This window comes from Coturnix japonica, chromosome 2, assembly GCF_001577835.2.
Source record: "Coturnix japonica isolate 7356 chromosome 2, Coturnix japonica 2.1, whole genome shotgun sequence".
Taxonomy (NCBI): domain Eukaryota; kingdom Metazoa; phylum Chordata; class Aves; order Galliformes; family Phasianidae; genus Coturnix; species Coturnix japonica.
This window is the reverse complement of record NC_029517.1, coordinates 113,685,203-113,829,381: the sequence shown is the minus strand read 5'-3', so window position 1 is coordinate 113,829,381 and position 144,179 is coordinate 113,685,203. Positions and strand designations below refer to the sequence as shown.

The 144,179-nt window shown below is 39.6% G+C and overlaps 1 protein-coding gene and 1 long non-coding RNA gene across 3 annotated transcripts; one reads left to right on the top strand and one right to left on the bottom strand.

Annotated features, from left to right (window-relative positions):
• Positions 1–81,560: 81,560 nt before the first annotated feature.
• Positions 81,561–84,801, bottom strand: LOC107310380. The gene is made up of 2 exons (XR_004306270.1): positions 83,995–84,801; positions 81,561–83,240 (listed from the first exon to the last, which is right to left on the bottom strand). It is a non-coding gene; the product is annotated as an uncharacterized LOC107310380 (long non-coding RNA).
• A 58-nt stretch (positions 84,802–84,859) lies between these two features.
• On the top strand, positions 84,860–142,382 carry TRIQK (triple QxxK/R motif containing). 2 transcript variants are annotated; one of them, XM_015855953.2, is made up of 4 exons: positions 84,860–84,985; positions 98,994–99,074; positions 129,540–129,625; positions 139,395–142,382. In XM_015855953.2, exons 2-4 carry the CDS (start codon positions 99,014–99,016, stop codon positions 139,506–139,508), a joined length of 261 nt encoding a protein of 86 aa, XP_015711439.1. In that variant the 5' UTR covers positions 84,860–84,985; positions 98,994–99,013; the 3' UTR covers positions 139,509–142,382. The 2 variants fall into 2 exon arrangements, with proteins under 2 accessions (XP_015711439.1, XP_015711440.1); XM_015855954.1 differs by lacking the exon at positions 84,860–84,985 and adding an exon at positions 85,454–85,565.
• The last annotated feature ends 1,797 nt before the right edge of the window (positions 142,383–144,179 follow it).

Here is a 144,179-nt window from a genome sequence, read left to right as displayed (position 1 = left end):
ACACAGCAAAATCCTGTCTACACACTAGTGGTCTACCTCAACACCAGAACCGCTGGAAGTCAAGTCTGCTCTGGCATTGTATTCTTTGAGTCTAAGATGAAGAGATGAGGGGTCCATGGCCAGTTATGGGGTAGAGAGAGTGTCTGGAGTCAGCTAGTGGAGGGATCCATATGGTGTGTATACAAGTGTATATATTTTCCATGTAAGATTTGTTATCCTAATTGACTAGAAATGGGAACAGGGTGAGGCTATGGTGCTGCATGTGTCTGCAAGGGCTATGTTTTCTGTGTTGTTCTGTGTGGCCAGTCATGGGCATTTATACATATATATGTATTTTGTGAATGTGTGCATGCGAACCTATTGGGAATACATGTGCAGCCTCACCTCCAGCTGGTCCTGGGGATATGGATCTGCTCTGTTGGGCTGTTGGGTATGACAAGCCCTGACAGATGGGCTCTTCTTTGCCAGACGGTTTCAAACCCGTTTCCTAAACAACTAAGAAATGCTGGAATTAAGGGAAATGTGATTTACTTCCAGGATATAAGGAATTACGGCCTAACAGTTACGGATCCTCTTAATATCTCTTCCTCTGAAGCTGGCCCTTTGCATACCCTCACATGTTGTATAATCACTTCCGTCTTGGGAATGACAAGCAGCAATCAGCAGTTTGGTTTCAATAAAGCATACACTACACAAAACAGATAACACCAATGCATAGCTTCTTCCTTTGAGACAATCTTCATATTTCTCCTCCTCCTTCTGTGTATCCCTTTACATTTTATTTTATTTTATAGATCATCTTCCCTGGGATAGCTGGCAAATGTCTCAAATAAATTCCATATTCCTGGGCAGAGAGGTCTCTCTGGGCACTGACATTTTTGCTGTTTTCCAAAGAAAGCAAAATTACCAGCTTTAAGGAAAATATTGCACCTGTGTGCAAGTTGAGGGGTAGGACATGAATATCACATTACAACATGAATATCACATTAGGAAGTGTCTCAGTAGCTTCATAATTGCTGCAGATCATTGGCACCTCATGACAGGGATGCATTTCATCTTCCAGTTTTTCATCACAAGATGTATCTGCTGACTGCATCTTGGTTCCTGTGTTCCTTAAGAGCCCATGAGGGAATGACTGAGGTTGTAAGGGCTGTCTGGGGCCATTAGGCCCATCGCTGCTCCAGCAGAAACACCCAGAGCAGGGAGATCAGGCCCATGGTCAGGTGGTTTCTGAACATCTCCAACGAGGGGACTCCACAGCTCATGAGCAACCTGTTCACAAATCAATGCATATCCTTCCACACTGCAACTCAATGAGTTACAATCTGTGATTCATCACTATTTACCTCACAACTCAAGTCATAAATGATTTGATAATATAATTGTATCACAGTTGATGGGTTTAACTCAGTTATATTCAGGTTTTGCCATGGCTGGTCCATGGAGCACAGCTGGAGAATTGGACACTCCTCGTATAGTCCACTCTTCTTCCAGAAGAGTTTGAAAATTGAGCTAGTGGCACTGTTGACACTGTAGTAACTGTTTGCTAGGAGGAAAGTATAGGATTTTATTGTAAAGCAATTTTTAGAGAAAATTATCCAATTTAGAATTAGATGATACTTAGTTGATAAAAATCTCCTTACAGGCATTTTGCTGTATACTGTTGTTAATTTTTCCTTGATAAACAGCTTATTCCCAGCACTGCAAAACCCCGTGGCTTGCTGCTTACACAATACTGCTAAGAACTGAATTCTGAGGTCTTTTATTTTTTTTTTCCAGCACCTTCTTTATTATTTTTTTTTTTTCAATGTAAGCAGTGCAGCTGCTGATCAATTTTGTGACATGAAGGATGGTGATGTCATGACCTGGCAAGAACAAACAGTGACCACAGGAGATGCAAGAAGAGTGGATCAAAACAAGGAAATAACCTGCCAGTAATACAGCATTCGGTTAAAAAAAAAAACACATGGGGCCAAAGGTACAATTAAATAAATCAGACAGGAGGAGGAGGAGGCAATTGTTTGTAAAATTCTGCAGTTCAGAGCTGAAACCTCAGACACCCCAAATTTCTTTATCCCTTCTCTATTTCTCATTTAGAAACATTATTCTTGCTCTTTGATTCAGCTGTTTTTCTAATATAAGATAATTTGTCTTAGACTGGATAGCAGGGGACAGACTTCAGCAGGTGTGAATGGATCTCACTTTGCACTTGCAGAGAAGCTGCTCCAGCACTCTTTGTTCTTTGTGCAGCAAACAGAACTGCTGAAAGACGTCGACTGTCGACTGCATGGAGCTTATCGCAGTGCTCGGGGTTGGGCTCTTCATCTGCTTCTCTTGTAGCATATCGCTTTGTACTGTTTTCTTGCGGTTTTGTCAGAGAAGTAACTACATTTCGTGATTGTGTATTTATGACTTGTACTCTTCAGGTTGAAAAAAAAAAAAAAGAAAAAAAAAAAGAGGATAAAAAAAAAAGGCAAGCTGACACTTAAACAGTAAATGCCTGGAATTAATTAATTCCAGGGAAGAATAGTTTCTAAAAGCAGGAACACTAGATGGATGACAGATTGTCAGCTACTCCCACTTTCTTTCTGTTTTGATTTGGCATCAGCACAAATATCTTTTCCTTTGCCCCTTCCCTAGTTGCATTAATGCTATCATGCATAGCTTCAAGTTCACTATTGTTGGATGCAACAAAAACATATCTGCCTCTCTGCTGGGGGGATGTTATGATTTTGAAATACTGTATTGGGCTGGAGCACCTCTCCTGTGAGGAAAGAATGAGGCTGCTGGGGTTGTTTAGCCCAGAAGGCCAACTGTATCCTGAGTAGCCTCAAAAGAAGGTGGACAGCAGGGAGAGGGTGGGGTTTGTTTCCCTCTACTCTGCCTTTTGAGGCCTCATGGGGAGCACTGTGTCCAGTAGAAGAGGTGGAGCTGTTGGAGTGGGTCCTGGGGAGAGTTATGTAGATGATCAGAGGGCTGAAGCACCTCCCCTATGACAAAAGGTTGAGGGAACTGGGCTTGATCAGGTTAGAAATGAGCAAGCTGTGGGGAGATCTCATTGAGCCTTCCAGTATTAGAGGGGAGCTTATAAGCAGGAGGGGGATAGACTCTTTACATATGCAGACAGTGACAGAGCAAGTGGGAATGGCTTTATACTAAAAGAGGGAATATTTAGTTTAGAGGTTAGGATGAATTTTTTTGCTTAGAGGTCAGTGAGTTCATGGCACAGGGGCATGGGTTCAACCTTCATGTCAGGGGGTTAGAACTAGATGACCTTTAAGGTCCCTTTCAACCCAAATCATCCTATGGTTCTATGAGAGCTTTACTAGAGAAGTTTACTAAACTTAGTTTTATATTAGATTTTCATTTTCTTTTCCCCCTGTGCTATGAAAAAGCAGATCTCTGAGACATCAGAAAGCAGTGCTAGATTCTCTGGTGCACAAATGCCTTGCTGTATCTACACTGGCTTCAAAGCAGATACTTCTGATTTACTGATGTTGAGAGTAGAGTCCACAGTGCTGTACATATTTCTTATTAACTATCTCTGGTATAGTATCACAACAGCAGATTTTTGATGTCTGTGTCTTCTGAATAATTAATCTAGCAGTACGTATGCCCTGAGTCCAGCGAAACCACTCCACTGGTGTTTACCAGTATTTGTGGTTTAGCATTAGCTTCGTTTTTCACACTAATAAAATGGGGTATTTTTGTGTACCCAAGTCAGATGTTTCTGAGAGAATAGGGCCTTTGATAACACTGAGGGAAAAATTTAATTGTACCCCCACCCCCACATCATTTACATAACTCAGATTGATGAGATAGGAAGGAAAGTGTTTACAATGCAAGAAGATAGGAATTTGGGGATTTAAATAGGAAGCGAATCGAAATGAGCTGTCTGAGGTAATTATGAAACACATACTTCATATGTTTTCATTAGATATTGCTATTATACTACACAAGGCAAAGCAGTTTGATTAAACTACAGCTCACTATATAAATTTATGCATAAATTACCCAGAAATCAGTTAGTTCATTATCTTTCAGGAACTCAGCAGGGGTCTGAGCAAAAGTTTAGGTATACTGGGATAAATAATTTCAGCAAGAATAAAAAACGTGTTTAGTAGGAAGAAAAACACCAGCAAGGTCTGTGAGATGAAGAACAGAGAGGGGTTAAATTCATTCATGTGCAGAAGGAGCTTGGCCAGATCGAGCAGGACCTAAGCTCCATATCATCACATTGAAGCCCAAAGCACAAATCACCCACAGCTCCCATGAGGTCATGCCAATTCTCTGCTGGCTGCACAGCGCACCTAGAAAGGAGATCTCCCTCCTTCAGGCACACCTGCAAGACAGACACCAGCCTTTCCCTTTCTGCATGGGACTGCTTCTTCTTGGAGCTGGTTTCACTGATGGATTACTCATGGAATAAAGCTTGGTGCTGACGTACATTCTGGTTTAACTGCTGGCTTCTAGTGTGTGTTTTATTTTCTGAGGAAAACATTTTCTTAGGTATGTTCATCTCTCATCTTCAAGAATACACTAATTTTTTTAAGAAACATTTCACATGGGTCCATTACATCATTGAACTCTTGAAGAATCATTGGATTACCCTCCACTGCTATCACAGCCAGTTTTGGACCACTGAATGTTGGACCACTGAATAAAAAAGGTGAAGCAGTCAGGAAGCCTGTGGCAAACAGAATCTGATCTCTGCAAACTCTTCTAACAGTAAAACTGATCTAGTTGTTCTAAATATTACAAAGTGTATTTTCCACATGTTGGTATTCTGTAGGTCTGACCCTGCCATTTAATGAAACATGTTCACAAGAACATTACACCAGCCATTCAGTGTGAGAAGCTATCACAAAGCATTCTGCATTAACATTCCTGTCATTGTAATAAGGCTGTGAATACACCCCAGCTCTGTCCATCAGCATTTAACAGAAACAGAATCACAGAATCACCTGGGTTGGAAGGGACCTCAAAGATCATTTAGTTCCAACCCCCCTGCCTGGCAGGGCCACCAAACATACACCTTTACTAGATCAGGTTGCCCAGGGCCCCCATCCAACCTGGCCTTGAACAAGGACGGGGCATCCACAACCTCCCTGGACAGCCAGTCCTCGGAACTCACCAGTCCTTAAGCACTTTCTTCCCTTCGTTAAATCCAATTGGACTAAATTTCTTCTGCATACGTAACTTTGTTGCTGTTATATTTTTGTTGTTAATGAGGCTACAGGTTTTGTACCTGTGTTCAGAACTTACGACATGATCTCACTGAAATGCCTTTCAAAGATGTCTCTCAGGGCTACTTACACTTTTCTACATTTTTGTTAATAACTGCTAAAAACACTGTCAAAGTGCTTCGAGTTTATGACTCTATCTTAGCCTCTTTTTTTAAACTTTTTTCTATGCCTGCTGAGGATTCTTCTTCCATTTTAGCTCTTCAAATCTTTAAATTTCTTTGCAATCAATTACAAGACACTGATCTGTCTATCTAACTCCTCGTCTGTAGTGTATCAGCACCAGCTTCAACTGTAATCCACTCTGTGTTGTTATTGACTGCCTCTCCAAGCCTGGTATCATCAACAAATACCACTGCCTGACTAAACCATCCTTTAATAAATAAACACAACAAACCTTGGCCCTAATAACAAAGCTTGTGGCTCTCTGATAATACCCATTCCCATTAATTCACTCTAAAATCCAATATTCTTTCTATATTCCCTGCTAGAATAATCACATCAAACAGTTTTTTTTTTTCAGGGAACTGTATTACAAACACTGCTCCTTTTCCTGTCAGCAGATGCCAGGTGGTAAGCTTGTTGACTCTTTCAGAATTTGACTGGCATTTCATAGATTTATACATTTTTACACCAGAAGGGACATCTTATTTGATGCTCGACATGACCCAAACTACACAATTTAATCCAGCATTTCTTATGTCAATGAAGACTACCCCTTCCTAAGTCTTTTAGAAAGGCTTCCAGTCTTTTATTCAAGCCGTAAAGAGTTGGCTGCAGCCATTTGTCATATATTTCTGGTTGCTAATTACTACTGCTGTGAAAAATGCCCACTTTGGAATTTGCTATTTGAATGCAGTTTGAATTTGACTGATGTCAGCTTCTAGACACTGCAGCCTGCTCTGTTTCCATATGCTTTATCTATACTTTGTGCTCTCGGAATTTCTTCCCTGTAGAGTATGGAAAGTTCGTTCATGTTTTCAAGTAGGTTGTTCCCTCCTTCCAGTGTAATTCCCTCATCCCAATTAAGTTCCCTCGCTTTTCACAGCATTCTTGTTCCTGAGATCTAAGCCCTCTCCTGACTCCCACTGTCCTTTATAAGTGCAGGTGGAGTAAGCATGCAGTTCATTGCAGTAATGCTCTTGCCTCTGCTGACCACATAGGTAAATTAATATCCATACCATTACTTTCTACTTCCCTGTTCATCCATGAAAGGTTCATGTTAGGTCTTTTGGCCACAGCACCCTGCTGGGAGATTCACAGTCTATTGCTTTTAGTGAGTCTATGATGCTTGCTGTAACTGAAACAAGAACTGTCACTATAGCTTTCTCATGCATTTTTTCCCCAATATTTTCTTCGACAGCACTTTCATCCGAAGTTATCTTCACCCAACTACCTTTCCTAGTGTTGTTTTGAATAAAAGGGATGTCAGATAAAATCCCTTTTTAAAGGTAAAGGTATTAAATTTGATGCCTTCTATTTCATTGATATTTTCTCCTGTTGTGAAGAAATTTTTTATGTGGTACATGTGCTAATATATCTGAGTTTATCTTTCTTCCTTTTTTTTCTGAATAGGGCATGAGTCTTTGTTGCTGACCAACAATTTAAACATTCTGATCTCCTCTTTTCTTTGACTTCCTCTTAGATGTTGCTTTAATTTAATGTTGTGTATTTTCTCCCTCTCATGGAAAATAAATATCTGATTATTTCTACATCACATTTTTGAACATAGGAAGAAAGAATGCATTTTACTTCTTACAGTGTCAGCCTTTTCTGCCAGTATATTACCCCTCCCATCCCTCCACCTCTTGTTTCTTCTCTTTTTCATTTATTTTCAAAACACATCTTCCCATTTATCTTTTCATTCTTCACCTTCCCTTTTCGTATCATTTTTCATGATCATTTCTATAATCTTCCCAGTCCTCCTCTGTATTGATGTTTTATACCTGGTGCTAGCCTTCATCCCATTCCTGATTATTTTTTGTACTTTTGTTCATTGCACAGTTTATCAATTGTTTCAAGCTTACTGCTTGCCTCTTCCAACTATGCTTAATGTCACAGATGTATCAATGCATCTGCCTATACAGATCTCTGAGCATTTGCCGTTTTTCTCTCCAAGTCCATTTCCTTGCCATTAATCACTTCCCAAATTGCAACAGCCTGACTCCTCTGCATAAGCTGTCTGTGGCTAACTTACGCCTTGCCCTCTTCTTTATTTAAGTCCCAGAGTAAAAGAGCTGTTTTGTTTATGGGAACAAACTTCACCTGATACTGTGAATGAGCAAAGGGCAGAGTACAGTGTTTGAAAACCAGTATACTGGGATGAGCTGAAACTAGGAAGGGAAGCACAAGTTCATTTTATCTTCTCTCTCCCTCAGAGAAACCTCTGTTTGCACATGAGAAGGATGCTGGTGGATGTAGTTCTGGTGCTGGAGACTCCTGAAGAAGAGAGGAACATCCTTGTGTCACTAGGGATGTATTGGAGACATCTCGGAGAGAGCTGCATCTAAATCTACCCCATCTTTGGCTGTGTCTTCATCCTCCTTTTAAGTGTGAAGTAACACTTTCATTACGGCAGTACTTTCTCTAAACATACAACATGTGGTGCTATATTTTTATTCTTTCTGTACATTCTGTTACCAGGACCTTACTGATGTGCAAATGGTTAGGATTATGGGGCAACGGGAAGAGATATGAAATGAAAAGTTTACTTTCCCAGAAATGCCTTCCTTGCTTGGAATTAGCAGTGAAAAAAAAAACTGATGAGGATTTCTCTTCCAGGAAAGAAACCCACTGGAAATAATGAAAAGCTTCCATTCTGTCCAGAGAAGACAAGCTTTCCTGTGAAGTATCAAAATGCTTCAAGCTCTTCAAACAGCAACACAGCAGTGCCTGTATGATGCAGGGCTGTTGGGGCAGGAACAACACATCCGTACTGCTCATCAGGGCTTGTAATACCTTCAGACCAGTGCAGCTGGTTGTGCTTCAAGAACAGGCTTTGTCATGCAGTGCTATGCACTGAACTGCTTCCTGGTGGTATAACAGCACCAGGAGTTTGACCTGGAAGGTCTACCAGAAACCTATCAATGGATGGAAGTTTTTTACAGTGCTGGTGTCTGGGAGGCGGTGAACTACAACAGGCTCAGGATTGCAACACCAAGCTACTGAAATTACTGTTCTCTTGTTCTGTCCCTGCTTAGAATCAGAATGGTCCTAAGGTATATTCATGTATTATTTTTTTAGTATGAAAACACAACTGAAATGTTACATTTGGACTTCAGTGAAGCTGATCCCAGTCAGCCAATTCTCTGGGTGTTTGTCTTGCTCCAGCTTTATGTCCTCACACCAGTCTATCCCCATGTGCACAGCTGCTGCCGCAATGTACACACTGCGCACAGCTCTCGCCCTGATACTGACTCCAGGATTTGGACATGTAACAAATAGGAGGCTCTTTCCACACATGAGAAGTGTTGTTTTGGTTTTTATTTTTTCCCTGTGCTGCTTGTTAATAGCAATTTACAAGTCTTTTGTACCTCCTGATTATAATCTAACTCATACTATTCATATTTTGTGGATTAATTAATTTTTCTGTATTACTTTTCCTGTAAACTTTGTCGGCATGTATATTCATGAAAAGAACAGAGGGGAAAATATCCCAGAAATTACCAAAAGAAAAACCCCTGCTAAAAGCAATAAGTTTGCTGACAGATGGTAGAATCAGTTGAAAATCGAGTACCATATTTACTAAGTCTAACCCATTTAGTAAGCCAGAAAAGTGTTATCTAATTCTATCCCCTGTGTGTTTGTGTTTTGGAATAAACAGATGCCTAATGAGGAATGTGTCTAGTATGGTTTTTGAAGAACCTGGATGGATCCTGGTTCTGATTCAATGCTTGATTTTGACAAAGATGATAAAATGCACAGCAGAACCTATTGTTTTGTCTCACAAAACCATAACTGTTCCAGTGCTAGTTGATAGACAGAAAGTGGCTTCAAGGAGAAAAAAAAAAAGGTGCCAGAATAGGGCACAAACTGGGGGAGGGGGGAGAAAAGAAAAGGGAAAAAAAACCACAGAAGTGTTGAATGACTTAACCTGCATTTTACATTTCTTGTTCTATTTATACAACACCCAAATATGCAGTGAAAGAAAGGGCAAACATGCTTGAATCACTCGCAGGCTTGACAGCTACCACAATCAATTTGTGTATGTTTTGCGCTGGGTTTTATAAAATAATAGGGACTGGCTTAGAAAGACATATGCTTGCCTACTTTGTGGCAGATCTGGGTGAGAAGCAAAAATTGAATAAACAGAGAAGGGTAATGTGAGCACTGAGTGCTTTGGGGAAGATGAGCTTCTTGTGGGCCATGTTTGGCCAGTGAGGCTATTGCCTCTGCAGTGCCAGTACAGAGAAAAGTGAACTTCGCCAGAGGATGCTGTATGGCTTCTAAGACACCTGTACAGGAGCCATTGAGAAGTTTACCAAAGAAAATCTGTCCTGACAGGGAGTGGAAGGGTAGTGCTAAGCTCTGCTCTGTGTGACAGCGACAGGGCCCAAGGGAACGGCATGGAGCTGCATCAGGGGAGGGGCAGCTGGGGGTGAGGGACAGGGTCTGCACCAGGTGGGCATGGAACAGGCTGCACAGGGCAGTGTGCACAGCCCCGAGTGTCGGAGTTCAGGGAGTGTTTGGACACAGCTCAGACAATGGAGTGGAATGTGGGGTGGTCCTGTGTGGATCCTGTGGGTCTCTTCCAACTTGGGGTATTCTGTGCATCTGCAATTCTATTATTGCAGTTTGGTCATAGCGATATCTAAAGCAGTGGTCAATGCTGTAATCTCTTAACTGCAAAATAATGCCAGCATCAAGGGAAAACAAACACTGGTGGTAGTAATGGTGTTTTATCAGATGGAGTTATTCACCATTCTTAAATATTAATAGCAAGAATAGCATTTCTCCTCTTATCTAGGCAGTATCTGAAGATGACTTTCCATACACATTTTAAGTGAAAAAGAGCTGATGGGAAACCTGAGGGAAAAGAAAAAATGCTGGCACTCAGCATTCCTTCTGTAGGCTTTTCCACAGCTCAGAGGCAGCGCAGACAAAACGCTTCTGGGAAAGATGTTACCCTGCCCTTGGTTTAAAAATGCAACAGGAGTATAAATTTGTTCTGTTTCCAGTTTTAGGTGAAAGAACAAGGGATGCTGTGAAAGCCTGTGCATCCTGATTTTGAAGTTTCACATTTTTCTTGCCTGTTCTTGGCTATACTTTGTCTCATTTCCAGGCATTAAAACAGACTCAGGGGCCTAGCTAGACATAATGGTATAAAGTTTCCGGTGCAGTAAGCTGTAACACTCTGTATGCTCTGGAAAGTTTGCATTCAGCCTTTTAATAAGTGAAGACGAAACATAATGCTCCTGATAATTTTCAGCATGGACAGATGGTATATGAACAGCCTGGTGGGAGGAGAACCAGCCCAGCTTAGGGTAACAATGTTCGACTAGCTATCAGGGAGGAAACAGACTTCCTCTGCCATTGCCCAGTGCCAAGGAGCTTGTTTTATCTCCTGCTCACCACACTGATCATGCTTTGCTTTCTTCTGTTTTATAGGCATTGGCTTTGTGCAGAAAGTGCAGCTCCTTTCTCCTGCCAAAACACAACGGTATTTTAGATTATAACTAGGCTAGGAGTCATCTGCAATTAATTCTGCTCAGAAACTCCTCTAGCTGGAAATGCAGATTGCACCAATTTGCGATGAGCTGTTGCAAGGTGAGGAAGCTGCTCACCCCTCCTTTTCCATACTGAATTTCTCAGCTGGGGCAGCCTCTGCCCTGGCTGTGAATCAGGCCACACGAGCAGGAGCACAGGTGAGTTCTGCAGTGCTTTGGGAAGATTTTCTGGGTCTGCAGTACCCAGATTAGATTTGCAGATGGTGCGTATGTGAATCTGTCAGTGCTCTTCTCTCTGCAAGGCAATTCAGTGGCTGCAGGAGCAGGAAGAGGTACACTGGTAAGAAGCACTGTGTTACAATTGCTTAACATGTCACTTTTGCTGGTCTACTGAAAATGCCACTTACTCTCTTTCACTTAGCCTCCCCTGTCCCTGAGCACTGTGGAATCATTGGAAGAAAGGGAATAGGAATTTATTCCTTTAAAATTACTCTTTCTGTACATTACACAAGACAGAACATTTGTGAAGCCCTGGAGTGCTGACCACAGCTGGCAGAGCCCTGCGCTGTGCCACTGATGGGCAGATGTTTCAGTGGAGCCAGCCAATGGGGTGGTTAACAGGTCAAGGAGATTGCTGGTGTTGGGAGGATGGATTGAAGATATGTGTTTACCCCCATTTATGGGTGCTGAGGGGTAACAGACTGAAGAGTCTGTCTTGAGCAATAAATTCATTTTAAAAAGGAAGTGAAGAAAAGACGTGTTGCTTTCTTTCTAGTCTATAGCTCTGTAGGGAGCAGGTGACGTGGATTAAATAAAGGAACAAAGAGAAAATATCACCACTCTCTCACTGCAACCCTCTTTAAAATGTTTGGCTTCTTTTTTGTGTGATTTAATTTAATTTTCTTGTCTTGTCTCTTCCTTTTTATTATTATTACTATTATTCTTGAATTCAGAACAACCAAAAATAGCAGTGAGCAATTCCTGTAAGTCTGTCTGCTTTTATTCTCAGCTCAGGGTGGACAGGAGTTTTTCGTTTCATATATTATTGACAGTGTGGTAGAATGGTGATTCCACAAAGTGAGCCGAAGCTTTAAAAAGTTAATGAGGAGGGATAACATGAGGTGGTTGTTGTTGTTGTTACTTTTTAATGTTATGTAGCATTTAGGCCTGGACATCTGGGCCTGCTGGATGCTGACTGTCACTGCTCTCATTTTTATAGCACCACACTGCTGACAAAAGATGTTATCCCTGCTGGGCTCTTACTGCACCCACTGCCTTCCCCTCACTGCACCTCAGTGGCAAATTAGGGAACACCTACTCTGGTATCCGCGCAACCTGGTGAACGCACACGTAATATCTGAAGACAACCATTAATCTCAGGAAGAATATAAGGAAACATAATATATTTTTGATTTTCTGAGGACTGAAGTATCTACCTTCCCTAAAGACATCCACTGAATAAGCTTAGTATGTCCTCTGGCTAACATCTGTAGCAAACTTACCTCAAAGACACAAGTACCGGGAGGTTTATTACAGTCGGTACCTTTGGATATATTATTTTACACGATGATACCATCTGTTTCGTACTGTAGCACAAATCTGAACACTCCAACAGCAGTTGCAGATGCCTCTGTTAGGACACTTGGAAGCAAACAGGGCCATCCAGGAAGGTGCTAGTGCTGGGCAATATCATGAGGCTAAGAATATACTGACATATTCTGGGCTGAATCTTCTTTTACACTGATGTTATTTTTACATAGCTCCAGAGACTTCAGCTGAACAAGTCCATATTTATACAAACATGAGGTCAGGACCTCATCCGAAGATTATTTTGAGGCTAAAACAGCCTTTTAATCTACAATGAAAATGATGGAGAAATTCCTTCTCTCAAAGAGCACCCAGTCCTTGTGAAATGTCTGGCTCTTCAGCTGTCTAAATGAGAAATACAGGGAGCTCAGCCCTTCATATGACAGACTGATGCTTTGGAATTTTAATTGCTAAATTTTCCAGTTAAGAAACCCAAACTTCTCCTGTGTGACTAAAAATTTAAACACTTCCTACTATTGGTTTTATATCTTTAGCTGGTAGAAACTGGCATGGCTTCATTAACTTTAAATGGACATGAAGATTTTTCTCTGTAGTCATTCAAAGCCTGATTGACTTAAATTGCTGCAAGAAAAGTTTTGGTCAACCACAAGGAAATAAGAACTTTAACAGTAAGATAATTCTAGGGCAGGATGCACGGAAGCAATGTGGAGGCTCCACCACTACAAGACCTCAAGAGGAGGTTAGAAGGCGTCTGATGAGAGGGACACAGACAGCACTGAGGGATGGTAATGGGAGGAGGAGGACATGCGGGGCTGCCCCATAGCACCAAACTCATAGCACAGACTCTGCTTGGTGTCTTGCTGGGGAGCAGTGCTGTGTCTGGGACTGGGAGCTGAGTCTGTCTATTCCTAATGGGAGTTTGACTGTTCGCTTGTATTCTGGAGGGAAGGGTTGAACACAATAGATTTTCCCTCTTACCTCTTCCAGGGCTTTTAGCAAGGCTGATCCCTGAAAGATCCTCTACCAGTAGCCTGGATACCTGGATAAAAGGAGATCACTTCTGGAGAGAAGGTATTCATGTGCCATGTAGCACTGGCGGAGTAGTATCCTCCCCTTCCCATTCTGTGCCTGTCTTGTCTGCTTGGAGGGCAAATCCTGTAGGCAAAGGCTGTCTTTTACCACAGGCATGCAGAACATCTTTAAGGAAGGAGTTCACTTTCAGTGGTTCCATTAAATACTGCTCTGACCACAAACAGCACTTCCTTTTTGCCTACATACATGTACCAATGTTCCTTTTGTTCAACAATTAGGCCAGAATTGTTGTCATCCTTATCCTTAATAGCTTTCCTTAAAACCCTGTGCCATTTATTGTTGCAGAGATGGAGATTTGAAGGACAGGACATAGCTGCTGGACACAAAAGCAGTGCAAAAAGTAAGTAGCTAAAACTTAGGGTTTGTGCTGTGTAGGAGGTTAGACCTTTAAAACTCTGGACATAAATGCATGTGGCCAGGGATCCAGTAGGATTTTGTGAGTACATCCAGACTTTCTAAGGTCATGTCTGCTGGCCATGCATCATTATCAGTGATATAGATAGATGCTGACATTGATTTTTTGAAATGGCTCGCTTCACCTGTGTTTGCAAAGCAGATATTTTTATGTACTTAAAAACATATGTCTTAATAGATCTTACCAATTATTGCTGCTTAGAAGAGTTACCTCACCAACCCTCCCAACTTAGTTCCCAAATTATTGGAGGGAATCAAAGGAATGATGTTCCCTGCTGTCTGACTTTGAATCACTGGCAAATGTTTTATGTAACTCATTTTCTTCCACACAATTAGATTCTAAGGACACAGGGACTAGGCGACTGGGCTCTTTTTGTTTCCCCCCCTTCCCCTCCCCTATCTTTTCTTCTTTTTTTTTAATTCAAAGGTCTCGGTAAGCAAAGCATAATGTATTCTGCCCAAACTGTGAGAACAGAGCAATACAGAATAATTTACTTCACTAATGCCAAATTAAAATTCATAACACAATTCTTTAATTACCATCTGAATCCAATTCTCAAAGAAGTTTGCCCTAATTGCATTGTTGATATGCATGGATGCAAATAAGATGTTGACTGTTTCCCTTATAGCAAATGACTCTGTTTCTAATATGCACGCATCTAACAACATGGGGCCAAATTCATCCCTGGTAAAAACCCATTAGAGTCAGCAAAGTTATACTGGGAACAAATCTGAACCACCCTTCTCTGGAAAGCTGGTCTAGTTATCAGCCACTAAAAATTGCCCCTCCAGTGCCTACAGACAAACACACTGTCCCTGAGCAAGCCAGTGAAAATCTCCTGGAAAACCCCCAGCAGGTTAGAAAGACAAAAGTGTGAAATGGGCATGTGTGGAACAACATTTGCCAGAAGGTAGCAGGGATGTATAAGCCCAGATGTTCTGCTTTGCTTTGTGACAGCACTGAATAGGGATCCTATTCTTAGCCCAAAAGCACAGGTGTTTCAAAGGAAGAGAGTGAGAACATCAGACTGGAGATTAAATAATATTCACCAAAGAAGGGAGAGAGTAGCGTGGGCATCATTTGGGCTTTTCTGTCATCGCTGCATGCTTCTCTCAGGTGAACTAATTAGGTGGAAACATTCTGAAATATTCTCCTAGTTCCAGAAATAAAATAGGCAAAAAAGTTGATAAATAGTAAATATCTGCCCACAAAGAATCTAGCGTAATTTTATGGAGAAAAAAAAAAAAAAAAAAGGGCCTCTTGTTATTTCTATCCCATTTTAATGTGTTTCTGCAATATGTATGTAAAATGAAATATTATCTCAAATAAAAGGCATCTATGTCTGCGTAAGTGCCTGATGCAATCTCAGAAGATGGAAGTCCCTTGCATTTAGGGTAGGAGGTAGAAGAATACCAGGGAATCATTTTGCTGAACGTGTTTTCATTTAATTTTTGCCAGCTACCTAGAAGAACTGAAGCCCTCCCATTCACTTTTCATTAGACGTTCTGGTCAAAGAGAAATACTATTCACAGTGTGTTTGTTCAGTTGTCTGACTAAGCTGTGTTGTTTGTTGTTTTTCTTTAATGAGATCAGCAAAAGGTGAAACAGTGGGCCTGCTGCCCTTCTTTCTTCTTTTTTGATGTTTAAAAAAAGACCTGAAATGCTAGCATTTTGTTTTGATTGCATCAGAAATTCAGTCTACTCTTCTATACTATCTGTGCATCTCAGAGACTGGAATAGAGTCAGTAGAACTCTCCTGAGTGCACCAACAATCTTCTGCAGTTGTGGCACCTTGCATGGCCTGAAGGAAGTGCTTCTCTGCATGGCAGCAGACAAACCACCAGCACTGTGACATGTGAGGCTCTGGCTCTAGTTGAGCTGCTTAGCCAAGGCAGGAGGGGGGTGAAGCTCTGGTGACTGGGAGGTTCTGCTGCTGGTGGCCTTCAGCAGAAAGATGAGAAGCTGTGGAGAACATGAGAGAAGAGCTTGGGTGAATGACAGCAAAGTGGAAAATGCCACTGATCAGCCAGTGGATGGTTAGGTAGTTGAGAGTTGGAGATCTTGTAGTATTGCCTGTCTGCCTCTGCTTATGATTTTGTCACAGCTAATGTGGGCTTGGGATATGGAACCAACAGTGAGGGAAACCAGCACCATGAGGGGATACAAGCTCCACAAACTCCAACTACACCTGTTATGTTATGAGCAAACTGAACTACTGTGTTAAAAACAATGAACAAAGACATTCCTCGGTTACTTGGAGGCCAACAGTAGGAAATCAGGTAAAGAAGAAATCAAATATTGATGGATGAGAAAAAAAATTGCATGTAATTGCCATTACTGAAGTCTCTGGAGTGAGCAGCTTGGAAGAGATGTTAAAATCTATTTACAAGTGACAAGGTAGTGGAAAGTCAGGTACCTTAAAGATGTTGGTTTTTTATAACAGAAAATGTCAGTGTTACCAGAAGTGCCTGGCTCCTCTGGGGAGGTCCTTGTCAGCTTCAGTCCATGCTCCTGGCTGAACTGTACAGGTTGGAGGCTGCACTCTTGGCTGGGTGGGCACTGATCCACAGGAGACTGAGTGGGTATTGATTGATTCTTCAACTAGCAAAGCTCAAAGAAGGTATTGTCTGGGATCCATCATCACACACCCCAGTTTCACAACTAAGACAATCAACATTGTAGTGTTCAATTCACAGAAAGAGAATAATTTAACATGTACACACGTACATGCTGGAGATCTCAGAAGGTCTCACAAATTACAGATGAGCATTTGTTAGCTCAAGAAAGTCACAGTGTTGTTTTTGTTGTTGTTATTATTTTGAATCTATGGGAGAAGTCCATTTTGAATTTAAGAATGAATAAAATAAGCTGCTGGACTACAACCAGGGGTCACCAATGTACCAGATTTCACTTCATCAGTAGGTTTAATATAGTAAAACAGACAACAAATTCAACCAGTAGTATATCTGACATTTCAAAAAGGCTGATTTACCAAAGTTAAAGATAATATTGTGTGAAACTGGCTCTGAAGTAAGATCTACATGAAAACTGAGAGTTTTTTTTTGTGATGAGCTTGTCAGAAGACCAGAAAGTTTGCCATTTCTCAGCCAAGAAACAAGACAACTTTGCATAAAGTCCATCTGGCTCTGATGAAGGGAAAGCAAGAACTAGAGACTCCCCGCCCTCTCCCCCCCCAAAAAAAAAAAAAAAAAAAATCAGTAAGTGGAGAAGTAGAAACTACTACAGAAGATTTGAAGTGTACAGATTTAATAAGGAAGCCAAAGATGGGGGAAAATTCATTTTTAGCAAAGCTAAGAACACTGAGAAATAATATTTAAGTGGCTAAAATCATTCTGATGCTATTGCCAACAACCCAGAGTACCAGAATGTAAACACAGATACCATATTTAAATCCATGGTATTATAGGATAGAAATTACTAGGCTCTACAAGTGTGTCTCTAAGGCTAGCAGCTCTCTGCTGAGAACAACCACTGTTACCTCATCTCTCATTTCTTCGAGGCACTGAGTTTTCTTGACAATAGACATACATTTTACAGATATTATCTTAATATTGGATAGTGTTTTAATTGAAACAGAGAACAAATACAAAGATGTTAGATCTTCAGAAATCACAGATGTAGAAGCTGTCCTGTTATGGATCATTATGAGTCATCTTGTGCTGTTTAGATCATAGAATGATTTGGGTTGGAAGAGACCATTAAGATCATAGAGTTCCAAACCCTGCTATAGTCAGAGTCACCTCCCTCTAGACCAGGGTGCTCACAACCCCATCCAGCTTGGCCTTGAATGCTTCCAGGGAGGGGGCATCCACAGCCTTGTTGGGCAACCTGTTCCTGTGCCCTGTAGGCTCCAGAAGAGCCTTGTAGGGGACGTGCTCCAGCCCTCTAATCATATTCATGGCCTTCCTCTGTATCCACTACAACCACTCAATGTCCTTATTGTGTTGGGGGCCCCAGAACTGTATGCAGTACTCCAGGTGGGGTCTCAGAAGAGCAGAGTAGAGGGGCAGAATCATCTCCCTCAACCTGCTGGTCATGCTTCTCTTGATGCAACTCAGGATACGGTTGGCATTCTGGGTTGCAAGCATGCACTAACAGTGTACATTGAGTCTTTTATCAACCAACATTCCCAAATCCTTTTCCTGAGGGCTGCACTCAAGTCATTCTTCACCCTGACTGCAGCTGTGTTGACTCAGATGGAGGACCTTGCACTTGGCTTTGTTGAACTTCATGAGGTTGGCATGGGGCCACCTCTCAAGCCTGTCCAGGTCCCTCTGGATAGCATCCCTTCCCTCTAGTGTGTCAACTGCACCACTCAGCTTGGTGTTGTCTGCAAACTTGCTGGCGGTGCATTCGATTCCACTGTTTGTGTCACCTGCAAAGATGTTAAATAACTCTGGTCCCAGCACTGATCCTTGAGGAATGCCACTCATCACTGGTCTCCACTTGGACATTGAGCCATTGACTGAGGCTCTTTGAATACGATCATCCAGCCAATTCCTTAAGATCAACAAGTAAATACAAAATAAATAGAAACATATATGATACTGTTGCTAATTGGAAGGTATATTTTTTGGAAGATCAGTGCTTGTTTTATACTTGTAAGGTGATTGCTGGTAACCTTTCTGGTTGATGGAAAAGTGGACAGAAAAATAAACAAGGAAGACTTACAGAGTGATACATAAAGCCTGGCAAACTAGTCAAGCCAAAGAAAATGCATTTCAATACAGACAAATGCAGAGAGATGAACAGAGAATAAGAATGGTGGCAGACTTTCACAGCAGTGGATCTGGCAAGCAGTGGCTCCAAAAGTAGTAGCGTTCCTAGAGATAAACAGTTCAAAGTGAGTTCCAAATCCCAAGCTGTTACAAAACACCTAATGTACTCACTGAATCAGAGTGGGAAGCAGCTTCAGTATTGACTTTATGATGGACATGTGTCTATGTTTCAAAAAAGATGTTGAAAGATTCAAAAGGGAATTAAATATAAATTTTAAATATAAATATACATATATGTATGTAGATATATATATATATATACACACATATTTCCCAAGCTAGAGAGAAAATGTTTTGCATTTGCAGCCTTTGAGAGATCTATTTTTTTCTGCTGAGAATAAGAGTGAACTGTTACATGAGTGCTGGAGATGCACCTTCAAACTGAGAAAATATTGGGTGCTAATGGACTCTTCAAGAAGCAATCTGGGATCTGAAAACTGAAAGAAGAAGAAGAAAAAAAAAAGTCAAGTAAAAATTAATCACTAGAATACATTTAAAACTTTCAGTTTTTCATGTCTGGACATATTTTTGGTCATTACCACGTTCAAGAAAATGTCCTTCAAGCAAAGCTTTTCCCTGCTGTGATGCCAGGTCAATGATTGAAAGCAGGGTAATGGGAGCTGAGATGCAGGAGGCAAGCAGAGTTGAGCCAGTGCTGTGATCAATGTCTATACCAAATGAGACAAGTTCCATTACTTCTTCTGGGGCAAGCTGGAGGCTCAGAGAGGAAGGACAGAAAAAGGGAACGAAGAAGCTGTTACCATCAGCATACCTAAATGCAGCACAAGCAGTTTGTTGTACATGATACAGGTGGTGTTGTGGGGTTCTCCATCTGTGTGCTGCTGGGTCTAGCCCTGCTAACCCACCTGAGGAAGAAATGGGGTGTTCTTAGAAAAACAGACAGGAAAATACTTCTGTTGTCCATACTGACACTGTGGATTAAAATGGGGAGGCATAACCTCTTTGCTCCTATGAAATGAGATTTCAAATGGCAAGCATGAGTTTTGTTCAGAAGAGAGTCTGGGCACATCTGAAATAGTGTACTGCTGTCCTCCCATAGGGCCTGCCCAGATATGGTGGGACAGGGATATAACATGATGGGTGCAATCAGCATTTGGCAAACACTGTGCCACATTTCCTTCAATTTATGCTTCATTTGACATGGCTCGCTTGTTTTGATTGTGACAAAAAAAAACAAAAAAACCTTGGCTTTTACCCTCCGTGCATCTCTGGAACGATCAGAAAACAGAATTTGGGACAGATTGAGATATCCTCTACTTGAGCCGGAGATGGAGCACTGGCATAAAACTGCCATGGGTTGGAAACTGTATAGTTTGCCACTCATTTTAAGCAGGTACTTTCAGTGTGAAATTTTGAGTTAGAAACAGTCATTTCCCTAAAATCATTAGAACAGTCCCATTTTATTTCCAGAATATCAAAACATATTTAATAAGGAAATTGAATGGTGTCGTGTAAATAGCTTTTATAGTTGGGAGAATAATAATGTCACAAGTTTTGTTTCAGCATAGTTTAAAACTGTGTCACAAGTATTCCCATCAATGCTTGTCACACAGGAACAGGAACAATTTATGAGGTCTGAGACAGAGAATATAAATTGGTGCATGTACCAGCAGTTTGTCTGTCTTTTAAACCACTCCTGGCTGTTAAATTATCTAAAAACCATTTCTGAAATCATGGACTGTGTGAGCCAAGAGCAGGGCACCTTGATGTTCATTTAAATTTTCACTGGCAATATTATATATAGTTTTCCAAGAAATATCATTTTTAATTCATCTTCTGTTCATTTAAGTGGATGGATGCTCACTAAGTTTCTAGCACAACACTGTCTCATAGAATCATAGAATCATAAAGTTTCCAGAATGAAAGAATTTAGAACTCAGATATTTTCTCTAATCGATGGCATGAATTATTTTTTTTCTATTCTCTTATTGATTCTCTGAAGTTCAGATAACTACTCGCATCTATTTTCACCCTTCAACCATATCTGCAGTTCAGCTTTTTGGTCTGCCAGCAGAGGGAAAAGGGGCAACTTCTGCCACTGTAGACATTATGTGACCCAGACAATAACTTATTACGGCCAACAAGTAAAATAGCTCAGAGAAAGGCACCCTGCATAGAGGAGCTGCCCTCAGCTGATAGTGTACACAAAACAACTGTTGCTATTTTGGTGAAGAGCAACAGGGAAAGAGGAGTCTTCTACTTTCCCCCCCTTTTTTAAGTGAAATAAGAAATCTCAGCCAGATGAGCCTCTTCAGATCCTCACTGCCAACACAGACAAACTCGCCTTTTGCATGGCTCTGTAGCAATGTGACTGTGATGGAACCTCATTGTTACAGCACACTTGCCCTAAACTGTGGTTATGTTTTGGCTTGGGGTTCGTACAGCTTCAGACTTAGCTGCAGACTATAATGTAGGGATGCTGTGGGTTTTTGTGTGTTTTTTTGTTTCTTTCCAAGCAAGAGATTTCGGTTTTTAATGGACACTGTTGTGCTCTTATAAAAAGGCAAGTGTGGAAGTGCTGTGATCTGGCTGCTGCTGCATGCCCCAGCCATGAATCGGGCATGGATATTTAGAATTACAAAGCAAGTGGGAGGTATACTGCTATGCAGTACATGGCACAGAAACTGGTGTAGGACATGGAAACCAAGGGGGAAAAGTGTTGTTTTAAACCTTCCTGAAGGGAACTCTTTGACCCTGCTAATTGAAAATGGTAAAGTGTGAGAGTAAGCAGACATTTGTTGTAAAGCATGCCTCTGTAAATAAACATGGGGGGGAAAAAAAAGGTGAAGTTTCAAAGCAATCATTTAAATCTGTATTTGCAATGAGTTCCATCTGCGGTGAAACCAACTAGTGCATCATAGCACTTGTGATTTGTCGCAGTACCCCAAGATGAGCAAAAGAGAAATGCTGCAGACCACTTCAGCCAGAGGGCTCCTTTTCAGAGGGTCATTGAGTCACTGAGAGATCCTGGCCACTTTTGGTGGTGCAGTGCTTGTCACCATGTACCAACAGCTTGAGCTGCTGCTGTGGATGTCCACCCCATGGCAGTGCAGGAAATTTACTACATGGTGCTGTGGGACAACAGTGCTACACAGGCAGTAATGAGCATCACCTGCTTTGGAAGTGCTTTCTGCTCGTGCTTCCTAGAGCCCAGGAAGCTGGACTGTGTGCTGAATCATTTTTCAGATCAATATACATGATACCCAGCCATTAATGACTTTCACTGGTTCAAGAGAGCAGTGCATTCGGAAGTTGCAGTAAGTGTGACATCTGTTCAGGTGATCCTAATGGACATTATCAGCTTTTTGGAGAGGTCATGTACATGTTTAGTGCATCAGAAAAGTGACAGAAAAATGTGCTGATTTATTTTAGGAGTACCTATGGTTGCAGAACAAAGCTTTGGGATGCAATCTGACATAGGGCAGCTTGCCATGAACATGCTAAAGATGGCTGCAGCCTTCATATGTAATTTTGAATTCCATATTTTAAGATTTGATATCCAATGCTGTGCAAGGTTGTAAAGTGTGTGCTAAGAAATAGCTAAGGCAAATATTGCAGCTGGGATCTTAAATGAAAATCATCCTGAGCTTGTTTCTGATCTGAGAAACCAGAAAGGCATCTTGCTTCATTTTCACTGGAGGACAGATAAGACAGCACCAAGTCAGGAAAATTCACTTCTCCCTGAATTACTGATGAATTAGCCTACCGGCACTGTATCTTAAAGCTAATGCTATTTAGTATTCACTTTGAACCCTTCTGCTATGACTCAGTCAGGGGAGGCTCACGGCCAAATGTGAGCTGACATCATCAGACGTGATATGGTACAGTTTCCATCTTTCAGACTGGCTCCACTGAGCAAAGGTTGTAATGAATTTCTTACTTGAAAATACAATTACTGTGATTGAAAAGATACTTGGTAGAAAATATGTATCTGGAGAAAACCAGAATGCCTTTTTTTGGTGCCTGCCTGCTTTTCCGTCACCCAGGAGGTTCTCATCAAGCTGAGTGACACCAGTGGTGATACCACCTAGCCAGACAATATCACTGTGATGATGGAGACACTGGGTAACCACAAAGAAAACTAAGTCCTGAGTAGATCTTCCATGATCAGGAGGTTTCATGGGTTTGACATGCTGCCTGGCCAGATGAAGAAAGCCCTTGTTTGCCAGTGGAGTGATGTAAGGTGCTTTCACAGCTTAGTTTTTCACCCTCCTCATGGAAAGTGGAGACCAATCCTCCTGTGGTTAATCACGACTTACCAAGCCTGCCTTTGTAGCTGATCCAGGCATGGGGCTGAGGTGCCCTCTCCCTCACCTTGCGAGCTACAGGGAGCAAGGAAATATTGTGGAAATATGGAAATATTCTCTGGAGCCTCCATAGTCACTCTGCTCCGCCCGGCTGCCTTGTGACACAGGTCGCTTTTAACAAGGTGAACACTGTTATGTTTCCAGCAACAGATGTGCTCAGGGAGCTAGAAAGCATCAGGGGTTCCTGAGCAACATAGCAGTAAAACTCAAACCTGAGATCAGCATGTCTGTAACACGGTCCTCTTTTGCCTTCAGGCATATTTTCTTTCTAAAAAGTTCTTTCCAACACTTTAACTGGGGTTTCTACCTCTTTGTTCCAGTGAGTTCGAATAGTAAGAGCGATTTGCAGTGCAGAAGTAAAGAGAAGCAGGGGGAGGACAGGATGTGCTGACCCTCTGCATCACCAAGAGATGCTCTGTCAAATTGTTTGACTTTTTCTTCTGTAACTGGACATAACCAGGGGTCAATCTCCCATTCCTATGACTCATTCCTTCCTTGCCAAGAGAAATGACCTACTTTTCAGAAAAACACAGAATTGTGAATGAGCCCTGGGACTGCAAGACCAGACTGAACCTCTCTTGCTGTGACCAGGCAGTCTTCTCTTAGCCACTTCATTTTTCCATGTTTTTCTCAAGAGCATCCAGTGGAGAAGGACTAATCTTAAGGAACTGGGGAGGTGAACCAGGGGTGGGAGGACTCCTCATGCTCTTGGAGGCTCATAGGTGCAAAGCCTAACTCAGCCCAAGGCTCTGCTAGGGTTCTCATGCAGTCTTCTGCTTTGGGCATTGCGTGAGCTTCCATAGCTGGGGTGTCCCAAAAGTGTGATTTGGGTGAGCTTTGCTGCTATGCAAGGCAAGGGCAGCTTCTGAGGCTGGCTGCTGGGTTAGGAGCATGCCTGGAGGCCTGATTCCCTGCAGGTCCCCTTGGAGTGAGAACCAAGATACTTAAACAAATTAAGCGCTCTTCTTACCAAAACAATCAAGCTCCCTCTCCCAAATTTTGTTTCGTAATGGCATATTCCTGAATTTAGGCCAGCATTTCTGATGAGGGTAAGGCAGGACAACCGCAGCTTTGCTTTTGGTACTGATTTCATATTAAGACTGTTCCGAAAAACAGCTGACAGTCACAGTCTCAACGTCTACAGATTGATAGATGGAAGTCCCTGCTGAAATGAGTACAAGTACATTGCTGGTCTCTTCCTTCATAGGAGGAAGCCCCTCACAGCACAATTGTTCTCACTGTGATTTTTTACTCATGACACCATTTTATTCCAGGCTGTGCACTGTTTATGTTTCATAGTACAGTACAGGGCATTTCATTTCCTTCTTTATATTCAGACCTGAACATTCACGTACATATTCTATGACATAGAAAGCCATATTTCCTTCTGGCAAAAAATGTATGCCTTTGGAAGCCTTGCTTGAAATTCTCACTGTAAGTTGAATGGCTCTTTATTATTAGCAGGGAGGCAAATCTTAACACTTCTTGAGTGTGGGAAAGGTAAAAGCCCTTTGCATTACAGTGCCACCCCTTTACTTCTTAATAGCTGTGTTGTGTCCTCTGCAAAGTGAATAATAATAATTTTTTTTTTTTTTTTTTTTTTTTTTTCCCCTTTACCAAGATAAGCGATGTACAGTGGCACAGACAATCTGCTCTCTTAAGAATCTGGCACCATTTGCAGTGGCTGAATCAAGAGACTCAGCAATAGATCAGTGCTAATTTCTCTTCACACGAATAATGGCACTGATGACTCTTGACCATGTGACAGGTTTGTGAGTGATGAGTCTTGAGACTCCAGTAGTGACACTTTTCTTTCTCCACGCTGGTAAATTATTCATTATCGGTGCAGCCCTGGGTAAACATAATAAGAGAGAATGGGAGAAAGGAGGGATTATGTTGCTAATGATAGAAACTGCTGACGAGTCCATTGGGCTTGGGGTTGGGGCTGGGACTGGGGCTGGAAAAAAAGCTTGCAGTGGATGTGCCACTTGGGGCATTGTGTTATACCCATCTCATAATATAACAGCCCAGGTTCATTTTCCCGGTAGTCCTCATAAGTGCCTGTAAGGATAACTGAGAAGCTGGCAATGTGGGAAGCAATATAGAAATCACTCTATATTGCTTGCAGTTGGCTCAATGTTGGTCACTCCATTTGTTTATTTTGTTGGGGCTTTTTTTCCCCACTAAATTTATGTGAAAATCCCACCATTCTTTCATTAAACTTTTTATTTGTACTGCTTCTGAATGCTGCTAAACATTTTCATCATTACAGCCTAAAATTGCCCTTTGACTCCTCTTTGCTCCCATGGGCACGCAAAACAGAGTGAGCAAGAGCAGTGGCAGACTAATAATGGATGGATAAAGCTTTATATCCAGGGAAAGAAAAGCTCACAAGGTAAATAGATTGGGATGACCTAAGGTCTAGAGGATTCCATACCAGGGTTCAGTGCTGCTACTCAAGCCTACAATACTTTGTTAATGTCAAACCTGAACATCCACTTTGTGAGTAACTGACTTGGATGTAATTTCAGAGGTTTGTGACGTGCTCCAGTGACCTGAGGTGCAGTGAAGTAGCTCTGTGGCAGGCAGTAGCAGTTACTGGAGAGCACTGACAGAAGCAACGAGAACTACTCAAGCCTGGATGTGGAACGAAGGGGTACCAAACCTCTCAGTGACTTAACTGTTCTCCAGAGAGGCTGTGTCCACACATTGTGTGTCAGACTTCAGGAGTAGACTGCAGGGGAGATCATCTCACCTTCCTCCTTGAAGCTGGGGAGAGCTGCCCCTTCTCAGCCTTCTCCTCTGTCTCTGAGCTGTGTCTCTGGGATCTGGGAGGAGGCCAGGAAGGACACCACATCAGAGGGAGACATGGCAGTGAAGGAGTGTGGACAGAAATCTCCAGGTGCTCCCAGCCTGGAGAAGATGCCTCTTGTCAGGAGATGCTCTGATCTTTTTTTAAGGAAATGAATTTTTTTTTCCACTTTCCCCATCCCCTTACACTGAGCTGTGGTGGTTTTTACTCTATCTCTGAGAAGTGTCCAGCTCCAGTGTGGCTCTCTGAATGTCAGGAGCTATTTTGGTCCTCTCTAGGAAGAATTCCTACATCTCCCATCTGTGTCTGCACCTGATGGCTGTCTGTCATGTTGAAGTCTAACCAAGAGAGCGCTCTGAGCCCAGAGAGCATCCTCGCCAACCCTCCACACTGCATATAAATGCACAGCTTCCCTCGCCTGCCTATGGGCCTGGGCACAAGAGCTCTTTTTGGATTAATTTATTCTGTTCCCACTCTGAATCCCATCCCCATGAGCTGATTTGATGCCAGATCCTCCACTGAAGGTGAAGTATCCCCCTCCTCCTTGGGGCTGCTGCATGGCAGGATCAGGGAGGAAAAGGCAGTCTCCATCAGCGTCTCCAGAGCCTAATTTTGGTCACAGACCCTGGGGGGTATTGCAGTGTCACTCACCATCCCATGGGTTCACCCTGGCTCTGCCCAGCAATGCAGTGATGTCCAAGGCTGGCACAGCTGCTGGCAGACCTGGCACGGCTGGAAACAGAAGCAAAGCTGGCAATGGGCTGATGAAGGGGAAAACCTGTATGAAAACAAATTAGAACAGGAAGCCAGACAGTAACAAACACCACCGCTGGCAGAATGCCTTCCCCCTTGTATTGCCATCCTTTGTCTCCCTTGTAGTCCTTATAGTCTTACTGTGTCTATGAGGGAAAGGAGGCAAGCAGATCTCAAAATTAACTCCTTGTTAACCAAAGAACGGAAAATGTCCCCCTATTTGAACATATTGTGGTGCAAAATAGATCTCCAGCATTTTCTCCTACTGGTACAGTTAGTTTGTCTGTCCTCTTTAATTTTTCTTTATTTTGCAATGGTGGAATACTAAATAAAATTCTTTGTTTAAAGGTAGTCACTTCAAAAAGTGAATATACCCCCATGTGAAATGATGTTTTTATACTGCAATAGATGGTAATGACTCAAACCTCATTCATTACTATATCTCTAGCAAAAGAGAGGTGGAAAAACATGGGAAGAATGTTTAGCTCTGTTTTCAAGGGAGTAGATGTGGGCTCAGGAACCCCCTTTTGCTGCTGTCCACCTTTAGTTGAAATTCCATGAGAGCAGCCCAGTATAAACCTTCCAAATAGCCCCCAACAGGATGGGGTGAGCTAAGAAGGAATCTTAACCTTAGTCCTACTTCCTTACTCTGATCCAGTTGGGTGAACTACCTGTGGTTACACCTGGGGAACAGAGAATGAACTGTACCCCATATTCCTATCAAATCTGTGAAGAATGTGAAGAGGTAGTCCTTTCCCTGAGTCTTCTCTTGGGGTTCCAGCTAGCAGGTTGCACAGCTCAAAGCAGTAGTTTTTAATATACTTGAAAGATAAGCACTTGAAAACAGAGGCAGATAAAACAAGTGCTTAGAGCTCCTTTGCTACTGTGTCATCATAACTATGCAAATTTCCTAAAGAATTGATTTCTAAGCAGAGTAAAGGACAGGTTATAAGCATGTTGTTCTGTTTAATCGTGCAGGTGTTTTCACATACAAATATTTGTCAGCCAAACCCCGGGAAATGTTTATTCCTTAAGTCTATAAAGCAGAAGAAGGAGGAAAAGAAAAAGATGACATGGTTCTCAGGCAGCGAGAGCCAGAAGGAACTCCATTTTTCATTTTTAGTACATCTGTAAAGTTGTTCCTTTCTATTTTTTATTTTATTTTATTTTTTTCCTTCAAAGTTCTTCAAGGTGATTCATAGTGTTGGTACTTAAGGAGATATATGAGCTCAAGGCTATCTGTTTAAAAAGCCTGAGAAACTAACTTGAAGGAGAGATCTCTGAACAATCTGTTTAAGCAGATATGGTGCTGCATCTGGGTGCGTTTTCTTATTTATTTATTTTACGGCCAAAGCGATGCGGTAATGCTGCAGGATTGGCTGAGTGCTGCTGAAAGTTTGAGCTGGCCAGGCAAAATGACAGGGGAAAGTGCATCCCTTATTCATCTCATGCAATGATGGCTGTTTTGTTTGGAGCCACTGAAATGATGCAAATAGAGCTATTTTTTTTTTAATGTTTCACAGCAGTCTCTTCCCACGCTCTGATGCTTGAAAGGGCACCCCACAGACAAAATTTGATTTATGCTATTTTTGATTTATATATGAGTTTCCGTTTATTTAGCTTATGAAGCGTTTTAAATATTTCTTTATGATTCCTTTATCCATGCAGTATCTTTCCGTTAATAGGACATAGAACAGACAAATGTTTGACTATTATGTGAGTAGCCATTCTGTTTAATTTCTGAAATGTTTAAAATGCTTCAAAGAGGTTTCCGCATGAAAAGCCTTTTGAGAAACATCAGCAAAACACTGTGTAGGTTTGGGCAGGAATACAATAGCTGTTTGTTTGTTTGCTGTGGATTTGTGTGTTTGTTAGGGGGGAAAAAAGTGCTGTGGATGAAAAAGAGTGTGGAAAAGGCAGGCCTGGGGTTCTTAGAATCTCAGAATCATTAGGGCTGGAAAAGACTGCTAAGATCTTCTAGTCATGCTATACACCCATCACTACCATGCCCACCGCACTGACTATATCCACGACGTTCACCACGTTCACCATGCCCACCATGCCCACTCGTCTTTATCCCCATCTGTCCTCAAGCCAGCATTTGCAGCCTAGACCTGAGATGCAACTGCTATATAAAATACTGCATTCTTGATTTCTCTCCTCCCAAGAGGAGTGGGCAATGGGGTGCTGCAGGGTGTGTGGGCATGCTTAATCTTCCCCACTGGTCCAGTGCTACTGGGAATGGAACTCAAAACATGCTCTAGTCTGGGCTCTGAAACCCAAGTATCCTATCTCCCTGTTGTTTCCCAAACAGTAGGCTTGAAAATCTATCTTGAGGGGATGAGGAATTCGCGTGATTAACAGCTGAGATTGTGTCAACAATAAGACTTCAGCAAAATTCTGCCTAGAACTTGGTAGCAATGCTGATGTCAGTGGTTACCTGGAAGAAAAAAAAATGGTCTTGAGTGGTTCCCTGGAGAAAAATTGGTAAAGAAAAAAGGAGAATTAATCCTAAGTCTGCTTCATCTTGTGTGCTTGCATCTCAGTGCTGTGGTCCAACCCATTGGACCATGGGAAGAAGTAGAGTTTCTGTGGTTCTTTGGCTTCTTTCCACTCCTTAGACTTAATGAAATGAAATGAAAAATGATTTAGGTACTTAGGGAAGAGTAGAAAGGAAGTAAATCCTACACTCAGGTCAATCTGAACTGGTCTGGGTATAGCTATATTTGAAAGGACGCAGTCAGTCAGATGCCTACCCTACTGTACAGCATTGGATCATCAAGGGGAAAGCAGTGAGGAAAAAAGCAAATTCACAAAGTGTTCAAGGTGCCAAGCAGACCAGCAGTGCCCTGGTCTGCAGCCTGCTCCCCAGGGGCAAGAGATCTGCAGAGGCACTTAAAGCAAAGGCACGAAGGGCTCCCAGGCAGACCCTGGTAATGAGAAAGTAGAGCATGCCCCCCAAATCTCAGCTCTAAAATGGCATTTCTGTGGAGTGTGAAGCAGAAGATATAGTTTATTTCTTCTCAACATTTTTCATGCCATCATCTGTAGCAGATTAATTAAGCTATGGCCGTGAGATTACAGGAAACCTGGGGTGGTCGATAAAGAAAGTGTTTCAGCTATTGCTCCTTATAGGCTCCTGTTATTTTTCTTTCTTGCCAGCTCGAGGTAATATCTTGATTGCTGACAGTTTGTTTCATGTCAGGGCCAGCTCAGTGCTGGCTTGACATGTGCACTAAGCACGCTGACAGCAGCTAGGAAGTTCATTGATGCTGGGACGGCAAGAAATGAATGGACTCCAGAAGCAGCAAAATGCACTCATAGTACATCAAGGCGGAGGCTTCACTTTCCCGTGAGATACTGGGCTATTACTTGTCTGTGAGACACACTTCAACACATTGTGTCAAATGGCAGAATCATGAGAAAACTTGCGAAGTATTCCCATTAAGGCTAATTGATTTTTAAATACTCTATTATCCAAAGTTGGCATCTAATTATTTCTTTCAGGATCCTGACACGTTCCTGGTCGTCACAAGAAGCAATGATTGTTCTGAACACAGAGCTGCAGTGGGCAGCAGAGCATCCATCTGAAAGGGAAAGACGAGACTTTTTATATCTTTGCTAGCTGACTTGTCTGAGGCTGCTGCAAGAGGAATTGTGGTGCAGTAAAGACGTGTGAGATGAACTGATGGGAAGCTTGGGGATGCAGGCAGGCTCCAGCTGGAGCAAGACTTCTACACAGAGATCAAACTGTTCTGGCAGATAATTTATTACCTTTCTCAAACAAATCAGGTTGGCCTAAGGGTCATTAATGTTTATAGTGAAGTCCTAATTTAGCAAAAAGAAACCTTATGCTCAGCAGAGATCACATTAAAAAAGAAAATAATCACATCACATACATTGTCTTGCTTGTGCTTGCCTCTGCCTCTGATTTTGTGATGCTGATATACTAACGGCAACAGAAATTGTGTAGAATGTTGGAGAAACACTGGGGCCAAGCAGGGCTGTCATGCACAGAGTGAGCACAGCCCATGTACAGCGAGCTGTGGGGCCCAGCTCTCTTCTGACGTGCATTTGGAGCATCATTTCTGTCTGTACAAGAGTGGTGTGAAATCAGGAGGATGCCTTTTACCTTTCTGTAAATGACTTCTCAAGGCGTCTGTGCTCCTCCGTGCGGAAGCAAGCACTCACATGCCACTGAGAGCTCCTCTTGGTACTAAGAAAATGGTCAGAGGAGGACAAAAGTAAGCAATCTGGGCCATGGTTTTGTCCCCATGTCCACACATGGGGGTGCTGCCCTATGCCAACCACCACACATACATCCTTTGTAAAGAAAGGAACACAAAATGGCAACTGTGAGGCAGGGGAAGGACTTGTCATCATTAAAACATGCAGAAAAATCAAAATACGCTTGCTACCGAGGCCATCGCTGTAAAATATTGTCATGCAGCTCAAGTTAATCACGGGGGAAAACACTCTGAAATTGCTCAGATTTAAACAATTTGCTTTTTGAGATACAAAAATTTCTCCTCAATATCCTGACCTGCCATACTGGTTGCTTCATACTTAATGCTCACTCATGCAGGCCAGCCAGAAATAAAGTATTTCCACAGATTAAAACTGCCTCAAACACATATGGGTTTGGTTTAAGAGAAATAGATGGAGTTTGAAACTATTACTATTTCAGGAAATGAAATACAGTTTTTCGTTTTTGTAAGGTCTTTAAATATTTTATGAAGTACCAATGTTTGCTTGTATTTTTTTTTAAACGCCCTCTTATGTATTTTATTATGTACTTTAGTTGGAAAGACACCAACAGGAGTGGGAGGAGGAATCTTACACCTACATACAGAACTGGGTTACCTACCTGTATTATTATAACAGGAAAATATGGACATAACAGGGTAAATACTGTTAATTTCTTATATTTATTTGTTAGACACATTTCTGTGATTAAAAAGTACACAAATATTTGGTAAAAGAACATTGCCCTAGGTAAGATGAAGTAACTGTGTATTCTAAGCGTGAAATAAATATTCTGTAATAGTGTTCTTTAATCTAATTGCCTAATTACTTTTGCTCTTTATCTGGAACGACTCAGAAGAAAGTGTTTGGGACAAGTGATTAGGCTGGGCTGGTAGGAGCCTCTTGAATCACTGAAGACAGGTAAATGGGTACAACCAGGCTAGTTTTGGCATCCACATGCAGAGTCATACACTGTAACTACAAAACAGCATGTTCTGAGTCTGTGTTTTCTCTGGGTAGTAGTAGCAGGAACACTGTGTTCATTTAAATTAAACCAGTTCCTTGGATAATAACAAAGTAATTAAAGAAGCCACTGAGGAAAAAGAGCCAATTTATTTGAATCATGTTCATAAAAACTACAACAAGTGCCTGAAGGTACAAAATAATGTAGTTAAGATGGCAGATTGATGATTTTTAAAAATGCATCTTGATATTAATTTAAATTATTGTCCCTAGTCCGAGAATAATAATGGATGTGAATATTTAATTTGGGGATGGGAATGATTCCTTCAGCTAAGTTAAATTCAAAGAAAATGGGCACGTGTGTTGTTATCCAAACCAATATATTAAAATCTGGTCATTTTAATGTATTCCTATTTCCATCACTCTCAGTGTAATTGCAAGAGGTGCAGACACTTTGCGAGATGACTTGAAATTTATATTATTAGATCCCATGATATGTCAAATAGAGCATTAAAAAACTGAAATCTGGGGGAGCATTCTATTGTATATAAGGTTCCCTGCACTGAATTTACAGTTCTCCTATCAATTATAACTAAGGCCTAAGGGAGGGAGAAGAGGCTGCCCTGGGAGGTGATGGAGGCACCATCCCTGGGGGCTTTCAAGAAGAGGGTAGAAGTGGTCCTGAGTGAAATCATTTAGTGTGTTGATGGGTTGACAGTTGAACTAGATGATCCTAATGGTCTTTCCCAACCTTAATTATTCCATTCTATGATTCCATATCTTCTACCCCTCCACGGTTTTACTGACATTGCTCTGGTTTAGTTTTGCTGTGCAGTCACAGAATTGCAGATGGTAAGATGTTGCTGTTGGCCAATTCTTAGCTGTTTGCCTGAACACTGTGCTGTCTACTGTAGCCTAACATCAAAACACAAACCAGCCTGACTTGGATTGCTGGTCACCAGGGCAAGGTCATCTTACAAATCTATTACTTTTACATACACTATCCAGTCTCTTAACATGAAGACAATATATTTTTTGTTCGGGGAAATCTTTCACTCTGTGAATGGTGGGCATTGTCTCATCAGAGCTTCACAGAATTTGGTAAGACATTTATTTGTTCTTCTGTGTCAATGGTGACACAATGCAATCAAGGTAAGAGAGGATGCTAAGGTACAAGAGAACCGCAGGGACAATTATTACAAGCAGTAACCTGCGAGCAATCTTGTAACGCTTTCCTGTATGCCTCTTTTGGGGCTCAGTCTGAATTACAACAGGTAACTAGTTTGCATGGGTCTTTCATACAAGTATTTTGCTGACAGGTGTTACAGAGGTCTCCTGTGTTCACATGCCCGTGTCACAGTTCTCTATGGAGATTTCCCTTTTTGTCCTGCAGCTTGGTGGTCCCAGCACCACTGTGGGGATTCCCAGGCTCTAGCAAATTAGACAGCTTCCTAATTTATTCTAACATTACACCCACAAAACAAGGAGCCAAAGACATTGGGACTCGTGTTATCATTGTATATTCTGCTTTATCAACCAGGCAGAAATCGCTAATGCTTAATTCAGGGAGGGAATCGCCATATTTGTGGTGCTATCCAACCCATTTTTTTCTCCTCAGCAGCCTATCCTGAATGCATCATTTCAGCTTGTCTGTGAGCTACTGCCAAACTTGGTATTCTCAAGCAACCTCATAGAGAACCCACTTACACGCTTATTCATGTTAATCCAGGGTCACAGGCGGTGCAGACACAGGCCAGGGCAGGGAGCTGAATCTGTCTTACTGGCACTGATGGATGACTGGCACAGAAGGGCTGTTACTGTCAATGGATACAAGGGAGAAATCCATTCTTATTCTCCTTAATATCTTTGCTGAGTGTGGCACTGTTGACCTTGTGTCAAGTCTGACAGGTGGCATGAATCCAAAGTAACTCTTCAACTAGACAAAGACCCATTATTTTTCTAGTTCCTTTCAACGTCTACATGCATCCAGCTACTAAGTGAACTGGATTTAAAAGCCAGTGATATACAGATGGCACAGAACTGTACTTCTCCTTCCCTTTGTACAAATTCTTTGTTATCACTGAGGTTTCTGAGTGCTTGGATATGGTCCAGTGCCTTGCTTTTCTAGAATATTGACAATCTCTGCAGTGAGAATAACTCATTGTCATACAGGAGGCAGAGCTTATCCATGCAGCAGAAAACAGGCACCAGCAATCTGTTAGCTGTGCAAAAATATTTTAGGGTTCTGTCTACTAAATCATAATGGAAGAAAAAAATAGTGTAAAATAGTACAAAGCATACTTTGTATATAACATATTACAAAGCAACATTCAGTGGTTGTTGAGGATAAAAGAAGATGTAGCTCTACTGATTTGATTACTTAGGGAAGAAATTCAATATTGCATTTGGTTTTCATTATGGACAGTAGGAAGAAACATCATGCACACTCAGACAGACATCTGAATCTAAACACTTTCACCTTATTGCAAATCATATTCTGATGAACTGCTTTATTGCACTCCACCACTGAGCTCAGTATACTGATTGATGACAGATAAAAGCTGGCCCCAAAAACTCATCTGACTGTCCATGAAAAAGTCAGTGAGCATTTATTCATGAAGTGTTATGTTGCATCATACAAGTTTTAATCCAAAATAGCAATCAAAGGGGAATACAGAACTGAAGAAGTGCTCTGGGTCACTGCTATGCCACCTTTCCCTTCCTGCTCTTTAAGCCTTTGGAGTCCCACACGGAGCAAAGCCAAGTGTCAGATCTGCTGCCTCACCTCGAGATGCCTCTGTTCCAGCCCAGGACTTGTTTAACAGTTGGTCCAAATTAAACAGGTGAAGTTCTTTGTCCCTAACCCTGGCACTCACTAAGTGTGAATCCATGTCTACAGAGCTAGGACAGAGCACAACGTGAACTTCTGCAAAGCTTAGGTCTTTGGCATTATTTATGCTGGGTTAATTTTGACCTATAAGGCCCACCCTGCTTTGAATGCTGTATTGCATTTCAACTTGGCAGATACAGAATCTAAAGAGACAAGACTTGATGTGTGCATCTGCTTGGGGGTGAATGCACGTGGGATGAGTTTGCAACTGTGCAACTGCCAGCTCACCATCTGGTGTGATCTGTAAGTGAGGGTGGTGTCAAAGTGCACCCTGCTCGCTGGGCCCTCAGAAGTCCACACCTGCGTCTCAGCGTCTCATCACAGGACAACTTTAGGAAAAGTAGTCCCTTTATCTGGAACCAGTTTCTCACCCTCTGTTTCACAGAGCCCAGGTCTGCTTTTTTTTTTTTTTTTTTTTTTTTTTCCTGTGGTGGTTACTGTGATGGGAGAAAGCTTTGATGAGGCTGGTTTGGAGACACTGCTAATGCAGGATTTACATCTGTCAAGCAAAGGGGATGCACTGTGGCTTGTCTTAAAGACAGCTGTAGAAAGTGCACTTCATACAGAGATTTTATACATCTCTGATACAGAGTGCAGCCTTCTCTGTGAACAGTTTGCCTACACATGGGTGAATAGTGTCCCTTTGTGAGGAATGTATGTAACCTTCTTTCTCTCACCTCTGCTAGCTAACAGTTCTGCTGTTTTTCGGGCTCTCTATATCCACCCAAGTGAGACAGGATTTCCTGCAAGGCTGACACCTTTGGAACTGCTTTTCTTTTTCTCTCTCTCTCTTTTTTTTTTTTTTTTTTTAATGTCACAGGGGCAATTTATTTACTTATTTTAAAACATTCCCTTTATGAAGCCTTTACACAGGGACTATCATTCTATTAAAGCGCCTGTTGCCTTTGGCCGGAGGTGGGTTTTACAAGTATGAAGAGCTCTATGAACGGATAGCTTCTTCTCCAGAACTGCATCTCACTGAGCATTCCAAGTTTTCTGAATGCTTTGCTGTTCCCTCACATTCTGGGAGGCTTTTCTTCATGGCCGGTATCCTTCACAGTCATTAAGAGGAAGATACGGGCAACTGTGCCAGCCAAGGGACCCCACAGACATCAACAGCCCCTTCTGGTCCTTCCCTGTGTCTTCTCCTCACCCCCAGACACAGCCCAGGACCCCATTTCAGCCCTTGCCCTCCTTCAGCTGTTTCTTACACAGACTTGCCTTCTGTTGTCTCTCTCCCTGCCAGTCACCATAACAGACTCCATGGAAATTAGTTCAGCGTTGACCTTCCTTACTCTGTAATATTTCCAGTTCTCCTCTGGAAAGAAACCAAAATCAACCAGGGCTTGTCCTCCTCTTCATTAAAAGATGTGTAGACTAATTGTGTTTTGTGATAGGTAAAGTCAAATAACACACAACAAAGACGTACATTTAATGTGCTGTTAGGAGGTTCAAAACAGAATGGAGAATTGTAAGGGCATAAATCAATGTTTCTTTGTACATGCTTCTGCCCTATACAACCTTTCTTTTCTTATGGCCTGAGATGATAGTGTGAATATGGAAAAAACAGCTAACACAGCTATCACAGTGACTTCGTTTTTCAATGATAACATCCCTTTCATTGTCCTGACATACTGCTTCTGGTACAGTATAAAATCTCAGATCTTGGTTTGAAGGTAGTCACTAGTTTTAGGGTTTTAGATGAGAATTCTGGAGAACACAGAACTGAATGTGTCATTTGCAGAGGTCATTTCACCTTCACTGTCACATGTGGGATGCTGAACAATGCCAATCACACATACAATTCTGTACTCCTGTGACACTCACTGAAATCTTGTTTCCAAAAGTATATGAATGCTGGTGCTTTTTGGTTCTGCCTTTGGCTTTTCAAGACTGAGGACACCAGATGAGCAGTAGAACCAAAAGGAGTACTTTCTTAACCTTTGATTTGCAGGCCCTAACAGTAAAATTTCCACTTGCCTACCTTCCAATCCTGGTATTAATTTAAGAATAATCATATTATATATCATATAATCATATACATATATCATATTGTTTCCTTGCAATAATTTATAATTTAGACCTAATAGAAACCTTTGTGTTTGTATTATTGCATATGTTTTTGTCATCTTCCTTACCACAGAGATCCAGACCATTCATATTACAAAAATGCCATTGAGAGACAAAATAATGAATATAACATATAATCTTAGCATGTACTAAATAAATAAATAATAGGCAATAGCAAGTAATGAAAATAACATTACAATAAATGATTAGGCCAGAGTTTATGTTGAGTAAACTCACTGTTCAGGTCCAAAAGATTTTAATTTCCCCTGGCTAGTTCAGCAATTTGCCAGTGACTGCCATAGAAATGTGGAATTGTACTGACCCGTCACTGGGTGCTGCACTGGTCATCACTTTCTGGGACAAAGTACTGGAGCAATGTAACGAAAAACCTCACAGACAGAGGAGTGCCGTGGGATTCAATGCTACCAAATTGTTTCACACTCCCAGCTATTACCACTTCAGTCAGAAAATACAAAATATAAAACACTTTCCCCTCTGCACAGTCTCTCAGAGGACTGATAATTGCATTTGGTAATGTTTGAAACACAGCAAAGTGAGAATGGATGCTTTTCTGTGCCCTACAGGAATGAAGCATTTGTGCCCCGGTCTGCTTGCCGGCATCACCAATATGCATGACTGAGAGACACACTGGTTATTTATAGATGCAAGAAGCTGGAATGTTCAGCTTGGAGGTAATTCACACACTTCAAAGCATGTTTCAGAACTAAATATTTAAATTCTGTTTTCCCCAGAGAAAAGAAACTCGATAAATTTTCCCTGTGGAAATTTTGATTCTGCAGAAACTGCTTTTCTGTCAGAAAACATTTTCTTGAAAAAAAAAAAAAAAACCTCTCGAACTGCTCTGGGTGCTCACATGGATGTAAGGAAAATGTATATCTGCTTTTGGAAATGTTTCATACAAATGGGCAAAAAAGCTGCTGATTCTTTCTCAAGAGCAGAACAATGAATTGTCAGTGGCATTTATTTGCTTACAAACTCTGAAGAACAAAAAACAGCCCTGTCTTCTCTCTCATTTTTTTTTTGTATATAATATTATTTTTTTTCCTCTTTAAATACGATGGTTTCTTTAGAAGGCAAACCATGCAATCACATGTTCAGCATTGTTCAGCGCAGTGACATGGAATGAGGAATTAGCATGGGGACAGTTGACGAATTCTTTTACTGAGTCTTTTGCAATAGGGAAAACATACCAGATTTCCCTTCACATAGGGTTAACTCTGTGTGAATGAATCCCCAGGATAAACTGTAAAAGCTGATTGCACTTTATTGCAACATGTTTTAACTTTTGTCATCTGTTGATTTTTCCACTGACCACGTGCAGTAACTTGGGCACGTTTTTTCAGCTGTTTCAACTCCCTCACCAGAATGCAAGTTTTTTAAAGTACTGAAAATAGCGGCTTTCTCTGTGACAGTAAAAAACACATCTATTAACCTACAGCAACTAAATCACTCTTTCAAAAATATGTGGCCAGAATTCAGTAACATGAAGAATTCCTGCCAAGGAAAATTCAGTGAAAATGTAATGAAAACATCTGATGTTAACAAATATGGACACTCTCAGAGACCTACTTAATCTGTTTGGAGAGACAGTATAAGAAACTGTCTGCCCAGACCTGACCACTGACTTTGAACCAGATGCCTTGACCTCTCTCCTCCTTTGTTTCCCCTCTTTTCCTCTCTTCCCCTTTCTACCTCTTGGCCTGTCTGGCTTGGTAAAGTTATGATAATTTTGTCTCACGTGTTTGTGTAGCATATTTTGCATGGTTAAGTTCTGCTTGTGGTCAGAACTACCTGGTGAAACATAATTATTTTCATACATGCTACACAGAAATATAAAAGGTTTACTTCTTCCTTTTAAGAAATGCAGCCTTTGTAATGCAGGTAAACCTTATGAGTGGCTCTTGCCATTATTAAGATATTGGTCATTTTTTTGAACGAGGAACCATGCAGAAAGACTAACAACCCTACGGGAATTGCTCTGAGGAGGTCTACAGCCATCAAGGTTTGTTGGAGTAACTTGTGCTACAGATTTGGCCCCAGTTTGAGTCTAGCTTTGCCTCCTGATTTACCAGCCACAGACGTAATTGGCCTAAGGCCAGGCTCTTGCATCCTGAAGTTGGATGTTTGCAACCCTCTGGGGAAAGAGAGTCAGAGGAGATGTGGTTCACCACTGTGCTCTGATTTGTTTTAATGGGATATCAAGTCATAGATGGTTGGCTGCTCATGAGTTTTTTTTGTAATGCCCTGTTGGCTACTTCAGTCTGTTCCTAGAGAGCAGCCTAGGAAAGAGGAATGGATATCTCCCACTTGTTAGAAGGCAAGACAAGGCAAAACACATTACCAGTAGGCTTCAGTCTTCAATGAGATGTGGCACTGTCCATTGCCACCTTGCAGGTGAGACCAGCATTGGCCATGGCAGACATTTCTGTCACTCCAACTGTATCTTCTGACAAAGAGTTAGTGCCATGGATGGAAGAACAGAGAATTTCATTGTACCTGGGTCTGTCTGAACACAGGGGCAATCACTGCCTTTTGCTTTTACTACAACTTGCCTGCATTTAAGAAAAACTGTTTGACTGAGAGCAGGGCTGATTTGTGCTAAGGTGTGATATATCACAGAGGGGACCAGTAGAGCATACTCAGACTGTTCATACATCAAAGCCCTGTGCTTGGTCTCAAGGGGTGGCCATTTTGGGTGGTTCCTGCCCTGGAGAGACCCAAGTATGATTTTTTTTACAGCAGCTGGAGTGTCAAACTTACAGGCTGGAGAATAGCAGCGTAGCAGATGCAGAAGGCATAAGCTTCTCCGGCTGTGGCCATAGAATTGCAGAGCATGACTCAAAACTTGCCAGTCTCACAGACTCAAATTAGACTGACTCCTTGATCCCTCTGCCGATCCCATTTCCTCACACTGCACATGGAAAAAATACCTTCATGTTCTGTGGCTTGTTCATGATCTCAGTCTTTCTCCCATCTGTGATGTGTTTCTTGAATTTCTTTCAACAGCACATTACACTATAATGGAATTTGTCAAGTTTTGTTATGTTTTGGGTTTTTTTTTAAGGTTTTTATTGGTTTTGTTTTGTTTTGTGAATTGGACATGCTGTGAGGTAGATTTGCACTTGCTTTTGAATTTTGGCTTTTTCAAACTGGAATAGAGTTATGTAGTTAGAAGACATGGCATCATTTTCTCTGTTCTGTAGTCCAGGCCACAGGCACAATGTAAAAGAAAAATTACTAATTAGTAGTAATTAGTAGAGGCGAGTCAACTGCAGTGTTTCCGTGTGCCTGATGGCATACATAAAAATGAGCCAGGCCAAATAAGATGAGTTAGACTTACTTGGTGTTTGGTAAGTCAGGGAACCCCTTGGGAATGGTCTCCATAAGATACCGAGGCCCGAAAAGCCATTTGCACTTGTGCGGTTGCCCTGGAGTGATTGCACACTTTATAAGTCAGTTTGCCAACTTGTTACTGGGTGATGCTCTGAGCTGCCCTTCCTTCTTGCCTTCCCTTCAGTTTCGGTTACACTGATATCTATGGGAAGTGTCAGAGCTGACATCTGGAACTCCCAAGTGAATAAAACAGGCAGCAACAGAAGCTAAATAGGAGCACTTGGAGGACTCCTGATCCATCCTTGCAAAAGCTTCCTTTGAGCTTACCATGTTATCTCAGTGGCTCTCCTATACAGTATGTTCTGTTATCACTTACTCAGTTACCCTTATTCAGAGGGCTGACCACCATTTATAAAATAAAATGTAATTTTTAGATGGTAGCCAGCATCTTCCAAACAGCCAGTGTTAACTCAGTGTCTATAAGATAGAGAATTTGCCCAGTTAGTTTGATAATTTACACTGTTAAATGCTATTTCATTTGCATTATCTATAATATTTATCTTGACTATAGTTATAATTTTCAGTTGGATTAAGGGAGACTTTACAGTTCTTTGCAATTCACCCTCCAATCATTTCTCTACTGAAGTCAATCCATCCTTCGATCTACATTTAACTAAAAGAATAGGAGTCACATTTCTTTGTAATGCATTTTCCTTAGCCTTCACATAAGGTTTGTTTTGTTTTTTTTTTTTTCAGATCCCAGGTTTCTACGTTAAAACTATGAGCATGGAGACTGAACACACTATCCCACCATTAATCTTTCCAGTGTGTTGATACCACCTCTTCGACCCTATTTATAGACCAAAAATCTCATGGCATTTCACTGGAAGTTCATATGGAATTTCTTGTTCTTTCCTACCCTTGAATGCTTTTCTGAGCCCTCTTGTTTCCAAGGTGTTATCTCTCATACTGCAGAAGTAACCTTCCTGCCTACTAAATGTATGTATTTTTGGTAGGCTGCAGAACAGTGGATTCAAATAAATAATTCAGGTCGGGCTGTGGGTCTTATTCTCTTCATCACATGAACTGCATAGAAAACAACTGTTTTGAGGCATCAAAGTAGAGAAAATACTCTACTGCATAAGTCTATGTGTGATTGAAACACCGAACACAAACATGCAGATAGATAGATACACCTACACCAGATCCTCAGCTGACATCTTATCTCTTGACATCTCCATGGAGGCATACGGGTTGTCCACAAGTATGTGGATCATTGAAAAGCCAAAATAAATAAAAATCGAAAGAAGTTCCTGCCTAAAATTGTGTTTTTTGTTGTTGTTATTGCATGGTTAATGCAGAAAAAATAGGTGATATTTTGTTAATTTTCAAGCTATCCTTTTTGCCCTCCCTCTTCTCCCCTTCCCCAATTTGATCAGATTTACCAAAGAGACACATTAACATTTTCCAGTTGCGGCAGCCACGCACATCCAAGGAGCTGATGTAGAGAAAGAAAAATGGAACACTACTTTCCAACAAACCAACAAACTCAGACATCCCAGAAAGCAGTCAAATATTTATGCAAAATGAGTGTAGCTTTATATGCTGGCACCGAACAACACAATGCTCTGTCTCACACAATGCTGTCATTCATGTGCGTACATACTGCCACAGGCAAAAGTCCCACACAGTGTATTTTTATACAATTGCTAGCATATTTCATTACAAATTGTTTTCTAAATTCCCTTATGTAGGGGATTCTCTTGATAGAGACATGTTGTCTCCCCAGAGTTTCCTAAAAGGAAAAAGAATCACCATGTAAAATCTAGAGAAAATTATAACTGAAAACTTTAAATTTCATTTGTAAATAGCATTAGCAAAAACATAGTTATAGTAATAGCAATGGAGAAAGAACTTTTCCTTCCCTTTAGAGAATATGGAGCAGACAGAGTTATATTCTGTGTTCTCACAGCTATCATGTAAGCAATTAGAAAGATAGTGCAAATTAATCAAATTGTTAGCATTATATTTATGATATACAGAACATTTTAGGACATTGAAATTTGTTAGTGTAAATGGAATCCAGATCAAACCTGTGCAACTGAAGCACAGAGCAGAATGACCCCATACAGCTGGAGAAACAAACCCGACTGTACTTCACAGACTTTTACTAATTGGTATCATCCCACCTCAAAGGAATATCTAAAAGCAAATTGCCAAAGACTGAAATTATGGATGAGGCTATAGAAAGATGAGGTCATTCACTTCAGTTGTCTTGCATGCTGTGACACAGAAGCCATGGCTGAACACACAGTAATGATGCACCCTGAACAATGGACTGTCTGAACTGAAGCCCTGTACCCACCACGGGCCGCCTTCTGAGGGCAGTATTTGGTCCTCAATGCTCCTCACTCCAGCACTTAGAAGACTTAGAGTTGAGGAAGGACCCCAATATGTCAGAAAAGGATGTGGATCTCACTGTTGCACTCTCCCAAGTTGGACTGATCCTTCCCTTAACATAGGTAAGAAATGGGGAATGTGGTTCTTTCCCATACAAATAGGTTAGCACTTTCCTGTAGGGGGAAAAAATAAAGGGAGGAGGGAGAGAGGAAATAATGAAATAAAATAAATCCTCTATGGAGGCATCTAGTGAGGACCCAGCTGTTTGTTCTTCTTTGAGATAGCAGAGACAATGAAATGATAAAATCTGCACATAAGACAGAGTCTGCATCATGAATGAATAAAACATTTTTTTAATTCCTCTGTGGGGGCTTTTCTGTGAAATCCAGGTGTCCTTTCCATTGAAACTCTCAGAAGAGGAAAAAATTATCCTATTCATTATCCCAAGCACACCATTTGCATAGAACACTTCACACGCTGCCTCCTGTCAAAATATCAGTCAGACTCCACCCTGGGCTCTCTGGCCACCATGCACAACAAGTGACACCTTGACACGCGTCCCCATTGCCCCCTGTGCTCCAGCATGCCAAGCATCCTGTAGACAGGCACTCTTCTCTTTTGCAGACAGCTGAGGTTTTGCTTTCTTCCTCTCCCCAGCAGGGCAGCCATCTCATCCTTTTTCAAACTGGAGAATGTGTGTAGGTGCTCTCTGAATGATAGATAGGTGATTTTCTGTCAGATCATTTTTCTCTGACATTTTTCCCAGTGGTTCCCAAGTAGGAGTTTTCTGGGGAGCTGGTTTGTTTTGTTAAATTGCAGGGGGCTTCACAGATTTCTGTTTCATCAAGAAGCATGAAGTAGGCGGTGTTTAAACATGCCCACTCTTGTAATTTCATTCTATTTTAAATGCACTTCTCTGCTTTAATATCCTTTTAAATCATTTATGCGTACATCACTACTGAACACAGCATACTTTACATTCCACATGTAGAGAGACACAAGACAGTTACGATAATACAAGCTAATTAAGGCTATGGGGGAAAACTCTGACCCTGCTGAGGTCAAAGGGAGTTTTACCTTTTACTTCAATAGAGTAAGTAAGTGCTTCACCCCCAGGCCCTTTCTGTCCCTGTAAGTTTCTGTGGCTGTTTGCATAGTGAGTCCTGGAGAGTATCAGGTCTCAGTGAGCCAATCAGCCAGAGACAGCAGTACAACAAAGCTTTCCCACCCACAGGGATTAGGTGGACATGTGCCATCAGGAAACTGGGCTGGGGATGTAGATCCACAGTGGCAGCTCCCGTGGGCATCAGGAGAAAGCACGGGAGCCTCTCTGCTTGGGCAAAGACACAAGAGGGACGTGGATTGTATTTTGAGTGGTCCTGTGTGGAGCCAGGAGTTGGATTCAGTGATCCTTCTAGGTCCCTTCCAACTCAGGGTATTCTGTGACTCTATGAAAACAGATCTTGGTGTGAACTGGCCTTAATACAGGACATTGCACTATGAATCATGAAGACACTGACAAAATGGAAGAATCATAAGATGGTTCCAAGCTACTGAAAGGTGCTTTCTGGGCCTCGGGCTGGTGGGATTGGATTAGGGCAACAGTTAGTGTGAAATCAAACCTAAAGAAGAAAAATGACCCTTGAATTTGGTACTGGATCAAGGCTCTTTGGAGGTTTTTGAGATTCTTAAGCCTTATGAAAATCTGAATCAGACATTGTTCACCTTCTGAATGACAAAGCTGCTGCCTGAAGGGCTTCTTGGTGCCTGAATTTCCTTGCCATTTTCATATTCATTTCTCGCTGTGGGAATTGAACATGGACAAACAGTGTTGGAGGTTCTTGTGTTGCTAAAGGTCAGGTCCAACTTTATAATTCTATATATTCATCTTTACAAAGAAGGTCTTTGTTCAGTCTGAACACAGCAAGATAATGAAAGCTCTTTAAACTGGTTAAAGGCAGACACTGCTTCATTTATACAGACAATTTTGTTGTTTTTTGAAGAACAGTAAAGCATTGCCTTTGAAAAATCCTTGTTGAATTGCCTTGAGGAAACTTAGCAAAATCAAAATCAGTGCACTTGTGAATACTTAAAAGAGTTGCCCATGCCAGGAAGGCATATGCTTCTTTTTTCTCTTTATTGCAATCATTCAAGTGAGTGACGTAGAAAAGGAGCTTCACATTATTATTATTGAATATCATTAGGTGTTCTTATTGAAATGCTTTAGCAGCATAGGAATATATTAGTCATAAAGAAGTTCAGATTCAGAAAAACAGTTATCAGAATTCATGACCATGAGCTTATCTATCCCTGACAGTGTTATTTGAGATGCTGGAGCATGTATGGAACATTAGATAAACCAGAAAGAAAGAACTGTGTAGTAATCCATATCATGCATGCAAACTACTGTATAACGATCCCCTTACAAGCATAGAGAAAATTATGAGATTACATAAATATACATTGTTTTCATTTCCTTTCTAGTAATCCACTAATTAGAACCAATAATATATATTTTACATTTATTTATTTATTTATTTATTTAATGATGGTCTATTTTGGAACACAGTAACCATTTATGAAGAGTGAGAATTACTTTTAATTCTAGACAAGCACAAATGGTTTACCATCAATTCTGATGACATATGGTCAGAGGTCCCTTGTAGGTATTCCATGCACCACCTTCATTTCTAATTTGCACAGGGAATAAGGCTTAATAGATGGGATTTTTAGGTGCAGGCTGGTGGGAACAGGAAAGAGTAACTAATAGGGAAAAGTATGTGATCATTTTTCCTTCCAAATTAACTCGCTATTCTTGGGTGTCTGAGGTACAGGGCTTAGTGAACTTGCAATCATCATCATGTTTGTTAAGCTGAGCATAACTGTAGACAGAAGCCAGTAGGCCAGACCCAGTGACCTCCCCTAAAATACCAGAGCCATGCAATGTACCTCAAGGAATGGTCTTTGATGATAACAAAGAATGATGCACCAAACTGCATGGTTTCCTGCCATCCTGATTTCTGCTATGGAGGTGCTGTACTTTATGGGTAGAACCAGACATTAAGACATACTGGCTTCCACAAGCCCAGGGACCTGCTTGCTCAAAATGAGTTCCTTCAGTATTCTTGGAAACAAGTCCACAACACTCGTTATAAATGTTGATTGCATTTTAAAGTAACTCCAGCCTAGAGAAGTTTGGATTCAGCATGGAACCAGCAATAGGCATTTTGGAAGAAGAACTTGGGCTGAAATGCTCATACGGACAAAGTGACCTTCCTAAAGTTTCTACTGCTGAGGCATTTCGTTTTGTCCAGATAACTGAAAAATGCTGTGGGCAGCAACCCTTCCATTGCCAGTAATATGAATGGTGGCTTGGATCTGGAGCTGTTCTGTAATTGTCTAGTTAGAGGCAAATGAGTGGATGTGGGTACAAGGAGGTTTTACACCCTGACCAGGATTAAGGGAGTCTGAGAACAGTGTCAAGGACTATGCTAAAGAAGTTATCAGTGACCTGGATGAGGGGATAGAATGTTCTCTCATCAAGTTTGCTGGTGATATTAAGCTGGGAGGAGTGGCTGATGCACCAGAAGGCTGTGTGACCACTGGTATCCTGAGATGCCAGAGAGGGGATTTGGGATATACGATCTCCAGAGATTCCTTCTAAATCTCACAGTTCTATGATTCCATGATAAAAAAGTGTAGTGGGTTGGTCAAAACCCAAGTCCTTTTATAAAGTCATTTGAAATCAGTGCTTGCAACACATGGTGAATGTACACTGCAAAAATTCACTGTCATTACCTGTAGTGGCTCTGTAACACTTTCCACATGTAATAGCGCTACTATCAGTTGTGTTCTGTATTTCCAAAAGTCACCTTCAGAATACGTTGTATTTCTTTTATTAAGCCAAAAAAGAATTTGCTTGTTAATATGAAATGCCATATATGCCATATTTCTATCTGCTTTGAATGTTGTGAAGTATTGGTCTCTTAAGCTTACATATGCCCGTGCTTCCTCCTCTGTTCTGATTTGTGTGTGGAAATCACTATTGTTGCATGGCTATAAAGCCTTAAAATATGTGACTGTATTTTGTTCCTGTAAGATGACTGTTATACCAATATATGTTTTCCCAGTAAGCAATGCTAGCAGAATCCCATTTTGCAGAACTTGTTTGCTTTTTTATTCAATTGCTGAAATATAATAGAGACACGCCCCTGGAAGTATAAGGCAGTTTATTCTTACTCACATATTTTGCACTTTTCTGATGTACAGCACCTGAAACTTGAAACACCTGAAACCACTTGACTGCTGAAATGATTGATTTGCTTTGTTGTCTAAGGACAGTTCTGATGCCCTGACACAGAGTTCCAAAAGACTTGTGCTTTCCATTCTTTCTAGATATTATAATGAAGTACTCTGGAGTAATCTAAATTATGCATTTACATAATTCTCTCCTATCAGTGATGTTTCTCACGTATTCCCATAGAGAAAGATTAAAACAGTATAGCAAAGTGTGCTTGATATTCCCTCTAAAATTCTATACACTTAAACTCTACTTTTCTCATGGCTTTTCTACTGGAATGAATTAGGCAAAGCGGAATTAACCTTGTCAGTCACCAAGTCAGCTTCCATGACACAGACTGCTGTAACTAAAAATACAGAGATAACAAGAGAGCCCCAATATAGTCACCCTCTACTGATTCCTGCATAGAGTATGTAAAGTGCTTTAGGGTACTCTGAGAAGATAGAAGCGATATAAATGTAAAATAATTGTTAGTAAAGAAAAGCTTTTTTCCCTGGAAGTCAAGGGAGGGGATGTTGTTCTCAAACAAACAAAAGGTTTTATGCCTAAACCCATGGATACTGGGAAGAGTTCTGCATTGACCTGGACCGTTGAGCTGCCAACTGGAGTGTACAACCCAAGAAAGAATTTAGGGGAAAAAAACTAGGCTGCTTTAACACAAAAGAAGGGAAAAGTGGGTTACTGGAGAGAAGGAATGAAAGGGAGTGAATATGCACTGAATGGTGCAATAAAGGAGCTGATATGGTAGGAACACAGCACTGAACATGGGAGAAGTGCTGCCAGATCTTCCTGTTCTAGCTAGTTTAGTCTAGTAAAGGTAGATATTAAATGGACGTGAGGGAACCATGTCCTTCTGAAAATATCAATATGGCCTTTCTACTGATGTTCAGCTGTAGGAGTGTCCTCTGGGTTAGAAAAGAAAATCATTCTAACTTTACATGTACCTTATGTCACTCTCTTTTGGCTACCTTAAAATCCTGCCTCCACAAGGGACTATGTTAGAGACACCCAAGCGAGGTGGTCCGTGCTGCTACTGAACAGTCTGTACAGGTGTCAGCTGAGATCCCAATGCAAAAATATCATCCTAAGGTTTCCTAGGCCCCACTAACACAGTGCCAGGCCCACCATCATATTTTGTACCAGTTCATCCCTGCATCACACTCAGCTGCGTGTGGCAGGCAGAACCAATTATTGTTTACCAGTAGCTCTGCCAGTTCAGTTCAGATATATATTCAGAAAGATAGCTGAGTTTTTCATTAGTTTGGCTGTTCCTGGAATTGCTAAAAGCTATTCCTGCAGCATGCTTAAGAGAGAAGATGGATTCTCTGAAACAAGAGTTGAAGGTTCTGCTGTTTTTAAAAGTGAGTTACAACAATCTCCAAAATTGTAGGGTGTATAAGATTATCAAATCTCCTTCTCTATTCCAGTCTTATTGATTCCAATTGAGTGTCTTGTCAGTTGGTAACTCCAAAAATATGATGCTCCTTAGTTTCTGCAGAATTCACTGACTCCCATCCCTTCATATGAAGGGGCAACGTGCTGCCCAGATTGTGGATAAGTTGAGATGCTGTATCCATTAAGTTATCAGTAGTAATTAGCTATTTCAGTTGTGTAGTTGTTTCCTTCCATATCTAGTTAATAAAGAAAGGAAGTCCAGAGCACTGCGAATGAGATTTATGGGGGCAATATCCTTTTCTTTGGGAGTCTTATCTTTTGAGCATTTCAGCATATCTCACATGAACATCTAATTGGTAATGCACAGAGCTGCTCCTCAATATCACCAAAGTATGTGGTGAATCCCAGTGTTTTTGGGAGGGTCCTCTTAATTCTATTTAATAATGACTACTGCAATGAAAAACTCTTTCATGTGGCAGGAAAGGAAACAAACTCGACCAAAGTAAAAGCTTTGAGAAGAACGTGCCATTTCAAAAGGGCTTAACTTCCTGAGTTTTAAAAGAATAGCCTAATTTTCTTGATACAACATTGCCAAGTAGTAAGAAAAAAAACATCTCAGTAGTCTTTGTTTTGTGAATGGCTGTTTGTACAATGGCAGCAGCATTGTTATTCTGTGTCATCCTTTGTTGACAAGCCTGTTTGAGTTCCAGTAATGGAAAACTATCACGCTGATTTGCTTCTGATTAACCTCATCTTCTTGTCATACTACAGGTATTTTTCATTACAAGATACAAATATATGGTGATAGGTAAATGATTTTGATAAAGTCTGACAAAGATTTTAAAACAGCTGCATAGCTGCTTATTTTACTTAAAGAAAAACAGTCACATCAGAAAGATGACATCTGTCAGATGTCTTTGGTAATTTTATCATTACATGTTGTCATGACTTTCTACATCTGGCTATAAGAAACAAACATTTATTTCTGTGTTATAGGTATTGTTTTGAATAACTTAGAATTCCTTCTAAACCAGCCCAGAAAGAGAGCAGAAAATAGTTAAATCATCAGCAAAACTAACATTGAGGACCGTAAATAATTTCTTCAGCCAGTCCCGATGCCTTATCTATGTTTAGACTATGTTGTATCACAGGCACTGAGTTGCTGATTGTTCCTTTCATATTTTTTGCTTCAGATGTAAGATGTGAGAAAAAATGAATTATCCTGATCTTATATTGACAGTATTAGTGTTATGACGCAGGAAGTATTAAAGCATTCAAAGGTATACACTTGCTATATACAAGGAACAGTGTTTACATTATTGTTGAGTACCACCAGAAGTGACTCAAAATCAGCACGATTTCTGGATATAACAAAACTTACCACTTCAGTGCCTTACAACACAACAGTAACTTATGTAACCAAAACTTCGAAATTCTATTTTACAAAGCTACTTAAATGTGTAGACACAATAAGTGCCTGCTAGGCAAAGAAAATACAAACACTTGTGTTAAATGCTACCAACACAAGGCTTCAACTTCAACACAATTTCCACTCTTCTTCTAAAACATTATTCTTTTAAATCCTTTTGTTTATCAAAAGATGGAGAATACTTGACAGGTAACAACCTCTTGTGCTTACATCCCTTTGTTCTGCAGTGTGTTGCAGAATGTTGTGCTGTGATTGTCCTTATTGGAATCAAATCAAAGGAGAGAACCCAAACAGAGGCTATGTATAAAGCCATGAGATGGCCTCTACACTTCGGAATAATAGTAACTTCAGAGATGATATTGTAATTACCAGGAAAACTTGTCTGGGAACCTGCAGATCTTAATCTGGTATGGAAAGAAGTCCTGTCCAAATGAGAAACCACATGCTCACTGCAGACTGATGCTGATTGCTCTGGTGGTTTTAATGTACAGACTTTCAACCCTGGGGTCACCGGGTGAAAACTCATTCCTATCTGTTGCGTATTTAGTCTATGTGAAATCATTTGTGAGTCTCTCTCCAATTATGATCAGAGAAATGGTCCAGCTGCTAACTCCAGCAACATGATTAGCAGTAAGAAGGCAACCTTGGAAGAAAGGAGAGACGCTGAGCATTAAGAGGCAGAACTGAGCCTTCTGACACAATATCTCTGAATTTAGGATCTGCCTCTCCCGACAGTTTGTAGGACAGAAATATACACTGTCTCTGTCTTCTCCATAAACATAATCTTATAGTTGTCCAAAATGGTTCTGATTGTTCAGATTTTTAGATATGAGACTTGTCAGAGATTTGTTACTGTCCCCAGTAGCTAAGAGTTGAATTTCTATTGCTACTGCTGTTTCTGCAGGCTCAGGGCAATGCCACATGGTTGCTTTTCCACCTTGTAAGCGTCATCACATGTATCCAATATTTCATTATGCCTCTTATCTTGCTTGTCCCACCTGTATGTGGGAAACCTTGGAACCAAAAGAGATTTTCCAGTGTCCCCTCCTAGACATATTTAGTGCCTTTTTCATGGCATCATCTGTCATTCCAGGCATGAATATAAGGCCAGATCAGTTCCTAGGGCCCTGTTGGCATCCATGACTACACTCATTGTATTCTAACCACATATGACACCCAGTGAGTGAATTTATTGTAGCAATAACTTTGAGCATATATCAAGGATTTCATCATGATATTTTGCTGCTTCCAATGCTAGAAAGAGAACAACAGTACGAAATAAAATCCACAGAACTTCACTTCCCATGAAAGAAAAATGGAAGAGCAGAAAACAGGCTGAATTTCTCCAGGGTAATTTTATGTAAAAGAAAGACCAGCAACATCCTTTAAGGCCTGAAATGTCAAGCTTGTAAAAATAGTATTCTTGGGAGTTGCATTTGATCATTTATTAAATACTGTGATATAAAATGTAGAAATCCATGTGTAATGCTTCAAATCCCTAATCTGGTTTAAAAGGTCAGTCGAAGCCTAAAAGGACTTGACATTTTCCCTTTAAAAATCTGACTTTTTGACTCAGAGCTAACAACATTTGAGCCTGAATGACCTGAAGGATAAATACAAAAGCTGATTTCAATTGAACTATTTAGAAAGCAGGGGATCTTCTAATTTGTAAGATAGCATTCAGGGAGGTTTTTCCATTAAGAACTCAATCGACTGAAAAATGATTTCCTTGGGTATTCCACAATCTTTCAATGCTTGTGTAAATTTTACACAGGAGGGGGCAGTGAGTGAGGCTGAAGATGTATAACCCAATGCCAGAAGAGTGGAAAGACCTTTCTGAAACAGAGGTAACTGTTATTTGCCTTTTAAAAGTGCATTCTTTCAACTTCCTCTTTCACCAACTTTGAAGACCTCTCAAAATCTTTAGTGTTCACTTCAATTGAGATTTGGTGGTCAGTGAAAATATCTGCGTAAGCACCATGATAGATTCTTCTAGCCCTGTCCCATGACTCAGGTATCATTTGCCTTGGAGTGTGTACAGCCTGTGAATTCACAGGCGTCATCCTGGAGGTGTGCCCTACTTACTGTCTTGGTAGTACGAGTGTGCTGTACGGGTGGGCTCCCTTGCAGAGTGGGCTCAGACACTCAGCCCATATGGCTGACAGATCTACTCCTGGTTACTTCTCAACATACCATTCATTTTTCCCAAAGCAATGGTGGTGAAACTGGGAAAAGCTCATGGTGGGTGAACCCCATCTCTCCAGCCTCTCACACTCATTGCTCTTGGCCCTAATATGTGCATTTCTGGAAGGGGCCTATGAGCCATAACCACACCTATTAGAACAAGCATTTGTATCTTTTTTCACCAGAATATAAATACCATCATTTTAAAATGGTTGCCCTGAGACTGATGTCTTTGAGTTTTCTTGGTGTATTTTTTTGTTAAATGCCTCAGCTTTAGCTCACATCCACCCTGCAGCTAGGGACTATTATACTGAGACAACCTTCTCTTAGGTAGACATTTCTGCTCTTTGGATGAAAATAAGTAGCATTTCTAGTCCTTATGTAGTTACTTCTTAATTTTAATGAATAGCTGTAGTGATAATTACCAGATTCCTATATTGATAAAAACTGGCACATTCTGTGTGTTAATAATAGCACAAATTTGATATTTATGAACTGCTGTTCTTTTGCAAATATAGACATTTGGTAATCATCATTATGATGATAAAATTCATTAAAATTTGAGAAACAACCTATTATCCCTTCTGCCTATTATCTTTTAATTAAGTAACACAGAGAGATTTTACAAGACCTTCCTAGTCATACTGCAGAGTATTGTTTCTGTAAGTGAGTCTTTATATATGAAAATACTTAAATTTCAGTTTCAATAGACAATGGAAAAGACTGATGTAAGACTGATACTAGATTAATTCTGAGATACTTCAGACTTCAAAATTTTTAGCCAAATTTGATTCAGCAAGCACTTGGTTCTTGTTTAGATGTAGACTGCAATTTGGGTATAGACTGGAAGTTATTGTTAGAGCCTATATTAGGATTTGATAGTTAGAAAGAGAAGAAAGTATGGGGATAGTTTAGACTTAAGCACACTCAAACAGTTCAGGCATTTGAAGAATCATTGAATCATAGAATGACAAGGTTGGAAGGGACCTACAAGATCATCTAGTCCAACCGTCCTCCCATTACCATAGCTACAGAAAAACCTCTAAACTATATCTCGTAGCTCCTCTTCCAGATGCCTCTTGAACACTGCCAGGGACGGCAACTCCATCACTTCCCTGGGCAGCCATTCCAGTGCCTGACCACTCTCTGAGAGAAAAAGAAGTTCAATCTGAGAGCTTTCAGTACTCATCTAATACCAGTCTGCATTGTAATTTTAAAATTTAAGATGTATTTTGGATTACATAAGAAGCTTTATAGTTAGTTTTTAACTTTGCATGTCTTAGATATTCATATTTGGACAGAAAGATTGCTTTAAATAATAGAAGTGCTTTGTTGATATGACTGTAACCTTCAGGACTCTATTCATGATAGGAACAGTTTATTTTATTTTATAATGCCTTAAATTTAAACCTTGTCCACAGACACCTGGTGTTTTTTCATTATTACAATATTTTTTGTTGTGGTTTTTTTTTTACCTGGCTTTGCCAAATATTTTTAATGATTTCCTCCAGTGCTACTTTGTACTCAGTAAAACAATCAAAAATATTTCTGGTAACTACTTTTAAATATTTTTATTTCTTTTATCTCTTATTCCTGATCACTTTGACGCTGGAGAATATTTGCTTGGCAGCACTTAGCACCAGCAAATGTTTCTGGGAAAGATGCAGCCCGTGCATTTCCTTTTCTTTGCCTTTCAGTCTTAACTAAGGTCTGATATACTAACAAATCTGAGCAGATTCTCATGTGTGCTGTGATATATCATCACTGTGTGCAGCCAAGAGTGAAGAAAGCAATTTTGTGAGGTCACAGGATGGTCAATGCTCTTCTATTTGAGTTTTTCCTAGGTTCATCCAGAAAATTTTCATCTCAAAAGGTTGTTCCCCTTCCTTACATAGATAATTCCTTTCTCTATAAATGTGACATAACTCATTTATGAAAAGCTGCCTAGGAGTTTCTTCTTCCAGACACAGTCCAGTGTCAGACATAACAAGGGCTGTGATAACATGATCACGGTAAAACTCATGAAAATAAAGCAGCATGAAACAGGGGAGTAAATTATTTCCTCACAGTTCTGAAACTTGCTCACTTCTTTATTTTGGAATTAGTGCAATGAGCAAATTCCCATGAAAATAACACTACCAAAAACAACAACAACAAAAAACCACAATTAGACATCTTTTAACAAAAAAGCAAAAACTCAGGACCCGAGATAATTTATTTCAAATGTGAAGTTTTACAGTTGAATATGATGGTGGGGTGCATTAAAAAGAGTGTGGCCAGGTCGAGGGAGGTTATGCTTCCCCTGTAACCTGCTCCACAGTTCAAAATAGACAGCGATCTCCTCAGAGTCCAGCAGTGCACATGGATGATAAAGGACCTGAAGCATCTCCTGTATGAGGAAAGGCCAAATGACCTGGATCTTCCTGGAGAAGAGAAGACTGAGAGGAGATCTGATAAATGTTTATAAATATCTAAAGGGAGGTGGGAGGCAAATGGATGAGACCCGGCTCTTCTCAGTGGTGTGTTCCAATAGGACAAGGAGTAATGGTCTAAAATTTGAACACGGGAAGTTCCATACTAACATGCAGAACTTCTTTGTGGTAAGCTTGATGGAGCACTGGAACAGGATGCCCAGAGCGGTTGTGAAGTCTCCTACTATGGGGATATACCCATGGGACCTATTGTAGGGTTCCTGTTTTAGCAGAGGGGCTGTTCCTGCTCTGAAACACTTGCTAAGTTAAGACCAAGCAAATGTGAGCAGTTTTCTCAGTCTTCATTTTAGAATCGTATAGAATCAACAATTTCAGATTAATTCTGTGATTATGAATTCAAGCCTGCTGGGGAGCAGAGAAGGGATAGAAATTATATCCCCTTCTTCCCCCTTTTAATTTTCACATTCTGTACTGATATATTGCCTGGAATTATGCTGAATTTCTTTGCAAATATTTTACAAAGCTACTGATGACTGTACCATTTCTTTGCTTTGAAATGACAGATGAAACAAGCTATTGTAGCACAGACAGTTTGAAGGTCCTCTGCTCAAGTGTCCTCTTTTGGTGAAAACACTAAAAAGAGATGGAAAAATGATTTGTGTCTCCCCAGATTTCCAAGGGACTGCCAAATGTCTCAAAGCACCCCACATTTAGGCAGCCACAACGTGAAAACATTCCCAACATCTTTCCAATGCAGTGTGCAGGAATACTCTTCCTCCAGATGCATTACATTGTTAAGCACTTAATCTCAAGGACCTTTTTGAAGTTCAGATAGTTCTACTTTATTCATCATCTAGTGTTTAGTTTAAAGTAACAAATGATTGAGCGGGAAGTCTTTCAGGAATAAAATTCCTTTTTTCCCCATACATAAACAGAGTTGCAGCCTTTGCATTTTTCGCCATCTGGCTCGCAGTGTGAAATGACATTAGTAGCATGTCAGGTTTATTCCCTTTTCCAAAGGAAAAAAAAAAAAAAAAAAAAGTAAAAAAAAAAATAAAGAAAGAGAGAAAAAGAAAGAAAAGACATAATCCTAATCTATAGTATGAAGAGTATTAAAATGAAACATCTGCCTCGCTGAAATGAGTGGATGAACTCTGAAGTCTACAAGCTGCTGGAGTTTGTCAAGTACATGTTTACATTGCTGACTCTTGTAAATTTGCAGGATGATGACAAGAAGTCTACAAACTGAAATATCTTATTCAAATGTTTTTAAACATCTGTTTCAAACAGAAAAGACCAGAACAATGAAGTGGCGTTGTGATCACAGGCAGAGCGAAGACGCCATAATATTATAACTTTGGTTACATAATAAAATACAGCGGCAATGGGACTTTGAGCTGTGGTTACAGGCTTGTTTTCTAAAGTCATTTGATGACAGTAGTAAGAAGTCTGTGCTTGCTGTGCACCTCTGTAACTCCATCCAGAGTTACAATATCCCCTCAAAACTTTGCTTTTTCTACAACACAGGATGGCGCAGCCACCACTGTGTGGAGTGGATGGGCAGTGGTGGTGGTGGGGAGTGGTGGGTCTGGCATGTGCACAGCAGCATCAGCACTATGAGGCCTGGGCAAAGAGGATGCTTTGATGCAGGATTTGGAGGTGCTGCTTGCTGTCGGAGGGTCCATTGCATTGTCATCAGACCCAAAGGAATTCTCTTACCCTTGAGGATGCTGACTGGTGTTGAATAGAGCTCGGCAGGCATAAACGGGTGAGGCTCCAGCACACTGCAGTCATTTGGGCCTTTTTAGGATTACCAGTGCCACAGCAGACCTGTCTCCAATATTCTACCAGTTTCTCAGGATCCTGCAGTTGCTCGGAGATGAAGTTCCAAAGCCCTGGGGGTGCCCACCACTCCAGGCAGCTGCCCAGACTGTCCCACACCCCCTGCCACTCAGAACTACCCTGACTCAGGACAGATTTCTGGGTGATGTTCTTAAATAATCATTTAATCTTAAGTGCAACCTGAAACATATTCACAACACATAGCAGTAGGAACATGCTGGTTTGAACATCCGAAGGATATTCAAAATTCTCAAGAGCTATTGTAACTGGCTCTCAAGCTCTAGGGAAAGAAAGAAAAGTGAGAAGGAAGATGAGGAACTGCTGGGAAGTTCCCTCCCCTGTCTCCTCCATAGCTGGGCTCTGAAGACAGTGTAAAATGTGTAATTCCTAATCATACCAACAATATTACTTCCAAAACCCAAAGATGTCCAAAGAGCTGAATGTGCACAAAACTTCACTTTGCCAATTTTATCGTGGTACAAACCAAGGTCAAACAGCATAGCAAAATAAATACCCTAATCCAGCATCCAGAGTTGACAAATGATGCAGCAGGGAAAACAAGCAGCAAGCAAGGAGCTGTGAAATGCAGCTTCATGAGAAGACTCAACAAGCTCCACAAATAGGGAAACAATCAACAAATCAACATAGTGACCAGCAATTATCAAACTACCACAACACCCTGTGTTAACACCGTCTGGTCAGATCTGCTCTTATCTCAGTACTTTGGGCCCCACGTTGGGCTCTAAAATGACTGCTGAGGTTTAACTCAGCAGGTGGCTCAGCACTACACAGTTGGTGGTTCACCCCCCACTGCCCAGTGGGATGGGAGAGAATCGGGGAAAAAAACAACAAAATAGAACTTGTGGTTTGAGATAAGACTATTTACAGAGACTGAGAAAAGGAAAAGAATAATAGTTATGACTACATCTGTATATAGGTGAATGAATATAACAAGTGATGCTCAAGCAATTGCTCACCACCCTCTGACCAATGCCCAGCTCACCCTCCAAGCAGTGGAAGAGAGCCTGATGTACTTCCATCTCCTTCAAAACTCCTTTCACATGATGTCATATAACACAGAATATCCCTTTGTCCAGTTTAAGTCAGCTGCTCTCATTCTGTTCCCTCCCAGCTCCTTGGGTCCTTCGCTGAGAATGGCCTTGGCTCTGTACAGCGCTGCTTAGCAGCAACTATAAACATCGGTGTGTTATCAGCATTGTTTTCCTCCTAAACGAAAACACAGCATAATTCCAGACACTCTGAAGAATTGAGTTCCCTCCCAGATGAAAATAAAACAAAAATCAAGTGAACTATCCTTCTGGAGATCAAAGATGGCACATTTCTCATTAGCTCAATAATCACTTGGCCAATAAGACCATATTGTTTTGCAAAAAAGATTTTCTTTGCTGTCAGAGGTTTTATTTGCTTCAAGGGACTTCTGAGTCAAGTCCTAAGACACAGTGCTCTTTTTAATCACAAGCTTCACTTGCCATTTACTGAATAGGAATCTTTATTCTCACCCTCCAAAAAATCCAGAGATGTTTAATAAAAAAGTGGTAGATTTTAAATTGGTTTGCCAAGGGATACCAAGCAGGACTTAGATTGTTCCCAGCAGAATTTATGTAGGACAAGACCATGTTTGTTTTCTTTTTGGGGAATAGGCAAAGATATGAATTAAGTTTAATCATATGGATATGAGATGTGCCAGTTGCTTTGAAAGCTAAAAAACAGTCCTTGACACATTTTCTTTCCTATTATCTATATGATAATTTATTTCAGAAAGCATAATCAAAAGCAACCTAATTTTTCTGTGTATTTGATTAATCTGAGTGATGCAATAATATATTTTTACCACTGCTTCACCATGTATCCTGTGAGAATTTATTCCATAACTTAAATTCATCTCCAGGTACCAGGGGAACCAGTGCTTGCTTGTGTCAGTAAATGAACAATGCTGCTACTTGCTGGATCAGAGTGGTGTAGGATGAACAATTCAGTGGTAAAGGAAACATAAATGCATTAATACAGCCCAAGGTGCCCTGCCAACAACGTTTGCTCTAGATGCTGATGCACTGACATGCACTGAGTTTCTCAGAATGGTCCCATAGCAGCAAACCTAAATTAATGTTGGACCTTTGAGGAGAGAAAGGCAGAGGAAAGCATGAGAGAAAAGAAGGGTGATTTATAAGCTAATGACAAAAGAAGGAACAAGGCCCCCTTAATTACTCACTGAAGAGAGTATGGTTTCCTGTTTTCCAGACATAACCCAAAATAAAGCTTAAACCAGAGAATGAAATTAAGCTGCACAGTTGTGCTCATGTTCATCTTTAAGACTGTTATGAGGTAGGTTTGAGATATCTTTACTCTCATCTCCTTAATATTAGTGTCTGATTTTAGTCTTATTTCCATTTTCCTTCAGCCTCGTTAAACTTGCAGTCAGTATTACTGCTGCTGTTGTTTTTTGTCCTTTACTTTCATGGTGGTTGCCCTAGAATTGCATTCACTGGGAGGGTCTCAGTAGCAAGTTTTTATTATATGTGCCAGTGTTAAAAATATGATTTCCTCAGAGACTTTGCATGGCTCAAGCTACAGGTTGACTATCCCTATGAAATATATCTTCAGTATGATGCATCTTCATAGGCAGATCCAGGACTGTATATTCAGCTTCTGTAGCATTTCAGTTAGTCTTTTAGTGTCCCAACACAAGCCTGACCTGTATCACACAAGAGGCCATATTCAAATAACAGAAAGAATATGAATCCCATCATGGTAGTTTAGACATGGTTTATTTAAAATAATTTATATGGAGAGGTTGTTTATGCAAATAATAATAATTGCATCTGTAAAACGCATTTTGCCCGGGAGGTTCTTCAAGTATTCATAGACATTGTACAATTACATGTTCTGGTAAATATCTTTTATTCTGGGGATGAACAGGGAGATGGTGGTTGTGCATTTTAACAGGGCATTTTGGTGGAAAGAAAGTTAGAATCTGACTGAGAAATTGGGAGAGGTTGTTCATAAAGGCGTCATGGTCCTGAAGAAAGCATTTCCAGCACTGCTGAGAAATGCTGGTTGGTATTTTCTGAAATAAAGGGGTGCCATTTTCAACACTTTCGTTTCAGTGTCTCAGGCTCTGGTCTGTTTCTGTTGTAACGTCTGGTGAGATCATAGCGCAGGGTCCCACGTTAATGTGTAAATAAATTTTCTCCATTGAGTAAAAAAAATTCTCCATCTCTTTTTTATTAATGTTTTTAATTTCGCTTCAGTGTAATATCCTCTTGTATCTAATTGTTCATTTATTAGGAAAAAGATTATTATCGCAAACACACGTACTGGATTTTCCAACTCCTTGGCTGTCAGTGAGTAGTGTTCCTAATTTAGCCTAGGGAACAGTTCAGCTAAAAGCACCATAGCAAAATCTTTCACTCTGAAAATTTAAGAGCTTAAGGGGTATGTGTAGTCCTCATTCACTCAGTAAATCTATTCCTACGGAAACCACAGAGCTTACACAATTACCAAATGTGCAGGCATGCCTGATGATAGAAGCATGTCTCTTAAACTCAGAAACAAATAATCACATTGTAGTCAGTTCTTTAAATTCCCATTTAGATGGGAAAGAGAAGCTAAATGCCCATAGACAAATTTCATTTTCTAATTGCTTCTAGAAGCTAATGCAGACATATAAAGATAAAGCAGCATTTACACATAGAGCACAACTTTCTTAACACATCCTTTGGGTTCTCAAGTCATCAAAGCAAAGTTCATGCAGAAAGACAAAACAATTCAGAAAATATAGAAAATGCACAATCACAGAATCTTTTCATTGTGGCCATAATTCCAGTCCAGTGTGATGTGTCATTCTATAAGAGGATACATATATATGGGTTGCTCCAAAAGTAATGCCTCCTGAACTGTGATGCTGACCCATGACATCAAATGCAGATGGTGGTGGCATGGAAGTAGCAGCTGAACCTTCCCACAAATATTCCACTACCTTTTGTTGCCATGAGACGGCAGCAGAGGAGCAGTCTGAGACAATGGCATCTGACATAGAAATGTGTATGGAGCAAAGGTGTGAAACTGAATTCATGCAGAAAAGATTGCACTCATTGACATTCACTGACACTTGCTGAATGTTTATGGAGACCAAACAGTGGATGTGAGCACAGTGAGGCAGTGGTTGCAGGGTTTCAGTGGTGGTGACAGCAACAGTGGTTCACCTCTGCTAGAACAGGTTTTTAAAAGCATGGCTTGCAGCCTCTTGTTCACTGCTGGGAAAAAGATGCATAGCTAATGGTGGTGGCTGTGTTGAAAAACAGTATTTTGTTGCTGAGGATTTGCTCTATTGATCAGTGTCATTGTGTTCTTTGTATCTGTTGTAGTTTCGATGGAAATAAATAGGAAGCATTACTTTCAGAGAGACCTACATCTATGGGAATATCTCTTATGGAGAGAGTTGAAAATGCTTTGCCTATGGTGAAGAAAAGGTCATTTATTGGATCCCCTGTTCAAAAATATTAAACTCTTGATCTTGATTTCTTTTGTAGACATAAATACTAAATGCAAATATTTCTTTTGCTGCAAGTGAAACAGAGAGAACATTTGTTCCTGGATAAATAGTGGAATAGTAAGAGCACCAAGGTGAATCAAGTGGTGAAATCCTTCTTGCCTATCTGTTGTTTTGGTTTGGAGCTTGGAAGGCTGAGTAAGGTGTCTTTGAAACTCAAATTCTCTACTGCCATTCAGCACCTACACGTTTCATTTCACCTACTGAATCTTGACTGAAGGTACAAAAGCTAATGATAAGGCAGCCTTTGAAAAGCATGAATATTTGCAAAGAATTGGAATAACACAGGGTTACTGGGGCTCTCATAAGTTACAGAGAGTTTTCTGAATGGAAAGAAATTATTTACAGTGGGAGAAAAAAAAAAAGGAAAAAATATATAGTAAAATAATAATAATGGATTTAAAACTAAATATTTTGGCAAATACTTCATTCCATACAAAAGTATGGCAAAAGTTGAATAATACAGTGTACCTCAGAACTGACTGTACTGTTGTTAAGCCAAGTATCTAGTTTCCCAAGCATCCTTTACTAGTCATGGAATCCTTCAGTTTTACTGTAACTTGATTAAACCCTCTGAGTTATCCTACTGAGCACTTAATAATTCCTCAGCGGCTTGCCGACATCTTCCCAGATGTAAAATATTTCATGAAGGTCGAAGCTTTTCTAATCAGGCTGCTTCTGCTTCCCGGTTTATCTAAGAGGCGTTATTGCAAACCTTTTTCTTTTACAAGAATTCTATCTATTGTTTATACAGGTATCGCGGAGAGAGACGTTTGATACAAATTGTTTCAGTTGGAAAGAGTTCTGCCAAAGAAAACAGACAGGCAGCTGTTTGCATTGCATATAAAAATTTTGTTAAATATGGCTGCACCTGTGTAAACACAAATTTATTTCCAAGAAGTACCCCTGCAGCTGCAAAAGCTTTCAGACACTGCCAGACGAGTTATTTTTATTAAACCATGTAACATACTAAATAGCTCTTTCGATGGTTGTCGTGCCTTAAAAAACATGCAATATAAAAAATCACGTCCATTTTTTAGGGGAGATTTTCGAAAGCACACGGAGCAATGGCCTGCTCTGTTTGAGTATTATGTTAGGTTATCTTGAAGATTTAAAGCCGTGCACAGGGGCGTGAACTGTGTGAACGCTGTGTGTGTGCACATGTGTAACTGGATTTTGATAGGTCTCAGTTTGTGCCTGATCTAGAGACTATCAGAGGTGATTGAGAGATTTTACTGCCTGTGGCACGTTATGAATCAGAGCCTGCATGTTAACTTGGAGTTCCTGGATCTGGTGTGGTACTGGGTTTCCTGTGTTTCGCCTCCACAAAGCACAAACAAACAAGGCTATCTAAAGACTGGGAGATGCTGGGAAAAATCTCTGCTTCTCTGCAGAGTGGTGGCTCTTTGTTTCCTCCTGCTGCGCAGACACACAGCTCACAGGGACATGGAGTGGAGGCTGCATGGCCGTCACCTTCCTATGACCAATGGGGACAGAAATGAAAGAAGGTTCAGAGTCCCTCTTTGGGAGAAATGGGGGCTTTCTGTAAGGAGAGCAGAAATTGCTCCCCAGTGCTGGTTGCCCCCAAGGACACAACCACACCTCGGCAATTCTGGCATGAACGGGTCTCTGCGGAGAGCCAAGGGATGCAGGCCGTGTTTATGAGCTTGCCTTCTCCAGCTTTAGCAGTCTCTGGAGGAGGATTAACCTGCATGGTGTGTCTGTGGTCTGGGTTCCCCTATGCAGATGCACATTACGTAATCTGTCCAGTGTATTTGCACTCGCTCTGAGGTCCAATTCTGCAGCTGTGCCAGACTTGGACTGAAAATACATGTATCGTTATTCAAATCTCTATGCGTGCACATTCAGTCTATGTGTAACACATCAAGAGGTCTCCCTCTTCTTAATAAGTTCGCAGATCTCCCACTGACATTTATTTTAGTTATTTATATTAAATCATTTTCAAGGAGAATAGAAGCTCTTTTATACACTGTGGGCTCTATGAATGGCTTCTCTAGAAAGCTGAAATCAATCGTGCTCAGTGATTCAATCAGCGCTAGGTGCAGCACCGTTCCAGGGGTTATATGGTGGCTAATATGGTGCCAATGAGCCTATCTAAGCTTAGCTCTCGTTCCTGTCTCACTGTGAGGATGCCAAGGGCAGGAGGCTAGTGGCACTGCATGAATTACAAGCTTGTGCTTTAATTCAGAAAGCAAGCTATCCATACATAATTCTTTTTAAAGGCGTACTTGTGAGGATGAATGTGTAAATGCAAACATGCACAGACATACATACATAAACATACTTTTTTAAGGCATTGGTTAGCCATGTCTCCCTTGTCCAGTGTCCCTTCTGCCAATTTGTGCACAGGGAAAAGGGTCTTCAGTGCATGCTCCAGTATGTTTTTCTCAGTCTCACTTTTACAAAAAAGCAACCTCAGTCAGTGGTACTATGCCTCATTTTTGCAAGAGGAACAAATTTCTCCCCTGAAACACTGTGAGAAGCAGTCTAGATGTAGCAGGCAAGCAGCCTTGCCAGATCTCACACGCTGCTCCAGCTCCAAGTCAGCTTGAACTCTAAAATTATGGGAAGGGTGGTAAGCCTACCTGGGAAAGGGAAAAAAATGAAGTCTATGTACGTAGAAAAGAGCAGAAAAGCAAAGTGAATGTGACGAAAGAAAAAAAAAGTGATCAGCAGTGTTTGCCTGAATTATAAAGGGCTGCTGTTGTTTTATTGTTCTTCATAGGCAAATTGGAGACTGATTTCTCTGAATGTGTCAGGAGAGAGACGCTTTTAAACTGTTATGCAAGAATAGACAATCGGTGGTACATGGCTAGCACCTAGATGCATTAGAAAAACGTATGCAGAGCTTACCAGAGGCAATGATTTGACCTTCAGTCAAGTTGCAAAGCAACGATTCCTATAAACTTTGTAGTGAGACCTGACTATGAAAGTATTATGTTTCTCAAGAATCTTGCTATTAGATGAAGTCACACAGATGCACACGTGAATAAGAACAAGTGGAATTTGTTGTTCAGCACTGAGGGACTATTTATTGCTGTATCATAATTTTATCAGTTGTTCAAGGAACAGAAACTGTATGAAACAAGTAATGAGACCAATTTGAAAACAAACAAATTGAACTGTGTTTGTGAATTGAGCCGCAAATGAGAAATGAATGTATAAAAATGTCAAATCACAAAAAAACAAAACAACCAACCAACCAACCAAACCAAACCAAACCACATAAAAGTAGGGCAGAGGGAAAAAGAGAAAGAAAACCTTATCCAAAGAAACACCCCCCCATGTTCACATTTCTGCTCATGGGAAAAAAGAAAATGTAAATCTCAGATTATACGTGCAGCTCTCCTAGCATGCAGTAGATGAGTTCATGAAGTAAAAATCCATCCCAGAATCAGAGTTTAAATTTTTAAGGAAACAAACACAAGTCTGAATCACATTGCATCCAGATCCTGAGACCCTGGTAAGTGAAGAATAAATGCTTTCTCTGCCATTTGTGTGTAAGCGCAACTTTGCCCAATGGTCTGGAAGTGGTTTACTCCACATCCATGATGATGGCTGCAATTTGTGATGTATAGACTGTGCTTTAGCGAACAGCCTATTTTTATTAGTTTATATGTGAGCTGGTTCACTTAAAAATAAAAATAACAATAATAAAAAAGGCTAGGTTTGTCTGTCTCCACCATCCTTCAGACATAATACTTTCACATCCACAAAGAGGGAGACTTGTCTCCACTCGATAGCAAAATATTTGCCTTCAGCATTAAGGATGCAGTCCCATGTCAGGAGGCAGCAGTAGGGCACAATGTGGAACACGCAGTTTCCGCAATGGGAGGCATGCTGGCATTTGCAATGGAAAAAACATGGTCATCAGTCTTCCTGCTGAAAGGGTAAGAAAACTGATGACAGCGATCAATTTGCGCTTTTTCTACCCAGACAAGAAGGACCATTTTCCAAACTGTCTGCTGCGTCCAGAATGTACAAGAGTCATCTTGGGTTCACTGTTCCTGGGAGAAAGTGCAGCATGACTGCACAGCCAGCACTGTGCAGAGCAAACATGAAATGCACTGTCCACGTGGTAGTCTATGTTTCATCGAAGAAAGCCCTAAAATATAAATTATTGGTTGATTATGAGTAACCAAATTATGTTTGTTGTCTATAAACAATTATTATAAAATATTAAAAGAGTTTTATAGACCAGCAGAAAAAAAAAAGAAAAAAAACCACATAAAAATATATAGCCACATACTTTTGATTTAGTTGCTTCGATTTCCCTTTTTGTACATTAAAAATGTATAGAGGAGCTGCCATCTCGGTTGCATAGGATATGAAGCCACTTCATTTTTTGAGAAATCAACTTAAGTACAGTTGAGTTGCCAAGTTGCAAAGATTCAGCCCCACTAAGCTGCACATAACTGCCACAATTATGATCCCTCCTTCAATAATACATTTAGAATCCTTATTAGAAAAAAATGATGTTGTCTAGCACTTGGAGATAAAGTATGCTGGAGAAGTCACTCGAAAAAAGATAGAAATAAGTCACTTAATAAAGTCTAAATCATTCCTTAGGTTAGCTAATAGAAGCACCCGTGGTTATAAAATTAATCAGTCTCTGGTATTACAGCAAATTGGTGAAGATTGTATTGACACATCTTCATCTGCATGTCTCATCAGAGGTGTCCGTGCCATTTAGCTACAAAACCCTGGAGGCTTTACTCTGCACAGAATCTTATAATACTTCAATTAAGGGACACCAAGCTGCCAGCCAGACAGCAGAGCATTTATTTCTTGATGACTCCTTAAGTTGTGCCACAGGCCTATCATTAAGAGAATATTTTTCACAGCATGTTGCAAAGATCCTCATGCCATTAAAAGGAATTGAAAAAGCATCAATTTGTTGTTTGCACCTAACACAGATATTTTTCATTGCTGGAACAGCCATTAAAAACAATCTGTTTTATTGCATTCTGAAAAGATCACAGGAAGTACACATTGTGATTTATTTTAAGTATGACATTAGTATTAAAAGCATAGTGAAGCTGAAGTACTTGAAATAAGTATTTAGGAAAACAGAGTATTAAATATACTTTCTTAAAAATTTTCTTGGAAAGTCCTTCACCCCATTTTTAAATGTGACCTTCAAACAGAGATTTTAAATGCTTTTCAGGGTAAATTTGCTTATTGCAAGATTTGCAAGACCCAGAGATTTGGTGGATGTTTCATACACCAGAGACATGTAAGGTCAGGCTGGATTGGGCTCTGAGCTCTTTATCTACCTACAGATCAAAGAACCATTTGAGTTGGAAGGAACCCTTAAAGGTCATCTGGTCCAACTCCCATGCAGGGAACAGGGACACCTACAGCTCCATCAGGTTGCTCAGAGCCCCGTCCAGAAATGAAAAGTTTTGTTGTGAACCAAGAGTTTGTTACCCAAATCTGATTCCTTGAATGACCGTTTCAGTATAAAATGTTTAACTAATATAGATCAAAATGTAATCAGTTACATTAATCACTGGTTCATCTGTCAAGTGATGTGATCCTGGCATCCTAACTTATGCGAGTTATCCCAGTGAGTGATATAAGATTTTTGGTGTGATTAAAAACTGCTTCCTTAAGTAAAAATTTCTAGGGTTAAGCCCTTTATTTGCAGTAAGTTGTTTGGGGATAAGTCATTAATAAAGGACATCTTCATTGTAAATCAGCACTAAACTATCATGTTAATATACTCCAGAGGGAGAGGGAGAGAGATTAAATTATTTGGCCTCCTACCCTTATTCATAAATTCATAAATTCTGAAAATATATTGGAAGGAGCAGCAATTGCAATTTCATCTTCTCTCCAATTAATTTATTTAAAACTAATGTGCACGGTGTCAATTTTGTGGAGAAAAAGTACATTGCAGAATGAGGGCCAGATTCTATAGCTCTAATTCATGTGAGTAGTCTTATTTGTGTGAATAGTCCCATTGGTTTCAGTGGATTATTCATGCTAGTTCAACGAAATTATTCACATACATAATACCCTATGGTATTTGGGATGAAAAGCACTACATAAATGTAAACTATTATAAAAATATTAATAATATGCATTTTTAGTTACAGCAAAATATGCGTTTACCCTGGTATTCATTGTAGCCAATAAGGTAAATCATGCTTGAGCTAAGAAACTCTTACTACAAATCCCAAACATTTATTTAACTGTGCTACTAATAAGTAGGTTTTTTGTAAAAAAATAAATACACATTTACAGGAACAGAAATACGACATGCATTTATGAAAAGCTTTTGAGAGCTTTCAGGTAAATACCAAGTATGTTTCCTTATTCCATGAAGGCAATTTATTTTCTTTTTTCTTTGTAAGAATAAACAAAATACAAGGGTCCAAATTCATCTCTGCAGTAGTTCTATTGACTTCAGTTGGGTTTTACTAAAACTAAGAAGGCAATTTCACACAAAGGGTACCACAAAAAAACTCTACTGCTAAACATTCAAAGAGCCAATTTATGTGTTGTATGCAAGCAGTCCCTGCAAACCAGCATGGAACCCTTCAGCAGCTTCAGAGGAGCTGAATTGCACATTAGGCAATGTTCACATTTCTAATGCCAAAGCCTAGAAATCCATAGTTATCACAGATCCACAGAAATTCATAGATATCATTCATAGATTGCAGTAATAATAATAATTAGAGAAAAATTGACAGACAAGTTACATCTGAAGAACCTTTTCCCAGTAAAATAGCGTATTAAAAAAACTCTGTGGGGGCACATCCACAGCCACTGTGACTCTGCAGTCTTCAATTCAAAGTCAGCCAGCTCCTGAAGAATAAAAAAGAGGGAGGGAGAGAATGTGAGCAATGTACAGTTTTGTGCCTCCCAAACCAATAGCGGCAGAGTGAATTAACAACCCATGGACTAGGAAATCAGTCGCTGTCAGGGAAATGTCTGCTAATTTATTAATTTGTTCTCACCTTATTTCACGATTTTTTTATTTACTTGTTTGTTTATTATTATTCTGAATGTTCTGCTATGCTGGAATAATGCAAATCTCAGCAATGTAATTTTGGACTTACAGGCATGGCTTTTTAGGGGACCAGCACGACAATCCAGTGTAATAAGACTCCACATGAGGCAACTCATCAGCCTTTCTCCCTCCCTCTTTCTGCTTGTTCTTCACTCTGTATAGGAGAAAAAACTGGACTGAGATGATGGGGATGGTGGCTGAATCTGAATCTGCCTTATACTCCTGGCAGAGAGCTGTGTGTTGGTACTTCCATCAGTGACTGCTTGGGCTCAGCCCTTCTATCATCGGTTTGTTTGTTTTTCTGTCCCTCTGTGCTATTTTTTCACAGATATAGAATAATACACACAAAAAGAGAGAACAGAATGTCTATGTTGACATTACCAACTGGTATAGCACAAAGAATGTGGGATTCTTTGGGATTCTTTGGGATTGATTTTCTGGACTTGTGTGACTCTGATACTACATGTCCATTGTGACTTCAGCTGAGGTTTGGTCAAGGTTCTGGTCCCATACACATACCTTCTTTGTGCAGAGAAGCAACTGGTGGAGGATCTTCCAGGTGGAAGGAGAGGAAAATAGAAGCTGAGGTTGTGTTTACTCTAATATTTTTGTTGAGAACTAAACCCTTTCTTCATTCTTGCTGCATGATAATGGCAAGGTAGTTAGGAATGCAGAACTGGAGTGATCTCAAGCAAGTGTCTGGATTAGTTCATGTTGAAGTGCTCATCATTTAGCTGCTGGTTATCCCTTCGTTGAAATGCTGTCCCTTATTTATGGGCCATTTTTACTCCATTGTGAATGAAGAAAACATGAGGTTGCTTAGCCCAGCAGTGGGTGTCCAGTCCCTCAGCAACTCTCTTCCATTGTTCAGTGGGCAAATGCCTTTGTCTCTAGAAAGTTTCAGTTTTGCTTTTCTGTACAATGCCTATTTTTGAGACAAAGGGATATCTGAACTTGGGAAAGGTGCAAAACCAACAGGAATGATCAGGAATGACCTCAAAGGTGATTGTGTAGAAGTTTTTGACACTGAGAAAAAAAAGCTATGAAGACTGGCACCGATCCTGCAGACACTGACATGAGTAACCTAGCTCATTCTTTCTTAAGAAGCTAACATAATTGAGTCATGAAAACTTTTTAATCTCTGCAAAATGTGCTTGTAAGTAGAGTAATGCCGTAAACATGGATGGATACTCATTCATGCTGGACCTTTAGTAATAGACTTGCAAGTCACTGTCAGATGATTTGTTTCCATAAAGTGCTTCATTTTTCTTACATAATTCAGACTTCTCAATGCATGAGCATTATCTTGACCTGAAAGAAAAAACAGCATCTCTATGTATAGAGTTTTGACATACTCCGGCAAAACTCGCCTATGAAAGAACTGATATGCTTCAAACACCCCACTAATGGTACAGTAAATTACATTTTCTCATTTGGAACATTGTAATAGATTTCTCTACAGAGTGATTTATCATGCAACAATTAGGAACCCCAGGGAATTAGATGACCATTTTAAATTTTATCAGCTTGTTTCAATAAACTGTTAATGTGACCCTAATGTTTGGGAAGCACTTTAATATAATCAGATTTCAGTTGTTCAATCTACTGACATTAATGGCTACCACATTAATCATAGGATTCTCACTGAGACCTCAGAGGCTGTGCTAAGTTCAGTGGACCCGTTCTTACAATAATAAAAACAATGGGCAATTTTCAACAGGGAAAATCTCTCACTTTAACTGCAAAACGTTGGTTTTGTCATCCTCCAGGAGTTGACAAGGTCATTTCATAATCCCCCAAAGCTTGGAAAAACAACATTTTTTTTGTGTGTAGTTCAGCTTTATTCTTAAATTGGCCAATTACAAATGATATAGTCAGAAGAATTGCAATCCTTTGCTGTAAACAAAGCAGTAGCAGCCTAAAATATAAAACCTGGGAGGAATACTTTGTAGAAATCTGTTTAGTAATGGGGGCTGTTGTTCAGAATATCTCTCCCATGTATCCAGGGACAGTAACACTTCCTTCCTAAAAGCACTATCATGTTCCCACCTTGATGAGTGCACCACTAATTACTAATAAAGATTATAAATCCACAAATCATTACAAGAACACTGCAGTATCTTCCCTGTTATTGCCAAAAAATTTGTTCCTTTCTTTCAAAATATCTTATTTCCTGAGTAAAGTTTTAGTAGTTCAATGGAAGATGTTATAAGCAATACAGATGGCTTTGTAGCCCATTGGCATTTCTTCTGCCACAAGTCCTTGTAGAGGGTTAGGAGATCAGGTATTAGAATTCACGTCTTAAGGTTTAGGAAAATCTTTACAACCTTATGTCTCTACTGAGTATGTGGTTGGAAATACAGTCTTATTTTAGTGTAAAGGTTTAGGAGGTCTAGGTATGATTTACATGATCCTTTGCTTGGAAAGTCATTGACTGTTTAAATATTTATTTTCTTATGCTTAGAAATCTGGTAAGAAGAAAGACGTGGGCAGGAAATGTGAGGAGATAGATAGATATAAAGACAATTTCTTAGAAATTAAGACAGCAGCAAAAATTACTGGTATCCTAAAAATCTGTGAACCATGGCTCATTCAGCTGAAGACCTGCTTATTGGGCCTTGATGGATAGCAGAATGGTGGAACCTTCAACGGCCTCCGACTGGAAGCACTTTTCCTAATAAAGTATCTTTTGGAAATGAAGGAACAAGTAATTTGTTGATTTAATGCATAGTCTGAGAATGTCAAACAGCACATAGCATTGAAATAGTTTAAGAGTTGAATTTAATAGGTCTTGGTTTCTTTATTGATAATGCAATCTAAGCTAGGTATATATAATTGATAAGTTATTCACCTGACAGTCAATACAGTTAATGTGTACTTAGTTTATTTGATGAGTTAATCTGTCCAAAACAGGAAAATGCTAGCAAGCCAAAGAGGATATGTATGGTATTGACATATTTATTCAATAGTTGCTGGGACTTCAATAAAATCAAGCTTACCAAGTTGAAGAGTGAGGCTTTCAGGACATTAGCAAGGAGCATACATTTTGTTTACTAATGCAGATAACAAAGACCACTAAATTTAAGTCTGTTTTTCTAATGCATGTGGAAATACAAACAAAGTGACTTTGATCTTATCAGACAGATGTGTTCAGACAAAGAAATGCTAACAGTATTTTGGGTAGACTGGAAATGATCAACAAAGCTACGCGGGATTGCTTATGTAGCACTTGAGGAAGGGATGTAGCATTCCCAGACATGTTTTCAAGTCAAGAGAAAAAAAAGCAACAGTAAGTACCCCTGAACCACACTGTCTAAGTCTTGGCAATCACAAGCACCACACCAAGCACACTCCTTCAAATAATTCACAGTGCCTGTCTTAAAAAGGATTTTATTTTATTTTATTTTATTTTATTTTATTTTATTTTATTTTATTTAATTTTATTTGTTTGGTGGGGTTTTTTTTGTTACAAATACTTCCACAAAAAATCTGTTTCAGTCTTTCTGTTCTTGAATGATTAGAAATCATCTAAATAATCAGAAAAAAGAAAAAAAATAAACATAGTGGACATTGGTTATTTTTGTTATTAGATTATTCTTTTGTAAATGTATTACCATACCATTTTGTTATTTGACCAACATTACTATTTTTAACTATTTATATATTTATATTTATTTTATATATACACACACACATATATATATTTATTTTATATATATATACACACATATGCACACACATATTATTGGCATATGTACAGACTGGAAGGAGTAGTCCTTGAGAACAGTCCTGCAGAGAAGGACCTTGGGGTCCTGGTGGATGAAAAACTTAACATGAGACAGTAGTGTGCTCCTGCAGCTCCGAAAGCAAATGGTATGCTAGGTTCCATCAGAATTGGGGTAGCCATCAGGGACTGGACGGTGACTGTCCCTCTCTACTCTGCTCTTGTGAGGCCCCATCTGGAGGTCCAGTTCTGGAGCCCCAGTACAAGAAAGACAGGGAGCTGTTAGAGAGGGTCCAGAGGAGGGCCACAAAGATGATCAGGGGGCTGGAGCACCTCCCCTACAGGAACAGGCTGAGGGAGCTGGGCTTGTTCAGCCTGGAGAAAAGAAGGCTGCTGGGTGACCTCATTGCAGCCTTCCAGTATCTAAAGGGAGCCTATAAACAGCAAGGGAGTCAACTCTTTGAAAGAGCAGATAATAGCAGAACAAGGGGAAATGGATTTAAGTTGAAGGAGGGAAGATTTAGGTTGGGTGTCAAGGGAAAGTTCTTTACTACGAGAGTCGTGAGATGCTGGAACAAGCTGCCCAGAGAGGCTGTAGATGCCCCATCCCTGGAGGTGTTCAAGGCCAGGTTGGATGGGGCCCTGGGCAGCCTGGTCTAGTATTAAATGTGGAGGTTAGTGGCCCTGCCTGGCAGGGGTGTTGAAGATTCACGATCCTTGAGGTCCCTTCTAAGACATTCTGTGATTTCTGTGATTTAGCTTAAATCACAGAGGCATTCTCATTCCCTTGGCGTAAATCCACCAAACTAACTCTAATTCACTTCCATAGGAAATATTTCTCATTCACTGGAGTATCCAAAGCTTTTCAATGTCTGTTTCAGACCATCTAATTCTTCTGGAATGTGGATGATGATCCTCGATCAGTCGGCTCATCAGTAGAGAAATGAATATCTGGGTGCACAGAATTATGACAAAGGCACAGTGGGGTGGTAGAGCTGTCATTAGTATAGAAAAGAGAAATCAGACACTAAAAGGCTGAGAGCTGCTGTTTGAAACTAGGCAGAAGTACAAACACATGGGATATAGGAGAAATTGCATAAAGATGTCAATTAGAGAAAGTAAACTCAAGATGAGCTATTGTATGCCAAGTTCTCAAATGCTTATTTTCTAGTTACTTATAGACTTCTTAGCTATCAGAAAAAAAATCCTATGGAAAAAAAAATATATATATATAATTTTGAAGAGAATATTTGAGGCTGTTAGGATTAGTAAAATAGCAGAGGTATTGTAGTGACAGCTATCACTAGAAGCTAACTTTCAGTCCACAGAAAAGCTTGAAAGGTTCTGTAACAAAGAAACTCTCTATAATGTGCAAGTGCAGGAACAAAAGCAAGGGAAAGAGTTTCATGGAGGTGGTCAAAGTGAGAAAAAAGAACTATCAGAGCATGTAGCACAACTGGAGGCAGCAGAGATCAGAATGAAGATACAGGAAAATGCACAGCACTGCAGGATCTGAGGAGATGAAGACATTTTAATTTTGGCTAAAATCCTTTTAAAAATAGAAATTCAAACCATAATCTGTTAATGATTAAATGTGTGGTCTTGGCTGACAGTCCACTGCAGAAGTTACCTGATATATGGTTTTAGTGTGAAAAGTGACGTTTTTAGTATATGTTATCGGCAGTGATCCATCATGGTGTAATATGCAAGATTATCCACTGGAACTCAGTCTTTTGCTTCAGGTGGTTTTATTTATAGTTTAAGCAGGTGCAGCTGAGGTAGTGAGTATAGGCTAGCATAGGAAGAGCTGGGCAAACAAAGCATCTTCCTTCTGGAAAAGCTATTGTGAGTTTTAAGGAGTCATTCAGCTCCAGGGCATGCATCTGGCTGTTTGCTCTGGTTTTGGAGAGGGGGTTTCAAGGCAGGGTCATACTGTTTGGACTGCACTGACTTTGCTCTTTCTGATTGTTGTAAGGGAAGGGATGGCTTTCAACTCTTAAATATATGCTTTGTTTTTATCAGTCCAGACCCCTCCTGTCCATTCTCACTCCCAATTTTTGTCCTGCAGTCACTGCTTTAATGCTTTCTTCCTTCTCGCTTTCCTTTCATCTTCTGTCTAGACAGTAAACAGTCTGGAGCTGAATCCAGAGAGCAGAAAAGCCTCTGATTCCATCCCCCATCAATCCCAATAAAACTTTAAAGCAGCATTCAGACCATAGCTGCATGGTAGAGGGTCTGTCACTGCAGGACAAAGGGTCTCAGCTGTTAGTCATGAAGCACTGTCCTCAAGCAATCTTCCACACTAAAGAAGGTGCTCTCATGCCAGCAGGAATGATTTTGTACAAAGACATGAGCAATAGGAATGGAAAAAAAAACAAACCTGTGAAGAGGTGGAGCCTGTGTAGTAAGGGTAATGAAGATGCTAAGGATGAAGAACACAGTACCTTGTTGTGTCTTGGTGCACCTGGTATTTATGTCAATAAATTCTCATAAGGTTAATGTGAATAACAGTCACAAATCCCCTGTGGGATGAGTAGAGCCCAGATTCGTTAATGTTTCCATGAGGAATACTTTGAAACCTTCATAAAACATTTATATTTGATGGAAAGGAAAACCTATTTTAATAAAACACGTACAGTTGTCATACAGTACAATTGGTACCATACAATTGGTATTTTATCTATTTGGGTATCATGCATAACATACTTGCATACATGAACTGCTATTATAAGGCCAAGATCACTTTGTTTTTTATTAGTAGTTTGTTTATCTAATATTAACAGTTTATTTTACTATAACTTTGAAATGAAGTGTATTAACTAAATAAGCCAGAATTAACCATGGTTTTACAGAACAGCATCATTTATTTATTTATTTATTTATTTTTCTTCAAGATTCCATTTCTGAACCTGAAAGGAAGATATCTGCCCCAGAAAACTGCAGAATTTGAGGTGTTTGATATTTAGGGCTTATTTTCCTGTATTAGCAGAAGGTTGAAGTGAAATTGGGGTCCACTGTACTGGTAAATGTAGCAGTAGACATGGCAGGCAACCAGAGAGGAGGTCAGCTGATGAAAAAGGGGTGTCAAGAGGCCCCTGCATGCCCTACAGTATCCCACCTGGCTGCTTCAGAATGGCCAAAACACCCTACAGGATACATGTATTGTGCACTGGCATAGGGGGAAGCCTTTAATAGACTACAACATGCAAAACGCTAAAGCAACTTAATTTCATCTTTAAAATGTCTGCTGCTTCCAAACTGCAACCAGGAACATTTTGCTCATTATGACACACCCTTAATGTCCTTTGACTACAGAATACTACAGGATGTCCATAAAACAAGGCACTACTGAAAACACTCAGGGTTGGACATACACAGGTACCACAATAAATATAAACAATTCAGAGGGGAGCAAGAAAAGAAAATTCTGATCCATAGAAGTCCTTATCGGTCCCAGTGCAATTATCTTCATTCAATAAGAATATTTCCCAGGCTGGATGGGATCCTGGGCAGTCTGATCTAGTGGGTGGCAATCCTGCTCATGGCAAGGAGGTTGGAAGTAGGTGATCTTTAAGGTCTTTTCCAATCTAAATGATTCTATGATTCTACAATTCCAAGCCAAGGTAAGGAGTATCTATATCTGATGAACTATTGCTTATCGTAGATTGTGCTTAATTTGTTTTTATACATTTTAGAAAAAATGATAAAATATGTGCAATATTGGGTTCAGCTGGGTAAGTATACATGTGTGATCCCTGGTGTTGTTTTATATATCTTTTATATCTGGCATTTAAAGCTTTGCAAAACTAAGAGTGGTGCACACTTAAAGCTCACATATCCTGAGTAAAATCTGCCACACTTCTTGAGGAAATGTTAAAATGTTCAACATCCGTGTTCTCAACAAGTAAATAACACATTACAGGGCTACATTACGACCAGATTATATCTATTAGTTACTGCTGTGCACCATGTAAATCTCCAGATTCCCCTGGGAAATGAGAAAATCATTTCAGACTTCAATAACTAACAATCAGTTATTGCTCTGGGCAATAATAAAGCTGAATGCAATTACCTAAAGTGAAGTTAGCAGTGTAACAAATGAAATACAGATTTCTTTCTCTCCTAAAATAAATGTAGCATCTCCTCATCACACACTACTGCATAGTATAATAGGGTCTTCTAAGAAGCGTATTGTCTGAACAGCCTATTTGAGATTTGAAATATATGTGATTAAAACTTATAAAAGTTTCTTTTTATGACATCACTTGCATGATTAGTGCTGGAAAAAGACTAACGGCTACAAAACTGCAAAAGTAAAACACTCATTACAGGAAAGCAGATTTCAAAACAAGATTCTCTGTTCCCAGTAGTGCTCCTCTCCATACAGTAAAGACAATTTCCCCAAAACAAGAAATGGAAAATTTCTGTTCAAGAAATGCCCTTGATCAGATTTTTTCACAAAATAAGTTTGGGTAGTAACTGCGGCATTTCAGCCATCGGACTCATTCCGCCTCCTTTAATTTGCCATTTGTTCTGCTAACGTGAAAACTTACAGTCTGTTAAGGAGGTGAATATATTTCATTTTAAGCTGATATTGAAAATGAAGTACTTGAAAACAAGTCTCTAGAAGCTAGAACTTTTCCTAACTTAGAATTGGACTGTAGAAAATCAAGCATGTACATAAATGCTTGTAGAACGAGGATTTTTGCATATAATTCAGGACTAAATATTATCAGGAAGAATGAATAGGCTAGATACTGGATGTTAAAAAAAAAACAAGTACAGAAATATTCATAACCAAGAATAATGTTTTTCAGCTACAATACCTTTTGCCTTGTTATGTAGGATATTAATTCTCCACGCTGAATTATTGCTAATTAATGATTCGCATGTACTTCCTCTTTGTCACTACAGAATTTGATTATCCTGAAACAGATTTCCCAGTAGAAGGTTAATCCCAATTCCTGATGAAACTGTGTTTTTTGTTGTTGTTGTTGTTTTAATGTATGAATACAGGTTGGGCTTGAACAAAGAAAAAAGAAAAAAAAGCAGTTATGAACAGTTTCTCAGGACATGTTTTACACATGACATTGAAGAAATAGATTCTCATAATGTTACTGGGCATTGTTTAAAAACAAATATTATCCTAAACTGATGATGGCATTTTCAATAGCTCCTTGGAAGCTAATGAACCCCTTCTCAAACCGTGACCATTATTTTGTTGTTGCAAAGCAGCTCATTAGTGTTAAAAAACATTTTCAGAAACTTTCAGGCAAAGAGTTGTGTATTTACATAGTGCACAGTTCAACATATCATTAGTAAAAGCAGTATTAGTAATAACACATCTACAGAATGTGGCAAAGCAGTTGTAGTCAGATGTGTGCCCTTCATTTGGGTGTTTTCTCTGAGTAAAGGTAGCAAGTCGGTGAATGTTCTGAACATGAACATGACAACATGGCTCACACTGAACATACTAACCATGGGAATATTCTTTGAGGTGATTTTAGCTTCTATTATGATACAAATTTCATTAAAAAAAACAGAATTTACACAGCCCTTAAAGCAGCGTCAAGAGGAGACAATATGCAGTAGCTGGGATAAAATGCTAACATTTTGGTTCAGTGTTTTCCCAGTTAAATGGATCACTTCTTAGCAATTGTTTGTGAGGTTTGAGGAATTGTTGCCACTCTCCTCTTATTCCCTTCGTGCAAGATGAGTGGGGATGTTCTTCATGAATGTTGCCTGTCATTAAGAGCTTAAGATTTAAGGGCGAGCATCTAAAATCTGGTTGTGATGACATTTAGGTACTGATTTTACTGGGGAGAATGAAACTCACATAGTTTTATCACAGTCAAGGGGAATTAAAGACCTAATTACCTTATGTATTTGGACTTGCTGCTAGCCAGGAAATATATCTGTACTTACTTCAGTAGTCTGAAGTGCCGACAGAGAAAGTGTCCACATTATTGTATTCAGGCTGGGTAAAAATCCAGCCTGTTTTCCCTAGCCAGGATCTTTCCAGGAAGGTTCTTTCTGCCTTGTGTCAACCACCTGCCATTTCTAGAGGATAAAGACACCAGGGAGGCATCCCCAGAGGATTCTGCTGCCCCTCCTGCAGCAACCATGGCCCAAGGATACCTGGGAGAATGCTCCTCCAGCCAGGAGGCAGCCATCTGTTGGGCTGTCCAGCTGAAAGATCTGCTTCCTACCTGCAGATTTGTTACTCAGCTAATGAGGAAGTGCTGGCATTCCCCTTGTGTTTGTGGGAAGAAGCGGTAGAGCACATTGGAGCTTGCATTAGAGATACTAAGAAAATAAGTGGTGAACCAAAAAAGTAGTAGTTATTGAAGACAGATTTCTGCCAAAGTTCTGCAGGGAGGGATAGAAGACTACTCATGAGTTAAAACTTTTGCCAGTGCTCCAGCTGGTATAATAACAGAATAAATTCACTCTGATAAAAAATGAGGAGGTCAAAAAAGTTGGTAGGTAGTAAATAACATTGAGGGTGGAATTAATATACAGACTGACAAGAATCTGTTGCTAATCTGGGGCTACTAAACAATTTTTTTCTTGAAGTCAAACAGACAATTACAAATGATACCTGCAAAAGTGGTCTTATCCTGGAAAACAGTATTTGAAACTATTATGAATGCTAATTTCAAACGATTCAATGTAGTTTGCCAAAACAAAGTCTTGATGAAGCACATAACATAAAATGGTGTAATGGTCAGGGTTAATTACATGCCTGAACTCTGAACTCGCTGAGTTTACTGCTATCATATGCATTTTAGAAAGGACTTTGCAAAATATAAAAATTACTTTCAGAAATGTTGAAAGAAACTCATAGCAGAAGGAGATCTCAGTAAAACCTCCCAAATATCAGCAAATATCATTTATTAAAAAGAGGGTTAGACTGTGCTCTGATAGCAGTGTATAACCACCTTCATAGCAAGAAGATGCTGACAGCTTTACCGGTAGATAAGGACACAGAGAGAGCCAGTGGCTGAAGGAGGAAATTGAACACATTCAAATGTGAAATTAGAATTAGCTGGAGACAAGTCTACAACATGGGTCTATAGATATGCAGAAGACTGGGCTGAACATGGAGGTACCCCATACATCCCTGGCAAGATGTGAGGGATGGGATCTGTATGAAGGCTGCTCAGGACCTGTTACATGCCTATCCTGAGGGTCAGTTCAGGTATTCCTTCAAAAAAATGGTGCTTCCAGTCAGGAACCTTTGGTCTGCTCAGTGGTTCTGCTGAAGCTGAATGGAGGTTTCATGAATGCAAGCACTACCCACGATGCCTGATATAGATCCTAAGAGGCATGCAGATATATGCAAAGTCTCTTGAATTGTGAACTGTGTAGAGTTAGTTATTTGAACATCCTTTCTCTGGAGGGAATTGTTCTAAATTATTGGGAATACAGTGTAAGAATGGGGAAAATATAGAACCATTTTCTCCCCAGCAAAATGCCCTGAGCTTTCATCAGTCTGCACTTGTAATTATATCTATTTCTTAGTAGCCTTTGATAGATACCTCTTTCACGACTGCTGTATGAGTGCAAACCGAAATAATCTTCACAAATGAATCCCACTGTTTAACAGCGTGCTGCTCAGAAGGGAAAGTCCTCCTATTTATTTTAATCTTGCTAACTGATTATTTTATTCAGTGCCCTCTTAATTTTGATGTTTGGGATACAGCAAATAGTTGCTCTTTATTTACACTCTCTCTGCAAGTAATGACCTTGTGTGCTATCTCATCTTTTCTCCTCTCCAGGATGCAGTTTTATTTAACCCATATAACCTTCCCTTGTACAGTAGCCAGATCTTATAATCCCTGTTACCCACCTCCTTGATGTTTCCCAGTTCTACACATCTTCACTGAGACAGGGACATGAGACACATTGCACAAGACACAAGAACTCTGTTCTTACATACAAAATGTCTGCAGAGTGATGACTTTTGTCTTTCTCTCTGTTCCCTTCTAAGCAATTTTGAATAGGCTGTTTTGATGTTTTGACCTCTGCCAAGCACCACGCTGATATTTTCAGAGGACTATCTGCAGTGACTCTAGGATTTCTCCCTTGACTGGTAATAGTTCACAAAGGCCATGCATAGGACAGGACATTGAACTTTGCCAGACAGACAGATCTTGGGCACTTGCATTTCATGTGCTACTAAGTAGCTATAGCTGTTCCCAGCGCAGATTCCTAAAGCACAAATCATCATCTGCCAGGAATGACTACTAAGAGGTAGCCTGAATGTAGCCACACTGTTTGAGAAGGTGGAAGGGAATATGACAATGGGCACACGTCAGGTCACTGGTGTCAAAGACCAGTTCTAGGTACACTAACACACAAGTATTCACACTGTGTTATCACGTATTAGTAATATACATAGGTACTTTTCCCATTGCATATTTGCATCTTATTGCTGTATTTCAACAGCCATTTTAAAATGTAACCCCTGTATATCATGGGATTTGATAACCTTTGAAGACAGTTTTACTTTTGATGACTTTGAATGATTTTGTATCATCAGGAAAATAACTGCTGCTTTACTACTGAGTCATCTGGGACTGTATGGAAAAGCCTGGATCTCAGGCAATTTGTTGTGAATGCCACTCTCCTTCTGGTATGAAACAGAGCTGTTGTTTCTGTTTTTTTCTTCTAGAGGAGTAACAGCCCATTTATCCCACAGTAACTTGTCTCGTTTGGTTTTTCAATTGTAATATTTTGATCAACCACCTTTACCCACATTTTTAGTTGAATCTTTCAAAGAACTAATAGATGCAGGAGACATGATCCTCAACTACAAAATTTATGGCGTATCTTCCTCCATATGGGACTTCCATCCACTTCCATTTGCTACTGTATCTTCAACTATTTCCCTGGTAGAGAATGGTAGAGAATTCAGATGTGCTGGTCTGTAGTTTCCCAGCTCTTTCCAGATGGTCCCTATGCCTCAATTCTCCATCTGTAAAACTGTGATGCTGCTAGTTCACAAACTAATAGGCCTGAAATGAAGACTAATTAATGTATGTGTCTGAATCACTCAAATATGAGTAATATGAATGGCTATAATGCATCTAAACGATTCGGAGAAGGGTTTTGTCTACAAAGCAGTAAATAAAAAGGGAGACCAAACAATGAAGAGCAATAAATAAAATACTGAAGTACTGAATAATTTGTGTGCTAAGCAGGGGTATAAAGTATAAAACTGAAAGGGAAGATTATCACTCCCCAAGTCTGTTCTTTAGCTTCTCCAAAGCCAAGAGACATCCCCATCTCTTCTCAGGAAAATAAAGCAAATCAAACCAAGATCTATTAAGTAAAGGAAAATGAGAATTCAATATAGTGCTTAGAAAAGAAATGAATAATTTCTATTCTCACTTTGTCTAGCTTAAACTTTAATCTATGCACTTTTCCCAATTATAATAATACTGGGAGGGGAGGAGCAAAAGTTAGAAAGTCCAAACAATATTAATAGGAATAGAGAATCTCTACCATATAGAAAATCTCTTAATACTGCAGAATATATACATACATTTAAAAAAGGTTATTTTCATTTTACAGGGTTCCCAAACAAATCACAGCTTAATTCTGCCTTGCAATAGGGCCTGTGCCAAAGATCTTTGAAGTTTCTAAATGACTCAACAGGCTTTGGATCTGGCCCTAAAGTAGTAAAATCTATGCTGAATGTTTATAGATAACAATTTAGTCAGTGCTGGCTTAAGAAAAGAAAAAGGAAATAAATTAAATACATCTTCCAGTGACATAAGCCTCATGAAGAATTAACTAGGATAAGCACTTACTCTAGTTGGTGCACTGTCGATCTGAACAATGCAGACAAAAATAATAATTAAAACATGCTTCATGCTGAGAGGAAACTTTCAAGAGTCTCTACTGTGTTAAGCTTATGATTTTTCTGTTTTTGTATTTGCAAGCATAATTATGTCCCAGAGGCAACAGGAGCTAGTGCTTGTCAGTCCCCATTTCCCCCTCCGATAGGAGATTAATTTCTTTACACAGAAATCCAAAATTTGATGCCAGAGCAATAATAATAATGTAAACAATTCTTTTATTCTTTTAATCTGGAATGCATAATTTAATGGCATAGCCGTATAAATAATGAAAATACCACATCTACTTTAGACAATTAAGGGTAAACCGAAGGTAACATTTAATGTAGTATTGATTGACTGTATCAACAAAATGACGACAGACATCTGCATGGATGCGAGCAGTTAGGAAAATGCTACTAAATATATCAATACAGATTAAGCAGGGAAGGGATGGAGTAGACTTGGCGGCTCAAAGGACTGGTAATGGAATATGGAGCCTTTCTTCTTCAGCATAGTGATTCAAACTGGCCCAGGTCAGTCAGTGACTTAAAGTCATTACCATCAGGTGGCTCTTCAGTGAAGAGTTTGTCCTAATGGCAGGCTGTCTGTGTCACAAAATGCGCCATCTGTCATGACTTGACACTGTGCTGAGATTTCCATCTGGAAGACCGCAATGAGAGAGGATGGGCTCTGTGTTCCCTTCACTTGGGGTGTAGTGGAGGGTAAGGACAGTTTCTGTGGCTTGCTCTGCCATGGGCTGTTCTGCAGAGGTTTTAGGAACATGAGATTTTAGTGACCATGGTGCTAAATACTAACCAAGCAAAGAAGGTACCTATGCTGAAGAGATTGTAATTGAAATGTAAGGAAAGATGAGAACTGGCAGACAGAAATAGTAAAAATGGAATAACTAATCAGTCAGTACCAGTTATCACGACAGAAGTAGGCTCAGCACACCAGCAGCATCAGGTTGCAGTACAAATTCTGCCATACTTGTGTTTTTGGGTGGATTTGTTATACAGGGCACAGCACAATGGAATTTGTTTTAAATAAAATGAATGCAGTGAAATCAAGTATACTGGGTAAATCAGTAGTGAGAAGTAACACGCTAAAGCTAAGTGAGGAACAAGACAAGATGGGAACAAAGGCCTTCAAAATGAAGGCAAAGTGCTTACAGAGTCACTGTACAGATGAGAGACATTGGAGAGATGCAAAGGTGGGAGTGACAGACAAAGGAATGAGATAAGGGGATTATTTCTTTCAGCAGCAGTTCAGCTTGTATAAGAGCAGAGCAAGACTGTATCTGTCAAAGCCACAAAAAATGACATTGTTATGAAGTGACAGGAACATAAAGACAGTTTTAGGTTGGATGGGCAATGCTGCACTTTTTGAGTTCTGGAGCAATATAATACTTGAAAATAGCCTGAATGTTAGCATCAAGTGAATTGCTTATTGGTAACATTTGGACTGAATCCTGAGTGAGAGATGAGACATGCCTTTAATTGATAACGAGGGCAAAATTAATGTACCACAAAGAATTAACCTTCTCTTACATCTTTGAGCTTGACCTAATGGTCAGACAATATACAAGGAGATACCAAGTTAGACAGTAGACAGGTTGCTGCATTTTAGGGAGGTAGTTTTATGTAGTTACTGTTGTCAACTTGGAAGAAAGACATTGAGCATCGTTTTTCAGCCTTTGATCTGCTGAGCTCTGAAGGTTCATGAACTGCTGCAAAAAAAAAGCCTATACAAAACATTATTTTTTTAAAAAAGGAAGCCTATTTTCACTTAATTTTGACTGACTTAACTCACCTTCTACTGAAAAAACATTCATAAATCTTGAAGTTGAAAACCACTGCATAGAATAAAAACAGACTCCTGTCAAACTGTCAGAGTAACCTGAAGATTTTGTGAAGAAGTGAAAGGTGGGAGAAACAGGAAAAGACAGTCAGCAAAAACAGCAGCTTGTGCATTTTCTTTGAAATTTTGTAAGAAAAAACAAAACCATGTTACTAAAAAAAAAAAAAAAAAAAAGCATTTAGATTTTAAAATTCATATGCCCAAGAGATATGGCAACAAATTGATGGGTGTGCCAAGATTAATAAATGGGACCAGTTATTCCTCCATGATCGATACACATTTCAGTTGTAGTTACATATTCATTAACTCTATTCCTTGTGTATTTATATCAGTGATAGATTACAAATATCTTAGGATGCATATACTCCATACAGGTCTCTTCTTATACTTCATAATGCACCAAGTCTGTAAGGAGGACAAATTTCTGAGCAGTTATTTGGGTAACACAAAGCCAAGTATCTGAGTACACTTATTCTGATAGGTCTTCGTGCTGTGGTTTTGTTTGTTTTTGTGGTTTCTTTTTGTTTCTTTGGTTGTTGTGATTACCTAGTCCAAAAACATGTGTAATAGCCATGATAGCTCTTCTACACATTACACACAAACATCAATGAGTGTAATAATTGGGTTTAACTGAACTGTATTAAAACAATTAAACAAAACATTTAACTGTATATGGTGTTTGTTAAGAGTATAAACAAATAAATTGTCATTTCAAATTCTGAATAAGCAGAGATTAGAAAAAACAGAGAAAGCCTCCTGTGGGTGTGACACTGTGTCCCACAGGGGCAGGTACCTTGAGAAGCAAACGTGTTCAGTGAGCTGCTTGATTCCAAGGAGTTACACACTGTTCAGTGTGAGGACTTTCCATTAAGCCTGCTACAGAAATGACTAGAGAAATCCCTGTGGCAGAAACTCTGACGAATCAACTTTTCTCTAGGCTCATTCTCCATTCTGTATTCATGTCATCCTTCTAGATGGGAAAGTTCAGCTGGGTAGGGCTTTCACTTCCCGAGTTGCAGAGGTAAACAAATGCAAATATTTCTTGTTGTGTATCTTTACTCCAGAGGAGTGTTACACTTGATTATCAGCTGCCATTTTGCAGGAGGCGAGGCACATCCCTGCCATACTAATCAGCCAGAGTCCGAAGAGCTGAGGGCTGATTGCCTGCACCGAAGTAATGAATTATGTCGCAGAGGATGTGGTGGTGGAAGATTACCTGACGGGGTTAGTAATTCACCATATGTATGGTTTTAGGTCCTTACATGTAAATCCTGACTCAGGTGGGCTTCATTATGAAGCGAGCGTCCAATTGCTTTGAATTTTACTCACTTAGCACATTTCTCACACAGGTAGGCAAGAGCTGTCAGAACCGAGTGGCACTGATGGATGTGGTCAGCGTGAAAGGTGCTGATGGGTTGACGGTTGGACCTCATCTATGACCTCACAGCTATTTTCCAACCTTAGTGATTCTATGTCTCTATGAAGTGGGGCTGCAGGCTCTCTGCCCGGCTGCACCTGTAGCACTCCTGACCCACAGGAGTGGGTCCTGAACTCCGAGGGGTCCCATGGGCATAGTGCAGGCTATTGGTACACCTTCTCCATCCCACCTGCAGTCACAGCTGCAGCGGGGCCGGCCCTACTCCCAGCCCCTCGTAGGCCGCAAGCCACTGCCCGGCGGGGCGGGCGGCAGCGAGAGGCGGGGCGGAGGCGGTAGTCCCGCCGGCACAGAACACCGCCCCACCGCTGGAGGACGGAGGAGGCGGAGCTCTGCCGCTCGGCCCCAGGTACCGCGTCGGGTCCCGGGCTGGGCGAGGGGCGGCGGGTAGCGGAGCGGGCCTTCGCCCTCCACCCCCAGCCACCGGGAGCTGCGGGCGCGCTGCCCCGCCGCTCCTCCGGCGCCGCCATTGGCCTGCGGACAGGCCGGAAGCGCTCGCCACCGCCATTGGATGGAGAGTGCTGCCAATCGGGGCTGCGGCTCAGTGCCGCCTTCGGAACGTGTGCTGAGGGGGCGGGAGGGGCAGCGGCTGCGTGGCCATCTTGGGTGTGGGCGGGCAGAGCGGGCGGCTCCCGAGGGGTGTCAGACGGGGTAGTGTTTGGCCGCGACCCTTCACCTCGCCTTGAGCTCTACGCACTGAACATGCGGGATGTGGAGGGGTCGTGTGTGACCAGCAGGCTGCCCCAGCACTAAGGCTGGGCGAGCCGTGATTTGTGGAGCTCACCGAATTTACCTTTTGGGTGTGAAGTATTCTGGACTCCTTTGTGTTATTTGTGAAGCAAATTGGTCATACTTAAGCTCAGAGAATCCTGTATGGGAGTGTGAGAATCTCGGTGCTTCTGAATGTGAAGTACTGACAGAGTTTTTCTGTAAGTGTAACTTTGAAACTGCTTTGTGCTTCATCAGCCTAAATAATAAGGACTGTGTCTTGTACCAGATAACGCCTTTAGAAGAGCTTGTGTTGTAACTGGGCAGTTGGTATGGCACACACGTTAATGACACTTCATATGGGTGTCAAGTTCTGTGCTGTTAAGGATCAGGCTCTTTCCTGAAGTTAAGAACTGTCTACTGATCAGAATGCAAGGGTATCTGCTAATAAAAAACATCCTTTCAGCCTTTGCTACCAGTTTGGGTATTTATTCTATTCTATTAAACTAATGTATACTACTAATGTTATACTACCCAGTTGTTGAAGTATTTGAGCCAAATTTGCAGCTGAGTGTTGAAGGAGGGCTGTAGTTCAGTGCGCTGTATGGCAGTACCTCCAGCAAACAAGATAACTGGTGTGTTTTGTTTGCTTTCTTTGTTGTGTTTTTTTTTCTTAGTGCAGTGAAGACTTTTTCCTTGGATTTTCCTGTGAAGTTTCTTGGTACTATTAATTTCTCTTAGGGCATATTTAAAACCTTTCAGAAGAAACCAGGAGAATACCATCGAGATTAGTTACAATTCCAATTAATTACAGTTTCCTTGAGATTTTGTTCTCTGACACAATCACTACTGCAGTTTTTTTTCACTTCTTGCAGGTTTACTTCTCATTGAGAAAGAAACGTTAAAGAGAGCTACAGGTTACATACAAGCCAATCATTTTTTAAAATAAAGAATGAGGTGCTTTTCAGTGCAATGGCTATTCTCATTTCACATGAAGTCTGCGATGATTAAATATTAAAGTGATCGATGGTTTAAATTAATATAAAAACTTTTCAGGGGATTATTACAAAGATTAACATTTTTAATGTTTTAATACTTCCATAGTTTATCAATCACGGGCACAGTGAAACTGTTTTTAGCTAGCGAACTGATGAGCTCATATATCATTGATATATTATGCGTAACATAAACATTACAATGTTGTTGGTAGAAGAGATAAAGAAACACAATTTATGTTGTAGCTCTTTAATAATGTTTTGGTCTTGAAGTATTTTTTGACACGGAAGAAGCAGGTAAGATTGTTGTCATTGTTCATTCATGTCTTGTGATTGTTCTTCGCGTTATCCTTTATAGAATCATTGAATCATAGCATGGCTTCGGTTGGAAGGGACCTTAAAGACTACCTAGCTCCAATGCACTGCTGTGTGCAGGGCTGCCACCCACGAGATCAGGCTTCTCCATCCAGCCTGACCTTGAATGCCAGGAATGGGGTGTCCACAGCTTCTCTAGGCAGCCCATGCCAGTTCCTCACCACTCCAGTTAAATAAATTTTTTCTCTTTTAGTTTAAAGTAATTCCTTCTTGTATAAATAATGGTAGGACTATGTAAAAAGTTGGTTCTCTTCCTGCTTATGTGCTCTCTTCAAGTACTGGAAGGCTGCAGTGAGATCTCTACAGAGCCTTCTCTTTTCTAAGCTAAACAAGCTCAACTCCTCAACTTCATAGGAGGTGCTCCACCTTTCTGGTCATCTTAGTGGCCCTCCTCTGGACCCACTCCAACAGGTCCATGCCTTTCTTGTACTGGGGCCTAAGTGTGTTTACCATCAATACCAGGATATGCTGTGTTGAATTAGTGGGTGTAAGCCCAATAGCAGGAGTCAAGAGCGAAAATGGATAACAGGAAAGGAAGGCTACAATAGAAATCCGGAAATAGCTGTTGAGCTGGTGAAATGAATATGTGGAGAAAAACCTGTTCTGACAGTAGAAGCTTAAAGTGGAGAAGTTGCTTTTACAGAAATGACGGTATGAGGGAGTGGAAGAGCAAAGGTGAGCACAAGGTCAATGCTGAGAGTAGTATTGGGGAGTTAAATTCCAGAGGGCAAATTGAAGCACATAATCGTGTCTACAGGGCCAGTTTGTTGTCAGCTACATGCTGTTATTTCTATTCGTAAGTAGGACCACGAGCTTTTGGTTGCCTTTTGCCAGAAAGCCACGTTGTTCCTCATGTTTCTCCCACTGAAAATAACAAAATGAAACTAAGTACCTTTTATGTTGTGAACTCTGTTCTGTGGAGTAGGAAACAAATTGGGTTGGAAGTGTAGTAGATCTTAAAGTTTTATTTATTTATTTTTTCTGCTTGTACTGTGTGATGTAAATGAAGAAAAGGTTAAGTTTACCCATGGTAATTCCCTTTCACGTTTACATTATCAGTCAGCCTTTGTAGCTTTCTGTACTTTCATGTATTGTGTTTTCATTGTAATCTGTACATATGAAGTACTCAGTTCCACAAACTCATATGCTAGAATTTATTCATTACTGGCTCTGACAGATGTGCTCTGGAAGCCTTTGTTACTGTGTTTAAGATGCTACCAGCTGGTCGCCTTCTTCCCAACTCCAGCTGCAGTCTGTTGGGAAGAGCCCACGATCCCTCTATCTCAACCACAAGAGTTTGCTTCCTTTCTCCTTAACCAAATCTACTTTTCAGTAAATGGAGCAGATGCATAGACTGTGAATGGGGCTCCTGGGGCAGATTGCGCCTCATCTTTCTTCCTTGCCTTCAAGACTATGGGCAGCAGCACTGTAAAGCCTCTGAGGTACACCCAGTTTGCTGATGAGACTCCCCTGTAGATACACGTGAACTTGTTGTTTTCTTTGTGTTTTTGATAACCTGTATTTTCCATCTTTTACTCTACTGAATCAGCATGGAGGACATTTCACTGCTTTGCTTTACCATATTGCCATCTTCTTCTGGTTTTGACTGCTCTTAGAAGAGATCATGGCTAAAAGCTCGTAAATCCTTCTGTCATGTAGCGAGTATGCCATAGAAATTGTCCAGTAGGCTGTTCTAGTGTTGAACTCATTGTGTGTGGAGCTGATTAAGCTGCCTGCAATTAAGATTACATCACTTTATTGCAAGACTAGTTTTGTATTACTAATGTCCTTGCCAAAAGGAAACGGTTAACCTGGAGCAATGGATTGTTTGTTTTGTTTCGTATCTTGGCTGTCAAACTGAAAGTACACTATTTGTATAGCTAACAGTGAAATTTGATTAGGTTGTTGATTGACTTGCTATTAGACTAAAATTAATTTAAAAATGAGTAATAATAAAATAGATAAAGAGCTGGGTAGCTGCCAATGCTCAGAAGCAGTGGCTGGAGGTCACTGCCAGAGGGTGAGCGCTCATGGGGACTTATACCAGAATTACCTTTGAGTGCGCTCCTAAAGCCAGGGATAGTTCTGTTAGAGAGCGGTGACAAAAGGGGCTGATATACATCAGGGTGGAGGTGAGAAAGCAAACAAAATCCCTTTGGTAGTAGCAGTGCTGGGATGCTGTATCTACTTCTAATTTCTCAAAAAAATAACAATCCTGAAAAAATTTTTGAAGACACAGACTTACTGCTGCTAATGGTAGTGGTGCTTGAAAGTGGATTCAAGCATGATGTAATGCTTCTGAGTAAATGTCTACCTTGCCATGCAGGGCTTCACAGAATCACAGAATGACCCAGGTTGGAAGGGACCTCAAGGGTCATGTAGTTCCAACCCCCCTGCCTGGCAGGGCCACCAAACATACACATTTACTAGATCAGGTTGCCCAGGGCCCCGTCCAACCTGGCCATGAACACGTCCAAGGACGGGGCTTCAGCAAGGTCAGATGGCTGTCCTGCAAGCTGTGGCAGAGGCCCTGCTGTGTATGTGGTGTGGGAGTGCTCAGCAAGCCTGTGCTTCACCCCTGTGATTTTGTTATTTCTTTTTACTATGTGAAGTGTGGAATGTATTGTTTCCTTTTTGTTGTATGAATGCCTCATGAAAAGCTTCATATAATTTTTTTTCAGCCTTAGACTGAGGTGTGATTAAATTTAAGTATGATTTTAGTGGACGCACAAAAAATTTCAGCAGCTGATAATTTGAGTTTTTTCATTCTGCATTCATAAAATGGTCAAAGCAAGAACGGATGTTGCTTTCTTTGGATTTTTTTGGTGTATACTATTAAATGTGTGAATAAATCTTTCTGATTTGGAGTAAAAATGTTAAGGAGCATTCTTAGTTTAATATTAACCTCCTTACTCTGGAAGATAGGATCATTTGGAAGTCTGAGTTAATTCAGTATCTTTCAGTGTATACAGAGCAGCAGACTAACAGGCAAAGCAGGAAGAGGGTATTCTGGAAAAAATGATTATTGCAGAGACAGAACCTATTTTTTAAAAAAAAGCTTCAAAGTATTTTCATTTTAAGTACACCAGTGGGGTTAAATAATATTTGTAACTTCTGTTAAAGTAACACATCATAATAATTTAAAACAAAAGGTCCCAGTGCACTTGCTAATATCCTTTATGGCTTCAGTAAAATACGTCTGAAATGATTTACAAAGCAAAGCTTCTGAATACATTCTTCCAGTTCTACATGAGAAGAGAGTCTGTTTATCTTCATGTATGTTTATATATACCCATGGAAATTATGATCTAAATGTGGGTACAGTACTAAAACATAGCCATATAAGAAGAGTGAAGAATCCAAAGCACTTGCATTCTGTCATTTATTGCACACAAGTCAAGTATATTGTATAGGCTCTGTTCAATTCTGTATCCTGACCATAGAAGGAGTCTATAGAATCTGTGCTGTATCTTGAGGAGGCTGACAAGGGGAGGGAATGGAACTTGTAAGAAAAAGTTCAGAGCAGCTGCTTTCTGACCAATCTCGTCTGGTTTTGAGCATCCTGATCTGAATGCTGTCAGTACTGGAAAGAACCAAGAGCTGGAATGATGTTTGTGATGTACAATATCAGTATAGACTTGTATTAACTCATCTTATTAAAATCAGTATGGAAACAACGGGGATGACAATCAAGCTTAGTGCAAATAATGAAAATATTTTGGAATTTTAAAGGAGAAACATCTGAACCAGACTCCTTCTCAGCACTGATCCAGCTCTCCTTCTCAAGTCTGGCTGTGATTATGTGCAGTGTGTGGTAGGCGCAGTGGTACAGCTGTACAGTGGAAGTAGAACTGATTAGTTGTTCCAGAAAGAGAACTAACCTGCAGTTTCTTATGCTGATTGGTGCTGAATCTGTTTGTCTTCATGAAAGCCAGCCTGACGTTGTCTTACTGCATGCTCCAGCAGTTTTTGTTGGTTGTATGCAGTCTACCAGGCTCTATGTCAGGCAGCATATGCCTCTCTTTTTAACACTGTATTACAATAATATGTTTACAATAAATACAACTTCATGCAACCATGAGACTTCAGCCATTTAAATGACTGCATTTTCTTTGCACATTCATCTCTGTTGGTGCCACTTTAGCTTTTTCCTGGACAATGAGCAAAATTTCTTCTTTGCTTTTGTGACACACGCACTGAAGGGGTTTGTGTCTCCATCTGTTCCCAGTGTTCCCAGTCTTCTCTCATCATGTGGTCTTACAGGGAAAGCCATGGAAAGGACCCAGGCATCTATGCATAAATGGTTACACCAGGGATCATCCTGTGTTCTCGTAATTCACTGTTATTCCAGCTGATGTTATTCTACTGTATGATGATCTTTTCTTTTTGCTGCCCTTTCTTCCCAGCTTGTTATTCTCCATGCATGTTCTCTCTCTGCCTTAAAATGCGGCAATGAAAGTTTACCACACTTTCTGATGTCTGTGAGATTTTCCTTATACGAAGGTTCTTCAAATGATGATGTCCTGTACAATATTTATGATAAAAATCATTGCCTTTAGTGGACTCAAGTTAAAGTTTCAGAAGAGCCAAGACTTGAGCAATGTAGTTGTAATATGTAGAGTGTGTGCTTGGGCTATTGTTTCGAACTACTTTGAAAGCTACTGAACTGATGTTACTTAAATCATATTTAACTCTTCACCCAGTTGTGGCCTAACCCTTCAAAACCAGTAGAGTAGGACTTGTTTTTGTAAACACTCCCTCTAACATCTGCGAGTCTGTTCGCTAAGGCTGACTATTAAGCTCATTAGAAAGTGCTGAAGGGCTGAATTTTACATTTGCTGTGTTTGTGCTAAATACTGCAGTTTCTGCTTTGCTTCTACCTCTGAAGTTTTAAAGAAAAATACAAAAATGATGTATTGCAGTAAGCTAAGGAAATGCAGGTCAGCTTCATCTTCTGGTCTTTGTAGGGAAGGTGAACAGGTTATTCTGTCTTTAATCAGTTACTGAAAAGTATTAGAAACGTAGATGCTAAAACCACCAAATTAGAACTCTGCACTTAACATTTCTGTCACCCGATGACAAGAATGAATTATTTTTTTAAGCTGAGTTGCTTTCCTGAATATCTATTCCAGCATGTGAGACAACAAAAGGGACATCAAACTATTTTTCCTCATTCATAGATCAGTCTATTTAATACTTAATGAGCTGCAGTAGTTTCAGAAAGGGGGGAAAAATCATTCTGAACAGTGGATGGCAAGATGACCTCTTAAGTCCTTTCAAATACCAGTTTTTTTAATAGAGCTACTAATTCAGTTTGGCTGAAGTGTTACAATTAGATCTACGTGGGCTGAAATTTTATTTGCTGCTGCTATGTGTTGCCTGCTTCCAACTTTCATATGCTTGCTCCAGGTAAGACATGAGACAGTTATTAGACTGCAAGAATGGTGATCAGTTTTAACAATTATCATGGTATGAAGTCATGTGTGATGAGACATTGTATTACTCTGCAGTGAAATATGTACCAGAAGAACATAAAAAGGTATGACATAAGGCAAAAAAAAAAAAAAAAAGTACTAATATGGATTATTTTATTTCTGTACATACAGCTTCAAGAAGTTACTTCTTCTCACTGAGTATCATATCTGTTTACAGAGCGATTGTGAATAAGACATTGATTTGGGTGGTTGTGGCATCAAATGTAAGGTGAATATGCTGAAGTATAATTTCTCAGTAAATGTTTCTTCTAATTTAAGGAAGAAATAAGAGTTTTACTTCCATCAAAGATGAGCCTAAGCTTAAAATCCTCAAATGAGGAATTAGCAAGTGTCTATTATTAAAGCACTAAGACTTAGCAAGTGGTGAGTTTTGGCAAATCGATACCATCTGGAAAAATATATTTGTGTCACTTCCCAGAAGCATTGAAATAGGGAATAGAGGATTATTTTCTGGTTTAAAGAAGGGAAAGAAGAAACTGCACTTCCTCTTCTCTACCATCCAGAAGTGCAAATCAGAATTTCTGAGGTCTGTAGGAATATGGGCTCAGTGACGCTACATGGTGCTCTACGAAATGCAAGAATTTTAACTTCATAACATATTAAAAGTGCTTAGACAGACTTAGCTGATTTTTAAATTTAAGGTCTTTGACCTCTCGCTTTCTACCTGTTCTTTAAATTATTTCCTACTTCATCAAAGGAAACGAATGCTGAAGGTGCGCGTGCTGCCGATCAAAGGAGGAATCAAGCTGCCTGTATTTAGCAGTACCTCCAAACCTTTACTGCTGCTGCCTCACTTACTGAGACAGAACAAATAATTGCTTCCTGTGGTTGCTCGTGACTCAGTGAAGTCTTAGCTGTGTTGGCAGAGTTAAGGGTGGGCTGAGTGCCCGCATGGGTTTCTTCCCACCCTTTTACCTCAGAGTTCTGTAACTCCCCCCAGAAAGTTGAAACCGGCTGTGGTATTTTGAAGAATGTTGGTTCTGAAAAGCTGCATACGGTGTAATTTATCGTATAGTTTTCCCTTTAGCAGGGATTACTCTTTCCTTTTGGAAATACTGCATTTTCAACTGTCTGGCAAGGCAGAAGTGAATGACATGGATGCTTTTTTCCTTCTTGAACTTTTTCAAGGGAATTCCTTGATGCACCAGTGCTGCCATATATTCTTATCAAGAAGAAAAAAAAGCTTTCAGCTTTGAAAGCTTGCAGTTTTAAATTTGTTCAGATGAAGAATCTGAACAAGATCTGTCTTCGTATTAAAATATGCATAGTGTTTCACAGATGGTATGGCTCATTCAGCTCTGAAATGAGTAGAGATTTTGGTTCTGAAGAGAAAGAACAAGTCCTAATATTGAAAAGTAAGTGTAAGGTATATAGCATCTCTCCTAATAAAGACTAACTTCGGCACATACCGTGCTTTGTATGAGAAGTACAGTAAAACCAATTCCTACGCAAATATCTTCTGCTTAAGTAATGTTTTTAAAAGCGAGTTTTGGCCAAGTACTCTTTGGTTCTTCGTGCAGAAGCTGTGGCAAACTCTTCTGGGTGACAAATGACAACTTTAAGTCTTTGCTGGAAAAAACTTTCATTGGTGTGAAGTCTTTAAAAAAAAATCTGAGTTCTGTGATCCTGAGCATTTTCACTATTTTTCCTTGCTATCTTGAACACGTTTGATGACAATCTTTTCAGCTCTTTGGGTAATCAAAAACATTTTACACCTTGCAAAAGTAAGTAGGCTTTCCTCTAAATGAGCAAATGCAAAAATTTGGGCTTAATTGAAGCTACCAAATGCTAGGTACTTAGGGGAGGTTTTGGTCCTGCTTTTACATGAAGCAAACATCCTGACATATGGCAGAAAAAATGTTGTAATTCCCAGTTGGATGTAATCCTGGGATGTGTAAGAGTGTTTGTTGTCCTCATCTACAATGTTAGGATTATTTGAGCAACATTTTTTTCCACCTGAATTTATACAATCTTGTTTAGGTTTATTTGTTGTTCAGTTTTTCCAAAATGAGCTGAACTTAAAGTGACCTCCTCTCCTTCCAAGCTTGCACTAAAAATATGTTAAATTCTTATTAACAAAGTAATCTAGCAAGGCTAGATTCTACAAGGAGCACTGGGGCAAGGACTGTTTCCTTTGAAATTCTCTCAGCCTTGGAGAGGAACTTCCCAGAGGAATAGTAAGGTCTACTATAAGACTTATGAATAAGATATGTTTAGATCAGCCAGTGAATGATTTTAAGTACTAGTAGAGCTTATAAAATTCATATTCCTGGACACAGTGTGATTAAAGTATTCAGCTGTATTATTCCTGCAATTTGCTATGCTGGTTACTTTCATTAAATTTCTTCTATTGAGTTTCACAGACCTCAGTTGCTGTGCTTAGGTAGTACACAACAAGCCAATTAAAATAACCAATGACAGTAACATCTAAAACATATATTTGCAGACAGCTTCTCACTGTAGATGCAATGGTAGCCACTCCTTGAAATAACTTGATACTCCCTAAGAAATGAAGGTTTTCATTAGATTTATTTTTTTTTATCTGAGGAGGATAAAATTCTAATTTTAGTCTCTCGTAACTTGTAAGGGACATAGAATTTATTAAACTATGATCTGTGGAAGTAACTAATGGAAACCAGTTCTTTCACTGACAGTGAACCATAGTCAAAAATGGTCTGAGTTGCGATTGAAGTTGTTAACCTGCCTTGCTTCCAGTAAGGAAAAAAATGCCTTTTTAACTCTGATATCCATTTTTAATTACAGATAACATGTTTCTTAATGTATGTGGATACTATAGTATGTTCACCTACATTTTCAATTACAACTTGCTGTGGTGCTTTTTACATTTTGTAGTCGTTCTTTTTTTTAATCAGTGTTTCTCTCAACTGACTATATTTCAGTTACAAAAATAGTCATTCCATTGATTGTTTTTATTGCTTTAAGGTGCCCTTTTTTAATATAGAGGCAGCTTGTTGCTGAAGAATACAGACATAGTGGGCTTTCAAATATTACTGCTAAGACAGTTTGTATGTATACACATATATAGGTGTGTTCATTGGTAGAAATTTTAAGCTTTATTAACCATTTATTTTCCACCATGAAATCATAGAATGGTTTGGGTTGGAAGGTACCTTTAAGATCATTGGTCTCCACCTCCTGCTGTAGGCAGGGACACATCCCACTACACCAGGCTGCTCACAGCCCCGTCCAGCCTGGCCTTGGATGCTTCCAAGGAGGGGTCAGCTACAGCGTCACTGGGCAACCTGTTCCAGTTGCCACCACCTTTACAGTAAAGAATTTCTTCCTGGAATCTAGTCTAAATCTATATTCTTCCTGTTTAAAATCCTTTCCCCTTGTCCTGTCACTGCCTGCTCTTATAAAAAGTCCCTCCCCAGCTTTCCTGTAGTCCCCTTCAGGTACTGGAAGGCCACTGTAAGGTCCCCCTGGAGCCTTCTCTTCTCCAGGCTGAAGAGCCCCAGCTCTCTCAGCCTGTCCTTGTAGGGGAGGTGTGCCAGCCCTATGATCATTGTGGCCCTCCTCTGGGCCCACTACATCCACTCCATGTCCTTCTTGTGTTGAGGGCCCCAGGACTGGGTGTAGTACTCCAAGGAGGGATCTCATGTGAGTATTTTAGGTGGTCAGAAAAGCAGAGTAGGGGGGCAACAATGAATACCATGAATGCATAAAGTGAAGTTTTTATAATTTTTTTAAAAGTTAAATTTAATGTAACTTATGGTGTATATATATCTATTTCAGTAACGTAATGGCTTTACTTTGTTGTTAATGATGATACAGGCTATGTTTCCTTCGAGAATTGTGCACTGAGATTTAAATGCTCTTGTGGTCAGACCTTGGATGGACATTCAGAACTGTTTTTTAACTCAGAAAATGCTATCAAAACATGGAGGTGATAATAGGCAATTTATTTTCTGTATTCATTATTATTAGTTAGTGCTAATGAATAGAACAGGAGGAACAGAATCTTCTGAGAGTGTAAGCCTTCAAAAGTGAAATACTAAACAGGAGGGAAGGATGGTGAAAAAAACAATTAAGGAAACCACAACAAAGAGATCCTTTGGCCTTGTAATATCTGTGAAATAGCAATAAATAAGAAAACGTTCCAGTGAACCTCGCTTCATTTTCTTAGAATCCTCTTTTGAAGAACCTCGAGAGCTGGTGATGACTTCAAATGATCTGAAATCAGTCCAACCATTTCCTTCAGCCAAGTGAAGGTGGCTGATAACTGCGGATGACTGCTGCTCCTTTAAAGAGGGGAATGGAGCTTTTCAGATCGCTTTGTGAATTGTAAAGGTTCCAGGCTTTTCCTGTACAGAAATCTGATCAGAAAGTTGCATTCAAAGCTGTTCCTGCAGTAAGATTTGTACATAATCTCTTATTAATCCGTATTTCATTTTAATTCTGGCCTGTAGCAAGTTACTTCCTCAGGGAACACAGGATTCTTCATAGGAGAACATGAGTACCTGAGGAATCACATTGTGAAAACAAGCTTGACTTCATACACACTAATGTAGATCTGTTATTCCCCTTCCACATCTATCACAGCACATTTTAAATGGTGGCTGATCTTTTATGCAAATTGCTGTCTTATTAGATGTTGGGGCTGTATGTGCTAATGTCTCCATGGTTTTCTCGGCAGTTTGCTACCCAGTCATCAAAATGGTGCCAGTGGGGGATCATAGAATGGCCTGGGTTGAAAAGGACCATAATGATTAACTGTTTCAACCCCCCCCACTATATGCAGGGTCACCAATCACCAGGCCAAGCTGCCCAGAGCCATATCCAGCGTGGCCTTGAATGCCTCCAGGGATGGGGCATCCACGATCTCCTTGGGCAGTCTGTTCCAGTGTGCTACCATCCTTTTCATGAAAAACTTCCTCCTAATATATCTAACTTAAACCTCCCTGTCTTAGTTTAAAACCATTCCCCCTTGTCCTATCTCTATCCACCCTTGTAAACAGCCATCCCTTTCCTGTTTATATGTTCCCTTCAAGTACTGGAAGGCCATAATGAGGTCTCCCCAGTGTCTTCTCCAAGCTAAACAATCCCGGTTCCCTCAACCTATCCTCACAGGAGAGGAGCTCCAGCCCTCTGATCATCTTAGTGACCTTCCTCTGGACCCACTCCAAGAGCTCCACATCCTTCCTGTACTGGGGGCCCCAGGCCTGGATGCAGTACTGCAGATGGGGCCTCACAAGTGACAAGCAGAGGGGGACAATCACCTCCCTCTCCCTGCTGGCCGCCCCTATTTTAATGCAGCCCAAAACACAGCTGACCTTCTGGGCTGCAAGCACACACTGCCGACTCATATCCAGCTTTTTGTCCACCAGGACCCCCAGGTCCCTCTCTGCATGGCTTCTCTTAGTTTGTATAAATACCTGGGGATGCCCTGACCCAAGTGTAGTACCCTGCACTTGGCCTTGTTGAACCTCATTAGGTTTACATGGGCCCACTTCTCCAGCCTGTCCAGGTCCCTCTGGATGGCTTTTCTTCCTTCCAGTGTATTGATGGCACCACTCAGCTTGGTATCATCTTACCTTGGGATGCTGGCTGAATGGCTTTGAAAAACAAAGGTGAGCTGCAGTGTTTTGCAAGTTCTGGGTGCTGGGGTCCACAGCACTGAGGCTCTACAAAGTAGGCCTGTCGTGTTCCAAATAATGGGAATTAGTGCTTTTTGTCTGCAGTTTCTTCTTGTGCTTTGTTGGCATTGCAAAGACTGCAAACATCTTTCACAGCTGACATTTTGTTACAGAACATTGTTAAGCTATTGAAATTATAAGAGGAAAGTCAAAACCAGTTTCTTGCAGTGGCATAAAATAAGCCAAGAGTTAGTTTTGCTGTGTAAAACCCATTTGTTATCACCTCAACTAGCTGCAAGTTGGAATGTTGCCTTGATTTTCCACTCATGCTATTATGGTGGGAACTTTATGTGGGATAATACCGGAAAAGAAAGTAGCTGGGAAACATAATAGAGGGGGTAAAATACCTATTGGTTACAGCTGACTGCTTATGCATTTTAGATAAAATGGGGATATTCTCTGAATCAAACTACAGTGATGCGTGGAAATGTTAGAAGGCTGTAATTGAGATTTGGTTCTGATTAAAAAAATAATAGTATTCTTTTGTAACATTTTATTATCCCTGCATGCCTTTTGAAATGATTACTGATGGTCCTGTGTCTCACCATGATCCAATCTCCTTTGTTACGGTTTTGTCATTTGTCATTATATATTAATAAATAGGTTAAAATAAATAGGTGCGTTCTAATAAAGTAGGTAAATACAAAAAAGCAGTGTTGTGGTTTTAAAAGCACACGTCACTCGTGTTGTCCTCTACTTTGATCCTCATTTTCAAGTATGAATGGGATACCTGGGGCTGCTGGAGGCTGTGACACCTTGTAGCCCATTCAGCAATAATATATTTATTTATTTATTTATTTGTGCATTTTTTAATTTATTTATTTTAAATTCAAAGTAACAGGCATTCTGTAATGCTAATAGCCCATGCAGTGAGGAAAAAAGATGTGTTTAGAATTTATCTAATAGCTTTTACAATGGTTCTGATTAAATCCAGAATCTTGTTGTGGTCTGGGTTGGCTTGTCTTTGCATGCAGCTTGGGAAATATTTTTTGTTGCAGTTTTCTTTTTCTGATGTTAGAAGTCATTGATTTCCTTAACAAGTCACTTAGGAATAATGTCTTTTTTCTTTTTTCTTTCTTCTTTTTTTTTTTTTTTTTTTTTTTTTTCTATTTTTCTGGTACTGGCAGTAATTTCCATATAGAAAACAATGGGTAGGAAAGATGCCTCTACAGCAAGAACTCCCGTTGACCAATACAGGAAACAAATAGGTAAGATATCTGAAGAAAAGTTTGTGTGCTTGAAAAATATCTGTTTTGTGCTGCTAGACTAAGGTGGTGTAACAAAATGTATTATTTCTTCTCAAAAGCTTTGTTGTTGGAAGTGATACAAGGTAATGCATACTGCAGGAAAACAATTCATGTATGCTGTTGACTAATCCATTCAGCAAAACCTTTCATGCAGATGTTGTTTGGTGTATTTCTTTATTTATTTTTAAGTCCTCAGTCTGTGTTTAGAACTGGTAGTGAGAGGCTGCAGTTGGGTAGTGGTGCGATATCTCTTAACTATTGGAACTTTCAGTATTTTTCAGTTTGTCTCCAGTTTTAAATACGGATGTTTCTCAAAAGGAATATTGTTGAGTCTCATAACCATTTTTGATATGCTGAATGCAGACAGAGATTTTACATTTACATTCACATTATTAATTTGTTTCAATATTTTTGAAGTTTCATTTCCTTTTTTTTTTTTTTTTTTTTTTCTTGCTATTAACCCATTGTAAAAGTAGGTATGGTGTAGGTCATGGTTTAAACACACAAGTAAATGACTTATTTTTGGAATCCATATATACCTGTCACTCCAGGTGTAAAATAATATTATAAAGAACATACAGTATTTTAAAAGTATATAAAATGAATACCTTAACCTCTACTCAAATATTTAAGTAAATGATTTTGTTTTACAGTTGCTAAGCAGCCACATCTGTGTTTAAATATGCAGAGAAACTGTAATTGTCTGGGAAGAAAAGGCTGTTTATAACATACATTCTCATGGTGAAGGAGCTAAGGTTATGTGAACAGTCATAATTTTATTGTGCCTTAGTTTTTTCAGTGCTACCTTACTATTTTTGATATAATTGTTTTAATGGACTTGTGTGGGCAATTAGTGTGTCAGACTTTCTCAGTGGTTGAGTCTCTGAGATAGTTGAAAGTGTGGTTGAAAATCTCCAATTAGCTTTACAGGTGGACAGCAAATATACTGGAAAATGTTTGTACAATTTAGGCTTGGTGTAGAAAATCTCATGTGGAGGAGATAGAACCACAGATATTTCTCCAGAATGGGCTAGGCAAGTGGGAGCTCCTTCATGTGAAGACACTGCTTCACATGAAATTGGGAGTTCAGAGGGAGGCTTAGTGTCAACTTTCCGACATCTTTTCAGCTTCTCATTGTGGCCTGTGCTTTTCTGGCTGCCTCCTTTAGAGCTGCTTTTCTTCCCTTTGCAAACACTTCCAAGTTAATTCTGTCGGAGTCGTGTTTTTTGAAGTCTTCTGCAGGGCAGAAGAGACCAGTGATTTTGAGAGGCTGTTCAGCAGGGTCGGATTGTGGTGTGTGAAGTTTCTCTCATTTTAGCAGTAAATTCTTCTGCTTGGACCCCTGGGACCACTGAAGGACCTAAGGGAAGGTAAAGCTTCCACACTATATGAGACTCACAAAATGACCTCACATTTCAGAGCTTGAGCTATTTCTTGCATATTAACACCACTTGGCACTGTGGTTACACGTCTCACACCTGTGTGCCAGGACAGATCTGTGGTGTCTTAAGCAGGGGAGATGACATTGCTGTAGCAAGGAGGCAAGAGGGTATAAATCAGGGCCCAATGCTCAGAGGGATGCTGTTCTGTAGCTGTCCTGTTTCAGACTAGGCTTGTACAGCATGTTGTCTGAACAATTTGGCACCTTCCCTTGTTATATGATGCAGCACCATGATCTATTGGATACTTCAAAGTGCAATGTCCAAGGGGTCTCATAACAAGCTCATTTTCCTTGGAGGTGACGCATTGCTTTTAGCTTGGCAAAAGCAAGTGTTAAAAATTATTATAGGGAAGAATCTCACACTGGCAGGCAAATAAACTATATAACCTACGAGGTGTTTTTCTGTCTCCAGTTTCTGCAATTGTATTATTCCTTAGAGGACGGAGAGCAAGAGCTAAAATAGACTATCCATTGCCTCTTGCTCTGACAATTGTTGTTTCAGCTCCTATTCTGGTTGTTCACTGATACACTATAGAGTTTGCCAATGGAAATTAGTTCTCTGCTCTCTCTGCTGAATTTAATGAATGTAGCAGGGGGGAGCTGAGAATTTATAGGTATGTTTTTATACTTTAGTGTTGCAAAGGTGTTTCAGTTTTGCATATAAGTAGTTTGGGTAAGCTTTACACCTGGAAACCAAGTTTAGTGGAGCTATTTCTCTATTCTCCCTATGCTCCCAGGTATTTTACTAAAGTAAATACAAACATAATCCAATAAATAGCTTTTCTCGTTATAGTGAATATGGAAGAGTTCTTTCTTTTCCTTTTTTTTACCATTACTTCTTGATTTATTTATTTTTTTCTTTTTGTTTAGTCCTTTGCAAGTGATGATAATTAATCTGTTTGTCACAGACTCACAGAATAATAGGTGAGTAGGGGCCCCAGGACTGTGTCCAGGTGGCTTCTGAACATCCACAGCAATCTGGGACTCCATAATCTCTTTGAACAACCTCTTTCTATGTTTGATTACTTTCAAGAGTTTTTTCCTGTACTTAAATGGAATTTTCTGTGCTTCTTATCTTGGCACTGGGAACCTCTGAGCAGAGCATGTCTCCATGTTCTCCGCACTCCCCCTGAAGTATTTACTGATATTTATGACATTACCCCAGAGCCTCCTCTTCTCCAGGCTGAAAAGTCCCAACTCTGCCTTTCCTCGTAGGAGAGGTGCTCCAGTCTCTTAATTTTAATTCCTCTTGATCTAACTCTTCATTATCTGATTTCATTGACATACTTAATATAAATCATACAAGAGGAATTTCAATTTTCTTTTAAAATCCAGTCTTCAAATACATTCTGAGCTGTGAAATCTAGATCCCTTTACAAGGATGCGTTACTGCGAGGCTGCTCAGTGGAAGACTCTCCAGTGTACATAATACTGTCGCTCTCCAGGATTGTGTAGTTTCTGGGAGGGTCACTCTTTTTCACAAGAGAAGAAACAGAAGTATTATGTGTTTTGGAGAAGAGTATTTGCTTGCCCTTTCCTGCATAGATTACAATCTAGAAATGGTGTTGTGGTTTAACTTGGCAAGCAGCTCCGCACCATACAGCTGTTTGCTCATTCCTGAGTGGGATAAAGGAGAGAACTGGAAACAAAATAGAACTCTTGGTTTGAGGTAAAAACTATTTACTAAGAGAGAAGAGGAAAATGGAGACAAAAAATGTGATTATAACATATATCCCCAATGCAATTACTTGCTGACTGACACCCAGCTAACGATGTAACCACCTGCTGACTGATGCACTGCTACCAACACAACATCTCACCACCCACCAACTGATGCCCACCAACCCTTGAGCATAGCCTTGCCTCTGGCCAGCTCCCCACTGTGTTGTAGCCTTTTGCATTATGACACATGTATGGAACAACCCATCGGCCAATCCAGGCCTGCTGTCCTGGCAACCCAACACATTCTGCTGTGTCATAAAGGCAGTGACTCCTCCATTCCCAGTGGCCCAGCTTGATTTCAGGTACACTCCCATCACTCAGCAAAAACCAAAACTTTCGTGTGCTATCAGCATTGTCTCAGCCAAAAACAGAAGGTAAATGGGGAAAGGCTGTTTGCATGGTGCCTGTCTTTAGAATCTTGATTTATCAAGCCTATTTATAGTTCTAAACCTATGTATTAGTCTTGATTGCCATCCTCCCTTTCCAGATGTTCAGTGTGTATGGATTCTTGAAAGTACTGTGATAGCTGCTGGCCAAATGACTAGTTTTTATTGACCAATGTTGTCATGTTAATTTTAGCTTATAATTTACTGTTTCCTAACCTTGCTGAATGGATGGTAGCCAGATTGAAACATTCTTAATACCTTCTTTTTGGATTGAAAATGCAGTCTTGAAGGAAGAACATGTCAAAAAGTCATGTCAACTTCAACACAATTTTCAATTAGGTTTTTAGTAAAGTAATTTGAACTAAAACCAGATCTTTTATTTCATTTTATTCCAAGCTTTCTTTTTTGTTCTGTGTTTCCATTCAGCATGCCGCATGTTTGCCCTATGCCATGGTTTAAGTTCATGTTGATCTCCTCAGTTACGCCTTTCTTCTTCATGAGTACAAGGTCGCCTGTGTTTTCTTTGCTGATGAGCCTTTAGAAGTTGCTTTTTGCTTTCTGAGGATTTCCCCAGAATAAAGACTGATGTAGTCTCCATCAACTGGCTTCCAGCCACCTCACCCTCCACCAGCCAAAATTTGTCTGTAGCTCCTCTTGTTTAGCAAGTGCCCCTGTGGCCAACAGTGCAGGGAGCAGAGGGAGGTTTTTCCTATCAGAACAAACTGGTGCTGGCTGCTTGAAGACTGTCCCTAAGTGGGGCGGAGGATGGCAGCATCCTTTTCCAACTGATTTGGACCGTGCCTAGAGAAAATAGGGAGGAAAAAAAAATACCATGGAAGTGACTGTGTGCTCAGTCTCCTTTGGCAGCCCAGGCTCTAGGAGAATCATGAGGAAAAATCATTTTAATGCTCTTTTTTCATCTGTCTCTGCCATGCACAAACACATACCTGAGCATGCACAGTATACACCCCTGTGATGCAGCAGCAAATGGTGCACAACATTTATTTATCCCTGCTGCTGTTTGTGCTGCTGTGCTTAACTTGATGGGATTGAAGGAGAGGTGTGAAGAAGCATGCATCCTTCGGCATCTATGTAGCTTTGCTTCACAAATGCTGTGAAAATAGCAACAGGTTTTGCACCATATTTGCTTTGTTTACTGTTATGTGTGCTTTAAGTTCCCAGAACAATTCCACATGTATATTTTCCATCCTTCTTCATCTGGTGTGTCACTTGCTCGGCAGAGGAACCGCAGGATTTGTGGGTAGTGCTCATGACTCGTGTGATTGTGGGATCCTAAGCAGGCATACTGAGAGGATTATAGTATAACTAAAACCTGGTCTACAAATCAGGAATAGACATACTTTTGGCTCACAGTACTATTGTGTTGCTGTAACATAATTTTTCATAAGGCGAGGTTGTTTGCCAATCATTCAACATCCAATTTGTAGACTGTGAGGTCTGTTTATTGTCTGTTCTGTATCCATGGACTTGCTGTCTTGATCCTGCATGCCTGTAACACATGTAGGCAAGGAGCTCTGGGGTAAGCCAGGCCCTGCATGGCCCCTGGGAGGGAGTGAAATTTATGAATGAAAATAAGTTAACTTATCTTGGAAAGCACAAGGTGCTAGACTAAGCACTGTGGCTTGGTTGTGCTGGTGTTCTGGGGCGTAACGCACACAGAATCATACAGTGATGAAGGGAAAAGGGTGGGAGACCAGGAAACTCTGGTGTGGAGAGAGGTTATCAACCTCTGCGACCACAGCTTAGTGGGTGAAGTGGTCCCTTTTCTAAAATCCTGAGTATGGGGAACTGGAGACATGTCCTAAAGAAAGGCACCTTCTCTTGGTGTTAAGGGTTATATTCTTGATAGGATGGAGAAGAGCTTTTGTGACCAGGTGAACACCTGAGGTAATACCAGGCTCCTGCACAGAATACCTCAGTGGTATGACTGCATAGAGGATGGTCCCACCCTCCCTGGCATCCTCAGGAATTATTTGTGGTAACATGGTTGTACTGATGATATGAAAGGAGTTGGGTATAGAGAAATGGATGAGCAAAATGGGAGTAGCAGCAGCATCTGAGGTTCCCAACTCAAGGCATCAGCTCAGGTCAAATCACGGACCTGTTGCCTCCCTGTCTCCAGAGAGAAGTCCGTCTCAGGTTGCCATATCCAGCTGCCCTACTGTTAAAAGGAAACCTCTCCCTTTACTGTCTGCCACATCACCTTTGTTGTTCTCCATTATTGTTCATTTTTGGTGTTTTTTAATAGCGTTAGTGTTCCTCTGCCTTCCTTACCATGAATAATGCCATGCGTACTCAAATCTAATTGCCTTCCTTTTCAACTCAAGAAGAAAAAAACATGTATGTTTTGATATTTTCTTTTGAAATACATTGCATATTTTGAAGTGCAATTTTTTTGTTTGTTTGTTTTGGATCAGGAGATGTTTGTTACCAGCATCAAAGTTTTAGGTTTCACTTTTGAAACAACAGCAACAGCGGAAATAAATAAATAGATAGATAAATAAATAAAAGTTTGGACTGAATTTGTGCTGAAAGTTTTAAAATTGCACTGTTTGTCACAAAACAGCAATTCCTGTCTCTTTTGTCTGCTCGGAGAAGGCACAGGACTAGAAGGCAGCATTTGGATAATTGAGAATGCTCTTGCTTATGACAGGCAGATATGCAGCAGGACTGATGTCAGTGGCATGAAAATTACACAATGTGCATTTTTAAATAGTCTTTTTTCTTTCCATGTTTGTTTTCAGTCAGCTGATTACTGGGGGAAAGATAGAGAAATAATTACATGCTATTTTGACTGATTTTAAGGAGGAATAACACTTCTAGAGTTTATTTAAGATGGAAAAACCACCTAAGAAATAGATAGTTTCCATCTGTTTTTTTCTCTTGAATATGGAATGTTACATTTATAGTCTTTTTTTTTTTTTTCTGATAAAGGCATACTATTAAACGCAGAATAAAGAGAAGTAGGAAAAAACCCTCTCTTTTTACTAAATGTAGGAACATGGAAAGTTTTGGATTCTTTTCCTATGCTGAGTTTGGTACCTTATGGTGATATGCCCTGGATACCATGTGTAGTCTTTGGTTTGGGAAGGGGTGCTGCAGAAAATGAATTTCTATGTCGCAAAAACTAAGCTATATCTTTTAGTCACTGATGGCATCTTTCACTTCAGTTTTCACTTCTCAGAAACTAAAGAGCAGCTCAAGGAAACACTGCTATGAAGTGAAACTTGGTCTGGCTGTGCTAATGTAATCTGCATTTTGTGTTGATTGGGATGTTTTTAACATGATCTGTGAAGGTTGACGATGGATTTTATGCACATATGGTATGCAATCACTTATTTTTTAAAGTCCAAAGCAGTAAAGCTGTATTTTATTGCTTTGGCTGAGAGCATAGAAGGTGACTGTAAATGTGGATATGTAGTTGTGTTTGTGTGGATATTACTGTGCAGGGACTGGAGGGGAGGTGGCAACCCAATATGTGCTGTGGAGTCTGCTGTGAGGGTCAAAGACAGGGAAACAAAGAATCATAGAATGGTTTGGATTGGAAGGGACCGTAAAGAAAATCTAGTTCCAGCCCCTTTCTGCCATGCTGTGATACCACTCTCAAGACCATTTTGCTTTGAGCTTCATCCAGCCTGGCCTTGGGGGATGCCTCTGGGGATGGGGCATCAGCAACTTCTCTAGGCAGCCTGTGCCAATGCCTCATCACTTTCTGAGTAAAATATTTCTTCCTTATATTCAATAGAAACCTTCCCTCTTTTATTTTACAACTATTTTCTCATTTCCCTTTCGCTTTAGATACTGAAAGACCATCATGAGGTCTCCCCAGGGCAATTTCTTCTTCAGTCTGAACAACTCCCAACTCTCTCAACCTGTCTTCACAGGAGAATCTAACTCACTTGGCTCCTATCCGATCTCCACAGTAAATCCCTGTTATTTCTTTGAACTTGTTTGATTATACTACTTCTACTATACATTTGTACTACAGTTGTTTCATTGTATAAGATGAAAACCCCTAGTCTGCTCTTATTTTGAGCTCACCAGCCATATCACCATTTCACTCAGTGGAGTCGCTACGATTTTATTTTTTGTAGGTGCAAATGAGAGTGAAATTTGACATGCTGTTTCCAACTGATGAGATGCATTTCAGTACAGTGTTATTTCAAGCACTTGCAGTTCCTGTAAGGTATCCAGTGTCTACAGGAATCTTGCAGTGATGCATATTTGTGTTTGTACTTACTCTGAGCTGCTTCATCCATTCTTCAGTGAATTCATTTTTGCAGTCAAAAACCATCCTAGAACAACCGCTTTGCATCCTCTTGAAAATACATAAAAATTTCTGCAGACACATAAGTACATCTATATTACATTCAAAAGCAGAGTAGTTTAACAGTTTTAGAAATTCTTGTTCCAGTCTTGGAAAATCTTAGCTCATATTCATGAAGGTTAGACTTCAAAGTACTCATATGCGAATGTGAATCTGTAAATCTAACTGAGACATGCGTTTAAAAAAAGGTTTCAGACATCATTTTTCGATGTGTACAACATTTATGTATGCATTCTCTACATCTGGTGCATGTGCTTAAATTTCCAAGTAATAATATGTCAATATAATGCAAGGAGAGTTGAGCAATGAACTGCAAACCTGATTTGCTCTTATTCCGTCTTTAGGCAGCAGTGCAGAAGGTGTAAGAATGAAATGGTCAGTGCATGCTCTTGCACAGATGCTCTTGCTAGATGTTTAAGGTGAACGTAATGCATAGTAGTTGTAACTGCATGTCTTCAGTTACAGCGCCACAAGTTGTGCTCTTTTTATTTAGCGCAGATAGATTTTGCCCCGCCATTGTCCCACAATGGAGGGCTTGTTAAATCTCTGTTGTATTGTCTGAACTAGCAGAAGTGAAGGCAGCAAGAGGGCTGGTGAGCTTTACAGGGGGCATTGGAGGGAGGAGATATGCATAAAATCCACTTGATTCAATTATTTTCCTTTCAAGAAGTTCGTCAGGAGTGGCTGTTATTCTTCAGCATGTGCTCTCTGCAATTCAGTTGGTACTACACCTATTTATGACCATTAAAAAGTGTGGTAGATGTCTGTGTTCTGAGTAAGCATGACCACAGAACAGTTGTCTGGCTTCTACGGAATGAATTTGTAATGATTTTTTACATACTGGTGATGTTTGTCAAGTGGTCCATTAATTGTATGTTAACAGGGATTTGTGTAGCTTATGTGTATTAAAATATTATTATTATAGTGGGAGCTTTTGCTTCTATGTCATCCCTTGCATTGAAAGAAAGAAGTTAGGAACTAGCTTTATTTCACTTTTTAAGATCTTGAATTATTTATGGGCTTGCTAAGTTCTACGTATAGCTTGCAAGCTTTGAGTGTTGGATGGGAAATGAAATAACAAGGCAGCAGGAGAATCATCTAAGTGATCTCAAACTGCTTGAATGAAAATATAAAAAGGCAGTTGCTTGATTTGAGTTAGAGATACAGAAATTGCAACTATCTTTTACTTGATGATAAAGGCTGGTCAAAAATAAGCACTATTGAAAATATTCACACATTCAAAGTTATTTTGAGATGTTTCAGTCATATAGTAATTGGATCAGTACAGCAAAGCACCATGAAGTGAACAGTTATACAATGAGAAGTGGAATGGAGGAAATCAAATACTCTGCTCTGAGTGCTCTTGTTGCATTTTATAAATTTACAGATAATATATAAGGCAAGTCACTAATCTGTTGTTTAACCTCTGTAATAATCTCTGAAATATTTTGCTTGAAATCTTATAATCAATTTTCCCAGCTATATAGATAACCTATTGACCGTAAGACCAACTGAATATATTTTGCTCTGCAAAGCTATTGATACTCTTCTAAAATATCTCACATATCAAATAATATTTTCAAAAGTATTGATTATTTGTTCAGAGAATCAAAGAATCATAGAACCAGTTGAGTTGGAAGGGACCATTAAAAGTCATCTAGTCCAACTCTCCTGCAATGAGCAGGGACACCTATAGATAGAGCAGGTTGCTCAGAGCCACATCTAGCCTGACTTTGAATGTCTGCTGCTGCATCTCTGGGCAGCCTGTTCCAATGCCTTACAGCCCTAATTGTGAAAAAAAACTTATTCGTAGCATCCAATATAATCTTGTTAAATAGTGAAAGTTTTAAAAAGTCTGCCTTTTCCTTAGCTTATATTCTGTAGATGTCTTTATCGCAATGCCTGCAGTGGTGCTAAAAGTTCTGTAGCAGCGCTTATACCCGTGACTTTTGATTTTCCATTAAAAAGTAACAGTGAATTTAGAATGCTTTGTTTGTTAGAATTAATTTTCCATATGATATTTTAAACAAATGCCCGTGGGCCGTCATGTTTGTCAGAATTGGGGTTTGGATGATTTAGCGGGTAATAGGTAACAGGATGTGACACAGCTCCTCACTAAATCTCTTGTTTAGGTTCAGCCTAGGTGATAGTCATGGGAAGATGGTAACTGCCTGGCAGATGTTGGGTGGCATTTATGATGTGATGTTTGTGCATTCAGTTCCTAGCGGAGGAGTGTTGAAAAACATCATTATTTGTTGGCAGTCAAAACAGTGAGGAGCTGGATAATGAACTAGCATATGGAAGCAAGCAGTGTATCTCAGCATTAGGCATGGTCCCTTCAGCTCAAGGTTATGGCATAGTGATGAGAGAGCGACCCAGATTCACTGTAGCTCTTGCAAGTATTTAATTAAATTATTAAATCTGTATTAAATCTCTCAGCTTTGGACCCATTGAACATTTTGCATGTTCTGGCCTGCATCTTGGCAGTACCAATTGTGCAGAGAAGAGCAATGAAGCTGGCAAAAGGACTAGCAAACAAGTGCTGAGTGGAGCAGCCTGAGGAACTGGTGCTGTTCAGTCTGGAAAAGTGGAGGCTAAGGTGACGTCTGTACAATTACCTGAAAGGAGATTGCAACGAGGAGAGTGTTGGTCTCTTTTCTCAGTCGATAAGAGATAGGACAAGAGGAGATAGTCTCAAGATGCATCAGGAGAGGTTTAAATTGGTTGTCAGGAAGAATTTCTTCACTGAAAAAATTGTTAGGCATTGGAACAGGCTGTTTGTAGTGGAGTCTTCATCACTGAAGGTATCTAAGAGACATGAACCTGGCACTGAGGGACACGGTTTAGTGGTGGGACTCAGCAGATCAGGTTGGTGATTGGACTTTGTGATCTTGAAGGTGTCTTCCAACCTGAATGATCGTATGATTCTGTGATTCTGATTAACTGGACCATGATGCTCTGAATTGTGGCAGTGCATCACCTTGTTTGAGGTTGGCTTGTACCGAGCCAGTTCCGAAAATAGACAGAATGTGTTGACCTTGCCTAAGGAACCTTGAGTTGATATCACTGTAGATAGAGATGGAGGAAGTTTTAAGTTAAGGTAGAATACAAATGTGTTCTTCAAGGAGTTTTTGAGTTGTCGACTGAAGAATTATAATAATCTCTGTGGGTTTTTATTTTAACAGGTGAAAAGCCTAAGTATGGGCTAGTCATTAGTGTCTGCAGTTACAAGTTAAACAAACCTGGGACTGCTATATGCCACAGATGCCAACTGGCATCAAACACCCCTGACCATACTGTTAAACTGTTTTATCCATAAAATGGAATGGTAGTTTGTAGGCTGCTTCCTGGGAGTTGCTTCAAGCCTATCTTGACTCTTGAACCATTTACAAGAATTGCTTGGGAGCTATTTCCTTGGGCTCAAACTGCACCACGGGCTGTCCTAGCAATTTGATAGTGCCAACAATTGAATTCCAGCTCCTACTGGTATTATATAATATATCAGTACACCTGCAAACAGATAGCCAGAGTGTACAGTTTAACACTACAAAGTGACCTTTAGCAGCACCTACCTAAGGTGCTAGTTGTTCCTGTTCCCATGTCACGCTGTATACTCTGACATCATTTGTGATGGTGCAGCTGTTTGAGTGCTGTTTTGACCCAGCTCAAAGAAAAAGATGTGCTGGACAGTTTTTCAGTCAAATGAATTCCCTGATCAGCTTTGTCATTTGGCTGAATGCAACTGAATTGAATAGCAGGATGGCATACTGCAGGGACTGAGCCACATGCCAGAACTCTGGCCAACAAATACTATAAACCAACATTGCTGTTGAACATACTGTAAAGCCAAACCACAGCTCAAGTTAGTCTAGCAAAAGCTTTTATTCCATTTAATATGCACATTGAGCAGATCAGGAAATAGTGTAAGAAAAATTAGCTTTCCATGTGGGCTTTCCTCTGTTTTCTTGGAATCATTTTTTATTTCAGTCTGAGGATGTCTATAGGTTAGATCTTGATGAATTATATTATGAATAATAAATACTATAATTTCAGTCCATCTGTTATTTTGAGGTATTGTACACTGAACGTAGTGATACTGTCTTTCATAGATGCAAAAGGCACACCACCAGACCTAAATGTGGTTCTTTTTTTGGCACAGCCTTTTTCATAATGTTCACATAAAGTACATATGAAAAAGAAACAGAATGAAATTATTATTAGTGAGAATCTGTCTGAAGAAATACTTTTCCAGAAAAGCTAAACTGCAGTCATATGTGTCTTTTCTGGAATAGATGGGAACAGAGCAGACTAGAATGAAGTGTACAGGGAGAAACATTGAATAAATTGCAGATCAAATAGAACTGAAGTTACAGTCCTTAACATACTTCATAGTGTGAAGTGTCTCAGAAATTCAACCTGTTAAGTACAATACCAGATGGAAATAATTGGTAGAAGTACAAGAAAATCAGACTCCTGTCTGCAGCAGAGGAGGCTCTGTGTATCTTGATAGGGAGCTTGGAAAGCCACAGACCACGTAGCATATATTATGCGGAAGATTTCTTGCCCAAATAGCTTAATGGAAAAAGCAAATTTGACCTGCTGTGTTTCTTTAGAGGAAGCTATCAAATTCTAATGAGTAATCATCATGAAAGGGTCAAAAAGGGAAGTGATTTTATGTTCCCTTTAGAGAGGGAGAATAAAATGTTCAACTGTGGATAAAGAAAGAAAGAAAAACTGTTCGTGAAGAATCGTCTTCGCCTTTTGCTTTATCCAAATACTTTTAAAGCAGTTTTTTAGATGAAAGAGAAACACTTCCAACAGTCAAGACACCATGGTTAGAAGGCTGCATTTTACCGTGGTGGAAGTTTGGGATAGAAATTGAACTACTGAACTAAGCAAAGTTATTTCAGTTGTTCTTCCTTGTAAGGGAGAGGAAAATCTGGTCCATGAGGGTGAAGAAAGTCTTGTTATGTTGCTTGATGATTTTCTTATCATCTGTTGTCACTATAGTGTCAAAGAACTGTGCTTGTTGATAGCTTAGTAATAATTTTTGGAAGTTTTGTGATAAAGGAAGCCGGACACTGGTAGAGGTTGCCCAGACAAGTTGTGGAATTTCCAGCTTTGGAGATTTTTCAGCACATGTAAAAGCCTTATCCACAAGAACTAACTGAAATTAGCCTGACTTTGAACAGTTGGCTACAGCAGAGGTCCCTTCTAACCTGAATTATTCTGACATTCTCTGTGATTATTCTTGTTTGCTTCTAAAACACAGGGACTATTTACTTAGAATGGTGCTGGCATAAAGTCATAGCACAGAAAACATTCTCAGAGCTGCCTGCTACCATCCTTTGCTTGAGCTGATAAAGAAACAGAAACCTCGTGATATGGCGTGTGTCAGACTTTGCTTTTTGGGAGTGACAGGATGGACTGTATCATTATTTTAAGGCATGGCCTTGCTTTGATGATCAGCTTATTACCAATGCTGTGAACTCATCAGCCAGAAATCTTAGAGGAAAGGTCTCTTTGTTTCCAATGATCATTCAAAGTATAATCTTGAAACACATGTGTTTTATCGCGTTTATTTAAAGTAGAGAAAAGAAATATTGAAGCTATTGGATAGGGCACTGGTGGTGGAAGTATTGAATACTGCTTTGCTCATCCATGTTGAATTGAAAGATGAATTGAAAGAAAGAGAGGTAAAGAAAGACCTACCAGGGTGACCAAGAAAATAAAACCATTTTTTAAGTCAACGTGCTTAGCCTAGCCAAACACAAGCTGAAATAAATACGGCTGCTTGCAGTGAATGCTTTGGGAGTAACACGAAGAAAAGTCTATATGCACCCAGTCTATAAATGAATATAAATTTTCCATAAAGAAATACAGCTAGAAATCAGAAGGAAATTTCTTACCAACAGAAGACTGAAGTTCTTGGTTGATGTCCTACTTGTAGTGCTAAGGACAAAAAAACAAGCAAACAAAAGCTCTAGATTTTTTTCTGATTGTTTCCTGTGATCAGTTTGGAACAAGACTGAATGATATGAGTACTTTCAGTAACAGAGTACTGGATTTCAGTAGTTCACAAAGTCCTTTCTAGTCATATGTTCCATATGGACAAAGTTTTACTGTGAAGTAGAGCAGCTTTCTGAGATATTTATAGCTCGAAAATGCATTTGGAAGGATTACCATAACTTTCTGCATGTAGTTTTACTTGCGGAAAAATTAATACTGGTTATTTCAACCAAAATCAAAATTTCTGCAAAGATAATTTTGAATTTCACAAGATTTTTTTCTTCTTGTTGAAGTGAATATGAAATTTATGCTGAAAATCTGGGATGGAAAAGAGAAATGGAGGAAAAAGATACATTTCTGTGGTACCATTACCTTTTATATTTAGTACTTGTACTCTCAACGTTATGTCGTGAAACTATTAAAGCATCTCCACAGCATTATCTTTACTGATTGTTGTTTGTTTTTTAATAGCTACGGGGTGCATTTGCTGTTGCTGCTTTTTCTGTACTTTATTTTGTAGAAGGACAGTGCTGAGAGAGAAACTATTAGTCATTACAGTATGCAGTTTCTTCAGAGGTCCCAAGATACATCTTTGACTAGACTTTCCTATGTTACCCCTTGGCCCTAGCTGTTGTGTCATGTCCCACTGCAGGAATAGGATGTGATTCGGGCATTCTTGTCATCACAGAATGTCAGTGGGAGAGAAAAAAATGGTTTATACCAAATATATATAGCAAATAGCTCATCTCCAAGGGGACAGAAGAGAGAGTCACATTGTATTTGTAGGTTGTTAAGGAAGTTGAGAATTTATTTCTTTCAGTAATTAAATAGGATGAGTTTGGAAAGAGTCTGAAGGTTGTAGAATAAGGGCATGGTAATACAAAGGCATTCATATATTCATTGCATACATTAATTGACTGAAGTCCTTTTTTATATAGAGTTTTCCTTCAGAATTAAAAATCATCAATTTACTTATTGAATAGCATGTGCAAAATCAGTCATTTACCAAGAATAATTTTAACCTAGTTAATCACATTTTAAATGAAATTCATGTGGGTGTGCAGCACTAAACATTTCTGGAATCTTCAGCGTAATATTACTCTGATCATGGAACTACACACCAGTAATATGTGGCACTGCAAACCTTCACTTCTAATGTCTAGAGTAGGTGGAAATTATTGACTGACGGGTTATAGTTGGGTAAAATCCCTGGTGTAGGAAGAGATTCAGGTGCATATATTTGCTTGAATTGTTGGTCACTAATGAATCAGATAGGGCTGCTGTTTGATGGAGGAAGGTGATGTTGGCCTCAGGGTCTTCAGGAAAGGTTGTTGTTTTTACTCTATATGTTGATTTTACTCTGCATGTTGATTTTACTCTGTAAAATCTCTGCACTTCTACTGACAAAGAAGAAGGAAGACTAATCTGGTATGTAAATATCTTGTCCAAGGTGATACACAAAACATGTGGCTGAGAGAGGAAGAGATGTTCTGGTCCTCATCTATTATCGTAACCATAAAGACATCTGTCATCTTCCATTGGTCCCTTGCCTCATTTACTGCACATCACATGACTTGATCAATGAGTTTTATCATTCATATTTATTTAGCTACTGAGAGAGGAAGGGGCTTCTGAACAGCATACATTATCGTAAAATGGAATTCTGTGTTCTGGTTTATGTTAGGAGCAGGCAACTTTATGTTTATTCTTGGACTTTTCAGTGCCTTCTTTTGCACTTGTTAGTATCTATCTATATTAAAAATACAGCTAGATGGGTGGCTAAGGATTTTTTTTTCTGTTATTTCTATGGGGAAAACAAAACAATAGAGAATAAAGCATGCCACAGAGTGAATCGTCAGTGAATCCTTTTTCCATGTTCTGTAGCTTTGTTACAGTGGTTAGAACATGAGCATAAAATTAGCACTGTATTTCTGACAAACCTTTGGATTTTGCACCAAGCGGACTAGGAGTTAATTATATGAAAATCTCCGTTTCGTGTACATTTGAGTCAAATTTTAGTTGCAGTAATTTTAATAATTTAGTAACCTCAGTTTGGCATATGCAGAATCCCTTTGCTAAATTCTTAGAGCCTGGCATAATCAGATCCACTGTCTTTTCCCTCAGCCTAGGAAAAGCATGGCTGTCATAAGGATTGCATTGTTACTGGAACTGAAGTTGTGTCTCTTTTCTTCTGAGGAACTGAACTGTTCAAAAACAGGCCATGGGGAGGGTGTGTGGCTTTGTTTTCTTCTGTGTATCTGTATCCATCTATCTATGAAACAACACATTCACAAAAACAACCCACTCTGAGTGTGAGACAAACCTCTAAACTGGGAGGATCTAAAAAATGACTATGAAAAAAAAAATGCATTGACTGTTTTTCACTCTGCGTGCTATGTATAATAAATGTGTCCCTACTGGTATGCTTAAAGAATCAATCAGAGGGAGGAATGTTAATAGAGAACTGTTCTGGTGCTTTACAAATAACCTCTTTCATCGGTCTTGAGCAATGCCTTGTCCTCTCTGTTGGGAGCACCCTGTTATGGGAAGTGGAGGAGTCTCTGCTGGTGCTGCATGTCAGGCCTAACCCTGAAAAGACAAATGAATAGAATTGCTGCGTGGTAGGTAACGGTGCTGTGGTGAAATTCTGCATCCTGTGTCACCCACTAGACAGGATGACTCTACATGAAGGGACTTAATGAGCAAAGAAAAAGAGAGGGAGCGGTGGTTATGTAGGACATTTGTGTTGAGACCACTGTCAATACTAAGAGTCCAAGAGGAAGCAAGCATAGCTAAAAGTTAATTTTCTCTTCAATTTAGAGTATTTTTGTATGCTTTTAATTCCAGAAACTGAAATTGCTTTGTGTATGGGTTTATAAATATTTATCACACATTCTTAATGAATAAGAAATTGACTTCAAGGGTCAGTAGAAGATTTGGTTACTTCTTCAGGTACATTTTAATTGTTTCTCATTATATTTGTAAATGCAATTTTAAAATATTTTAAAATAAATTAATATAGGCCATCAGAGAATCATCTCTAATAGATAACACTCCTAAGTGCTTTTCACTCCTATTACACAAATACATCAGAATCTCAGCGATTCTGATGAGTACCAAAGTCTTACAAGGCAAAGAGATTTCCCAGGGTTATACAATAATTTTACAGAACATCCAGGAGTAGAAAGCAGCTCCATGCTTTATCTGCTTTAACACAATACTTTTCCAGACAGTACGCTGTTTTCCTCAGCTCTTATTCCAGCTTTTATGTTTCCTACAAAGGGCAACATAGAAAAGATCTTCCTATGGAATCAAGTTTTTGACAAATATGATGATTTGCTTCTTTAAATAAACTGGCCTAATACATGCCTTTCGTTATTTAAATTGCTCATGATGTAGTGAGGTTCAGAATAAAACTATTGTTGAAATAGACTTGATTCATTAATCAAAAGAAGACTGATTCTGGTAATAATGATGAAATGAAATCGAAAGGTTTGAAATAAACTCATTACCGTCATTCTGATGGTGGAATGATTGGAAAGATTACAGCATTTCAGTTAATTGACAAATTTTTATGCTTGAAGAGAAGGTGTGAGGTAAAATCTATCTGTTTCATATATCAAGGAGTACAGTGTTTGTGAACAGATAGAAGATATTCTCCTATAAGGCAGGAATAAGATGCCATTGTTTTACATGTTTTCATACACTGCACACTCACCTACAGTTCCTCATCCACAAGCCTTCATGAAGGGAAATGAAAAGGTTGGAATGGTGAGTCTGGAAAAATAAAGAGAAATGTAAAAGTCAGCTGGGCTTCTCTGCTGTTTCTTCTGTATTAGCAGACTTCAGCATCTTAACACAGAGATGGATCTCACTACTGTCTATAGCCTGGATTGGCTTTGGAAGGTCAAATTGTGCCTTCTAATATGCCTTTAAGGTGTTATTACACCTTGAGTTCTGAAGTCCATAAACCATTACTCTGGGTGCTCATAAATATGCATTTCCTTTACACTTACAAGTAAGCTGCTATTGCTGTCATTCACTTTTAGTTAAGACCTGTCAGGTGATATTTCTGTTGAAGGAAAGACTTTTAAATTATGGGTGAACTGAAGATATGTGGTTCTTACGAGTGCTAAAATTATGAGTGAGTTGGAGAGATTATTCCTCACAAGTAATTTTAGGATCCCAGGGGATAATGGTGATGCATACAAGAGATGTTCCCTTTTCCACTAATTCCATTAAAAGCCTCTGATTTCTGCATTGCTGGAGTGAGACTCCAAAAACCTGCTTTTCCATCTTACATAATCACTTTCACGGTATCCTGTAACATCCACCTCTGCTAAGACTGTCAGTGTGTTGACTTCTGGAGTGACAGTGATATATAGGTCTGACAAAGCATCCTTTGCTGTATGCTTCACTGAAGTGAGAACTGCAAATGCCGACAGTATTACTGGAAACCTTTTACTTAGGCAGAATTAATAAATTGCAACTTGTATTTTGGGATGGTCTTGTAATATGCAGCTGGTCCAGAATGATATGACTTACTAGTAAGGAATTACTGCATCTTGGCAGACAGCATCCAATTTATTTTCAATTCTGAGTAAAGCATTATCCACTGGATAAGACAGTGGATCAAGAGTTAAGACATTCTTCTGGTGCTTGATCTCTTGCAAGTCTCTTCACTCACATGCCTTTAGTTCCTTTCTCCACTCTACCCCTTTATAGACTGGGTCTCTGTCCCTGGTGTGTGATCTGGCTGTGAGTGTTCATAGAATGTCTCCTTCTGACCTTGCAGCTTCTCCTTTCTTACATAAAATCCATGAATCTCAAACTCAATCTCTAATTTTAATCCATTACCCACAAGTTCTGCCTCCAAATCCAGGTATTGTTTGGTTCAGAAATGGGAAGCTTTTCTTTATCAGGTTGTGACAAGTGATGAGTTAACAGTGAGTCGTTCTGAAGCAAAGAACGCTTTTAATCTTGGCAACCATGGCACAGGCTAAGTTTAAAAGAGATTTTCACCGAGCAGGGATTAGAGAGAAGTGTCTCCTTAGCTGTACATTCTCTGAGTCTCTGTTCCTGGGCCATAGTGTGATTTGATTTACAAAGTTTGTTGTTTTTTCACAAGGCTTTTTTGTTTTTTGTAAAATCAGAAATATGGTTCAATGATTGAATTTGATCCTCAGATATTGTGTGTGATAAACAAAAATTAAAATTAAATTAGGCAAGGATGCAACTGTGATATCTTCAATAGATTCCTGTACTCTTTATCAGATGACCTGGTTCGTTCCCCAGGTTACTAGGTTTTCTGTGCTTCTCCAAGCCATTTCTCTTCCATCTGGGGAAAAGGAAGCTGTGGTTGACAGATTATGTCCTTCCTATTGTCGATAGCCACCCCCATCCCTCCTGCAAGCAAAGTCCCACAGCAGTATGTCTGGTCTGGCATGGCTAGGGAGGTATGTGGCTCCTATGAGAGTGCTTGTGAAAGAGGCAAGGGCATGGGGTAAAGGGGTGACTCCAGGTACATGTGGTGCCCCAGCCTCACTGTGATGTCCCTCAGGGGTAGGCCACAATCGACTGGTAAGGTTGAACATGTCAGGTAGTGAGGAGTTAACTGTAGCAGGAGAGAAAAACACTGCTGACCTTTTGAAGCACCACTGACCCTTTGGGTGAATGGTTTAATATTACAGTTTATGGTGATGTTGCAGTGCTTATTCAGCAGCCACTCTATTAAGTAATTCACTGATGTTGTCTGGCACTAGCGTGATATACACCAGAATAACTTGGAGTAAATTTCAAATTACCAGTACTGAAAACAGTTTTTAGGCAGTGATTTCTTTGATCCTGTTCACATGTTCTAAGATTAAACTTATTGCCAGAGTTGTGATTTGGATGTTTCTTTCTGGTTCAGTGTTGAATAGGTTTTCTTCAGCGGGGAAAGAAAAAATGGGTTATTGCTTTCCTTTGAATTGGGATCTCAGAATCATTTACATGCATGTTGGTATTGTTTTTTTGGGGGGTGGGGGAATTTCCCAATAGGGAGTCTTTAACTTCTACTGTGACCTCAATCACTCTTGTTTTATGTAAGGTTCAAAATAATGTAACTTTATGTAAAGACAGTGGGGGAAATGTCTGGCTATGTAGTCATGGGAGTGAAGAGAACAGAGATGTTTTGTGGAGGATCAGTGACATGGATATGTTTTGCTGTGGGCAGCTGAATTGATTGACTTGGTCATCAGTATCTATATTTTCCTTTATTATCTTTAAGTGCTCTCAGTGGGTAACTATTAGCAGTAGTTTTCCACCCTCCTGCCTGTAGATGGGCTAGCTTTTACTGGAGCTAACCTCTAGTAATTATACAGCCAACATCACAATAACAGTCAAACAGATGGGACATATAATCTTCATAAATTATTGAATGAAGTTGCCTCATCTTTCACACCCTTCAGGACAGGGACATGTAGTGTCTTATAAGCACAGTGAGGGGGAAAGTAACATCCAGTGTGGTTTGTCAATCCAGTCTGATTTTCTTCTGTGACACAGAAGCAAATCTTATGGAAGGTGCTATACACTTCGACTCTTTCAAGTCTTTTCGACCATTTATTCTGATAAATAGAGATGTGTGAATATAGAATCATAGAAGGGACCTCTGAAGGCCATCTAGTCCAACTCCCCTGCAGTGAACAGGAGCACCACAGCTAGATCAGGTTGCCCATGGCCTTATCCAACTTCATCTTGAAAGTCTTAAGGGACAGAGCATCAAACACAACACTCGGTAACCTGTTCAAGTGCCTCTCTCACTGTATAAGATTTTTTCCTTATACCTAACCTAAATCTACCCTCCTTGAGCTTGAAGCCATTTCCCCTTGTTCTGTCACCATAGACCCTGCTAAAGAGTCTGTCCCCTTCTTTCCTGTAGCTCCTGTTTAGATATTGAAAGGCCACTATTAAATCACCTTGCAGCCTTCTCTTCTCCAGGCTGAACAGCCCCAGCTCTTAGCCTGTTATCACAGGAGAGGTGTTCCATTCCATGAATTGTTTTTGTGGCCCTCTGGATGCACTCTAACAGTTTTATGTTCCTCCTGTACTGAGGACCACATCTGGGTGCAGTGCTCTAGGAGAGGCCTCACCAGTGCAGAGTAGAGGGACAAGATCCCCTCTCTTGACCTGCCGGTAATTCATTTTTTGATGCAGCTCAGGATGCCGTTGGCTTTCTGGGCTATGAGGGCACAGTGCTGGCCTGCGTCTAGCTTGCAATCCACCATTATGTCCCCACAGCTTGGTGTCATCTGCAAACTTGCTGGTTGGCCCTTCTGACTGCTGACTCATGTTCAACAAGCAGGACCCTCAGTCCCTTTCACTAGCCTCTTGTCCCACAGTCTGTACATTTATGTACAGACTGTATGGTCCCATCCTAGGTAGAGAATATAGCAATTTTGCACAAAGATGAGATGAAAAATCCAGAGAGTAACAGGGACACAGAGTGGACTGAGGAACTGATGTTTTTCAATCTTTAGAACAGAAGACTTGAGAAATACAATGACAGTCATTAAATCTACAAAAGCCTTATGCAACAAAGCAAGTGATAAAATCAACTGGCTTCTGAGTTTGTGGTGGATATGACAAAAAGTAATGCTTTAACAATTCATTATGGGACATTTAAATTAGTCATTGGTCCTGAAGAAAGCTTTAATGATAAAGCTTGTAAAGCACTAAGGGGAAGCTAGAGTACAATCTTGGTTTTTTAGTACTGTTAAGAACTACATAGACAAAAATCCAGCAAGAATTATGTAGGTAAAATTCATCCTCTCTTAGGGCAGGGACTAATGAAGTAGCTTTTCAGGGTCCCTTCTAGACCATTCTTTTGTGATTCTGTAGTTACTGTGTCTGTCAGTCATGAATTTTAGGTGGTCTTCCAGGTATTGTCAGTACCTGTGATGATAATGACACTCTTTCACCTTTGCTATGCATCTCCTACCTGTAGATCTTCCTCTGTTTAGATTTTTACCTATTAAGTGAACTGTGAGTGTACCTTTGGACAGCATATATTAAAGCCTGAAACTGCAAGAGGTTGAGATTCCAAAGAGCAGAAGAACAGACACGGACCTTGTGCGGTTCTGGAATGACCATGCTGCTTGCTCTGTCTGCCTGCCTAGAAAGCTTAGACCAAAAGTCCAAGTGTCTGTTTCCACTTAGTTCAATGTATATCACATTTTCCTCTGCTTGCAGCCAGCAAAGTTAATAAAATCAGCACAAGCCAAGTTGGAGCTCGGTTCAGCCTGTCTCAAAAAGGCAGAAAGGCTCTTTGTGAGCTGTACAGCCCTTGTGCCATGCACTGAGCTGCCTTTTTCACACCTTTTTTTTTCATCCAAGAAAGGCTATGATAGATTCCATTGTCCGAAAAAAAATCAAATACTTTCCAAGTGTAATCAAATTTTTGATAAAAGAGTGGCTTGTACTTACATTAATGTGGTATTTCACTCCTATGCAGTCAAATTTGTTTTTTATTTCCTCTACTTCAGAACTGATACTAAAGCATGATTGTTTATATGAAAGTGCAAGTGTTGGAAGTTGCTCCATAGCAAAGTAACAAAAAATTGCTCAAAACTACATGTGCATATTCATGCATATATATATTATGTAAGTGGAGAAGGAAGTGGAACACTCACCCAGTGATCTGTTTCAAATTGTGTTAATTTCTTTTTAAGAAAGGTATTTAATGTTTCTTGCAGTTGTCTGTTTGTGTATGAAACATTAAAGAGATTCTTGGAAAGGTTAATTGAAGACTGTCATTTAAGATGCTCCTTGTTAGGTGGAGCTATTACTTTTTCACATCTGGTGGCATGCTTATGTTGGACTTCAACAAAGTTTTTTAATGATCATTTAGTTTTGAAATATATGAAGAAAAATGCTCACCAAACAGTGTCTAGTAAGCATGAATTTTTTTACTGCTGTACTTCGTATTTTTGGTGATGATCTTGCAATTAATTGTGTTCCACAGTTGTTGAAAATAATGAAATTTCGTGACTGCATTAACTGATTTAAAATACGCTTTTTTCCCCCCATTATTGACAATCTATTTTCTGAAATGCTTTTCTATATTGTTTATATGGCAACTATAGAATCATAGAAAATATATACAATCATAGAAAATTCTGGGGGATTTTCTGAAGGATTTTGCTTCCTGACAGAATGTTATATATAACAAATATTACCAGACTTGAGTTCTGGAATTGAGGAAAGGTAGCAATAATTAAATGGTTACATTTTGGTGTGCTTATGGATGTTTTATATTTTGACTATTATTATTTTTTTTTAATCTTGCAGGCAGTGTAGAAGAAACTTATTCATTTTAATGCATCCTTCTAGTTGGCTTAGAGCTGAAATATAGTTGCTTGAAAATTAATTTACCCCTCATGAATGACTGGTTGGATTATCTTTGTAGCATTAAATGTCAACCCTGAGCTCAGAGCACATTGTGTCTACAGTAAAAAGTTGTCCCTGAGCACTTAATGTTGTGTTAAATGATGATGTGTCCTTTACAAATGTGTTATTAGTGTCAAGCTGTTCTGTCTCTCAAGATTGAAAAATGGTCAGTGATTTGAGCTGCCATTAAACCTGAATAAAAAAGAGAGCGACTGTGGGGGGTTTTCATGCTTTTTATGATTACAGACATGTTCTTGAGTATGCTTAAAACATAACAAAGTGTTCCTGTTAACCTAAGACTCCAAAACCTCCATTTGTAATCACAGCAATTAAAAACAAGAAAGCCTGTCTTCTGCTTCTCTGGAAAAGAATGGCCCTTGAATATGTCCATGTGATATTAAGAGCACAAAAAACAATAGTAAATTCTTGAGGGCTTAGTCTTTTGTTTTCATGCTTGTGAACTGTAGTTCCTGCACCAACTCTCAAGGGTAGATTACCCTCATCATTACTGCTGATGTTTGATGTGCTCTCTGATTTTAACTGAGGGTAGGCCAGAATTTTTTTTTTTTTCAGATTTCACTTTCTGAGGTTCCTTTAACATCATAAGCCAATAGTTATTTCCAATTGCCAGGTCATAATGTTATAGATGATGCATGCATATTTAAAATGTAGGTGTCAGGTATGATTAGAGTTTCAATGAATTCAGATTCTGTTACTCAATGAATGTGCAGTCACTGGTTTAAGGTCTCTCAAAGAGATATAAGCATACACTTTGGTATGCATATCTTAGGATATGGGTGCAATTGGTTGCTCTATGGAGCTGTGTGATGTTACAAAGTGCTTAAGAAAACACTTCTTTCTGCATGCCAGGCACCTACCTTCCTGACATTAGTAAAGGCACATAAAGAAAAATTCTGTAATAGTGTATGAGACAGTCTGGTTTTCAGGAGTTCCGCAGTGTTTTGGAAAAAAAAATACATTTGATTTCCTCCCATTAAAAAGTAAACTATTGCAACGTTATAGAACTGTTGAAAGTGCAAACTGTTTTTACATCCCATTGAATTGCCTTAGTTTCTGTTTCATAGAATTCCGTAGTGGCTGAAGCTGGCTGGGCTCTCACCTGTGCCTGGCCCAATCCTTACTCCGGAAGGGACACCCAGAGCAGGAGGCCCAGGCTGATCTGCAGCCAGGTTCTGAAGATCTCCAAGGAGGAGATTCCACAGTCTCTCTGGGAAACCTGTGCCAGTTCTCTAGCATCTGCACAGCACAGCAGTACTGCCTGGAGCTATGTAGGAATCCTCTGTGTTCCAGATTGTGCCCATTGTCACCTGTCCTGGCACTGGGCACCACTGTAAAGAGTCTGGCTGTCCTCTCTGCAGCCTTCCCTCAGATATTTATGGATGAGATTCCCTTGAGTGTACCATTCTCCAGGCTGAGCAGGCTTAACTCTCAGCCTTTCCACTTTGGAGAGATGCTCCAGGCCCTTAAACATCTTCATAGCTCTCTGTTGGACTGTCTTCTGTATGTTCAAGTCTCTCTTGTAGTAGAGAGCCAGCACTCCAGATGTGGCCTCACCAGTTCCAAATAGCGAGATAGCATCATCTCCATTGACCTACAGCCCAAATTACTGTTTGCCTTCTTAGCAGCAAAGGTACATTGCTGGCATTTGTTCATATAGAGTGAAGCCTAACTTTTCTCAAAAGTGCAAGATGCAGCACACTCAAGGTAGAACAAGGTTTAACTTGAGTTAAGCAGCTACCAGTAACTAAAATTTACCCTGGAGTTGTGCTTTTATTGTGCTTCAAACAATACTTTTAACATATGAAAAGGATTGCTACTATGTGGAAAAACATCTTACTAATGTTTTGGCTATAACACTTAACAGAGAAAGATTTGAGACAGTAGTTTGTTGGTTGCTACGAATTATGATGAAAGTGTTGAAAAGAATTTTAAATCTGTAATGTTGATTAGCAAATTTTATTATCTGTCGGGTTTTTTGGCATGCTGTAAATAACTCATCTTCAAATAATTTGTGTAATTAAATTGAGATTGCACATTTCTCATTTCAAATATTTTGACTCTTATCTATTTGTTTTTCCATTGTGGCTTAATTAGTGTGGTCTATATAAACGGACAATAAATTTATATACCTTTGTTATAAAGATCAGTCAGTGAATAGAACTTGGTATTCATCCCAGACAGAATTATGATTGAATGTATTTGCAAGATTAAAGCACTGAATTTACTTTTTTTCTAATTAAAGGCAATTAAAGATTTGCAGACACAAATAAAAGACAATGAATTGAGGAATAAGTGTAGGAGCAAGTCCATTTGCAGGTGAAAAGAAGTGCCTTTGAAGCAGAACCAGCTGTATTTTCATTGAAAGAATAACAGTTTAGGAAGCTTTTCTGCATGTGCTCGCTTGATAGCATAATGTACTCATAAGCAGCTTACACAGTACAGTATTCAGAAAATAGCAGTGCATTAATTTTTAAAGCAGAAAATGCAGGCGAAGAGCAGTGCTGCCGCATGATGATAATGAAGGTGGATATTGTAAAGTCTACTGAGAGAAAAGAAGGCAGTGAGCACCCGAAATGTGAACATTTATAAAACAATAACCAGATATTCATATGATAATAAGCTTGGACAACAGTATCAACAAAGGCCAAAGATGCAGTCCTGTTTCTGCTTAAGCCTGATGAATTGAAAAACAGAGAGGCAGTCTTTAGTCAGTTATTCAAATCCAATAACGAGCTATTGTTAGATTGACAGAATAGACATCTAGAAAGGTCAGGAATCTAAAGTTTTTTTAAGAAGTTACGATATAGGTTCAGATTGTATGGTAAATGGCATCTTTAAACAAAATCTTAGCTGTCATCAGTTTTCTTAAAATACAGTGTTCAGCACGTTGCATTGTTGGTTACTTGTGTTGCAGAGCTTGTTTATGTATGCAAAGCATGGTCTCCTGCATACTACCTGGTAATGTCACCATGTTTCTGCAGAGTAAATAGAAAAGGTCACTCAGAACTTGATGAACTTGTCTAGCTCATAGTTGCTATTTAGTTTAAGTTTTGCATTAATTGTGATATCATTTGAGACTGAGTTAAAAAGAATAAGAACTTCCCAGATCAGATAATCTCTAGTCTGTTATTAATATTACTGAATAGAGGATATGTAGAATTTCTTTCTCCAATATGAATAGAAGTAAATTCTTAGGAAATGCATACCTTTTTAATCCTAATATCTTGAAAAGAAACAACTTTATGCTGCATGCTGTATGAATCCCTAACACTTGCTCTGTGGGAGGCACCAACATTTTTCACAACGCAGAAGTTTAGGAGTTGAAAAAGTCCATATCTTTCACTCTTCATGCTTTACTAATTCTACTGCTAATGGAAGAGTTTTTGTTTCCACTCCTGGGAAGTTTTCAAAACAGGATTGTAAATAGGAGCAGCTCTGTTCAGCTGGCACTGAGATCCCATTGCAACCGAAACAATAGAAAAAAACCTGGGCAAACAAGGATAGGACGAAGGGATGGGATGAAAGATGAGTTCTGGAGAACTTCTGAAGGGCTAAGGCAGTCTCAAGTACTGAAATGAAAAGATGAGTGGTCTTTGCAGCTGGTCTTTGGAGGAACCGGCCAGAGGCAAGACAGTCAAGGGAGAACACAGCTATAGATAATAAGAATAGTTTCCTTATTATGAACCAGTTCATGGAAAGAAAATGATGGAATTTTGAGAAGTTGTAAGGAAAGAAGTGCTGAGTTTGCAAAACATAAATAAATAAATAACAGTGAGGTAGTTAGAAAAAGAAGAAAGGAAAGCTGGTACGCGGGTTTGACGGATGAAATGGAGAATTGATGATAATGGCAATGAGAAAATTTTTAAAAAGGAAAGGATTTTGCTTAGGTAATACACAAAGTAGGATTTGGTCTGGAAAATTTCCAGTTATGTGATTTTGGCTTCTTTTCTTGACTTCCCATGTTCCCCCAGGAAAGCTCAGTGACTGTCTTGAATAGACATTGGGTAGAGCAGACAAATGGAGCTTTGTTTGCTGAGTCCATCTTAACTGGTTTTCACAATCGCTTCCCAGGAAGAAGAAACAGCTTTAGCTGAGGACTCTGGCAGATAAATGTACAAAGCTTGCGGGATAAGTGAGATAAAACTGTAATAAATTGGAAGTGTGAATATACATACTCCAACTGGTTGAATTTGAAGGCTGAGAGAGAACATAGGGAGCCAGTATTAGTTATTTCTGCTTGTGTTCCAGGTGGTAATGATCAGTGTTCACGTGGTCAGGACTCTGCATTTCAGAGTTCTTTATAGTCCTGTACTGCAGATGTCTTTCCCAAGGCCTCAGAAAGTTCATATGTTTTAAGAGTCCTTTAGTGCAATTGCTAAATCTGGTTTTCATTAGGAACGACTCCACAGATGCCCCTTTTAAACTTTTGCACTTGGTAGACTCAGACTGTTTCACTCCCATCTTTTTTTTTTTTTCCTCTGGCTTTTGCATTTGGAAAGAAGAATGGTAGATTAATGACAGGTAAATTGATTTGGAGAAATATCAGCTCTGGAGTAATTATTTAAATAGCCTATTTGTTATAATGGTTGGGGCAGTTGTTCATATCAGATTTAATATAAGTCTGGAAGTATTCTTCGGATAAGTACAATCTAGTCTTAACTATAACTGGAATAGACAGTACCAGAGTGCTTGAAGCACCAGTCAGCTTACACTTTGCTAGAAATAGGCTTAGTACTCCTGATTAATTTCTTTGGGAGACTGTCTCCTGTACAGTGTTTACCTCTGCTCTAGTAACCTTTACTGTTAGTACTTGGAGAAGAGCAGGGAGAATGGGCAATGAGAGGAAAGGTAGATGGGGGACAGCATGTAACTATTTTTACTCATCCCTAATGGGCCATGCAGTGCTTTCTAGTTTTCATTACCTAATGCCATTGCATCACTGGAAGGGAAACCTCTGACTGTCCTGCTTTATTTACCCCAGGTGGGAGAACAGGAAATGTGAATTATGAGAACTGAAATTGAACCCAGTCCTCGTCAGCTTTATACTTCTAATCGAAGGTATTTGTCGTACTTAAAACATCTCAAATGGATAAATTTCTATAGTTTGTAAGAACAGCTGTATCATTTTATTGAAAGTTGGCTCCAAACAAACAAAACAGAGAAACAACAAAAAAAATCAAGGCTGGGGTATACCCAAGGCCAAATTTCACCCTGGAGTGAATTTTTATGACTTATAAACTCCTGCCATTTATAAACGAAATTCTGACAGCTCTTTAACTATTTCATTGCAAAAGTACGTCTGCAGTACTTTGCGACAGGGGGCACATCTCTTTCAGTCTGACTTCATCTCGTGACTTAGCTGGTTTTGTTGTTACTGCAATTCTGTCCGTAACTGTTAGGAGTATTACAGTACTCAACACTCTGATGCGTCCTATTATCAGATACTCTTCTGAAGAATAATGCTGCAGTCATCTCCTCCTGTAAATGAGATATGTTGACTGGATGAATATATTGGAAAATCAGACATAAATAGTCATTTTATCATCTTTTCTTCACTCCATTATCTAAGAAGGCTTCTTGGATGTATGCTTTTTTTTCAAATGGTTTCTGTTATTTTTCCTTTTGTCAGTGCGTATTTTCTAAGTTATTTCAGGTCTTTCATGAATAATATCTGACCAAAGGATAATACAGAGACCATTGCAATATATAATCCCTAGGGTTGAGGAGAGATTAGACCATGAGAGCAAACAGCATATGCTACACAGAGAGGAGCTCTGCATTGGATAAGAGCAGAGGGATGGAACAGAAAGTGTGGACAAAGATACAAGTGAATCTAAGGTATCACTGGAAAAGGTCTTTATTTTCCAACAGATGTTGGAGAATTCCACCACTGCACTGTAATGTCTCAGTCTGAAGATTGCTCTGTTGTTTATAAATTCAAGATCCCCATCTAGTTGATTAAATGGGAGTGTTATATGCACAGAAATGCTGGGCATCTAGATGAAAGGTTAAATGATTTGAATGTGACAGTAGTGAAATCTAGATGTAAAACTAGTGGTGAAAGAAAATATCGCTGGGTTTCTTCTTTAAGCAATGTAGATTAGGTTCGAAAATAGAAAGTACGAAATTCAGTCATGCACTGGGAGAAAAAAGAGGTAAGAGTTATGCTAGGGTTCTACCCCTCTGAGCAGTTTCTTTACAGATTTCTCTTTTTATTTTCCTCCTTTTCTAACTGTATCAGTACCTTGACTTCAGGTGGCTTAGGGAGGCTATTGCTAATAGAGTGCAGTACAGTGGTAGCATTAAATAGCAAAAATATCCCTGAGAGGTATTGAGTATTTTATTCTTTATTATTAAATTGAGATAAATGATTTATACCATTTCTAAGTACTCTCATGTCCTCCTCTGAACTCACTTCATATGGACTCAGTCCTGAAGCACTTGGCTGCACAATGTAGTGGCTGCAAGAGGTGGTTCTCATAATTTTTTAAAAGCACATCTAAGACACTTCTAGAAGTTTCCATGTAACATGTTTCTATAAACAGATGGTGTGAAACAATGCTTTTATTAATGCTTACTTGGATTGACCTGCATGTCTCTGAGTTCTGCTGCTCACAAATAATGCTCCAGTTCACAATGATGAAACATTTACACTTACCATAATGTCAAGTATTACACATTTATAAATGCATTAGAGGTGGCTAACCAACAAAAATTACAGTGAAAATTTTGCTTTGATTTAAAAGTGAGGGGTAAAACATCAACCTCCTTAATCTACTTACTGTCTGATGCTTACTGAACAATTTAATAAGCATTGTACTAGTGGATGGCTGTCAGTATGTGTATTTGGATGCTACACTGATTTATCAGCTCTTGCTTGTTGCTATCATCATCTGAGTTTAGGAACACTGTTCTTCTGATTGGGCCCCTTGTCCTATAAAACAGCTTCTGTTTAAAGTGCTGAACTGCGGGATGTTTTCAAAATGTTAGAGCTGACTTTCAAACTGAGATAATTGCTGACATTCTTTATCTTTTTTGGCATCATTTTCAATAAATGTGTTTTTCTGCTCTAGGAAAGCAAGATTATAAGAAAACCAGACCTATGTTAAGAGCAACAAGATTAAAAGCAGAGGCCAAGAAAACTGCACTAGGCGTGAAGGTACAATTCTCTTTGATAGCTTATTCCACCTTTGTGTATTTGTTGTTTCTTTTCCCCATAGATGTGCTGCATGAATATTGATTTTTGAGAGATATTGTTTATGACACTTCGAAATCTAAGTGGAATGCCAGATTCTAAAATATTTATGATGGATTGCTTTTACTTAACCCTGAAATAACTAGAATAGTTGAAACACTAAAAGGTAGTCCATGTTATTGTTATGGTGCATATTTACTTCAACGTCAAGATATTGTTTGCTTAGAAAACTGATCTTCTTGGGGTGCTACTGCACAACCAAAACAAATGTTTTGACTAGTTCATATTGTCATAAAAGCAACAGTAAACTTCTTTCTTCCTCTTCCTGCCCTATAACCAGGAGTAATTTAAAGGCAGGGTTTGATAAGCATTGTAAATTCACAGCATTAGTATTTTAGTCTACATGCACATGTACTGCCTCTGATTTAGTAACAGTATGTTTAAGTGAGAATAAAACACCTGGAGAGATACTGAGCTTTGTTTTGGAGATGTCTCTTTTTCAGGAAGTTATGACGTATAATAATGGCCAATCGATCATGACTGTGAATGTGAACAAGGAGGACAATTAGGAATACTCCATGCTATCTACTATCCTCTGTTATCAAATTTGAATTTTGCTGAGCATATATTGTTTAATATAGGTTGCATTTGATACTTTTCCATCCAATTTTTTTTTAATTTTTTTTTTTAATCACAGCGTTGTCCAGTTAACGTAGCAGCAAAGATTAAAAAAAAAAAAAAGTGTAAAATAATTATTAAAAAAGATTAGATACCAGGGTATTGTAGTGAAAGAAACTTCAGAAATGTTAAAAGGAGGACATTTTCTTGTATCTGGCAGATGAGAAATCATTTTTTTTCAAGTTATAGCTTATAGCAAATGCCAAGGTATTACTACCAAGCTGTAACAGCTGTTGAGCTGCCAGATGATGTATTTGGTTGTCTTCCAGAATTTGCTATTATAATCACGAAACAGTGCTTTCTTTTTGCTCCTGATTGCTGATCTCGATCAAGCATTACCATGCGATGCAGTATGTTTTCACAACATAATCTCCTCAGTTAGTGCTGTGTGTCAGGTTTTAATGAGAAAAAGTAGATTGCCTTTTTTGTTTAAAGGATAGATTATTAACCTTTTGTGTTTGATGTTTTTTCCTTCCCTTATTAAATTCTGCTTTTTCTTTTCATTTTACATTCAATGCATTGACCTTTTAAAAGTGATGTTCTACTTGGAGACTTTAACTGTACAGCTTAGTTCTTTAGAAATGTACAAGTTTTATGAATATGTTGTACGAGTGAGAAAAATAGGAGCCTTAGTCCCTCAAAACATGTTTATTTCCTTTGTTCTTAATTCTTACTTGAAAGCAGATTGAGGGAGAATTGAAAAGCATACGTGTAATCGTAAGTATAGTGAAACTCGAACATTAGTGAATAATAAGAATTGTTTATTCAGTACAAATGTGTTCCTGCATGTTTTAGTAGAAAATCAGCTTTGTTGCAATTAAGAATGACCTTTTCCATCAACATGTTGTGAACGTGCTTTCCAGGATGCGGGGCGTTGTGTTCTTGGGGTTATCCTAGTTGAAATGTCTGAGATTTGCAATTCTACCTCTGTGAAAGGAAGGAAGGATAGAAAAGAAAGAGAGAAAGAAAGATACAAAGAGAGAAAGGGAAAAAGAATGGAAGAGAGGAAGAAAAAAGATTATTTAAGATGATGTCTTCTGACAGTAACGTCTCTTGCACACCTGGGCCTTAAAATATGACTCTGATTATCTTCAAACAGATCACAGTCATTTGCCTTGCTTAGTAATTGCTGAGAAAAGCTGACAGAGCTTAAGCAAAAGAGAAGGGAAGGTGGCCACCTTTCCCTCCAGGGATGTGCTTACAGGGAAGGAAGGCAAGGCCTTTCTGTGCATCCTTCTCACTGAGCCTGCTTAATGCAAACAGCCTTAGACTTACTAAATGTTAGAGTACTTTCACCAGGATAATGACAGTCCCTGTAGAATAAAATTCTGCCCTTCCACTGACATAACCTACGGTGCTCAGAACAGCAATGAGGTAAACTCACACCTCTTTCCATTTCTTAGTGACAACTCTTCAGCTTGCTTTATCCCTCCAACTGGCAGAGGCTGCTTGTTGATGTGGCTTCTGTGTTCCTGTGGAGCTCCCTCCAAAGCTGACCCTCTCTCTCAGACAGGGATTTCTTTGCTCCATCCATCCTTGAGTTCCTCTCTCTGCCCAAGAGCAACCTTATGGCAGATATTTTCATCCCCCACACCAATCCAAAATACTGTATTGTCATCTGGATAAATTTGGAAATGTGAATTTCTTGAAACCCTCTTGGTGTTAAACCGTTCTTTTTGCCTGTGACAAACAGAAGAAGCAGATGATTTGAGACCTCATTATGGTTCTATGCATTTGTGGAACTATTTTGAGGCTAAATTTGCGTTACTATGTTTCCTAATATTCCAAGCTTTGAGTGTGCGTGAGCTCATCATTTGGGAAGATGCTGTCACAGCTGTCGCTTCACGTTAGCAAAGTTTTCTGATGTTGATAAACAGCATGGTTCACCTTCCTAAGGGTGAAAATCTTGTATTTGTATGTGATGCAGACTCTGATTCTGTGACAGCTGATTAACTTCAGTGTGTGTTGAGGAAAGAAAAGTGATATAATTACAGTGCAATGTAATAAGTAGGTGGCACTTTAAATAGAAATGTCCAAGGTTCTTGTTAAAAGTTTGAAAGAACACATACATTTGAGTATACACCTTCTATTGTTTTTCTGTGTTTGGTACACGATGCAGTATGCGGCACTACAAAATATATTAAAACTTTCATAGAAAAAGCTAAGCTGCTTTTTAAGTTACTGTAGAAGAAATATATCTTTGCCATACGATATGTAGAAGCTCTCTAGGAAAGAGGGATATTTTTACTAATCTTTGAAAATTCCACTTATAACATTTACAGCATTGATATCTCTTGCACTGTTTTGCACTAGGTTTTAGTATACGGAGGGAACAACCGCTAGTTGTAAGCAGAGGTGTTTGGGGAAAAAGAGAAAAGGACTGGAAATCAGAGAATGGATGTAGTCCTCAATATTTATCAAGATAATAAAATTCAGATGTTGTGTATTTCACCACAAGAGCTGACAACATTTGCTTTAAAAAGTCCCGATAAATGACATAAAACTTTCGAGAACCAATCCCCTGGAGATCCTTCACATTTCATCGCTGGCATACTAATTAGCTTGTCTTGTCAAACTTTGATTGCCTTGTCATCTTAATGCAGGGTTTAAAGTAGCAAAGTTTCTTTCAGTCGTTGCCATTTACTACTTTTTAATTTCCCCAATGAGAGATTTTATACATGTTGATAATGTCAGAGAAGGAGCTAAGCACTAGTAACTATCAAAAGTTAGTTCGAGCAAGGTGACCACCCTAGCGTTCAGTGTATGATATTTGCTCTTTAAACATGTTTAAAAATTGGATATTGTAACAGAGCGATTGTGAAGGCTCTGTTTGTATGTATGACAGTAACTGCAGATGGTTCCAGATATATGGTGTCTCTTGGAAAAACAAGACCCCTGTCTCAAGAAACAACTTGTAGGGAAAGCAGCAAGGACTCTACGATGTCAATGTTAACTCTGCTTTCTGTGAGCGAAGGAAGAGGTGCCAGCACGAGGGTGGTGAGGAGAAAATGGTTTGAGGAATGTGCAAGTTCAGCCCTGAATAGCTGGGGTTTTGTAGGCAGAGGCCACTAGTAATGAGAATTCTTGAGGGGAGATTGTTTTCACAGGCTGCAAGAATGAATCAGTGGTCCATGGGATAAATGATGAAGTTTTCTCTCTTGGTGAAAGGCAGACACAAATGTGAACAGTAGTGTTTTACACCCACTTGCAAAGACATAATCAACTGCAGAATAGCACTCCATAGAGAATTATTAGCTATACAGTACACTGATTGAGCTCAGGAAAGAATGCTTCCTAGCAAAGTGTGAGCTTACTGTCTGTCATTCTTCTGCATATCTGCTTAATCTATTGTTTGTCTAGCTAGCTCACTATTAAGAGTTTATCTCATCTGGAACAAGTTATGTATGAACAGATAACAAAACATTCCTAGTGTATTTTGGCAAAGGGTGTTCTCTGATTTCACGCTGTTCATAATCTGCTAAGTTAGTGGACAGCATTTGCCAAGATACATTGGGAATACAGTTTTGTAGCTTTGCAGAAATTAAGGGCACAAGGGACTATTAGATCATTTGATCTGTCTTCTATGTGCTACAGATCATAAAATTTCATCCAGAAAACCTTCAGGAAAATCCAAACGCTTTTGTATGGCCAAAATACTGTGTCTCCAAACCGGTTTACGTGCCTCACTTAAAGAACAGGGCAGCTTAATGTGCCACCAGTAAACAAAGCGTGATATTCCCAGTGATCCCAGCAATCCCAGCAGTCAGACTTTGATCCCTGACCTTGAAATGGAAGAGACAGAGAGAAGAAGTGCACAAAGTGAAAAACAAAATCAGATTTCTCCCATTTGACCCTGGCCTGACCTGTACACTTAAGCACAGTAATCATGGTGGCTTTCAGCATGTGAACAAGATGCACCAGGCAGAAGCTTAGGAGGATTTTCTGTACTGTCTCGGAGCAGTGGTCTATCTTTCTCAGGCTTTGGCCTCAGTTATGGTCAATCTTTAACACTTCAAAGGATAACTGAAAGGAAAACCAGCAAAACTTCATCCCTCAGGAATGAAATCAGTACAATTAAAGGGAAATCATAGAATCACAGAATGACTTGGATTGGAAGGGACCCCAAGGATCAAATTCCAACCTCCCTGTCATGCAGGGCCACCAACCTCTAATCTGGTACTAGACCAGGCTACCCAGGGCCCCATTCAATTCATATCCACAGCCAGTCTGGGCAGCCTGCTCCAGCACCTCACCCCCTGACTTCCAATCTAAACCTTCCCCCCTTGAGCTTAAAACCATTCCCTCTTATCCTATCACTGTCTACCCTTGTAAGAAAGTTGATTCCCCTCCTTTTTATGATCCCCTTTTAAATACTGAGGTGCTTCAGCCCTCTGATCATTCTCATGGCCCTCCTCTGGACCCTCTCCAACAGCTCCAAATTTCTCCAAAGAAAAGGAAACTGCTTGATCCTGTATAGAAAAGTATAAAGCACAGAAGCATGAACTATGATTATTTGGAACAGTCTTGTATTCCAGAAGCTGCAAATACAGCACTGATCGTGTCAGCAGTCCCAGTCTTCCCATGACCCTGAAGGAGGAAAGCAGTCAGCTCCCAAAACTAGCAGCAAGGATTTCTTCTTGCTCTAGTCAAAGTTGAAGTATTCTTCCCAATAGCTAATATTTCATGCTATTTTATTCTGTTGTGAAATATTATGAAAGATGTACAGCCATGGAAGTCCAGTATTCTCCCAAAGAGGCAACTCAGATGTTCAGTCATTCCTGTTCCTAGGAAACAGCATCTTATTTCAAGACTGAGCTTATCTGACCTTAGCTGGACCTTGTGAGGTTCTTATAAACAAGGTAGAAGGGCCTCACACTGTGAAGCATCTTACTTAAATACAGGTATACAGAGTATATAGTTATATGTTGTAACCGAGCTACCTCCCATTCTTCTCTATAATAAAATAAATACCAGTCATCTCCCTACTGGAAATCCACCTTTCCACATCTAGAGATCACACTGAAGGAGAGGTTATGCATTAAGTCAAAACAGAGTTACAGGTTTTCAAAGTAGAATTGTTCACTTTATATGTGCTGTCTACATCTTCAATAACTTTATATATTGCCTTCTGTTTAGCTATCTATTAAAATGAATTCTGTTGCTTTGTGATCATATAACCAGATATTTTAGGTGACTTTGTAACAGATCCTTACCATCATTGTTTGAGGCTATAATAATCTTTGTGCCATCTGAAAATTTTGATAATCAAAATTACTGATAACAGTTATTACATTTTTGTTACCTTGTATTAGCTATAGAATGTCCTGCATTAAGGATGTAGGTCCTGGGTTTTCTGGGCAGCCTGGTCTGGTGGTTGGCATTTCTGCACATAGTGTGGGGGTTGAAACTAGATGATCATTGTGGTCCATTTCAACCCAAGCCCTTCTTCAATTCTGAAGCTATCATGTCATCAATGTCAACAATCATTTTTAATTATTACTTTTAACCTTGTAAAAGTTACAGTGGATACCCAGATAAATTCTTGTACTTAGAAATAACATGTGGTAATCTTTCACCTGATTTTAAGATGGTGTCAGTTAAAAAAGGTGCACTTCTCTTTGGAGGACAATAATATGTAAGTTAAGATGTAAAAAATCCAAAATGTCCTGAGTGTGGTACTACCCTTTTCTTGTGGTATATGATACTGTCATACACAGTGTCCAGATTTGCATTGCCGTAGCCAACATTTTTTCCTCATCTGGTCCTCCACTTTTTCATACCCTGTTTAATCTCATGTAGATCCCAGTTCTGCAACCTATTCCATCAGAGTGAATCTGAGGAAATTATCTGAGCATTTTGGCATGAGGGACATAAAACTGACAAAAAATGATAGGAGAATTAAATCCATGGTATCCCATAAAGGCACATATTTCCTTTATGGAAAAAGTTTCTGACAAAGTTAACTAAGCTGAAATCAGTAGAGTTTTACAGAAATTATTCAAAGTTTTAGAGGATATAGTAGAAAATTGTGCTCCTTTTACAGGCTTCTTTCACCATATTTTGGAGTTTGAGAGCAGGGATGTTATTTCCTACCATTCTTATGAAAGAAAGAAAGAAAGAAAGAAAAAAAAAAGAGGGAGAAAAAGCCCTGTGATCATTTTTAGTTTATTTCTATTGGACTTTTTCTGTATTGGTTAATTATTCATGTTGAAATCCTCTGAGTAAATGGATTTTGCAGAGCGGTGATAGGGATGATCCATAACGTGCAAGAGAAAGGGAACTGTGCTGAGCGGGGAGTATTTTAACATTTCATTTCTATGCATGGCTTAAAATACAAATAGCAAAGCCTGATAAGTATAAAACAAATTAGAATGACAATACATACTGTTGTTGCAAATACAGTACAGTGGTACAGCATCTCATTTGCTACTTACATTGCAAAATGTGTGTTTCTAAAAGTTTATAAACTGGATACAAATCTTAAGAGACTGCACGTCCCTATCTGAGGGACAGGCATCCTTTGTTGGACTGTTTATTTTGGATTATTGTTTCTCAGCCTTCTTCAGTAACTCAGAATTAAGGTGCTTGCATAGTTCTCAGACTAGGAATTTCAATAAGGCCTGTCATTCCCAGGGTTAATAAATACTGATCCAGGCACCTACTTCCTAATGCCTTTGTGAGGAAAGTAATGTTCTCTCGGCAGAGAGGAATTAAAGAACTGCTCTCATCAATACAGATACTGAGAATAAAATCAAAATTGTCCCTGTTCCACTTCCCAGAAAACAAACCTTTAGTGTCAGTGTTCCCAGAATTTTGCTGCTGAATTTCATAGTGGAAAAGAGGACAGAAGGGAGAGGGGCAGAAGGCTTACTGTAAAGCAGACAGCACGGCAAGTGTGGCATCCAAACAAGGGAAAAACTTTTTAATACTGGAATGAATTTGCTCTCTGTGTCAAGTGTGAACAGTGCCTGCATCGCATGGTTTTGTTGTCCACTCTGCTGAGCAGATGGAGCTTGCAGTTGTATGTCACTTGTTTATTACATCCTCTTAAGATTAGTAGCTGTGTGGCCAGATGGGTCTGGGAACACAGCTGTGGATACAAGGAAATAAATGAAACCTGTCTGATGCTGCCGTGCCCTTTTGTGAGATACTGACGTGTTGCAACTGCAACAAAGCAAAATCACTTTCTTTAATATTTTAGTGAATTAGATGCTTTTTTTTTTTTTTAATCAAATCACATAAAAACAAGAGAGTAAGGCTCAGAGGATGGAATAAGTAAGAGGAAAATGTAGTTGAAAACCTCAGCAAACAGCTTCAGCCAATTTACAGAAACAATTTTAGTGTAAAATAAATTTGAAGTGCACATCAATTAATCATCCACATAAAATGTAAAGCAAAGGTTTCTATAGAACAAAGACTCCTATAGAGCATACTCCAAGGCAGTAGTATTTCAAAGTTTATTAGATGGCATATGTTGAATTATTGATCCAACATTCTGATAAACTATATAATGCATTTATGTAAATGCAAATGAAATGCTGTTTTCTAGAAGAATGTCAGATAGTGGGCCAGACTTTAGAAAGTGAAACTAACCTGCTTTTAACTCCTTCATGGCAGTAGACAAAGCAACTGCAAACTGGGAGATCCTGGAGGGGTCCATCCTGACCTGACCTGTGTATAGACCCATCATATGTACTCCACTCATTGTCTAAGGCATTTTTAGAGAGTATTTTTGTGGCTTCTTTTTGACATCTTGTTTAGGACATGAGGAATCTTACTCCGAATGGGGTCAGATGCTATTCTGTGACTGAAAAGGTTTTCTGATAGTCTAGGTGAACTACAGCCATCTCTTTTCAGTCCCACTAGCAGAGTAAGGTTGACACACTGTTTTCTGTACCCAATTCAGGTAACTTGCTGTAAATGTACTGAACTGTTTTACTCCTCTCCTTCTAAGTATATGGGTGTGTTGTTCTGATGAGGACTATTTGTAGATTAGCTTGAAGCTGAGATTTTGAGGGAAGATTATTACTTCTTTTTGAAGAAGGAGGGTAGTTTGTGGAGGTGGGAAAACTCACACAAAGAAACATGAGGATTTTTCCAAAATTTATATTTCTGCTTTTAATGTCTAACAAAATGACAGCCAACAGTATAAAGGAGTGTGTGGTGCTTTACTGGAAAATAAAAAATTAAAAATGTGAAGCACTGTGATGTTGGAAATAGTGTTATAAAGAGGATGTTCACACTCTGATTTGATGTATCTGAGATATAAAGTTGAAGTTTTAACTGAGTCCAGCCTTAAGTTAGAATATGGTGATAGGCATTCACATAATGAGAATGATGTTTAGTACAAAAACATTTTTCTGATTCTGAAAGCTGCTATAAATCATGTATCCTTTGGAAGACGTTTTTATGTTAATTAAGGAAGATGCAGTGAATTGTAATATTTTATGGGAAGAGAGGCAAATGCGAGTGCAAATTGTGTGTGCTTTTTGCCTTATTGCAGGGAGGAAGGAAGAAAAGTTTCATCCAATTCTGAAGGATTTTGTATATCCATATTGTGATGCATGCCAGGAGGTTGGGAGGTAGAGGTAGCAATTTTCATTGACTTCCAACATACTGTGTTTGCTTCATTAAAAAATTACAAATTTGTTGGCAAAAAGCAGCAACATATTGCTAGAAAACATCAAAATTCACAGTGTAAATTCATAACTTAAATTTGTGTTCAAAACTGTGGTTCATGAATTCTGTGTTTTCTTTCAAAAAGGAAGGGATGGAATAATAAAAGGACATAAAGCTCCCATTCCTAGGTCAGAGCAAAGATCTTTAAGCCAAATATCTTATTTTTGGCGGTGTATCAAACTCACAGAAATGTTTACTAAGTAAAATGGATTTTATAACACTCTGAAATGGTAATCAAGAAGAAATCATTATACAAAACCTGACGTTATTTTGCTGTGCAGTGTAGAAGGAAAATAACATTTACATTTGGTTTATCTTAAATTATGATATTGTTTCTAACAGTTTCTGTGTTAATTTTCTTCTCTTGCTTCTACAGGAAGTTGCCCTTGTCCTTGCAGCTATATTGGTACTTTTGTTGGCTTTCTATGCTTTCTTTTATCTTAACATTTCCAATGAAGTTGACCTTGATCTGGATCCAGATGAAAACTAGCAGATGCAATGGATCTATCATCAAGATTTCTTCAGCTTGAACAAGACTACGTGGGAGCACACGGTTCCTTCACTGTGAGACAGCAAACAATGCCATTTCTTGTAGTCCAAATTCATAAGTTTTGCAATACATCACTTCCACATTCCAGATCTCCAAAAGAAAGGAAGAACACTCGTGCCCTGCAAACATATTTGGTTAATGCCAAAGCCAGGAGCTGCAGTTCAATACAGGAAGTTTATTGTTTACATTCTATTTTCTCAGGCAGAGAACTTTGATGTCAAAAGACAGGTGCTATTATTATCTTGGGTATTGATGCTGACTTCACAGGAGAAGAATCTGCCTTGACTAAATTTAGGAATCAAAGCATCCTAATAGCTGAATTAGGTTCTTTTTCTTTCCCCCAAAGAAAGTGGAAATACCATACAAAAAAAATAAAAAAATCTTTTGTTGATTTGTATTTAAAGTATAACAACCCCCCCTCTTTCTTTCTCTCCCTTTTTATCTTTCTTTTAAACGTTTATGCACAAATGCACTCACAAAGATGGAAGAAATTGTAGGAAAAAAATTATTTTTTTAGGAGCAGTCTGTCACCTCCTATATGGACTTAATTTTATGTCATCCCAGATTCTGTGTGCCCATATATCTACAGTAATCTTTTTCATTCTTTTGCCAACTGTTCAGCGCACATGTGTTCTGTCAGAAATGGCACCTGGATGACAGAAGCTCTAACATTCGCATATGCCTCTGAAACACAGTTCTTTGCCTCCTGTGCTGTCTGAACTAGTGTAAATAGAAAGTTCAAACGATGTTGGGTTTAATTAGTGTATTGCTCTACTATTAATATGAAGTCAAAGTTGTATTTTAATTATACTCTTCCTGCTGGTTGTGATATCAACTTGTTCTACCTGTTAAGAGGGTATTGTAAAAAATATATATAGATTTCCAGTTATAAAATCATTTTTATCATCAAACTAATGTATGAAGTTGTGAGTATTAAGAATCCTTTCATGTATACTTCTTGTAAGTGGGAAAATCTTGGCTCCATGTCATCCTCTAATTCTTGCAAAGTACCTTTCGGAATATGCGATGTGGATAACATTTCTGATGCCTTTGATAACCACAAGCAACTTGAAGAAGTCGGTACGTCAAAGCAGCTGCAGGGAGCTGTACAATTCTGGCTCTACCCTGTTCTGCTTCAGCTTTGGCGTATTACTGAGCTTATGGTTGTAAAGGATTTCTTTTGATCCTTCAAAAATGTGGTCAGTCTTTCTCTAGTGAGATTTATTTTTGAAACCAAGAAGAGCATGGACCCACTGCTGCCAAATGTGTAAGGGAACTAGGCAGTTTGACTTCCAGAAGTCCGTTTCACTCTTAGTTGTAACTGTGGCATTTACTGGCTCGTTCTGGAAATGCTTCACAGAGATTCCATACAGTGATTCTGAAGACAAGGGCATACCAAACTCTAGTAGCTATTATAATGGAAAATATATATTTTTTAAATTGACACAGTCCCATTATCAACACTTAAGGAACTTAGATCAATACAGTTAGTTTTTTTAAACCATACAGTAACTATGACCATATATGCTATGAGTCTCTAAGGATACATTTCGCTGTCGTACTCCTCATTCACATTATGCAGTGCAAAACAGCTCCTCTAGAAATATAGAGTACACCATCTTCCAAGGAGAATATGAAAGAGAAATACATACGTGCAAATATTTCTCATTTTCTAATTATGACTGTTACAGACATAAAATATTGATATTAAATATATACATGTGACTGATAGTCTGCTAATGCTCCTAGAGAGGACCAAACGCTTACCGACATGTTGCATTTATGGCAAAGCGTTTTCTGACACATGGCCCGCTTTTCAGTGGAGAGAAAAGCTCATCACAAACTGTCTTCTTGGATGTGACATGCTGTTCATTTCACCAGTGGCACACCACATGTCACGGAAGCTACAGACCTCTCCTTTTACAAAGCATGAGCAATTTTCCTGCTCCATAAAATACTGGAAAGATTGTTATGTTAATACTTGTGTGTAGCTCCCTGGGTGATATGTGGCCTGGGAATGATGCGTGGTTATCACCATCACACAGGTTGTCTTGTAACTTGCTTTCTGAATAGTCAAATTAAAAAGCACGCAATTCTTACCATCAAATTTATGTACTCGATATTCTTAGAAGATCTAATTTCCCATAATTATGAGTCATACACAAAATCCAGTGTGTGTATGTGTGTGACTGAAGCAGCTTTCCCAATCCGTGGCGTATGGATCCACATTGCCTACAAGTGCCATAGTTTGCAGCTTGTCTATTGGCTTCATTTCAGTTAGACCTTTTCATTTACATGAAAGATACATTTAATGAGAAATTTTTCTGTTGCTTAGATGAACTGAACAAACTTCTGTTCATCGTACACAGAAATACCTGGTAAATATTGCAGCAAATACAATGATTATCTTATCAGTGCAATAATTTCTAATGGGACCGTGTCAATATTTTTTTAAAGCTAAAAGCCTCTACCTCTCATCAAATTTTTCATCCTTGGTGTTCTAAAAAGGCACAGACACAACAATATTAGCATTGAGGTTAGATTGTGAGCTTTCTTATTCATGAGTATCCTGAGTTCACTGAAATTACATCTGATTTACTCCAAGGGGATCATAATCCAGCCTGAAGTTATTTCTGATTTCTAGAGCACTGTGGTGTCCATACCTGTAGGTATGTCTTGCAAATATGTGGTTTATTTTACCTTACTTATATCTCAGATTGAAATATGCCTCCTCATTTTTGTGGGGCCATCTATCTTTGTATGAGTTGCTTAGTGCTTGTTTTAATAATAAATGGATTTTTACTCTGTTGTCAATGTTGGATGTGTCACACTGAATTATATATAAATTATAAAAGACATTAAGGCAATCTAGATAGTACAGTGTTCAAATCTGAGCAGCGACACTCACCAGCTTTAGAATATTTGGATTATTCTAAGCATTTCTAACCCCAAAGCTCATATGAAAACTAAGTGTAGCCTATGAATACTTAAAGACAGTAGAAGAGAGCTTTCCTTGGCATCCTATCCAATACCAATACAGCAGATCTTTTTCTGGAGACAAAGTTGTTCTGTGTACCTACCAACAACTTCAGATGGATTGGTTTTATTATAAAAATGATGCTTTTGTACTGTTGTTTCAAGGAAAGATTGCTTTTCTTTTCACTTATACAGAAGCTATGGCTTGACTGGGTAGTTTTTTCAAGGAAATTCACCTCTGGGGACAGAGCAGAATTCAGGCTCCTTGTGGAGTACATAGCATTTCTTTGATGTAGAGGCTATGGAGGAGATGCCTGTGCAGGCCTCTCCTGCACTGAGCAGAAGTGGATGTCCCATCTGGAACTGGCCCTGGCTAGGAAGGCACTACAGCATTCCAGCAGTGATTTTGCTCAGTAAATATTTCCTCAGCAGTTTTGCTTTTCCCTTTCATCCGACAGAATCAGAACCAGCACGCTGACCATCTCAGGACAGAAGCCACTGGTGAACATTGCCAAGGAAAGGCTTTAATTCTATTTCCTAGAGTCCATAAATACATTTTACTGGAAGTTTAGGAGGCATGTTAAGCATTTCCTTAATGGACCCTAGAGATATATTTAAACTATTGTTGAAGAGCACTATTTAAAGTTCACTGTTGCGTATCATACAGATGTCATGTGATTTGGGATGTGTCGTAGCTCCTTCCGTTCATCAGACCAGCTGCAGCAGGGACAACATGTACATACGTAACTGCAGAGATAGATACACAATGCGGACGAACTCAGATGTTCATTTAGGTGTAGTCTAAAAGAGTTGACCTAACAAGCTGTCTTTGAAAACAGCTTTTAAATCTAATGAATGCACAGTGAAAGTCCTACAAAACTACCCATCCCATTTCCATGAAAACTGCTACATTGAAAAAGGCTTATCTGCTGACTTAAGGCCAAGTTGTGAATGCTGCCCATTCAGGGATGAAAACATTGCTAGCAGCTCCCAGTAGACTGATGATTCATTTTGCTTTGGTATGGGATTGTGCCTATAAAAGGCACGACTGAGCCAACTGGTTGATGGTCAAATGCATTCAGGACAACTCTGTAAAGTACCGAACTTGAAATGCAGACTATGCAAATTAGGGTGCCAAAAAACAGGTAATTACAGGTCTTGATCACATTTCAAGTAGCATAATAATTAGTGATGTCTGTGAGTAAGAAAATAACACTATGGCACATGAATAAGGCAGCAGAAATGTGATGTTGGAACTGCTTCTTAAAAGATTTTATAGTGGATTATGCCCATGCTTTGGGAAATGAATCCATGAGATGAATAAACTGGCAAAGATGCTCTATGATGATATGCTTACAGTATTTTTCCCTGAAAGGGCCTACACCGATATTTTGCATCACTTTTCCTAGTCGTCTTCATTGTTTGCTGTGTTGCAAACTCTTGTAGATGTTTTCCTACACTTTTCCAGGAACAGAGAGGGGGGGTTTGTAGCTTATCAATGCATTTCAGTTACAGAATCTTCTGCTTTTCTTTGCCCCTCCCTTAATCACAACCAAATTGGTGAGGAGACAGCCAAAATGTTAGGTAGCAGTGTCTCTCAAGCAGATGTCACACCGCTATTTTTTAGCTCGTTTA

Excerpts from the sequence above, each read along its gene's own strand:
- TRIQK (XM_015855953.2), top strand. The coding sequence starts at position 99,014 with ATGGGTAGGAAAGATGCCTCTACAGCAAGAACTCCCGTTGACCAATAC. Across the intron at positions 99,075-129,539 it reads CCAATACAGGAAACAAATAG|GAAAGCAAGATTATAAGAAA; the intron begins GTAAGATATCTG and ends TTTCTGCTCTAG. Across the intron at positions 129,626-139,394 it reads AAACTGCACTAGGCGTGAAG|GAAGTTGCCCTTGTCCTTGC; the intron begins GTACAATTCTCT and ends TTGCTTCTACAG.